The sequence below is a fragment of the Aplidium turbinatum genome, chromosome 4, assembly GCF_918807975.1.
Source record: "Aplidium turbinatum chromosome 4, kaAplTurb1.1, whole genome shotgun sequence".
Taxonomy (NCBI): domain Eukaryota; kingdom Metazoa; phylum Chordata; class Ascidiacea; order Aplousobranchia; family Polyclinidae; genus Aplidium; species Aplidium turbinatum.
This window is the reverse complement of record NC_137475.1, coordinates 35,902,103-36,023,998: the sequence shown is the minus strand read 5'-3', so window position 1 is coordinate 36,023,998 and position 121,896 is coordinate 35,902,103. Positions and strand designations below refer to the sequence as shown.

The 121,896-nt window shown below is 37.3% G+C and overlaps 5 protein-coding genes across 5 annotated transcripts; 2 read left to right on the top strand and 3 right to left on the bottom strand.

The window, feature by feature from the left end:
- Nucleotides 1–204: 204 nt before the first annotated feature.
- LOC145768207 (lysosomal protective protein-like) lies at nt 205–21,466 on the bottom strand. The gene is made up of 10 exons (XM_082579694.1): nt 21,294–21,466; nt 17,916–18,027; nt 17,585–17,719; nt 16,836–16,994; nt 16,452–16,543; nt 15,538–15,637; nt 10,868–11,035; nt 4,545–4,681; nt 3,032–3,284; nt 205–734 (listed from the first exon to the last, which is right to left on the bottom strand). Exons 1-10 carry the CDS (start codon nt 21,452–21,454, stop codon nt 651–653), a joined length of 1,401 nt encoding a protein of 466 aa, XP_082435820.1. The 5' UTR covers nt 21,455–21,466; the 3' UTR covers nt 205–650.
- Nucleotides 21,467–41,207: 19,741 nt separating this feature from the next.
- On the top strand, nt 41,208–61,457 carry LOC145768805 (cytochrome P450 4F8-like). Its single transcript, XM_082580403.1, has 11 exons — nt 41,208–41,455; nt 41,741–41,882; nt 47,307–47,439; nt 51,688–51,849; nt 53,062–53,218; nt 54,446–54,604; nt 55,731–55,818; nt 56,477–56,579; nt 57,346–57,562; nt 58,364–58,446; nt 59,907–61,457. Exons 1-11 carry the CDS (start codon nt 41,252–41,254, stop codon nt 60,079–60,081), a joined length of 1,623 nt encoding a protein of 540 aa, XP_082436529.1. The 5' UTR covers nt 41,208–41,251; the 3' UTR covers nt 60,082–61,457.
- A 3,580-nt stretch (nt 61,458–65,037) lies between these two features.
- LOC145769343 (cytochrome P450 4F5-like) lies at nt 65,038–78,324 on the bottom strand. The gene is made up of 11 exons (XM_082580954.1): nt 77,989–78,324; nt 77,332–77,473; nt 72,673–72,805; nt 72,396–72,557; nt 70,045–70,204; nt 69,194–69,352; nt 68,869–68,956; nt 67,970–68,072; nt 67,262–67,481; nt 66,603–66,685; nt 65,038–65,846 (listed from the first exon to the last, which is right to left on the bottom strand). Exons 1-11 carry the CDS (start codon nt 78,202–78,204, stop codon nt 65,672–65,674), a joined length of 1,641 nt encoding a protein of 546 aa, XP_082437080.1. The 5' UTR covers nt 78,205–78,324; the 3' UTR covers nt 65,038–65,671.
- Nucleotides 78,325–82,548: 4,224 nt separating this feature from the next.
- Nucleotides 82,549–91,607, top strand: LOC145769441 (uncharacterized). The gene is made up of 11 exons (XM_082581082.1): nt 82,549–82,736; nt 83,925–84,046; nt 85,573–85,788; nt 86,373–86,483; nt 86,756–86,854; nt 87,064–87,162; nt 87,983–88,180; nt 88,442–88,530; nt 89,968–90,076; nt 90,877–90,975; nt 91,381–91,607. Exons 4-11 carry the CDS (start codon nt 86,385–86,387, stop codon nt 91,468–91,470), a joined length of 882 nt encoding a protein of 293 aa, XP_082437208.1. The 5' UTR covers nt 82,549–82,736; nt 83,925–84,046; nt 85,573–85,788; nt 86,373–86,384; the 3' UTR covers nt 91,471–91,607.
- A 2,166-nt stretch (nt 91,608–93,773) lies between these two features.
- LOC145769313 (cytochrome P450 4F12-like) lies at nt 93,774–117,927 on the bottom strand. Its single transcript, XM_082580909.1, has 10 exons — nt 117,799–117,927; nt 115,742–115,874; nt 114,051–114,212; nt 112,211–112,370; nt 109,556–109,714; nt 107,874–107,961; nt 101,908–102,010; nt 99,930–100,146; nt 98,925–99,007; nt 93,774–94,243 (listed from the first exon to the last, which is right to left on the bottom strand). Exons 1-10 carry the CDS (start codon nt 117,878–117,880, stop codon nt 94,051–94,053), a joined length of 1,380 nt encoding a protein of 459 aa, XP_082437035.1. The 5' UTR covers nt 117,881–117,927; the 3' UTR covers nt 93,774–94,050.
- Nucleotides 117,928–121,896: the final 3,969 nt, after the last annotated feature.

The following is a 121,896-nucleotide window of genomic DNA, read 5'->3' as shown; positions in this document are numbered from 1 at the left end:
ACCAAATTAATGAATCTCATTACATGTTCTGTGGTATGAGAAAATGTGAGCTTTATGATTAGATTACAGCAAATACAGTAGACTTGATACACCTAACAAAAATGTATTGTTACACAAGTAAATCTATTTATTTTCGCCACTCACTATTTGTGGACCCCTGCCTTCAAAAACCAATGCCGATAGCATACCAGAGAGTCTTTTTTGGAAAGCATTACGGTTTTATTGTAAAAATTGCCGTTAAGCATAGCATGAAATGTACAGTATATAGCATAATGGGTGACAATGCATTTTTTAAACTGTAGAAACGTTTATGATCTCAACATTGGATTATAAATGAACAAGGCAGAATTGTTGAGTGTTTTAGCTTTACGACCCATAGGATCACAAAAACTGCGAAGTCTGAAGTGATACTTTTGCGATGTGATAATAATAGCTCACTACGATTCAAACGAATCAAATTCAGCATACCGTCACCTTGAAAGAATTCAAAATTAGTCTTGTAAATAGTTTGAAAAAAGCTTTTTTATGCTGTAGGCTGGCATTTTTTTTGTAACAACCCATTTGAAACTAGATGAAAGGCTGTATCACATACAACTGGAATTGGATCATTAGACCTAAATGCGTTTGCAGCGATATGGCTCATGATTGCACTAAAATGGTTTATTGTTGATGAATTTCTCGAACATTGCGAAGGCGTACGCAGGAGCCCATTGGGGAACCATATGTCCAGCACCCTGAAAGTAAATATAAATAAAAATAATTTAATGAGGTAATTTAGAAAATTTTTCCTTCAATATTATCATTGAAAACAGCCAAAAAGAAATCTTTGTTAAAACATTAATTGAGTTGTCATTGGTTCTGATTGATAAAGCAGTCTTTTATGTAGAAAATGTTCAGCTTTCGTCGTCTTCATGTGAGCCTCTGGGGCCGAGGGTCTATTCTTTTACCACTCCAGATTCACGATGTTCCCGGACTACACTGGAAGGTTATTAGAGAGCAGCCAGTCTTTGGTTTCTTCGTCCATGACGCGCAGATCTTCCACTACGTTAGATAGCTTGAAGATGGTGATACAAAGACAATGTTGAACAGGAAAGACAATAAAAACGTAAACGCCTTGTACTTCTATAGCCTATTGATATGTTTGTGATTTGACCCATGTAACTATGACAGGTTACTGTTAACTAATTAAACATTCGTTTTCTCCTCCGTGTATTTGATGCTCAAATAACATCTAGCTATATAGTAAATCAAATATAGTTATTACTATCTGAATCCTTAACAGCCTGTTTCACCTTTAACGAATCATCAGAAGTTCTTATTCAAATAGAATAATAATTGAATAATAGAATAATAATAATTTCGCAAATTCAAATAAATTCTATTTGAATAAGAACTTCTGATGATCCGTTAAAGGTGAAACAGGCTATTAAGGATTCAGATAGTAATAACTATATTTGATTTAATTCGCTATGCTTGGCTTTTTTGCTTAGCATTGAGCACTTTTTGTAGTATTAATAGTTTTCATTGTTTTTTAGCTATATAGTATATGCAAGATTTAAGCAAATGATGATATAGCATTGTAAAGTTTGACAAATGGTCTACTCTGGAACTCTACTATAGTACGCCATAGGTTACGCAGCCGCAGAATACCTTGCATTTCGCTAAAGCAATAAACACAAACAAAACAGTCCAATGGCGTAGCGTACACATTTGATTGGGGGGGGGAGGGGTGCACAAAAAGTAAATTTTTAAAACACATAAAAATTCAGCTCCATTAGTCTAAAAAGTAAAGTGGTATGTCATTTCAGTTAATGCTCCCGTTACTCCCCTCACATACACAACTGCAGTAACGGCAAGTAGCTTATCTTTGGAAAGAGAAAACAAATCATTTCCGGTTACTCTGTGCGCTTCAATGGCGGTGTACTTCCGGGTGTTCAGGTATGAAAATATCAACAATCACTGTAAAAGTAAATGCTAGGCGCTTGTGGCATTTCAAATTTTACGTTTCTACTTACGTTTTACTGTTTTACATACATTATTCAGCGCTTCCTTAGGGTATGACCTCCAAGCAACGGCGTAAAATAACTTGTTTGATTGTGGGGGCACTTTAGAAAGTAGCCTACAAGTATTTAACTTGATATGGAAATTTAGTCTCAGGCAATTTTTCTTCAGTTTTTATCCAAAAACCGCATCTGTAATAAAACCTAGAAATTTTTGCCTTTCTAATTTGGCCGATTTGCAAACCTATAGCCTACGATAGGCACACTTTTGTCAACTGCTAATCAATATTTGTGACCAAATTTGTCAGGCTTTGTTGCGATGAATTATGTAAATGGGCATCTACGTTTCCTGGCAAAAAGTTGTTCATCCACATACCAGATAAACAACTTTAAATTTTTTGTGTCTGAAATAACGAATTTATCATTTTTGTAGGGTGGTAATTTACTGGTAGACCGCATGGTCGTTTCATTGTCTCTCTGTCAGTATAGTGACTTGCTCCACTTTTGTAGACAACTTGCATATTTCGAACATGTACTGTTCCTGTTTCTGACAAATAAACCAATGACTGATTGATACACCAGAGGTTCCTAAACTGTGCGTCGTGGCGTTTGCAGCTTAAATACTGGATTGCTAAGAACGTTTTCAAAAACTAAGTTAAGTATTTGGCATTCTTGGAATATCACATCCATTTTTTAAAACTTGCATTCGAGTTTTTGAACAAGAACATTTCATACAAATGAAATATACAAGTTAAGTGACCCGTGACCACTTCCTCTTTCTCCCCTGATACATTATAACTTTAAAAAATTTTAAACCAACCGTATGAAAATATTATTTTCAAACAATACTAAAAAGTTCCACTACTACTTCAAAATGATTTGGAACACACGTGCCCCTCTGCCGGTGCCCTTTTAGAAGTTCCGCTACTTCAGAGCACTGTAGTTTCGGTAAAAGCAACAAGATAAATGAAGTGTTCTGTGTTCAGTCTCTAATAAGCATAGGTACGTTATCTAAATTACACGACACTCACCCTGATTGTGGTGTAAGTCAGTCGTTTGTCAAAAGTCTTTGCAAATCCTGCGACTTGACCCAGAACGTACCACGGAGATCGTCCGCTTGTGATTGGGAGATTTAAATCGTCAACGAACCACTCATCGCCAAGGAAATTACAAACCATGTCGACGTCACCGTTGTAGACCAGAATGCGCACTTTAGAAGATTTTAAGACTTCTTTGTATTGTGCTGTCACATCGTCGTATAGACGTGCGTACTGAATTGAAGTACTGGAATGCAAAGTAACCAAACAATAAAATAGTGTAGCGTATGCTTGTAGGCGGTGAACTATGTGTAGTAACTATGACCAACCCAAATTTCAAGTCAAGGGTTACCTTATCAATGTTTAATGATAACCATAGCCTACAGTGTAAAACCTATGGCTATCATTAAACATTGTTTTTGAACAGAAGGCGTCTGTGTTATATTTTTAACGTACAGTATTTTATATTTTCAGAGTCCCACTCAATCACCGAAACTGCAAAGGTTTTGGGAGATAATTTTTATGCCCCTTTGATATTTTTACTCTAATCATCACTTCTGCCTTATGCGTAAAGCAACTATGTTTTCAGAAGCCACGACTCTTTTTGTTGGAACACCAGTAGGCCTAGTTGTTGGGCCCAGCTCAGCGACCGAGTGCTTATCTCCTTCTGGTCTGATGTTGGTATATCTGGGTTCGATTCCAGGTCGGGCCAAACGAAGACTTTAAAAACGGTACCAATTGTGTTCTTTCTTGCATAACGCAATGAGAATAAGGCGGGCAATAATGTGAGGTAACATGGTAAACCTGATATAAAAGTAATAATAGGCCTGTCTCTAAAATGTATTAGCCCTGTCGCTAAAAGACCTGAGCTGTTGTAGAGCGACAATAAATAAAACCATCGCCTACATATCTGTTATACGATTTAACCTCTCTTGCTCCTGGTATTGCCTGTGACATTATTATCAGGATTCGTGGGAGTGAGATGCTGCCAGGACGGCTTTTCGTTGTAGGCTACCATTTTTTAATGTGAATTTATATGACGGTGAAATGTAGACGAAAGCCCGAGATCTCCTACTACTGATGATATATTTATTTTGAAAAATATATTTATTTTGGTTCTTTCTTCTATCTTGTTTGTTTTTTATTTTATTGGGGGGTTGATGCGGTACTACTATTCTCACCAAAGCAGCCAGTAGCCTATATTGAAGTTATAACGTCGCTTATTTTAATTTCAATCGAACAATACCAATAATTAATCCATTTATGTTGTCATTGCTTGGTTTGGCTGTGATGTGAGGATAGCAGAACCGTATAAAGCCCCTACTAAAATAAGGTATAAACAAGATAGAAGATCTGGTAGAACAAAAATAAATACCTTCGCCACGTAGTAATGAACTGCACAGCGTATAGCCTGTGTGACTATTACTTGTAGCAATAGTATTAAGTTATAAGGTACCCTTCAGCTGATGTTCACCAGAAAATCATTGCATTACTGCTGCCTATTCACCTGCATATGGTCCAAGTGGGCAACTGCGATGGAATGTGCAGTGCTTTTCTTACATCAACTCTGTTAAGCCAATTGGTGGCAGCAGAGGCATCAATGCATGGGGGAACCAAACCTTCTTGTGTCTTTTTAAGTCTGAACTGAGAAAAGAAACAATTATTTGGATTGTGGTACATGAATGAAGTTTCTATAAGTAGGCTATTTCACAAAGTTCTTTATTGCACTTATATATAAATATATATTTTTTTATAGAAAGTAGGCCTATTAAAAAGAATATTGCAATTGATTGAGTTTTGCTTTTAGCAGCATGATCGTTGCTTACTCCACAGTGTAGATTCTAACGATCTGTTTTAGCCTAATGCTGCGAGTACGTTGTGGCAATATCGAATTACACTAGCTTTCGGAACACAGTTCCCCAGTCATGTACTATGACGGAATGGTGTTAAATTCAGTGAGTGGTTCTTTAATGTGGCTCTTTGGTTTAGCTTGGGGCTTCCGGCTGTTGAGTTCCATATCATACTCTTAAACGAAGTGTTCCATACTCTTAAACGAAATACAGAGAAGAAGGAATAGATGTTTTTCACTCAATAAAGCAGCACCACACCTGACTGAATTCGAAAAGACGATCAGGGAAAACGGATACCCCAAGGAATTTCTTAAGCAACCACCCAGACGACGACGACACCGACAAAGCAGACAACCCCCACCTCAGACACCATACAACCCAATACATTTCGAATTTTCTTATATGAGCGACGACGCGGATCGTAAAATAAAGAAAGTCTTCAAAGACCTGGACTTGCCAGTCCGCCTCTTTCGACGCTTACGAACCCTCCGAAACGCACTTAAAAAACCCACAAAAATCCGAACCTTGCCGGCTGCAAAACTGCCAACTACGGAATGATGACATGTGTACCACCAAGAACTGTGTCTACATGATCACATGCAAAAAATGCAGGGAAAGCTACATAGACAGCACGATCCGCCCACTCCCGCCTCAAAGAACACATTAGCTCAGAAAAAAGTTCGGTATTTGATCATCAACAACAGTGCCACGCCGACTTTGAATTTAAAATTATTGCCAGAGAAAATGACGCGGTACAATTACGTTTCAAAGAAGCCATATTCATAAGCAGACAAAATCCAAAAATCAACAACCGTGCCGAAAAGGAAGAACTACGTCACCTAATCTACTAACAACTGATTCAACAAAATTTCACAGCAATAGCTCCTAACAGCACAGAAACTCAACAGCCGGCAGCCTCAAGCTAAACCAAAGAGCCACATTAAAGAACCACTCACTGAATTCAACACCATTCGTCATAGCACATGACTAGGGAACTGTGTTCCGAAAGCTAGTGTAATTCGATATTGCCACAACGTACTCGCAGCATCAGGCTAAAACAGATCGTTAGAATCTAAACTGTGAAGATTGCAATTGATGTGCTAAGTGATACAGACTGTTTTCAGCTGTTGCTGCGAACACTTTATTTCTGTATAAAATCTGTAATTAGTCCTTGTTTTGATAGTCCCTTACGTAATTACAATATGTGTGTGTGTATTAGTTTGTTTTTGTGATGTTGTTGGGTTCAGTCGTGTTCTCATTGCTTTAAGAATTGGCGCTCCAGTTGTTTCAGGAACGAGGAGGCGACTAATTCTTAACTAATTCATCTACTTGTTTTAAAGTATCAGGTTTGGTGGCCGTGCTTAACTATATTTATCGATGCATATGCCGCAATATTAGAATCATTTTATGCACGTCTTAAACCATTATGGTTTTGCCCTGATGTGGGTCAGAATCCGAACCGGAGTCGGTCGCTTCCATTCCAACATGCACAACATGCACAAGTGGGGTCTGGCTCCCTCATCGGCCTGCGAATGCGGCGCGGAGGAACAAACTGCTGACCATGTCGTTCTCGAATGTCCCATCTACAAGGCACCAAATGGAACGCATGGTATAGCAACGCTGGACGAAGCTACACTCACCTGGCTCTCCACCACCTGCCCTGAAATTTGATCTAGTCTCAAACGAAAGAAGATGATTTTGCCACCTTTTCCTTTTGTTGGTTTTGTTACTGTATTTCTGTTTCACAGTATCATTTCTTTTGCATTCTGACAAAGAAAAATGAAATTGAATTGAATTGTTTAACGTTTGAGATTTCAACTATTTGTGTTTTCTTTCGTCTAAACCAGAGGTCGGAAACCTTTTTTAGGTATGAGAGCCATGAAAGCTACGTTTTTGAAATCTATTTCCGTGAGAGTCTTATAATATTTTAACACTTAATACAACCAATATGCAGTGGCAGCTGGACAGTTGTAAGCTTGAGACAAGAAAAACAGCAGGGGGTGTGGAGGGCTTCCCCCAGAAAAATTTGAAAAGTTGCATTTAATTTAATGCATTCTGAGCGTATTTTCACATCTAAATTGTAAAAAGATGTAAAGATAAAACATTTCTCGGGCCAGATGCCGTCATCAAAAGAGCCATATATAGCTCGCGAGCCTTGGGCTCCCAACCCCTGGTCTAAATTGTAGTATTGCAATTAGGATCAATTTCAAGACATATAACATATGCACAGAAGCAGGGCCCACAAGAGGGGGGGACAACCGGTGCATTGCACCGGGGCCCGGTGAGTTCAAGGGGGCCCGACAAAATATCTAAATTCACGCGTTAAAGTTGATTTCAACGATTTTGCATAAAATATTGTTTTTATATTAGTTCCGTAGCCGTAGGCCTATGTTGATAGGACCCCCTCATGGGTATGCCCTTTTTTAAAACTACAGAATTTTTAATGTTTTGAGTTCAGGGGGCCCGACAAAATGTTAAAATTTGCGTGCTCAGGTCGATTTTGCATAAATTATTGTTTTTTATATTACCGGTTGTGGTTTCATATTTTAATTAGGCCCCCTCATGGGTATGCCCTTTTTCAAAACTACAGCATTTTCAGTTTTTTTAGTTCAAAGGGCCCGACAAAATGTTTAAATTTGCGTGCTCAGGTCGATTTTGCATAATATAGCCTATTTTTTTTATATTAGCGGTATTTTCATATTTCGATTGGGCCCCCTCATGGGTATGAATGAATATTTTAGTTTATTTCAGTGTTAGTCTGGGTGTTTTAATGTGAATATTTGGGTACGTGTACGGCATGTTTTAATAAGCAATTGATTGATCAGGTTAGGTTACAGTCATACAGAAGGTATTCTATGCATTTGCTGACGTCTTGTCAATTATGACACAAGCAAGCAGTGACTGTTATGTGTAGGCTGATCATGTTGAACTGGTACAATTTTAGTTGTATATATAATCTTGTTTAGCGTGATATTTTAAGAGTTCAGAAAATAGTAAAAAGTTTTGAAATATTGTTAAAATACTTAGCAAGAAGTCGTTACTGTCACTTTTTCAGTACAGAAATGCTCAAGTATTTTTTGTTTTGGATATGATACTAATTACATGTACTGAAATCATGGAACTTGTCTAATATAGCCTGAGACAGTTACAGTATTTTTGAGTTTTTAGGACTTGTTGAATGATTTTGCTATATTGGAATGCAAGCAAGTTTCATGGAGGCAATGCAAGAAAATAATTTTGTCCTTGTAGCAGGGCCAAATGTCATAACAGTCTAACAAAATTCGAAAAAAAGTTAAAAGATTAGTGGAAGTGTGATTTTTTGAGTAAAAATCATAGATCTTTACTTCTGTTGAAGTGCAGTTTCTTTCAACTATAGACAGAATCAGAAGTGTCCTAATTGCAATGCAGCTTACTTTTTCCAGCACTGCAGAAAGGTGTTGATTTTCAAAGCTAATGATTAGTATATAAACAAACATTTGTTTCGAAGAAGTTTTCCTTTTTGTTTGTTTTCACTATTTATTTTTTAGCAGTCTTCTCCAGCCAGGCCAAGCCAATCTTACTCTTGAATTTCAGGAACAGTGTCAATATTGACTCAAAACAGCCATTCTGTCATTATGCAGGGTATTTGTAAAGGTCTCGATACATAGTATAGTGATAGATGTAGGTGCATTTATATTGATAGGACTTAAAAATAGAAATATATTCAACTTTGGTTTCTCCTGACCACTTGCTGTAGAAATGAAGAGAAAGTGACCCTCAATCATGCGTGAATGCAGTTTCACTCAAACAAGCAAAGAAAACTAAAGGAGTAAAAATAAGAAGCTGCCTATTGATCCTGAAATAAAGTTGGTATTTCTTGATGTCATGAACAATAGCAATGCATTCATCCAAGTTTGGTCTCCTAGTCTCTGCTGATTTTAAGGTCAGAAATGATATTGTATGGTATGTTAATGTAAAGGTGTATGCACACATATGCAATGCTACTTGTATGTCAGCCATGCCGGATAGTGTTGCCATTTTTATCTTCAAAGTGGCTATTTTTACCCACTTTTTGCCATGGTTACAATCAGGTGTTGCCAGAGTTAGGATTAAAGTTAGGAAGGGGTAAGGGTTAGAGTTAGGAATAAGGTTAGGGTTTTGATCTTTGACCATGACTAAACATTTTTTCCAAAATACAAGTTTTTGTTTTCAACAGCTATAAACGTTTCCTCAAATTAAAACAGAATTCCTTATCTGGCAACGCTATTGAGGCTATAGTTACACTACATAGTGTAACTATAGCCACAGCCTTTTATCTTTGTATAACTAGTGTGTATCTGTGAATTTAAAGTCATAAACACCACTACAATACTGCATTCTTTGTGAAATAGTGGAGTGGTAATACTTTAACCTAATGTATTCTTTGTAGTATTTTTAAATAGGTCTGGTTTTAAAATAAAAACACTGTACGGAACACCATGTATGCATTGGCCTTGTGGATTAACGCGCACCGCAAATTTTGCTTGTGATTTGTGAGATATCACGCGACATGTTGCGCTGGGGGGCCCGGCAGCATGATCTGCACCGGGGCCCGGCAGCATGATCTGCACCGGGGCCCGGCAGGGCTCTTGGAGGCCCTGCACAGAAGGCTTGTTAAGTCTGAAAAATGTCCCAAAACTACTCCGAAGCGGAAATCTATCTTTTTTAGATTGATAGTCTCAGGTAGCCTATAGAAAACGTTTCAAACATCAATATAAGCCAGAGTTTCTTTACCTTTTTGCACTTCAGGGCGCTATTGCAGACCTTTGAAAATATGGTGACGCATCAAGTGAGCAAAGGGAGCGCAAAATTATTTTGGGTAGGCTATAGGCTGCAGGTGTTTTTCTTAATTGGTTGCATGGTTTATTACTGTAGTACATAGGCCTCATAGTTGCATTATCCTCAAAGTACTGTATGCTGAATGAGATAAACCAAGAAAGAAACAAAAAATGTATAAAAACAGAAGTTTTTAATATTGTAATAATTTCAAATTATGAAAACACACAGCCCAAGCTTTATTTGAAAAAAAATGGCTCTTACTTAACAAAATATCACACTATTTAATAAACTGAACTGCCCCTTTCATTGCCTCAGATTTAAAGAACACATACCTTCTGTCCCTAATTATAAAAATAATAATAGCCTACGGACTTTTTTTTTTTGAACAATTTTCTTTCGGCGCACCTGGCAACCTTCCATGGCGCACCAGTGCGTCGTACCGATCAAGAAGCGCTGATTAAGGAGTTATAATTAGGGCAAGTTTTTGCAACTTTTGCAACTTTTTTTTACAGCTTCCGGCAGCTTCCTAAATACTCAGAATTTATGTGGTATGATGTTTTAAGCTGTTTGTAGGAATTTTATATTGCAACTTTTTGCAACTTTTTTCTATTTTTCATGCAACTTTTTACTGCAACTTTTATCAAGTATTGAGCAAAATGTAAAGGAGTGATTTAAAAAACAAGCTATAAAACTGTTTCTAGTACAGTATGGTTCTATTTTCTTTGATTTGCATAACAAAAGCTACGTGATGGATTAGCTGCATCTCAATGTTATCTATGACGCAACAGTTTGCTTGCAAGCTAGAACTTCAACAACCTCAGCAAAGCACGACAGTGCCCGAACTAAATTAGAAGTGGAAGTATGACTTGGCTTTTGGCCAAGCCCGCATAAACGGAAACAGGTTGTGTCTAGTGTTTCGAAGTAAATGAATGGTAAAAAGGTAAATAAATAAATGCAACTTTTTACTGCAACTTTTGTTAAAATTAAGTGCAACTTTCTCATGTTTTTAGTGCAACAAAAACTTGCCCTAGTTATAATACATTTTTTAGGTTTTAAGTATTATTGATTTTAAGTGTTCGTGAATCGTGATTGTACTCAGTACGGTATCTATTTGTAATATGATCACGCTGGGTCGTTTCCCTTTATGTTTATTCAAAATTAAGTTTTACATTTAGCTACTTACATTTTTATTGGTCAACCTCGGTCGAAGCGCAGGATTTAAATTTTGAAATAACATCTTCATATCTTGCTGATACCTAATTGCACTTCCATTACTTCCACCATAACAGTCCAAATACAAAGCATAGCTGTTCAATCCACTGTGGTAGATGTAACCAAAAGCCTGCTCAACCTAAAAATAAAAAAAGACGTTCAATAAATTTTTTGACAAAGAAAATTAAGCTAATATAGTAGCCTATAGCCTTAAGCTACATACCTAAAGGCCGTCACTTTGTAGCTGATAGGCAACCAGTTCCATAGTCATGTAATAAGGTAGGGCCGGTGACCCACCAGTCACACACCATAAGCATATCGTAACCAAACAGTTTATTAAACTGCATTTCATCTGAATGATAGTTTATAGAACAACTTTAAAAGCCTGTTGGAAACAGTTATAACTATGGCTGTGAACTCAGAGTTGGTGTGATTATGGCGTGTTTGGAGTCGGAGTCGTTAAAAACACGGCCGACTCCAACTCAATACAAAACGATAAACAATGAAATTGTTGTTCGTAATGCATTTTTTCAAAATAGTGTTTCCTGTTTTCCGTAATGCCAAAACCTTACCTTACCCTTACCTTCCAAACCTTACCAGGAAATGAAAGTCTTGGTTCTTGTCAGTTTTGTGAAAGTCGTGGTTTCAATTTTGATTACATATATAGTAGCATATATTTTTATAAAAAGATAAAAAATTCAGAAAAATTTGGCAGCTTTTTAAAATCTAGCAACACTGAAGTCAGATTCTTTGTTTCGTGTTCAACCAAACCGGTAGAGGCTTTGTCTTTGAAATATATAAGATGTAGCCTACAACTGATATATTTATCAGTTGATTAGATAGACAATTAAAGAATTTTTAACACACAATAAGGCAAAACTCGTTACAAAGATCATTAATAGAAGGGAAGATAAATGGTAAAAGAAACAAAGACAGACCAAGAATGATTTGGACATCAAACATCACTAAATGGACAAAATTAAGTTATGAAAATGCAGTACGAACAGCTCATGGTCGAGAACAATGGCGCATTGTATCCAACCATCAATACGAGGAAGGGACATAATGATGATGACAACTGATACCCCACGTGCTCAATGCAGCTAAGTGGAGCAATAGAATAGGTTTGAGCAAGCGAAGTGAACGAGAACTTTTTGCAAAAAGAAAAATTGCATGCTTTTCTCGATTTTTGGAGGGCACATGATCAAGTGCCCTCCCTAGATCTGCTGCAGTTTTCCACAAAACTATTGTTTCATTTTCTATATTTTTTTGTTTGTGACATCATACACAATTTCTTTTTTAACAGTGTTGAAATGTCACTGAAATGGTCTCTCTAAATTTCCTTATCCTTGATTCGGACCACAGCCAGTGTTGGGCGCGATAACTCATTTTTCAGTTAAGCGATAACGATAATCGATAAACGAAAAATGCCTAAAGCGATAACGATAAACGATAAATCAAAAAAAAGTTAAGCGATAACGATAAACGATAAATTATCGCCGATAATGTACGATAACGATAATTCTTTTTTTTTGATTAGCGCTGCCCCATCCCATGCAGCACGAACTGTTTTCATCAACATGACGAAAAATCGAACATAATATACTGTAAAGGGACAAAACTTTTTGTAAGTTATGCATGAATACAATCGCAAAAGCGGCAGTAGGTATCGAATCTTCAACCTCTTGATCCAGAATCAAACCGCTGAGGTAACCGCCGTGCTTATAATTATACCTTCAGATACCAGTTGGATGCTTTTATCAATTGAGTTACACTGCCGCTTACGTGCAGTAGGCAAAATAATTAAATCAAATGAAAATATCATAAAACGTTCCAAACTTTGTATTTTGCTTTCTGCAGGGCTGTTTACAGCAAAGTCAGCAATAATTGAAAAAATTCCAAAAAACGCAAAATGCTTGAAAATTTATCAGTAATCTTAAGCGTTATTGGTAGTAAAAATGTGCATACACTGTGAAATCCATCAAGCTTGTGAAATTTGATAACGGATTTGCCTAGCGTCTTATATATAGGACGGCCTTTTTCTCAAAAAATACAAACACAATTAGGAAAAAAATAATTGTGATATGTTTTTTAGGTCATAATTAGCCTATGCAACATTTAATTTTTCCGAATTTTTTTTTAAGTAGGCCTACTTTCACTTTCGGCACAAATGGGTTAACTTTTTAAGTTAAATGGCACTTACGCATTTGGTTATTATTTTTGGATTAAAGTTATATCGCCAAGCTAGAAAAAAATCGATTTTACAGTCTATAACCGATCTTGTGTTGTTATTGTGTGTGAATTTTGTCTTTTAAACTGAGTTTGTGACGTAACCGCACGTCTCAAGGCAAGTTCTTGCAATTTTAGTTAATCTACTCATCTAAAGATTTAATGCACTTAAAACAGTAAGTTTCATGCTTTGACGAGAGAGATTTTATTTTTTTACGACAATTACTAAAAACTAACACTTCCAAGAAAAAAAGAAAACACAAGAATAAAATAGTTGAACGTGAGGTGGCGCGAAAGACCATGTTTCCGATGTAAAAGCGGCCTCGTATTGCGACATTTTCACAAACCACTTGCCAATTTCTGTCGCTTCGCTTCAAAGGAATCTGTACCGCCTGTGCGCTTACATTTTAATTGTAAAATTCACTCGCGATTGCCGATTGCAGCAAAACAACAAGAGACTTGTTGCATGCATTTCATTGCATTGCAATTTGCAACTCTAAAAATTATTGTGTTGTCAGGGCCGTCGCTGCAGGAGGCGTGCCCCCTCCCCTGACAACGACCTGTGCATACACACTTCAGGCACTGAAGAAGAACTGGTTTTAATTTTAGTTTCATTAACTAAGTGGCTAGTAAAAATATTACTTTTCATGGTCTTTCCACTTGTGCGTTGATCCGAAATAAAATTTATCGGCGATTAATTATCGGCGATAATCAAATATTGCCTTTGGCGATAACGATAAACGATAACTGAAAAAATAATTGAGCAATAACGATAAGCGATAAAAATTTATCGCCGATAAATTATCGCCGATAATGCCCATCACTGACCACAGCAAAACAAAAAGCGATAAATATCGTTTCTAGCACTAGTTGCTACGTTCATCTGATGAAATTGAAAGTAAAATTAACAACAAACAAGATGGTTTATTGCTTCACTGACGTTTTGCGCACCATGACAATGCGCATCTTCAGAGCGAATAACATACAAAATAAAATTTCACCAGGTTATATACTGCACTGCGATTGAAGGCGAGAAAAAACACGCAATATTTTAAAAAATTGGCCAATGATGTGTGAGCGGTTACTTTCCACGTTAAATTACGTAAAAACTTCCAACAAGAAACATAAAAATTCGACGCAGTGACGACCAACAGAAAAAAGTGCGATTGAAGGCAAGAGAAATAGAACACAATGTTTTAAAGTTGTTGATTTTACTTTCAATTTCATCAAAAGAACGTTGCAACTAGTGCTAGAAACGATAATTGTCCTGATGAACACCCAAACTTTTCAGTATTAAGCGATAAATAGGTGACAAAGAGAACTTACAGATATTTATGTTCATCTAGATTCTAGATGTGCTAATGAAAATATTTTATAATCTAATTTTAAAACATGTTATATTTTTAACAGTTTTAAGATATAATTGCGGGGTCACCCTCCTCATTGTGTAAGTCACTGCACGGTCTGCACCCATTGATATATGCGTTGTTACGGCAGACTTATATTCCTCAAAGTTTATCTTGACACACGTTGTTTTGTGGGAATACAGCAAAGTTCAGATTTGATTTTATAGCTTGAGTGTCGGCATTTGTCTTGAACCCTGATCTTTTTCATTTATCCTTTCATTTTGTTGGCAAGCTTATTATTCTAATATGGCTTATTATTGTAATATGGCTTATTATTATAATATGGCTTATTATTATAATATGGCTTATCGAGGAAAGAGAATGTCTGGGGGAATTTTGTGGATTGCGATAGCGTGTGGTGTGTGTGTGTTTAAGATTTTTAGGCCTGAGACATTCCGTCTTGCGACCCAGGCTAGATCTTTTTTGCTCATAATGATGAACGTTCCTACTTTGGGCACATTTATTCTGAGGTCAAACATGATGTAGTGTTGTAATCAGGGCCGGATTTAGCTGATGGGGGGCCCGGGGCACTTTTAGATCGGGGGGCCCCCGTGCAAAAAAAATTTTCGCGCCTATGGCGCGAAAAACCACCTCTGCGTCTTCAGTAGCACCAGTCCAGTACTGCACAGCATTTTGCAGAAACTTTAAAGGCCAAAAGGAAAAAATAACACAAAGTCACATTTTTTTCCACATAGGGGGGCCCTTCAAAAGTCGGGGGGCCCGGGGCAACTGCCCCCTCTGCCCTCCCTAAATCCGGGCCTGGTTGTAATAGGTCATAACCGCTGTAGGGTAATATAACATATAAAGTTTTACTATGGATAAGCTACCAGTAAATCGAATTGACTGAAGTTAAAACTTATTTCTGCAAAAGCAAAGAGCAAAACGTTTACTTGCGGCAAGTACAAAAAATAAGATCAAGAAGACAATAACTCTTCAGCAGTAGGTTGCTTTCAGGTCAAAATACATATGAAATAAGAACTGATATCAAACACATTATAGTACTTACGTAATCTAAGCAATTGAAGGAGGATGTTTTCAAGAAGAATTTGCAGGATTGCATGGACCACTTTCCATTGCAACAATATTTTTCTAAGTTTTGTTTAAGTCTAAAATATACGTTAAAAGAAGATTGATTAAATCTACGAGTTAATTCACCAGCAGTAGCATTTCAATCAGCGGTTTGCAAAAGTTTGTAAGGTGCTCCTCAAAAGTGTGGCATCTCACACCATTGCCATTGTGATGAGAATCTGACAGCGGTACTCAAACTTTTTTCGGTGCGACGCACTTAAAAAGGATTACTGAATTTGCGACGCACATATAACGGTAGATGTAGCCCACATTCACGCAGTTATAAGGACACTCAGGTCCAAAAATCAATGATAATAATAAATCGATATGCTATTTCAATATCATTCTACGAATTTTATCAAAAATAATTGAATTTTAGCGACTTTTGCAAAGAATTTCTATTTTCATTTGTAATTAATGTCAAATTGCAATCACAATAATGGCAAATCTATGTGTCCTATCAGACTACTGACTAGCGCTTGCATTTTTAAATAAAGCATTGATCAACAATCTGTAGTCTTAAAAGATTGAAGTTGAACATTCAGTACATAGCTTATATAAAAAGAATTAGTTGTTTCATACAAAGTGTTTTCAGTTAGAAAACCTACCTCTTTGTGCGACGCCCCTCGAAATTTCAAACGACGCACAAGGGCGTCACGACGCACAGTTTGAGAACCTATTCATATAAAACCTATCCAATCACCTATTCATTAAAAACACTATCCAAAAGTTTGCATGTTTACTTTCTTTTGGTGCAATAATGGAGGTATAGGTATGTAAAAACATGTCCACACACATTACAGCAACGGTAATCAAACATTTGTTGAGCCTACTTTTCTGATTGCAACTTACGATTTGCCAAACAAGCCATGATAATAGGCAAAAAATATCACGGAGTTGTCGTTTTTGTGCCTGCTGTTTAAACCATTACCAACAGCGAATCCCTGCAAAAAAAACAACAAGTGATAATTGGAGGTAGCCTATTGGCCCTATTGGCCTACTTAAAAATCTCGATGCAAACCTTGCAATTTATCTTGAAGCAAATGCCGTTATTAGCTTAAAAATTTCGGTCACAAAATCAAAAGTTTCGAGTTGAACACCAGCTTGATTTGAATCAAGCCCGCTCCAGCCCAGTTCCAGTATTGAGTTGATGCAGCCGATCAACATAGCCGAAATAAAACTTCATCTCACTATAAAATCTTATCACATCTTCAACATAAAATCTTGAATACTTACTTCAAAATTAATAGGAAAGGATCCTTGGAGAATCCTCACAGCCAACGTAGGAACGTAAATGCCGCCGTAACTCTCACCAGTTGCAAAAAACGGGTTTTTAGCAAATTCAGGAAATTTTTTGAAAAAATCTACCAGAGCGTTGTAATTGTGCAAGGATACCTGAAATTAAATTTTCCTATTTTTTGCTTGAATAAATATTTTGCATTTGCATTCAAGTAAGTAAACTACACCAATTGGCAAAACCGTTATGCGATTACAACAGGTTACGATGAAGCATCTTTTATAGCTGTAAGGTGTACTTTTTGTGGTGTGGGGCCGCAAGCTATTCAATTTTGGACGTAAACGAAATGAAAACAGCAAATCTATTATTTTTTTGTATCTTTGGCAGTTTGTTGTTTAATTCTTCATCCTCGAACTGAGAAAGTCTCTAAAAATATTACTTCTGAAAGTTTTGCATTACTTCAGTAGAAGCTTTGAATCACTGATGCAGGCCCAGTATCGAGAGTGACAAAGCAAAGTTGATTGAAGTGTTGTTGCCTGTGAAATATTTCATTCACTATAAGTGCCTTTGAATGAAAAGCTGTTGTTTGAATGATCTGCTCAGGTGTATACCTCGAGAGTTGAAACAGCGTTGCTGGATTTTGCGTGTTTTGTATTAGTAGGCCTCTATTTATAGATTACAATAGTAAAACAGAGTAAAACTGCTAAGTGGAATGGTCTACTGAGATGTCAACTCATCGAAGTGTTACCATATCATCGCTCGTTGTCAAGTTGTTCGTGCTGTCATACGAATATCCAACTCCAGCAGGAGACTCTAAATAGATAAGATTGGCCATCTTGTTCCAGCTGTAAGGATTACTTCTCAGGGTCCCACCATCCTGAATCTAAAATTAATGAAATCGTTTTTTTCTTGTTAGCCTGAAATGTAATATGGGTGATAATAACTTTCTTTCAGAGGTGGTCTATTTGTTGCGACTGGTCGTTCGGTTTGTTAAAACTTGGACTGGGGCTTATGGACTAAATTAGAAACGTAAACTTGAGAGTAAAGAACATCAATCTAAAACGAATATTTTTTCTTACAAGCAATGGACCATTTTCGGAAAGAAGGCCATCCATTGAGCTGCATCCTGGTCCACCGTTTAACCAAAGAACAACGGGGTCACTTTTTGGGTTACTTTGTGACTCGACAAACCTGAATTCAATAGAATGCTGTTCAAAGTTAAGAGTTGTTTAATAAATAAACGTAAGCCAAGTTTACAAAAAGTTAAGTTTATAACAACAACAATTCAACAATCGGAAACTTCACTGTGTCAAACTCGGTGACCGGGGCCGCGAAATTTTTTTTCCCACGAACTTTCTGTTACTTTGCATAGAGTTTGTATTTATACCGTGTGAATGCAAACATTTTCTGTTGGCGTGTTTGGTTCAGTGGTTTCGTGTTTTGCCTTACATTCGTGAGGACATCGGTTCAACGCCCATCGAAGTCAAATTTTTTTCTTTACATTAATTTTGGCGGTGCACAAAAGCTTTTCATAAAAAGTAAGGTTAGGGTTAATTTTTAGGGTTAGGGTTAATTCTTAATTAATTTGGAAAATCTTACTTTTAGACTAGTGACTAGAATCAATTTCTTTTTTCAACTTTTTAAACTTGACTTAAAGACTAGGTGTATCTCCAGGCTACGTTTTTTTTTTTTTAATTTCAATGTATAGATTTGGACCTGGAGCGTGAGTATCGGCTGCTGTGAGGGCGAAAATCGGTAAAAACAGTTACGCGCGCCGCGCGGTAACCAGTAATGGCTAGGGGAAGGTGGGGTTAGTTGAGTCATGTTTCAGGTTTTTCCTTATAATTTTTTACCTATTGTAGATACACTTATCAAAGTCTAAATGAAACAAAGGTAACGAATTATGCTTGCTGCTACCCATTTATCAAAATGTTATCTCCCATTTAATTGCCATTTTTATTACCTCGAACACAGAGCACCGTTTGACTCAACTAACCCCGCATGCAGGGTTAGTTGAGTCAGTGGGTGGGGTTAGTTGAGGCGCAATGGCATTCATGAGATGAATAACTTTTTGGGGCTATTGGGCACCGTCTCTATCTGGCAGACTGGCACCTCTGATCTATACCATCAATGAACGTTTATTGTATCCAGAAGTGGGGAATAACCTACTTTGTACTATGAGCCACAGGAAATATTAAAAATACTAGGCGGGCCACATGACTCCTCCAAATTCGCCCGTTTCCACAAACTTTCCATAAAAAAAGAGTTTTCACAGCAACCAGCAGACACAAATTTTCTTCGAATTTGCCCGACTTCATGCCATTTCTCTAAAAAAAAATTTAAAAAAGGTCTTTACCGCAACCAGGCCCAAATTTCTCTCGATTTTGCCCGACTTTATGCCATTTCTCTAAAAAAAAGGTCATCATACCGCCCAGACCCAAATTTCACACGTATTATCGAAAGTGACGTGAAATCTAATACTTTTCATGCTCCCACAGGCCACATTATATTGCTTCGCGAACCACATTTGGCCGCGGACCGTAAGTTTCCTACCCCTGAGTTAATCACAAGTGGGACATGTAAACACAGCACTGTTGTCGGTGCACGCCAAATGTGCCCAACTGTTGCATTGGAAACATGTAGAACTACTACTTCCACCGTAGGACAGCACGAGTTGCATCCAGTGCAGCAACAACGAATCGAGCAATTCCAAGAGTATTGATGGTGCCGATCATAGTCACAAAATCTCCTCTATCCCTAAAAAAAATAGACCCAACTTGTTTCATGCCTTGTTTGTGGTTTGAGTATCCCATCTTTACTTTAGAAGCATCAGCTCCAGTTTCATTTACCTTCTTCATATATCTACGAAACGTTTCTTTGTCCACACCAACTCTTTCTACTGCCTTTCTTAACGACATACCATCTTGCACTAACTTCAAACCAGCTTCAGAAGTCTCCATAAGCCATTGTCCACGATCAGTTTTTTTCATAATTTTTAAGACTTAGCCTAATTTGAATATATTTTAAAGCTAAACAGAAAAGTAGTAATCAAATAATAGCTCATTTTGTCCAAGTAACTGGAATTAAAAATGCGCGTTTAGCAATAAAATTCAGAAGTAAGATTTCAGCAGCCTGCAACTTGAGGTAGGGTTAGTTGAGTCAATGCCTCAACTAGCCCCGCAGCTATTGACTCAACCAACCCCAATCCTTCCTCGTGATAATTAGGCTATTGAAAGTATGATCTATACGTAAAGCTTTATCAGTTTTACACAAATGCACTTTGCACAAGATAGCTGTAAACTATATGAAACTTCGACGCTATCTTCGCTTACGCCTATCATAGCTTTGGTCACAGCGGTAAACCATAATCTCTTCGTGGGAAAATTGTAACATAAGATTCCCGAATCCGTTCGTCTGAATGTAATGACCGAAAGAAACACTCCTTTGAAACGTCTATTCAAAATTGTATTTCTGTAAAATTAGCCACCTGGCTGTCGAAATGGGACGCAACACGGTACGCCACTAAAACCTGTCACTACAATACAAACTACTTAGATAAAGACGGAATTTTTGTCCAGCTAGCAAGCACTAAGCAAACAGTTAAATGTGCAACTAAACTCTCAAGCAACCATTTCACGAATGACCAGAATAGATATCAATATCTCAAACTCACGTACGCAGTACTGTGACGTGATAGTGAAAGACGTTGTCACGCAATTCAAACAGGTGTTCAAAGGCGGTGATGCAATGTTTCATGTTTAAACAGGTTTGACACAAGTCTTACGAACGATGGTGCAATTTTGGCTCATTTTCTAGCAACTTCCATGACGTAAGATGCCAGCTAGGTTAAGTAGACCATAACGGTTTTTATATGACGTTTGATTAGGTGAACCATTGTCGGGAACAAGCTTCAGCATCCCAATCAACTTTGAGCTGAAAATATTTACTTTTTAGTCCAAAAAATGGCATTTTGCTGACTGTATAACCTGTATAACTTACACAGCTGCTAAAACAAGATGGACGCAGTTACCCATAATGCTTATTATTTCAAGCAATTAATCTTTACGAAGTCATGCTTGGTAGTCAGAAAACAATGGTGACTCAACCAACCCACTGACTCAACTAACCCCACCTTCCCCTACACTTACAGAAATATGCAAATGAGACAGAAAGTTTGAGGGAAAAAAATTTCGCGACCGGGCCTGCGTCAGTGGTTCAAAGCCTCTACTACAACTATGCGAAACAGCCAGGATTAAGCTCTCAAAGAAGCTATCCGTCTGAAAATAAAGATTTAATCAAGTTAGAAAAATGCACTTTCACTGTAGCCTACACTGATTGCATGTTTTTAAGCAATTTTGGAAACAACTTAGAAAAAAAGATTTAGAAAATAAATGAACATTAGGCTATCCAAAGACAACACTAGATACTGTAGGCTACTAAGTAGCCTAGCTTTTTACCAATAGTGAAAATGCTTGCTTGGAGATGCTGTCAAATATCCAGAATATTGTTTAAACGGTGGTAAACTCGTCAGGCCGGGTAGGCTCGTAATCAAGTCTTCTGACGGGGCACAAAGAACTAAAGCAATCAGGCCTATTACAATTAAAACTTTTAATAACATATTTTAAAGCCAACAACCTGTCAGAAAAAAAGTTGTGCGTAATTTAGTCATAAATAGTAACATGCGCATGCATACGAAATCAGTAATCAACTTATACAGCTCAATTCCAACCATATCACAAATCGAACGTTCTTGTTTTCACTACAGCCAGCTCGTGTCAGTATAATGAACATAAAACCAGTGGTGAATCCAGGAGTGGAGCGATCGATAACACGAAAAAGTAACTCTATTTATAGTGTATTTGCAAGGTCGGATTAATGTGCGGTACCTAAATATCATTGTGTTTTGTTGGAGCCTCACCCCCAATCTCTGAAGCTACTTGCTGATTCCGGTTCTGCATACAACAAGATGCATAGGCTACGCAAAGGTTTGTGGATTTAGGCTACAATAACATATTTATGGCCATCAACACCACAATTTAAAATTAATGAAATTAAAACTATAATGCAACAATTGCAAAGACATTATCCACAGGTTAATAAAACTCTGGTCATGGAAAAAGAATGCAGTAAAATGCGATAGTGCGCGATGTCACTGTTTTCCCTTCCACTGCTGCTACTGTAAGCTTTTCTATCTGTTTACCACTGAACATTGTCTCAAATCCGGCTAGCAACATGCCACTAGCTGCCCGTCACAGAACTGAATTAACAGACGTTGGATCAATATAAAAGCAAGAGTTTTCTAAGCTGAGTTGTTAGAAACAAAACAGTCGGCTCAGTAAAAAATGCTTTCGAAATGTAACATAGCTACATTAATCAGCCATCTTTACATTATTTGGTCATGAATATGCCTACAGTTCAGCTTGAAAGAGAAACCCACTACTTTGAGGTGAGGTAACTCTTGAATTTGACTGTCCAATAAATGTTTTGTCAAACACTTTATTACCTTTTGCTCAAAATCATGCTTCGAGAATATGAGTTTACTAATGAAATCTTTTAGACTTTGCAATCTAAACCCAAGTAATCAACGCACAACGCAGAACATGTAGTAGGCTACAAGAGTCACAGCACTGCACGAAAGAAAAGTTTTGTTGGGGCCACATGTAATCGTTTCAGTGACGTTTGTCCACTTATGATGTGGCCACCGAAAATGAAGTCACGCTTTGAGTTGAGACATATTGAATGTGAAACTGCAACCTTGTTTGCAACATATTAGGCTTCTCCATTATCATATTCATATCTAACACTTATCAGCGATAATGCGTTAAATGTGTTAATTATGAAAATTTGATCATAAAAAAACTTGCTCTGTTTAAGAACTTTCAGCAATTTTGAGAGGTATTTGCTGAAATTGTGGTGTGACGTCACAAGACAGTGACAAATAATGTCAAGTCCGGAGAAATACGTGCAGTTTGCAGTGGCCTACTGTACAAAATTTACTGGATTCATCTCTAGAACCTCGCGATTGTGCCACATGTGGCAACGGCCTCATATTATGCAGTCCTGCAATAAAATCTCGTTTATCTAGCTCGTGTGGTTTTCTTTCCTGCTGGGCTTTTCTGATTGTGTTTTATGCGCAAGCAACTCACCATTTCCACCTCACGTGACTTGCTTCCTGGTTGATTGATGTACTTGCAGAGTAATGCCGAGTTGTGCTGTTCAGTTTCAGAAACAATATGCATGGATTTATGAAAAAACCAATACACACAAAGAAAGTTATGCTAATAGCCACCAGCACAACAAGATGAGGTGTCATTGCCAGCTCAGCAACACTTTTTGGCGTATTTAAATTTCTGTGAAGACTCTGTGTTCACTGTTCAGCCACAACATTCGCTTTATTTTTTGCGTTGAATTGACAGAATGCTTAACACTGTGGTTTGCATTACGTTGGCCCTATGCCATGGGATTTTAATTGTTTGAATTACGGTAATGTAATTCTCCATACAATCTTTCATTAAGATTTGATTGATTGATTAAATCTTTATCCTCGGACTGGGAAAGCTTCTTGCAGACTTTAATCCTGGCAGTTTCGCATAGGCTAGGCCTACTTGTAGAGGCTTGATCACCGAGATTGACAGAGTGAATGTTCCGATTATTAAAGTGTTGTTGCCGAGACTGCGGTGCTGCTGAATGGAGAGCAGTCCTTAGCGTGCGTTGCTCAAGCGCACAGCCCGAGAGTCGAACTAGCGTTGCTTGATCTTGAAGCTTCTTCGTTCCAGAAGTGGCGCGCTAACCAACTGAGCTTAGGGGCGGGGAGTTGCTGCCTATAGTAGGCTACTAGACTATCAGTAAGCTTGGTAAGCTAATAGCTGAAGAGGGAAACTTAAGAGAGTCAATGTGTTTAGTTACATCAAAGTATAGGCTATACTTCATCTTTGTCGCTAATTTCTTACAAATACGCAACTATGAAGTTCTACACTGTTTTTTACGTGAAAGTAGTTTCTGTTGCTTCTTGTTAACTTTGCTAATCTATAAAATATCTTTTGGAAAGATTCTTCTGCTTCCTGCTATGAATACTGCTTCCTGCTATGAATACTGCACCTTGCGGCTAATGAGCTGGAGTAACGATAATTTATCCCATTACATTTCTAGCCGGTGACAGCCCACTAGTCAAGCACTGATGCACTTCTGCTATTTTCACGTTGTTGCTGCAATGGACAAAGAAAGGAACAAATTTTGCTGACGGCAAAGCCAGTTATTTACCTAGTTTCCGTTTTATTAATCTAAGAAACACTTGTGCCCAGCCTATCAACAAACAACAGCAATAAGTTCTTTGAAGATTATTAAGCAACAAAATCATATTCTTTCAATCTGATCAAACAAACATGCCAACAACGTTTCTGTTTTTTTGGCTATAATTTGTAATTCTGCCATTTGCAAGATTTGTTGATAAGCTCTGTAGTTATGATAAAAGTGAAAAATTGTTGTGCAAGAAAACCGCATTTTGTTTTTGTGATATTGAGATAAAGTGCATATCCATGCGATAAGTCATTCTAACAGAAAGAGTTGCCAGATCAAAGTTGAGGCAACTTTGTGGAACTAACAATCACATGAAAGCTAACCAAACAGTGGCGTAGCCAGAAAATTTTTTTTGGGGGGTCAAAAATTTGATGAATTGAAGAGAACGACAAAGTGTTTGATTTAAGCCATCGTTACCTGATGTGCAGTGGCGTATCCTGGTGGGTTGAACAAGGGAAGCAAAAAAAGTGGTGGGGGTTAGAGCAACGTTAGAGCGTGCCGAAGGCACGCGTATTCTAGGGGGTCCGGAGGCATGCTCCCCCGGAAAATTTTTGCAAAATTACACTCAAATAATGGATTATAGCGCTTTCTGGAAACACTTTTATGGTAATATTTGTATGAAATTTATTAACAGATAAACAGCTATTAACTTATTAAAGGTAGCTCTTATAGGCTACACCAGTGGTTCTCAAACTTTTTTTTGTTGCGACGCCTCTGGAAAAATTTTCTGAACTTGCGACGCACCAGCAAATAAAAGTAAATGAAGAAACTTATGATTAAAGTTTTGTTTGTTGATACAGCAACAAAAAGCAATGCATATTATTTAATATGACGTGTGCGCTTGTTTGTTTTCACAAAGTTCATTGAATCTTGGGAGAATTTTTGAAATTGCAACCTGCACAGGCCTCGAAATTCACGGCGGACACCGCGGACATGTCCGCCGTCACAGCAGGTGATGTCCGCGGGAAGTACCATCTAGATCGGTCATATTTGTCCGCCGAAAAATAACACAGGAGCGATACAAATCGTCACTGCATTGCACGAACAATTGTTGCGAGAATATAATTTCCCGCGCATTTTAGCGCGCATCTAAAAAATGTGAATGCTGTATCCCTTAGCTTCCATTGAAGCAGGAAAACTTTCGATTTTTATGTTGCTTCAACGATTGATGACATTGAATCAGCGTAACAAAGGTGAATTCTTCGCTAAGAATCGATGGGAGTATCGGTACTTCTACACCAGTCACGCGCAACTTAGTTCAAGTTTTACGTCACAATGTCTGGCTTTGATCTCGAGTAATATTGATAAAGCAAGGTTGGTTACAAAATTAGATTTATACGAGTAGGCTATGACAGCAAGATGCAGCCAAATTTGTGAAGTTTTGGTATTACAGTAAGAAAGAAAAGGCCCAGGAAAAATTTACTTTCGCTCACATGACACGCAAAAATAAACCTAAAGAAAAAAGCCAAGTGAAACTTTACACAGCAGAAAATAGTAGCGTTATTGTAGAAGTTTTCCGACTCGTGCCCAGAGTATTGTGACGCAGGAAGCCACACGACCTCGTTCGGTGGAAGTTGATCAGTTATGCGGCGTATTAAGCAGCTACACGGTGCTTTGGCTCTTCAAGCGAACGTCGTTGTGCTGATGATAGCCTTTCAGAGTGACTTTGCTGAAATTTTAAAAAGCCTTCTAAACCGTAGCTACAGTTCTCAAATGGCGAAGAATTATCAGGATAGGCTAAAGTGATCAAGCATGACGATCGCCGCTAAAATTGGTGTGTCTGCCGTGAGACTTAATTTGTCCGCCGAGATAGCTGCTCAGACCGGATACGTTTGTCCGCCGTCAGCAAAAACGAATTTCGAGGCCTGTAGTTTCTCTTTCACTGATTATTCGTGATCGATATTTGCTTTTCATCACCGCCAAGGCAGATAATTTTTCTTCACATAAATACGACGTGGCGGATGGGATAATAATTCGCAGTGCTTTCTTTCACCAAACTTGGATATAATCGTCATTCGTTGAATCCAAAAAATTGCCCGATTTCCTGCTACGAAAGCATCACGCATCCATTTGTAGTTTGAAAATTTTTCAGGAAAGTATTTTGCAAATTTCGACTCGAGCTTGGACAAATGTAAATAAATATGCTTCGCAAATTTGAAGGGAAAAAACCCACTTGCAACCTCAACTCGGCAGCAGTGGCCGGGTGGTTAGCGCGTTGGGCTCGCAGTCGAGAGCCTGCATGTTCGACTCCAGCCACCCGCACTAACTGTTGTTTCTCTGGGCAAGAAACTTTACGATAATTGCCTCTACCCAGTAATCGATTTCGAGTAATGGGTAGTACCAAATTTAAGTCATAAGTAGAGTAGACAACCGGAAACAGACATTGCAGTCGGCTGCAGCGTGGGTCAGGTGTACGTCGGAAGGTGTACACCGATGCATAGCGCTCAAGTCCGCTTTCCCGCTATGCAGGATAAAGATAATAAAACAAAAAAACTCTTCACTGTTTTCAAACTGAAATAACACCAAAAAAATGATTCAAAGTTTCCAAATTTTTAAACATCCAATAGGCTACTACTACGTTAGGGTATCAGCAGTGGCAATTTTTTTAGTTAATTGCAGTGTAATCGGCTAAGTGCATGGGACACATGTGTCCCAGCGGTCCTCAAAGGGTTAACTTCATTTTTATAATCTTAAACTGAGCTCAGCCAAGAAACGGAACTATTCTGCGACGCCCTTGGAAAAGTGAAACGACGCACCAGGGCGTCGCGACGCACAGTTTGAGAACTACTGGGCTACACACACGGGCAAAAACTGCGGCTAAAATTAGAGAACACCAAAAACTCAGCTACATAAAAACCCAACAGAGTAAGCCATTCTGAAATGGCTTCCACAAATTAGTTAAAAGAAACTTAAATCGCGTAAATTTTGCGCGATTTTCGATTTGCAAAATTTATTGGTGTCTTTCTGTGTGTCTAAAACAAGTCCTTGAGGGTGTTAATAGCCAGATCTCTTGGAAAACGTTATAAATTTCTACAAATTTTATTATATTTTCAACAAAGAGCTCAACTTTAAAATCCAAACTTTGAAAATTTGGAGGGGCCATGGCCCCTTTCGCCCCCCCCCCCTGGCTACGCCTATGTAACCAAATGATTATTATGGAAACAAATCAGTAAACGATTTTTAAACTTTATTGTCTCAAGCTTCTGACAAAACGTTTCTACCGTTTGCAAAGAATGATAGAAAAGAATTTTATTTAAACAAAAGTAGTTTTTTCCTTGTGCATCGTGTGGTAGTTCAGCTTAGTTTGCACCACAACAACGTATGTTGCCTATCATGTTATTTAAAAAGAATTTTTTTCACTAAAGTTGATTTAGAATGAAACTAAACGCAGGTCAGAACGTTAAGTAAAAGAAAATTTAATGCAGTACAAAGGAAGCTACAAGAATTTACACAATGCAACAAATTTTAAAGAATCGTTCTTCATGATATTTTCACAGTCTATTTTAACACTGAGCGTTCTTAAGCGCTTCTCTGTGTTTGTGAATTGCATATGTTACTGTGATGTAAGCTTATTTTGTGCACCTTTATAAAATCTAATTAGCAAATCAAGTTATTCTCTCTTTCTTTCTTTTTAATGACGTTCAGAACATTTTTGGCTAAAATTTGACAATTTTCCAACATGGATTCCAAATTTCGTTAGTGAAATTTCAAACTTTACCATTTAGATTGTTTACTGCATTAATCAAAAAATTGGTAACCAAACTGTTTTTTCAATTCAAGCATCTCAGTGGGAAATTTTTGCTTTCTCTTACCCACGGAATTGCAATATCGTCTATTTTCATGTTGTAGACTACACGTGCCCAGGTACAAAAAGTTTTTCATGAATAATTGATTTTATTTTGAAGTAATTGGCTGAAAATTCAGTTTTGCATAGTTTCTAAATTCAAACCACCAGATCATTTCCAAATCTATTTGAATAAGCTGAAACTGCTATTGTAATAATGAAATCGATTCTAAAAATAAATTATATGCTAAGAGGTTAGATTGTTATGCTAATGCTAGCATTCGATAAATGCAAAATAGCAGTAGCCTATCTCGAATAGCCTAGCTAGTTCACTTTTAAATTCAGTTAGCCCATTTCCTTCAACTCAACTTTTTAGCTAGCCTACTTTACTCCTCTAGCGTCTTTAAATTCGCTTGAAATTGTCTTCTCAGTTTCGTTTGTTGCTTAGCTTAGACAGGTTGCATCACTCTGTACTCTGTAGCCTACAAATTTCAACAGTCTTTCTTTCCCTCCCACCTAAAATTTTCTTTCCAGTTACGTCACTGATTTATACAACACGACCAAAATAAGATACTTTTGACTACAGTAGAATTCGCCTATAGTGACACCTGAAGGGACCGCGGAAAAAGTGTCACCATAATCGAAGTGTCACTATAGCCGAGTTCTACTCAACTGTTGCGTATGCAAACGGGACTTTGCAACAGGTGTCACTATAGGCGAAGTGTCACTATAGCTAAAGTCACTATAGGCGAATTCTACTGTATATAGTTTATATACACTACTTGAGAACACCTGGACAATTTAGCTCAATTGTAATTTCCGCGATTCAAGCTCTTCTGTAACAATGTTAATAGAAAGGTCGTTTGAAGACGCTAGGCTAAATTACCATAATAAAATGTTGAATAAAGTTATTTTAGTACAAAAAGCAGTTTAAAGTGAAGTTCCACATACTAGCAGAAATTAAAATTTATGTAAATATAGCATCCGATTGTTATGCATCGGATTAATGCGGAAATTTGTAGGCTACAGAGTACAAAGTGATGCAACCTGTCTAAGCTAAACAACAAACGAAACTGAGAAGACAATTTCAAGCGAATTTAAAGACGCTATAAGAGTAAAGTAGGCTAGCTAAAGGGTTGAGTTGAAGGAAATGGGCTAACTGAATTCAAAAGTGAACTAGCTAGGCTATTCGAGATAGGCTACCGCTATTTTGCATTTATCGAATGCTGGCATTAGCCATGTACTTCTAGCCATGTACTTTTAGACTACCTAGCATAACAATCTAACCTCTTAGCATATAATTTATTTTTAGAATCGATTTCATTATTACAATAGCATTTTCAGCTTATTCAAATAGACTTGGAAATGATCTGGTGGTTTGAATTTAGAAACTATGCAAAATTGAATTTTCAGCCAATTTACTTCAAAATAAAATCAATTATTCATGAAAAACTTTTTGTACCTGGGCTCGTGTAGCCTACAACATGAAAATAGACGATATTGCAATTCCGTGGGTAAGAGAAAGCAAAAATTTCCCACTGAGATGCTTGAATTAAAAAAACAGTTTGGTTACCAATTTTTTTTGATTAATGCAATAAACAATCTAAATAGTAAAGTTTGAAATTTCACCAACGAAATTTGGAATCCATGTTGGAAAATTGTCAAATTTTAGCCAAAAATGTTCTGAACGTCATATTAAGAGAAAGAAAGAGAGAATAACTTGATTTGCTAATTAGATTTTATAATGGTAGGCTATACACAAAATAAGCTTACATCACAATAACATCGAATAATGTACAGAAGAATCACGGACAGCATCTGCTACGATTAGCACAAAGGCAGCAAATATATGAAATATCAACAGACGTGAATGACATCATAGGAATTTTCTTGTAGTCTATTCAGTTCTTCACACAAATAGGCTAGATGGAATAATTTTCAAACTTTCAGACAAAAAACTAAAAGCGGGATGTAGCTTAGGAGCCAAAGTTTGGCTACCCCGATGTTACATGAGCGCAATCGCAACAGATTTCCTTTGAAAAAGGTTCGTGATAAGCCGCGCTGCTTCCTGGAACAGACCATTTTAAGCAGACTACAAATCATATGGCCAATGATTACTATCATTTTAGTTCGTTTTCTTAATATTAAAAAGTTTTTTGCATTATTCTCTTTTTTCAGAAATAAAAAAAATATAAACTTGATCTTAAAGCAATTAACTTGAAAAATGTAGGTCTACGTAGGATAGCCCACCAACTCATCACAAAGTAAATGAAACGTCGTTTCAATAACTATGATGAACTAATTGAGGAAATCTTTGTTCTCAGAATGAAACATAATCCTTTTGAAACATAATTCTGGCACGCCGGCGTTCAGCCCTGATAGCTCAATTGGTTAAGCGCCGGCCTTTATGAACCATAAAACGGCAAGTGGTTTCAAAGTTATGCAATCAATCAATACTTTCTACCCAGCTTTGATTTTTTTGGTTTCCACATGTTTCTTGTAAATAGCTTACGCCGGGTGTTTTTCGTTGTGCTTGTCACTGAGGTTATCAAAGGTATGCCATTTCAGAAAGCACAGAATGCACTCCGAAGTAACATAACGTTTTTAAATTATTGTTTACATGCGGCAGAAGTATTGTATTGTGCCGAATGTAGATTTTTCGACCAGTAGGCGTTTCACACACTTGAATTTTAAAAGTATAAATCCAAATTTTTTTTACTGCACGTAGGCCTACTGTAAGCCACACAATATGCTGCAGGCTGTTACGTAAAATACACAGGAAATAATTGCAAAAGCATACATTTCACGATTGTCGCTATTGGAACTTACTGTACAGAATTTTTTTGAAGGGCTCAGAGCTGCTTGGCAAGACACTTAAATATTCGCTAACCGGCATTAACATAACATAAATACTTTTACAGGGCTGGCTGCCTATATATTTTTGAAGCATGCAAGCTTACATGTGCGTTCGATGGATGAACATTCAAGTCACCTCTTTCCCTCTTTCCAAAAAGACATAGTCGTGTGTTCTTGGAGGTTGTCGGACCGGCGCCTGTTGGAGCATCATGCAAGAGTTTTTCAACTGAGCTATCCAGCCTGGACTGTGTGTATGAGTGCTTGAGTGACTCAAAGTTCGAAAACGTTTTAGTCCATGTACCCGGTACATAGCATAGGACAGATGATCCTTGGTTTAAACTGGCAGCATGAATCTCTTTGTAGCTTTATAAATCAATCCTTTTTCTATAACATTATTTTTAAATACCTCATTTTTAAGCAGTAACTCTAATAACAATGATATGATGCTGGTTTAGACTAACAGAAGAATTTTTTTGTAGAAATGTTTAGGTTTGAATACGAGATACAGTGATACTGTAAATAGTCTACAATACACTAAGTCAATATTTCTTTCACGAAAAAAGAGCCACAAAACCTACAAAAGACACAGCACGTTTTCACAGAGAAAACCTGTTAAGATAAATGCTTGAAAACGCAATTTGGCCACCCTTGTACAATTTAAGCTTTCATTCGCATCAGATTTATTTTACAAAAGCTTCGAAACAACGCACCAGTTTCTGGGGAGATAACGTTAAGTACTGTGATCAAACCATGAGGCCAATTTAGCCCGTCAGCAACCCTTTGGTCACCCCTGTCAAACGAACATTATGTATATTTCATCTGGAAAAAATTTGAAATAAAAAAGCCGATAACAGCTTCCAAGCATTTCCTGGAGCAAACCACTTTAGACGTAATAACACATCATACGATCTCTGTACATTAATATTTTCCTGTACCGTCTTAGCACACAGAGATCTTGTGTCAGAATAAAAGCAATATGAGCAAACTGCTATCACTATCTGAAGAGGTGTCAGAGGCTACTAACCAGACAAGGAAGGTCAAGATAGACAAAAGCTATATAGATATATACAGCATTGCACCGAAAAAGTTCAACAATTATTTCTTTGCAATATTTGTTTTGTGTGTGTTTAAATAAAATAGCGATAAATCAGTTCGTATTTCTCAGTTCTAGGTGTGTTTGGCACAGCAGAGTTTTTTCATTTAATTATAATGTAGGCCTATACATTTCTAGTCAGGACACCCAATATCTTTGTTTTTTTGTATCAAGCATAATCTATCGGAAGTAGTCTAGCTCTTTTATATTCAAAAACCGATTTCGTTAAACCGCCGAAGGCCCTATGCCTCGTTTGTGTACGATAGAGTTCAAGCAATTAACATTCGTTCGCAAGTTAAAAGTTTCGTCTTGAAGGAAGCTTGAAGGAAAAATGACCTGTGAAGGTTTAGAAAATTTGCTACGCATAAAAACTAAAAGTCAAAAAATTTCACATTTTTAGCATATATCTTTCTGTGAAATATTTCACTACTAGAGTGGTGCGTCCTCATAAAACCTCGTGTCGCTACTGATAGGGTTAAATAGAAACTTTACACTTTACGTTTACTTCGCCCTTTATGCAGTAGGCTACTTGCTAGGCTATGCCCTTTTGATATCAGTTATTTTTAGATGCAATATCGGTAAACTAATTACAGTCACTTCAAAAAAGATATGTTTCTTCTACCATGTTGCTTTTAAAAAATATCAATAGATATAACATCATCATTTTGTTCCTTCCTCGTATGGAGGGTTGGATACAATGCGCCATACATTGTTCTCGACCATGAGCTGTGCGTACTGCACATTCATAAGTTAATTTTGTCCATTTTGTGATGTTTGTTGTCCAAATAGATATAACAACGAAGCTGATATCAGTTCCGTCAATATTACTTTGCCTATGGCTGAAATAAATATGCAAAGGTGTTTGAACAAGAAGCAATGTAAGTTTTCCATTATTTTCAACAACAAAAAAACAATATTTCAGCTGCACATCAAGTAATAGAAGTTGTGGTGTTTTTACAGATTCATGAATCTATATCGTTTTTTTTCATTCAGTAAAATTGACAATCACGTCATGTTGCATTGGGCAGTTGTATGAATGAATTGGCCAGATTCAAATAAATTGATATTTTTTGGCTGCCCAAATAATTGAGCTAATTGCAGCATCTGTTTCTCGGCAGTCAAGCGTGGCAAGAATTGACAGCGATAGACACGTGTTTCGCCCATGAGGCTGAGCTAATCAGTGTCGCACCATTAAATCATGCCAGCATCTGTGTAAAGTTTTTTTATCGGTTTGAGGGCAGCTGCATCATGTTGATTTAGGCAGCTTAATCAATATAAGGATTATTATTCAGATTCAAAATAAGTTCATATTTTATGACTGCCCAAATCAACAAAATATAGTTGTAAATAAACACAAATCTGTTAATTGTTATAATTCCTTGAATAACGCACTCAAGACCTTGTCGATGTCTTGTTTCGTAACTTAAAGCTCGTAGCCGAGAATGTTGAAACAAGATACAATTTTCCGATGCATAATAAACTTCGGTGCTTTGCAAAACGTAATATTTTAGGTTTTCAGAATTGGATTAGAATTAGAGCTATTCAAGTTTTTGCAAATTAGACTAAAATTTGAATTAGAGCAACTCAAGTTTTCACAAATTAGAGTAGAATTAAAATTAGATTAGAATTAGTTTAACACAGTTATCACATCTTCTTTTACTTGAATAAAAACGCCAATTAGTAACTCTGGATCAAAGTGTCATTCCACCATCACTGCACCAAAGCCACTACGTCATAATAGACATTGTGATGAAAGTGAATTGGTGGATAAATCGAGTTTTCAATAACTTCTCTGCTTAACCTCTTTACCTCTTGCCGAATGAAAAAAGTAAAATTTCCCCTCACCGTTTTGGTGGCCCCTTGTGATGTCATCGTGTCCAGTCAACCATGAGAAGAAATGCAAAACATCCTTTTTTGTCTGGATTTCCTTGACAAATATCAAAAACAAGCTGTTTATTTGCCGAAGACACGATTGTTCTTGACGGGGTCATGTGAAAAAAATAATGTCTTGGAACAGTCGTTGAAAGAGCTACTCGCATGTCGTCTTTGGGAACTAAGCGAGATCGATGTTTTGTTTTAATAGTCAACAATGAAGAGAACCCTGCTTCACATAGATAAGTAGTTGGAAAAGGTATAATAACTTCAAACGCACGCTTAGTCAGCGTAGGAAACTCTTCGACTAATCCACACCAAAACTTGGAAAAGTCACCATTGCACGATAAGAGTTTGGAACAAAGCGTTGTTGAACATTGAAGATCAATCAATTCATCTCTGCAAAAATCATCTTCAGCAATACTTTCTAACTTGGCTTCAAAGGGATGAGTTATCCAAAGAGCAGTAGCCTACTGTTAAAACTTTCACCTTCGATGTAACCGTCAAGTTCTTTTTTAAGGCGGCAAGGTGCTGGCATATTTCGACTTCGAGGTCAAAAATCTTGTTGCGACTTCTACTGACTTTCCAATCATCAAATGTTGAAAAATTTGCGTAAATTCCTTTTTGAACTCTTCTATTCCACAGATCTAATTTTATCTGAAAGCCTTAATTCATGATTCAGTAAATTTACCCCCTCGGTAGATGAAATTTACCCCCGGTTAAAAACCTCTGGCTTAAAGCCTTAAGCCAGGGGTTCCCAACCTGGGGGCCATGGTCCCTTAGTGCAGTGGTTCTCAACCGCCGGTCCGTGTAATTTTTTTGCCGGTCCGCAGAAGATCTTACTTTCTGCAAAACTTATTTTAATGTGAAGTCACTATCATATTGTAAAATTGTGATCGCACTGTCAAACATGCACAGCTGTAAAACTGACATATCTCCACGTAAAATTTTTTGATAATAAAGTTGAACTTTTTGATAACCTAATCCTGTGCTGTTGATAATGTTTTTGTGACAAATTGCGTGTAGTTTTCAAAAAGTTTTGAAACACAGAAACACATAACCAAATAGGAAATTTTGTCCTTGATTTTGAAAACTTTCAAAGTCGTTGGAGATGAAAATTGAAATTAGATAAATTTTAAGTTCCAGGATAAAGTCAGGCCTGCAATGGAAATTTGCCAGAACCGGAGATAGAGAAAGCAAAGATCTCGTTTTTCAAAGACTATGCGGAAAATAGAGCTTCGGAATGGAATGAAGACAAGCCGATTTGCTGTGGAAAGTGCTGGTGAAATGGAGTGGTGAAAAAAGTAAAAAGAGTTGCTGAGCATTGTGAGTCAACACTTGAAAGAGTTGGCTAACATTTTTGACGATCATTTTGCGTAACATGAAGATCGTCGACATGGAAACTTTTGGATAAACAATCCATGCATCGATGATGTCAACACATACGACCGTAATCTTCATGAAAAAAAAAGTCTGATTGAATTACAATATGTTGTGCTTTTACTTTGCATTCCAGATTCGAAAAACATCATTGTCACACTTCGGGTGATCTCTTGCAAACGAATTCGTGCCTAACTTTTAAAACAATCGATTTGATTGTAATTGTTTCAACTAGCTATTGTTTCAACAAGTTTCAACAAGGCTACACAACAAGCAAGACCAAAGTTGTGGAGCAGCTTGCCCATACCAACCGGGCACTCGTCATCCTCCTCCAGGAGACCCACTGCATTTCTGCAGATAGGCTAGCTATTCCCAACTACACGCTAGCCTGGTCTACCTTAAGCAGGAAGCACGGCATTGCCACGTTTGTGCATGAGAGCCTGAAGTGGACGTTTGTCGACCAATCTCCAACTGATGCCGAGATTGAGTGGGTGTGCATATGTATCTCAGACTACAACATCGTCAACACCTACAAGCCCCCACCCTCGCGAATGTTGCCATCATCCTTTCCAACGTTCCCCTCCCCTAGTCTCTACACTGGCGACTTCAACTGCCAGCACATCGACTGGGGCTACAACAACACAAGCAGCGACGGAGAATTGCTGGCTGACTGGGCCTCTACAAACCATCTTGCCCTCCCATTCAATCCAAAGGAACCAGCCAGTTTCCACTCCGGCCGCTGGGGAACAGGGACAAACCCTGACTTGGCCTTCGCGAGTGTCGACAGCTCTCTTCCAGACAGACGTGTGCTTGAGAAGTTCCCGCGGTCCCAACACCGGCTGTCCCTCATCATCGCCCCAAAACTTGTGGCTCCTGTCCCGAGTTCACCGGTGAAGCGATGGAACTTCAAAAAAGCCGATTGCAATCAATACAGCCTCTTGACCAATGAGTCTACTGCAAAGTTACCACCACCTGAAACATGCAACGCAGACGAGGCATACCAGGACTTCTGCAATGCTATAATAATTGCGGCAAAGGCCACAATACCACGTGGCCATCGAACCACTTATACACCATGTTGGGACTCTAAGTGTGAAGCTCTTTATCGCTCCTACCTAAACGCCACTCCGGGTACTGCTTCTAACACCGCCGCCACCAGACTACTTGAGCGGCTGGACGCAAAGAAGCTTGAGCGATGGAATGAAGCCGTCCAAACTATCGACTTCTCACACTCAAGCCGCAAAGCATGGAGCATCATCAACAACTTCACTGGGCGCTCAGCAAGCTCTCCTAGCCAGTGCCCCGTTTCTGCAAATGCCATCGCTTCCCAGCTAGTGCAGAACGGGGTCTACAAGACAAAGGACCGCGAGACATCCCGCCTTGTCGCCAAGGAAGTGTCTGCCCTGTGGCGAGTGGTAACACCACAAGAAGAAACAATCTCTGGAGATTTCACTCCAGAGGAATTCGCTACCGCCCTCCGCCTAGTGAAACCACACAAGTCTCCAGGGCCAAATAAGTTCTGCTCTGAGCTTGTGCTCCATGCTGGCCATGCCTTCAAGTCCTGGTTACGTAGATTCCTCTCTTCCGGCCTGCACCACCTCATAATTCCAAAAATCTGGAAAAGAGCTCTAGTAGTTGCGATCCCTAAGCCTCACAAGCCACCAGAGGACCCAAGGAGTTATCGTCCGATATCCCTCCTCTGCGTTCCTTTCAAAATCCTCGAAAGGCTGATCTATGCCCGCGTCAACCCAATCATCGACCCGCTCCTTCCAAAAGAGCAAGCTGGGTTTCGGCGCGGAAAATCCACTGTAAATCAGGTCACACTGTTGACCCAAGACATCGAGGACTGCTTTGAGGCAAAAAAGAAGGCCGGCGCTGTCTTTCTAGATCTCACAGCTGCCTACGATACTGTATGGCACCGCGGCCTTACTTACAAGCTGCTTCGCCTGCTTCCTGACCGACATATGGTCCATATGATTATGGAACTTGTCAGGAATCGAAGCTTCACCCTCACCATCGGCAATCCACGGCGAAGCAGACTGAGACGCCTGAAAAAACGGCGTCCCACAGGGATCGGTCCTGGCTCCACTTCTTTTCAACATCTACACCCACGACCTGCCAACCACGGTCTCCGCAAAATATGCTTATGCGGACGATCTGGCAATTCTCCACTCCACAAAGTCGTGGGAAAATCTAGAAGACACCTTGAGCCAGGACATGCAAACCATCTCAGCTTATCTCCAGAACTGGCGACTGAAACTCAGCGAAACCAAAACTGTGGCAGCAGCTTTCCACCTACACAATCAGGAAGCTGATCGTGAGCTACATGTCCACAACAACGGAAAACCTCTGTCCTTCTGCCTCGAGCCAAGGTATTTTGGGGTGACACTAGACAGATCGCTCACAGACCGCCACCATTTATTGTCACTGCGCAAGAAACTCACATCCGCGCTGTGCTACTCAAGCGCCTGGCAGGCTCTAGCTGGGGGGCGAGGGCTGACACTTGCGAATAGCAGCCTTAGCCCTTGTCTACTCTTCTGCAGAGTACTGTGCACCTGTTTGATGCCGCAGTGCTCACTGCCACAACATCGACACTGCCATAAACAGCGCCCTGCGCACAGTGACCGGATGCATGCGCCCCACACCATTGGACAATCTCCCCATTCTCGCTGGCATCCAACCTGCTGAGCTTCGTCGCGAAGAAGCCACTCTGTCCCTCGGTCGACGGCACTGGAGCCTAACCATCTTCTCCACCACAAGATCTCTGCCTTCCCAAATGGGCACCCCCGCCGACTGAAATCAAGACACCCATTCGTGCTAGCCGCTCGGCTTCTGATCAACGAAGCTGATGAACAAGACATTTCTGCGGCTACTTGGGCGGACCATAAATGGAATTCTGAAGGGAGGTCAAGCACCACCAGACTCCATTCATTCATCTCCGACGCCGACACACGCCCCATCGGCCTGACACTACAGAGACAGGCATGGGTGCGCCTCAACCGTCTCCGTACGGGCGTCGGGCTTTTCCGCTCAATCATGCACCAATGGGGAATGGCTTCTTCCTCCTCCTGTGAATGTGGTGCCAAGGAACAGACCGCAGACCACATCAGCAATGACTGTACCATCTTCAAGCCACCTAATGGAGTGGAAAGTCTGCGCGTCATGGATGATAAAACTAAAGACTGGCTGCTCTCTAGCAGCCTTCCAGTGTAGTCCGGGAACATCGTGAATCTGGGGTGGTAAAAGGATAGACCCTAGGCCCCAGAAGCTCAAACGACGACGACGAACTAGCTGTTTAGAAACAACAATTTTTTTCATCTCTAGCTTTAATTAAAACAACGCAAAAGAAATCGCTTGGATGCCGAAACAGAGCTAGGTGTTTTAGAAACTTCTTTGATATCTCGTTTTCCTGACATAGGCTACTGGCAGCGTAACAGTAGCAAATTTCCCAACTGACAATGATTTTGTATGCAAATGGATTGACATTTTTCTGTTTGAGTTGATTTGATTGCCGTTTTATTCCAATTTTTGTCCTGAATACAAATCATATGCTAAAACCTTGCATTATGGTGCGCAACAACAACTTTGGTTAACAAAACGTAACAAATATTCATTCTATTCACTACGATCTTTGGTTGCCGGTCCGCAAAATTTTTTTAAAAATTTTGTTGGTCCCCCATTGTTAAAAGGTTGAGAACCACTGCCCTAGTGGACCAAGAGCCTTTTTCAAGGGGGCCATGGAAAAATTTGAAAAATAATAATTTTTTTAAATTTATCATCTCTAAGACCACTCCAACACTAGGCTATATAACAAAATAAATAAATTAAAATTTAATAAAAATACTAGTACATTTTGCCCAAATTATCATGAAATGATCTTTAATTCCCGGTTGTTATGACGTTTCTTAATTTTTTCAAAAGGTTGAAAAAATAGGGGGGCTATTGATTTTTCAAAATTTTCAAAGGGGCCACGGTGTAAAAAAGTTTAGGAACCCCTGCCTTAAGCGATGGAATGACAGCAGGACACTTTGACTTGATCATTTTATTGCATTTCTTTGAATAAGGTTGATAAGAGCTCAGTTTCTTTTCATTTGCTGAAAAATACTGTTGAACAAACTAGAATTTAAAAAAACCCGAGATTAGATTAAAACTTGAATTAGAGTAAACGTTTTTACCAAATTAGAGTAAAATTAGAATTCCCTACATTTTGCTCTAATTCATCGAATTAGACAACTAAGATTATCTAGTTGTCAAACTCTGAGTGTAACATGGAAGAGAAGATTTTACTTAACTGAAATACAAATTTAACTGCATTAAGTTAATCACAAAAATGATTTTTGACAACTTCCCAGTTATTATCGGAATTTTGTGTGACAAGCTTAGACATTTCAAACGATGCACATTTAAAGATTAGATTCAAGATCATTGTTGTGGAAATTTGTTACAAAACCAAAAAAGATTGAAAGTATCTTTGAAAACAATATTCAGAGCCAGTTTTTCACACGAGTAAGCGTTAAACCAGTGGTTCCCACCGGGGTGCCGCGGCAACCTTGGGTGCCAATTGCAATGCTCAAGGGTGCCGCGAGATATTGCAATACTGCGGCCCATTTTTTATTTTAACTTTAACCCGTTAAGTGCGGAATTTATTCATTTTTGACCAAGTTTTATTTCGTATTAAGTTACGCGTCTCGCAGTTATTCCCGGCTCCTTTCTGGGGAATCGCTTAGTAGGGAAGTCGCTGGGGGTAAGTAGATAATCCGCGGTATGCCTTTGTTTTCTAGCCCAGGAAAAACAGCGTGAAAGAGATTTTGACTCGTTGCTGTTCTTTCCATAAAAACATTTAAAACGCATCATTATTGCCAGGTTTCATGATTTTATTTTGCGTTTCATGGCGCACAATTGGGTCTTCAAATTAGCGTAGCCTATTTAGTAGATATGTTTGATCATTTAAAATTTAAACAACGTGAATGGCAAAAATGAAACTCTCTTAACTTCAACGGATAAAATAAAAGCACTGAGAGAATAACTGCAAATGTGGTCCTTAAAAGTGTAGAACGGAAACTTTGACATGCTTTCATATTTCTCTGCAATGAAGAACAAAGAAATTGTCTCATTAATAATTCAGCACCTAAAATCATTAAAAGAAAAAATTGAGAAGTATTTTTTCAGCTTGTCCACAGAAAATTACGCATGGGTGAGATATCCATTTTTCCTGGACTCTCATATTGTTTTGAATCTGAAAGAAGGAGAAGAATTAATTGAGTTTGACAATCGTAACCATGGAAATTTTAAGCTTATGCACAAGCAGATGCCTCTTGACGAGTTCTGGATAAAAATTCAAAATGAATATCCTTGCGTTGGAAAAAAAAGCTATTGTGCTTTTTCTGCAGTTTTCCACGTATATCTATGTGAGAGTGGATTTTCCGTATTACCGAACATAAAAACTAAGCAACAAGAACGACTGCTTATAGTTGAAGATGAAATGCGGTTGGCTTTATCGAATGTGCCCCCATATATTAAGGGACTTTGTGCAAGAAGTCAAGCCCAAATTTCACACTGACTTTTGAATAAATACCTTTATTTACGTACGCTTCCTACTGTAGGCTACAACTCATTCTGTGTTATTTCATACAGTTATTTGAAATACAGAAACCTCATAAAATTTATTTAGTTTTGCCAGGGTGCCGCAAACTATTATCTCTTCGATAGGGTGCCGCAAGGTCAAAAAGGTTGGGAATCACTGCGCTAAACAGTGTAGGAGTAGCCTACCTGACTCGTTAGGCACAAAATTTTGAATTTATTATTTTATCTTAGTCACAGATTGTTGATTTATTATTGTTTTATTGAGTTAAACACCAAAAACAAATCTGTTTAATCAATTCTAAAAAAACACCCTAGACTGACACATTTTAGAGTTTATCCAGAAACTAATCTTGAAGCTGGACATAATGTAGGCTACTTTTTTTGTTGTCCTACTGTGCATGACTTTTTTAACAGCCATCGCAGCCTAGCGGACTATATTCAAAGTAGAGATATGTCAATAAATTATAAAAAAAATTAACTTTTGGCTACATTTATATTTCAGTGAATTAGCGTTAGTAAAAGTTTCTGATCTTTGGTGAAGACTGGGTGGAATGAGTTTCTTTTTAAGTATTCTCCAAAGTGGGAGCGGCTTTGTTTTTCAAACATTGCTAACCGACCTGTTATGTTTGGGAGTGATCAGTTATCTGATCACAACTGTAATTGTTCCATTGCTCAAACCAATCATCGCTTTTCGCGACGTAGCAAAGCAAATAGGAGGCTGCAAAGGACATTGGATATGTGGCAATGTACTGAAAGTAAGAACATATAATCTACTGTTTAAATTAAGTGTATTTAAGTCTCTCTGTGGCATTTAAAAACAAAAATAACACTTTAACAAAAAAATTGACAAAGAAATTAAAAATGTTAGAGAAATTGAGTTTAGCCTACCATGCGATCAGTAAGCTACATGACGTAGGCTATATTAACAATTTTTGGTATTAGAATGGAAATAACTTTGTAAATGCTCAAAACCTGTAAATAAAGAATTTCTAATTTAGTTGTTTAGTTTAGATTTTATTTACGTATCATTTATTTTACAGTATGGTTTAAATCACCAAGGAAGACTTAATGCTGTTGAGAGGATATCGGAATTTCCAGCAATGTGTGCGCACTATGTTGGATTTTGGGGAGTTGTTTTAGTATACCATCCAGACGTTGTGAAGAAGATCTTATCTGGATCATGTGCGTCCACCGAACTCTTTTTTCTCGCTTATCGTTATCTTCTACATTCATGTCATAAGCAGTAGCGTCGAAAGGAGGGTCCAGCCTCCAGGGGTAATTTTGGCCCCGGCCCCGGGATGGTTTTAGGGCCCGAAACCTTTCCAAGGGGACCGGGAACTTTTGTAGATCTTTCTTGATTTGGAGCCCTAAGATTTGTTTGATACCGGCTTCAAATTGTCCTTTTAACGGCCCTGGCCATAAGTTAGGGGCTCTTGGAGTATGGTCACGACCTAGAATTGGCTCACATGTCTTTTTCTAATGGATTGTCAACTAAGTCTAACGAATACGTCGCATAGGTCGCAAGAGGATTGCTTCAATATTGATAGCAATGGTATTAAAACTTTGCTTTTGCTTAGTTTATTCTGTTTTGTTTTTTTTAAGTTGCAAGGTAAAGTTATGGACGTAGAATGCTTAACATAGTAGGGGGATAGATTGATTATAAAAAAAAGAAAAATCTTGAAATGAAGATACCAAGCTCATGATCAACGAATTTTTGAAAACTATACTATTTTCGTCTTCAGTTGTACTGAATTTGAATTGAATATTCAGTCCTATTGGATTGAGCATACCTTCATTTTGTACTTTTTATTGTTTGATTCGCCCCAGAACATCACACAAATAAGGCGAAAGAGCCATGTCCATTAAGTCCTGCATTTGTCATGAGTTACCAAAGGGAGTGGGGGGGGGGGACTTATATACCAGTCCCAGGTATACAGGTTCTCTCATTTTCGCAAACCATCATTTTTTCCCGATTAGTTTTCTTTTTTCAATTTCTCTTTCGCCTGAGTTGTGTGATGTTCTAGTTTTTTCCAGCACTTATGGCTTTTGGCAAGAGTTTCAAACTTTTTTTTATCATGACACATTTTACTATTTTGAGTGCAACCCAGAACGACCCAACATAGAATATTTCAACACTTTGAATTGTAAAAATAAAATGAAAAATGTATAGACAAAAAACGCAACATGCAAGTTAAAATAAGTCCGTTTCAACAATAAACAGTAAAAATAAGCTACTTTTGCAGTAAGGATAGTAGATCATGGGGATGCGAAACTACATCCGATTTTAGCTTATCCGCAACACTGGAAGGGTAATGTTTTTTTTTTCTAATTTACAAAATGATGTACTTTTTATGGGTTATATCAGAAAAGTGAAGTTGGTTTTAAAGCAATTTAAGTTGTCTTGTTGAAAGCAAGCGAGCAGCAAGAGGTAAAAAAATTTCAAACTGGCAATTGACCCTTCTAATGTTGCCGGAAAGCGGAGTTGCGCGTCCCGTAATGTACTGTCCCTATTCTGCAAGCACCGCAGTAGGCAGTTTAAATCATGGAGATGTGAAACTAGTAACTGCATCCGATTTGGCTTATGTTTGACACACCAGATGTTTTTTTTGATTTACTACTTGTTATGGGATATACAAGAGTAGTGAGAAGCTGTACAAAGTTTTTTTGTTCAAAGCAAGCTTTGTCGCAAGGCAAAAAAATGTCAGATTGACAAAGGATCCTTTTAATATGGCCGAAAAAGTGGAGCTGCGTGTCCCGTAATGTAATGTCTCTAACACCACAGATAGTATGAACAGCTGTTGCTGCCTATTTGCTTTCCCGTTGTTTGGCTCGTGATTGCACACGAACGTGGTGTCATCCCATTCAATAGGCTAACTTGAAGGTCGCTGACATATTGCAGCTTCTACTACGTTTAAGTTTTGTTGCAGCTAAAGTTAACAAAAATAAACAGATTTATAACGGTAAGTCGTTGCAAAGGGTGTTAAAATTGTGCGTTCCTTTTTATGACAAGATTAAGATACATTTGTCATTTTTTTTTTCAAAATGATGTCATGATTGACTTTGATATTGATCCCTCGTTGTGTCAATAGCCTGTGTATTTAACAAGTACATATTATACGGTAGCTCAGTTGGTTAGCGCGTGACTTCGTGAACAAAGAAGCTTTAAGATCCAGCAGCGCGGGTTCAACCCTTGGGGTGTACGCTTGAGCAACGCATTCTGAGGACTGCTCTCCATTCAGCGGCACCTAATGGGTGGACTGGCAACAACACTTGAATAATCGGAAACTTCACTTTGTCTATCTCGGTAACTGGTCCAGTGTCACAAGCTTCTACAAGTATGCGAAACTACCAGGGATAACTTAGCAAGGCTTTGTTAGTCCGAGAATAAAAATTCAAAACCAAACCAACCAAATACTGAAAGAGAATTGATGCGTTTATCTCCGGACTGAGAAAGCTTTTTTGGAAAGTTAATCGGGCAGTTTCTTATACTTGTAGGCTAGAGGCTTTAAATTTAAATCATTGACCTTGTCACCGAGATTGACAGAGTGAAGTTGTTGTTGTCTGTGAATTATTCGATCAACTAATTGCCACGGAATGGAGACTTATCCAAAGGAAATTTGTCCTTGCCAAGAACACACTCTGAGAGTCGAAATAAAGCCGTTTAATCTTGTAGTTTCTTTGTTGAAAATCGCAAGTTTAAGCAACTGAGCTGCCGCGTTCAATTTGTTTGTTTCATTAAAACATCAACAAACATTTATAAGTAATGAATATTACTTAGTAATTATTACTTAGTAGTACTTAGTAATATTACTAAGTAATGAATATTACTATTAAAATTTACCACATTTAATAGTAATACATTACTGTGTCAATTAAACTTCTGCTGTAGTTTTTCTGTGACCAATAGTGAGATTCGAGCCTTATCTCGGAAACAGCAGTCCCCATGTCATTTTCGCATGCAAGCCGGTTTCGTGTTTTTGCTCATCCACCAGAATAGAAAACGCATGCTCGCATAAATAAGTGGTTACGAATGGCATGAGAACTTCAAGGGCAACTTTTGTAAAAAGAAGATAACTTTCCATTTGTTGGCACCAAAATGTTTGAAGATTTGTTGATTTGAAGTTTCTTTTTGCATCTCGCTTTCTTGAAGCTCGATAATGTCATCCAAGCATGGACTGTTTAATGTTTATATCTGCTGTTGTTGAAAAAAATTGAAAATAGTACTAAATTTTTTTAAACTAAAGAAATTTCCTTAAAAGTGAGAGCCCTGCTTCTGCCGTTCCATGCAAAAAGCAAACGTGAGGAAATTTATCTTTTGACAAAATCAAGTTTTTCTTACCGATTGGTTTTATAATGTTACGTAATTACAGGCCCGGATTTAGGGGGGGCAGAAGGGGCAGTTGCCCCGGGCCCCCCCGACTTTTGAAGGGCCCCCCTATGTGGTTAAAATGTGATTTTGTGTTATTTTTTTTCCTTTTGGCCTTTAAAGTTTCTGCAAAATGCTGTGCAGTACTGGACTGATGCTACTGTAGACGTAGAGATCGTTTTTCGCGCCTTAGGCGCGAAAATTTTTTTTTGTATGGGGGCCCCCCGATCTAAAAGTGCCCCGGGCCCTCCATCAGCTAAATCCGGCCCTGCGTAATTATATTTGCATTCTGTGTTACATGCAGATGGCATCATTACATCACGCGTCAAACACACAAATGTTTATTTACATCCATCATCATGTAAGCCGCAATCAAGTTTCAGCTGGACAATATTTGCCAAAACTATTTGCTGATATACCATTCAGTAGGTTGTGGGATAATGTTTCAGAGGACGTTCGCGCCGAACCCTTGCAACAGCTTCGTCGAACCCCTGGGATTCGATCGAACCCTGGTTAAGAACCACTGTTCTAGGCGTTACCATAAGTGCTCGGAAGCAGTAGCCTAATCTTTCGACATTCATCAACCTTTATTTATGTAAGAAAGTAACAAAAAAAAGTACAATTTGCACAACTCCATATTTAACAGAAAATTCCGGTTTAAAATGGTTTCATTTAACAAAAACACGTTCAATCTGTTGCGAGTTTTTCGTTTCGATCCAGTTGTGCTGAGGAATCCTATTGGACGAAAACCGGTTCCACGACATAAATTATAACTTTTATTGAAGTACTGTTGTGCGTGTTAGCCTAGCCAAATGTTTTGAAGGTTTAGACCAGTGGTTCTCAACCGGGGGTCCGCGGACCCCAAGGGGTCCGCGAAGCGATTTCAGGGGGTCCGTGAAAGTTTGCAGTATGATTGATAAATTAAGAAATTCAAAAATTGGTAGGTTGTGCTTTATTTGTGTATTAGCCTGATTTTCAAACTGTACTTCCCTACAAAGGTTTGCACAAAGGATTGGTTTCTTAACGAAAAAAATATCATATAAATGAATTAATATTTTTATAAGGCTTTGTTCAACTTAATTATTTTGAGACAGCAGTCTATTGATCAATGCTTAACTTAGAAATACAAACATTAGTCAATGCAATGACAATTTGCAATGACAGAGATTATAACGAACATTGATTAGAAATGAAAAAAAGGGAGAAATTGTTTGTAACGGACGCAAAATCAGGGGCGCCGGAACAATTTTTGACTGGGGGGGCAAGATTATAAAAAAAGGGCACTTTTGTTTACTAAAAGGCCAATTTTTTTTCAAGTTTTAAGATAAGATATAGCGATAATGCTAATCTATTAGCTCACTACAGTATTGAGTAATGATCTACAAGCGTCCGGTATACAAAGAAGGGCATCATGCTATGTTATACTGATGTAACCTACTGTCAAGCTTTAAAGCAGCCGGCGGCCATGGCCGCTAAGTAGTGCTTGAATGACCGCCGGTGCTACCTCCTCAATCGGCCAAGTTTGGCCGCCGGTCTCTTCTAGCCAATTATTTGATTTCGCAACAGAATGATCGTGGATTAACTGTCGCAAATATGTAGTATCAAAGAGTGACGCAGCATTAGGTCAGCACGTCATAATCACCACTGTTGTATTGTGAGGGAGCATTTGCTGTTGTATGGAATACATCCATCTGCGATCACCAGCGCTGTAAGTCTTGTTTGAAATTCCCGGCGTTTATTTTAACAAAGTCTTAATCCGAAAAGTGTAAAATTACATCGGCTGGCAATATTGTCGTTTTTATGTCGATTCGATGTTGTCGGACTTTGAATCGTTGTTAAAAAGGAGAACTAGGTTAGTTGACATCCGAGGGGAAAACATTTTTTGATCATATTTTGCAAAAATTATGCTACTTTTAGTAATGTCCTTCACATTATTAAAATACTTATTTTATTACCTTGCCGTCATCGTCAACACATGTCGAAAGTTGTTTTTCGTTCCAAAAAAGATATACTAAAATTTCAAATAATTCTTTTTAAGGGTCCGCGACCGCTTCGAAGGTACCAAAGGGGTCCGCCAAAACAAAAAGGTTGAGAACCACTGGTTTAGACTGTAGAGAAAAAAAACTATTAATTTGTTTTCTTAGTGCTGATTGCTTCTGTATTAGGTAGATCGCCCATTTGGTGAAGTGTCGTAGTACCAGATCGCCTTTTCCAATTAATTTTTTCCACCTTTGATTCAGATCCAAAATCATTTTATTATGTTCGAATATTTGGAGCGGAATTTAAAGATGGGTTGGTAACATCAAGTGGAGATGTATGGAAGAGACACCGCAGGCTTTTGACCCCAGTGTTCCATTGTGAGATTTTGAAAGAGTAAGTTTAATTTAAATATTTGATTTACTTGAAATAAGTTTCACAATCTGAATATCAGAGTTGCCAGATAATTTTGAAAAATTTCGGAAATATTAATCTGAAATTCGGACATTTCAGAACAACAGGTAAAAAAATTTTCATTCGTGGCACATCACTTTACTGATGTCACAAGAAATTAACCATTGGTCCAAATAAATGTCCGAATATTTTGCTAGCCGTCGAACGCAGCATATAAAGTTATGCGAATTTATCGGTTTATGCCCAAACTGAAAGCCGCCTGGCAACTCTGTTGAATGCTATAAACATTGCTTTTTAACCGTATTCAATACCATGAATATTGGGGAAAAAATTATCATACTTTGAAGTACCGTACTTACTTTACCAATGCGGTGGGATGGCGCAGCAAATAAGGCGTTGGCTTTCCAAATATGCGAACCTAGTTCGACACACGACTTAATTAAGCTGGGTATTGAGAAACACCGCTCACCTCTACCCAGGATGTAATAAATTGGGTGAGCATAGTTGCTGAAAGAAAGGCGGTGGAGAGAAAGAAACCGACTACCCTACTCTCGTTAGTTCCAAAGGCTAAGCATTATGAGAACCTTATCTTTTCATTCCCCAAAGCTCAATAACTGACTATGAGACTTTTACCGTTTTTGCATCACCAATCATCCCTCATACTTGACGTTATGCTAATAGCACTAGCTGGGCGTCCCTTCATGACATGTGCACAAAAATGACAAAATTACAATTTTGTTTAAATTGGAATTTTTATTTTAAATAAAAAAGAAGAGTATGTAAAGCTTTCACTTCTTTGAACTAAAAAAGTAAAAACATTCTAAGACGCTTTTTCAAAGAGATAGATCTTGCAAATACTCTATGAAGACTCTAGATATGCAATAACAAGAAATTCCTTGTTTTAATTGTAAGCGTAAAAGTCCATTCATTTCGCATTGCTGAACTAACCAAGTGTGAGAAAACCCCACCACAAATAGCTTATCGTCCTTCAAGTAAACAACACATTGAATTCAGTGATTGAAATGCGTTGCTTGAATGCACTAAGTAGTAGTTTATGCACAAGACGATCTCTATAACAGGCCTGGACACCGCGCGCCTCCAGTCGAAAACTGGAGGCGGATGGTTGAAGCGAGGTTTTTAGTTATCACACAAAGTGCTTTTGGTTTTTGCGAGTGCATTGTTATTCAGGGAGCTAAATATGCTCAATAACAATAAATTTAAACTAGGCACTGCAGTTTTTTCAGAGAATTTGAGGTTTTTATGTGGGAACCTTGATTAGCTAGCCTGTCAGTAAAGCTGCATAGGCCAGCAGGCAAATGTGTTAGATATGTTTAGTACATGAGTTAAAATTGAATCCAACCTAATTAGTCTAAATTGTGTGCTTTTGAAAGTAACATATATGTTTCGTAGTTTAGAGACACTGCTAGCCCAAATGTGATTGGGCAGAAAGTGTTGTGTTACTGGATGCAGATCTGGTTACGATGGAAATAAACAAATTTTAATGTACCACTTACCCAAGGATAGTGAAGCAAGAGAGAGCGCTCTTACTAGAATTGCATCAAAAGTTAATAATATGCAAGGTTTTAACTTAAACACTATTTTAGATGCATTGCAGAGTCGCCAGAAACAAGTACGGTAATTTCTTTTGATAAACGAAATATAGGCCTATGTCAAGCCTACAGTATGTCTTACCACGGAAGATTTTTTTTTAGAAAGCTCAATATAATTCTAAACAATTAGAAACCACTGTTCTAGCAGTTATGGTTAAGTGTTTTTTGGCGATCATGAATTGTTATTAAAAATGATACCAGTTCATCATTTAACGGCAGACTTTCAATATGATCAAATCATCATTATTATTGATAAACTTGAGCAGTGCTGTTCACATATTGGTGATACAATATGTGATCGAAACCAAGTCATTAGGTATTTTTTAAACATTTTGAAACAATTTCAAACAAACCTTGGTTGACAAAACACAAAAATAAGTTCATAAAAATGTTATTTCACAGTTTTGGAAGATTGTCAATGTGAAAGGGTTAGGAGCTAATTTGTGCTTTAAGGATCAAGTCAGAGATGTTGTAAGATCTGACAATGACATTCAGCTGAAGATTTTAACAAAAAAGTCACTTAGCACAATTTTTTAGCATATATATATGTAAGAGATTTTTATGAATATGACTTCATTACCCAAAATGTAGATACTAAACTCATGTTCAGCATTGCTGAACATGAGTTTGGTATCTACATTTTGGGCTCTTTATTTTTTGATTAGGTTAACCAGGCGTTCCAACCATTTTGCTCCTGACTTCATTACATTGTACCACTTTGTCCAATATTTTGCTCAATAAGTTATGCAAAGCAATGACTCCATTGTCATGCAAAGAACCATCTCAGAAACTGTTAAAGTTACATTAATTAGTAATTACAATACACAGCACACTACTAACAAACTGTTCATTCTGAAAACTTGTGATTCTAAAAACACATAACTTCTTGGCCTTGTATTTGGTAACACAGCAACCCCCTGATATGTGTTCTGATGTTGTATGTGTTGTATACTGTTCTGATGTTCTGATGTTCTGATGTTCCTGATGTTGTATACCCAACATGTATAACATTAAACAATATTGTCACAACCTAACTGTATTTAAGTGATTCCCTTGAGAACTGTATGTCAAATGTACAAGTTTGGCCTAAAAAGGTAGAAGCTGCATATCAAGTATATATATATATACCGTATGTGTTAATAAGCATTTGGCAATGTTATATATGTTGGGTGTTTGAGGTACGAAGTTTGTTGTATTAATTAATAGATGCTTGTGAACTGAAAAATTTGGTTGTTCCTGTTCTATGTGGAATGCAATAAGCTGAGTAACAGTAGTTTCAAGGTTTTGTGTTATTCTCTGTTTTGTGCTGCCAACAAGCAAGGCACATTCATTTACAAGGTATATATTACATAAATGCATCAATTAAACAAAATATTATAATCTTCTATCATATTACACTATTATGATGTCATAAACAGCCTGCATCACCCCCAAATAGTTGCTATTAACCCATGCTCAGCAGAAAATATCTTGACTCCAAAAATATGTAGTCTTATTGAAAAAATGTGTATTTATACCATCCGCCTCCAGTTTTTGACTGGGGGCGCATGGTGTCCAGGCCTGTTATAGAGATCGCCTTGTTTATGCACGACAGTGGTTCTTAACCTTTTACCTTGTTGGCACCACGTTAAAATCACCAGCCAGATTTCGCACCCCTTCTAGAATTGACTGAAAAGTAATTGTCGCATACAATTCAGATTGTTTTTCCTCCCCGCATCCCCTTAAAACAGGTGTCGCACCCCTTAATGGTTCATGCACTTATCTTTAAGAACTCCAGATTTAGATGGAGTTGATCAATGATCATCCTTCAAACTGAATTAAACTCTTTTTTTAATCTATTTTAATCTAGGTTATCGCAGTGTTTTAAAATATGTTGCAGTTATTTTTGCCAAACTAGTAACTAATAAGTTAGTAAAAGGATCTTGACTTGATCATACTGAGGATGCTGTGATAGCGAAATCGATTTATGATAAAAAAAAAAATGAGGCTGGTAGGCTACACTCTTTGTTGCATTGAGCAACAGGGCTCATAGTAATAAAAGATGTGAACAATCAGTAATCTTTGTATTTTTCAGGGATTAGCTTATTAAGTGACTTTTGATGTATCAACATAGCCGTAGGAGTGTAATACATTTTGGGGGGAAGGGCGAACAAAATTTGCCCAAATTTTTCAAAGTTTGCCAAAATTTTGTCTTTGCGTATATATTTTCAAAAACGCAAAACTACTCACAACCTCTGAGGTAGTGCAGTTTAATAATAACTCTACAGTCGTCAACTTGGCTGTGTACGAACACAGAAAACAAAACGTACAGCAGCAAAACAGGGCTAACTTAAATTTAACCTGCATTTAGACCTGTCTAGTGTCTGTGTCCCAATTAAATAAACCATCATATTGAAACACTCTTGTGTGGCATAGAAATATACCTATGTATTAAGCCTAACGCAATTTTTTTTTTCAGCGGGGGAACGACCGCCCCCTCCCCCCTGTCTCCCCATCTCCTACGGCTATGTAGGCTATATCAATGTTAGGTTGTAGGATTTTTTTTAGTCAATTGAGTTTTGTCTAATTCACAAACGACTGTTTTGCCTAACTTTTTATTAACTATTCACAATATTTGCAGGTACAACAAAACCTTCAACAAAAATCGTCATATATTTTTGAACGCATGTGAAAAATTTTCGAAAACTGGAAAAACGTGCAATGTTACAGATGCCATCTGCGATATGGCATACTTTAACATGATGGAGTGCGTGATGTCACAAACTGCAGAGAACAACCCAGAGTAAAAAGCTTTCAAAATGTGTATTTCATGCATTTTCTAACTGTATTGGTTATGTTTGTTAAACGTTTTAAACTTTTTAAACTGTAAATAAATGTTGTTTTAAAGTTTTTGCAACAGTATAAGCCAGAAATGGAAATCTGTAGCTTTATATTTTTGTATGTAGTTCGTAGGTTTTTTTAAAATGGTTGGTTGGCTAAATTGCGTTGTTTTTGCTTCTTTCGTGTTTTATAATTAGGCCTACGTTTGTAACTGCAATATCATGTATTTACATTTCCAAACTTATCGATATGATGTCTAGGCCTACTAGTATTATTCGAAACTGGCTTTTGACGGCAATTTTAGTGCAATCACAAAAAAATGTTATGAATGTTTGTTGGATTGCTCATAGCGTAGCCTCATCACAATATTAAAAAAAAAAAACTATTCCCGATTGAAGTTGTTCACTGTACAGACATACTAATCAAATTACCTGCCTTGCAACAGCCACAATGTGATGCACCTACAATTTTACCAGAGATCCACAAAATTATGAGATGCCCAATTGCCCAACTGGGCTGTGTATCTGACTAGTTGAGGGTAAAGTGCTGCCAAATGTTTTTAAAATTATTAGACAAAATATTTTTTTGACCTTTTTAAAGTAATGATCGCACAAAGCTTCTCCGTTTAAAACTAACCTTGAGGTTAAAGTAGCAAGAAATTTATTTAAAGCGATTAGTAGCCTAATTAATTTATGTTACCTTGCAATAAAAATGTGAATTTACATACAAAACTTCAATCAAATAAAACTTAGTTTTTGAAAATATGTTACTAAGTATTTGAAGACAAAAGAACACCTAAAAAGCACCTCAGGAATATAAAGCTTCAGTTTTTATAGCTTCATAGACAGACAAAACAAAGTAACTTTAGCGATTTGACATGTTCTCTGTGTAATAAAACGTATTAAACCCGCTAAAGTCACTTTATTTTATCTGTTTGTGGTTCAACAAAGCAAACTCGCTACCAAAGCTTTATCATTTCATAGCTTCATAGAAGCATTTTTCTGCGTAGGTACGTCACTGCAACAGTTATATGCATATATACGTAGCAAGAATGAGTAAATGAGTTGAGTAAATGAGTAAAGATACTCAGCGGTTGGTAATAGTTTTAATTTTGTTTGGTTATTGTTTGTTGTCAGAAAAGTGACATCATGAATGTAAAACTTTACGTTTTTAGAATGAAACAATTGGTAAGTGAAATGAAGTGGCTGTCGAGGACCGCCATGAAGAGAGCAGAATATTCACTTTTGGGAGCAACCTGGATGTTAAGCTTTGGAGAAGCTGGACGTAGATACAATAAAGGAGCGGCTCTTTATGAAAGAATAGTAAAAAAGGTTATTTTTTTCCAAGTGTTACTACAGTATATAGTTAGTTAGTTTTTTGCCTTTCTGTAGGTCTTATACAGTATGTTCTACTCTTCCACATCTTTCTATTTTTTGCTTTCCTGTGCATTTTATCATAGCTAATCGCAGTCATAACAAAAAAATTAACATTTCTTTTGTTTTCTTTGCCATTGACTTTCCAAATAACTTTTGCATGCAACTTGCATAACACCTTCTCGGAGAGTGTGTCCGATCCATTGATGTTGCGTTCTTTTTATGGTTTGAACTATATCTCTCGTTTTGTCAAAACTGTGTATTCATGAGATGTTTTTCCGGCTAACACTCCGTTCTTTCCTACAACCGCAAGCCTCCGATTTTCTGACGTTTGTCGTTTGTAAGGTTAGAAAGGCGTCTCCGAAACATGTAACTAATTTTTTTAAATTAGGGTCTTTATCATTTTCTAGCAATGCTTATTTTGCGTAAGCATGCTTCCGAGCGTGACCATTGTTTTGGGTGTTCATTTTTTTTTTCAGCAAACGTTAGTCTACCTTTATTGTTAAAAAAACCCTGGGTGTAATTCAACCGAGTCGGCGCTACTGTTTGTTTTTTAAGTCCAAGCAGACTATACTGTATGCTCAAAGTTAACTGAAAAAGTGAGCACCCAAAAATTTGTCACGCTAAGCCACCGCTTCCAAGATATTGGATGACATTGTTCAATCATGTGCCAATTTGTTATGATGTTTATCGAGTAGTCCTGTGTTGTTACGAATTCGTTGTATTTTTGTCTTTTTATATTTCCATCTAATATTTGTTTACTACTCCATTGATGTTGCTCATAATTCTTTGTAATTCTTACAACCATACTTCAATCATTGCCTGGTCGCCTGTAAACTTCACCTCCCGTAAATGTAGTTTTCCAATTTTCCTTCTACATTTTTCACGGTCAAGCATTTCAGCATTTCCATCTATCTAACTTTTGCATACCCATTAAATAAATCTTGTAAGATTAGACACATCTATTCTACTCCTCTAGTTTTTAGTTACATGTCTCTTTCAGGTGTTTAAATAGTTGCTACTTGTTCATTATACAATCTTTTGTTTTAGCTTATACTTTTCGACCATTTAAATATACCGTAATCTTATACTACAAACTAGCTTTTTAGGATGAATAAATGATACAAGCTATATTTTTTTACAAAACGGTTATTTAATTGCCTTTATTAACATATAATTTATCAGATTATCAAACAAAGGCAAGCTCTCTTAGCGTCGTCCGACTTTCTAGACAACTTGTCAGAGGATAGCGTTATCACAGATGAAAAAACGGGAGAACAGCTTATTTTCCGAAAGCACAAAGGAAAGAAAATTGACTTTTTGGACATCTTGATGCAAGCTAAAGTATGAATTGAGCTTCATATAATTTTGCGTTTTTGAAGTCATAATCCTGCTCTGTAGTCTGTACTCTGCAGTAGGCTACTTATACTTGCACGGCACGACTTTTGGTCAGATGCATAACTTACTGTTGTAAATCAAAAACCCAAAAATAAATAATTTGGTTGGTAATAATTTTAATGCAGCTACATCAAGACTTTAACTCATAAATTGTAGACTAAGAGTAATTGTAGATTGAAAACCACTTAAAAATGTTTGTTACAACACAAAAAGGTCAGGATTTGCATACGAAAATATTGATGTAAGAAGAGTTGAACATCTATTTTTGCGTTTCATTGTGCTCATCAAATTTATGGTTGTTGAAAAATAAATAAGTTATATGAAAAACGTTTTCAAAGAAAATGCCAAGTTCTGTTCGAGGCAAAATTAAATTTTTAGTTTTGAACAAGGCAACAAACATTTGACAGCGTTTTTTCTCCATTTCGTGTCAATATTCAGTGTTAGAGGAACATGACTAGCGTTAGGTGCATTGATTAACTGGGGAAAAAAATTCAAGTTATGTCATCGTATTGCGGTAATGAGTACTGAGTAGGCTCTACTCCAATGGTGTGCAGGCTATGGTTGCGTGGAATATTTATGTTTCCAAAAGCAATTTACAGTATATCTGCTCTTTCAGCTAGGGTTTTTAGTAAGCTTTAGGATGTAGAGAGTTTATCCAGTACCTACAAAGCATATGCGTTTGGTAATATGCATTCTGTAGGAGTGTAGGTTATAGTTACTTCGTTGATCACAGCTGCTGTGTTCAATCGAGGAAATTATTATGTTAAGTTTTCTGATAAATCTGGTCATTTCGAGTTTGTATAGCTTTACCATAATAAAACAATTATATCCGAAAACCTACCAAACCTACATGCAGTAGGCCTACATTATAGACAGTGAAATAACCTAGCGCGAATCCTCATGCCACAATCTCAGTGAGATCGTTTTTGCAATCAATAGATTGGCTGTTTAATGCAGTGAGTCCTATTTTTTTTTTACTTAAATGATACATAAGCACAGTGAATCTCTCTCATACTTCCATCTCAAGCGTTTTTTTAAGTTAATGGGCCTAACGTAAAATTTTTTATGCAAGGATGAAAATGGAAAAGGTTTGGGAAACGAAGAAATTTTCAACGAAGTTGTAACATTTTTTGGTGCCGGACAAGATACGACTTCTTCGGGTAAACTTTTATGTATAAGCATTGTTTTGTGTTGTAGGGATAAATTGCAACTGTTGCAATTTGTTTCTCGAGTTCATTTGCATCTCAATTCTGATTATGAGCACTCTTGCTAGGTTTGCAAATATTTTGAACATGAAGGTAAATCGCGGATATTCACTGAAGAACATTAGGCTACATTGTATTGTTTATATAGCTATACAAAACAATACAATAAACGGCAATCATATCACAAAGAGAATGCAATACCAACAACAAAGCCAAACAAAGCTTTTGGATAAAAAACGTTCTGAGCATGCCTCCAGGTTGTTTTGATATAAATGATTTCATTTAGTAGCCTACCCATTGAAGCCAACATGTAGGCTTAGGCTAAAAAACACAGTAAGTAGGTTTGACGTCCGAAAATTGGGAATAAATATTTTTCATTCAAGACATACACAGTAGAGTGTGAGCTTTAATTGAAGAAAGGTTGGTTTAAAATTGTCCCCAGTCTATTTGCAGTTTTTATTGTTTCTGTAAGTTAGTTGACGTAAAAGTAATGACACTGCGTATTTTAAACAATTTCAGAAACAGAGTTTCAAAAAACTAACATATCACTTTAAAAACTTAATATACTGCATGATATCTAGTTAATTTTACATCTGTTTTCATATTTATACAGCTATTAATTGGGTGTTGTTCAACCTTGCACGCCACCAAGATTACCAAGATAGATGTAGAGAGGAAATTCTTGAAGTTCTTGGTCAAAAAGAAGAATGTGAAGAGTGAGTTGAAAATACGTAAACGTAACGTAAACGTAACGTAAACGTAACGTAAACGTAACGTAAACGTAACGTAAACGTAACGTAAACGTAACGTAAACGTAACGTAAACGTAACGTAAACGTAACGTAAACGTAACGTAAACGTAACGTAAACGTAACGTAAACGTAACGTAAACGTAACGTAAACGTAACGTAAACGTAACGTAAACGTAACGTAAACGTAAGGCAGAAACCTGATGTGTTTTGTTGCCATTGTAATGGAAGCGTACAAAGAAAAACGATTATTGGTAAACAATTTGAAGTTCCTAAAATAAAAGCGATTGCTTGACAAAAAGGAATGTTAAAGAGTTAAAGAGATAATTAAGTAGTACTGTAGTTAGTGGCGGTTACCAGGACGCTTGATCATTTGTTCCAAAAATTGAGGAAAACATTTTTTTTACCAAGGCAAAAGAAATTTGTCAAAATTGGATAGAGAAAACTCCCCAACAACCATTCACATTCAGGATTAATTTCTTCAACTCTGGTTTATATATTCTCTTTTTTAATTGCATCCTTCTTTTTGTGTATCTTCCTTTTTTTGTATCCTTTTTTTTAGTGTACCGTATCCATGTTTTGTCATATTAGGCTATTCATATAAACCAAACGTTATGTCACTTTCGTCAAAATTTATTTCTATGTTTGTCATGGAAAACATCCTCCGTCAGTGCCAATAATTACTGTGAAATGTTTGAAATAAACTTTTTCACCTGTTGTATGTTCAATTTCAGTTCCGATTTGCCGAAGCTGGTTTATCTTACACAATGCATAAAAGAAAGCATGCGTCTCTATCCTACGATTCACTTAATTTCGAGAACCCTCACTCATGATATGACATTTTCACATGAGTTCAATAACTATAAAACAATAAACGTGCCCAAAGGAACAGACGTCTCCATTAATATCTTTTGCCTACATCGAAATCCCAACGTCTGGAAAGATCCTGAGGTACATTGAATCACAAACATATCATCATGTATAGTATTTAAAACTATTCTATTTGAGGATTTGGGATCTTCCGATGATCCCTGTTTTACGGTGAAACGGGCTGAAGAGGTTTTAGAGATTAACAACTATATTTGAAGTAAATCGCTGTGCTTGGCTTTTTGCTTAGCATTGAGCACTTTTTGTAGTATTAATACTATTTATTATATAGTATTTAAAGCAATATTTGTAATACTTAATATAGTATATATGCTCGAAAAGTTATGTCAAGTTAGTTTCTAATCTTATCTTTTTACGATGTTGAAATTTGCTTTCTAGTATATATTTTAAATCGATTCTTCAATATATAGGAGTAGGCACACCACACTTGAGCTATGGACAAACAATAAAACAATGAGAATGTTTGCAAACGAACTTTCACAATGCCATCGGTGATATATGCGGTGTTTGATGTGACAAAAATTAACTAATTTAGCCTATTTGTTGTATGGCTTGTCGCCGGCGCCCGTTTCCAGCTCTCTTGATCAGGGAAGCTTTCAAAGGCACCGTTGTGGAGGAAATAATAATAACGAGTGTTTTTGTAGAGCGCTGTATCTATTGCAGATATGCGTTGCTCCTCAGCACTTTACAAAGCAGACAGTGTCTGTCAATGCAGCTGTATAAAGGCGCAACTGAGTAGCTACGTTATTATCCGAATTGATTCCATTGCTACGTGCCAAGCAGGAATAAGATCAAATCAAAGAAGAAAAAAAATTGTTCTGTTTGTCATAGGAAACATCATTGATATTTTGTATTGATTTTCAGGTATATGATCCAGAACGATTCAATCCCGAAAACCTCAAAAAGATGTCTCCATTTGCTTTTCTTCCTTTTGCTGCTGGGCCAAGGTTACAAAACGCAATGTTTGATTACAATTATTAATTGTGGAGATTGTTTCAATACATAAGTTAATCAGCAAGATTATAAATAGCTTTTGGAGATTCAATTTATTCTTATTTGTGCCGTGTGACCTATTTTCTACCATGTAGCATAATAATTTGTTTAATTTTTTATTTGCAAAGTAACCTTACAGAAAAAAATAATTTGGAATTGCTGCACACGCTCGAATGTTTGTGCTGAATAATAATTTTTCTCAACCAGATTTGCATCGCCCTTATGCGGGACCTTTGAGAGAATAATTTGTACCAATGAAATCCCAGAGCCCCAAACTACGACAATTCAAAGAAATACGCACTATATGCTATATCCAAAAACATTAGCTAGTTTTTTCAAGCTCCGGTCCCATTACAAAGGTTACGGGCCCCTAAATTAATCCAGAGCCTGGGTCCAAACGTACCCCATGGACCCCCTGTCATCGTTATTGCCCTTACGGGTAAGAGGTGAGAGCGCAGTCACAACGCTCGAAAGGGTATTGGTTCGATACCGCTCGAGGAAACCAAGCCAGGTCTTCGCAAGGCCGCATGTGGCCCACGTGCTTGAGAGGTTGCTGATCTTTTTCTTTTCAGTTGCTATGGACTAGTTTCTTACTCCACAATGTAGACTCCAACGACCTGTTTTAGCCTGATGCTGCGTGATCGCTGTGGTAATAGCGAATTCCACTAGCTTTCGGAACACAGTTCCTTGGTCATGTGTTATGATGAATGGTGTTGAAGTCAGTGAGTCGTTCTTTAATGCGGCTTTTTTGTTTGGCTTGAGGCTGCTGTTTGTTAAGCTTCTGCGTTGTTAGGGGTTAGGATTCAACAAAATTTCACAACAATAACGCCTTACAACACAGAAACAACAGACAGCAACCTCAAACCAAACAAAAGAGCCGCATTAAAGAACGACTCACTGACTTCAACACCATTCGTCATAGCTTATGACTAGAAAACTGTGTTCCGAAAGCTAGTGCAATTCGCTATTACCACAGCGATCTCGTAGCATCAGGCTAAAACAGGTCGTTAAAATCTACATTGTGGAATGTGGAGTAAGAAACTAGTCTATAACAACCAAAGACAAAAAGACCAGCAACCTCTCAAGCACATGTAGCTCCATGCAAACCGAAAATTACATGACTTTAAAACTCTTTTTTTTATGATTTAAAAAAAAAATACATTTACTTTTAAATCATTAGGTTTTTTTAATCGTAAGAAAGGATCATGTAGTTTTCACTTTTTGTGCAGCTACATGTACTTGAGAGACTGTTAATCTTTTTGCCTTCACTTGTTAAACTTATATAAATCAGTTTTTATCCTTTGTGGATCCTGCTCTTGCGTCATGGGCCAATACGACATTTGTAAATACACCTCCTTTTTTTTTACCAAAACTAATCTTTAATTGATCTTAATCATTGGCTATTTTATTTCAGAAACTGCATTGGACAACGGTTTGCAATGAATCAAATCAAAATAGTTCTTGCTCACGCTCTTCGAAGCTACAAATTTATTCGTGATCCCAGCCTTCCAGACCCGGAAATGGTTATCGGAGTCACTATATCCCCTCGAAATGGGGTTGATGTGATTGTACAGCCTGTAGAAGAATAAGTAGTCTGGTCATGTACGGATTTTGTGTAAAAAATGTATATTCGTGTAGTTCTAACCAAAGGTTGCTTTTTGGAGGGGCAAATACATCGAACTTTGAAATATACTGGCAGGACATTGGTCACTTTTAGAGCTTGCTACAGTGCTCTACAGTCTACAACGAGTATGGTGAGATACTTGAAAAACCACATTCGATATTTTCTTCCAAGTGAAAAAATAATAAACGGAACCAGGGCCGGATTTAGCTGATGGGGGGCCCGGAGCACTTTTAGATCGGGGGGTCCCATGCAAAAAAAACACCTCTACTTCTACAGTAGCATTAATCCAGTACTGCACAGAATTTTGCAGATACTTCAAAAGCTGAAAGAAACAAAATAACACAAAATCACATTTTTTTCCACGTAGGGGGGTCCTTCAAAAGTCGGGGGGCCCGGGGCACCTGCACCCTCTGCCCCCCCCCCCCCTTAAATCCGAGCCTGAACGGAACGTTACTCAATGCAACTTTACGATTAGTGATTTTTAATCTCAATTTTAATTTGAACGCATGCTTGTTGGGACATAAACACATCACGTTGCGTAGCTGTATTGTTAATAACTTTATTTCCACTGATGGCACATGTAAGCGAGTTTTTTTTTTAAGGAAAACTTTTCGAATATGCATGCAGTGATTTAAACAGTAACCTAAACACAATATTGCTGCTTTGCAAAGGCAAAATATATTCAGAAGAAATGGCTAATTCATTTATTAAATTGACGATGAGGAATATAACTTTTGAGTTTATGTTCAGTTGATTTCGATTGTTACAAATGAGTGAAGTTCCTAATTTTGTAACGGTTGGACAGCGTGTTAGGCCTACATGCTCCATATTTTGGATCGGAATGGCCCGTTTCGGTGAGTCCGATTCGGTGAGTCCGATTCGGTGAGTCCGATCCCTTAAAGGGGAATTTTTTTAATTTTTTTTTTAAATTATTGGGTACCGTAGCCTAATTATCATTGTCGTTTTAGGGTTTGGGGTTAGGGGTTAGGGTTAAGGGTTAGAGGTTAGGAACACACTGAATCGAACTCACCGAATCGGACTCACCGAATCGGACTCACCGAATAGTAGCAGACCCTTTTGGATGACTAGAATGAGGTGCATACTAAATTTTTTGTAATTACTATCCAGTAAAGATTGCTTATCTGAATGAGGGCTGATAACTACGTACTTTTTAATGCACACCATATTGTGATTTTTGTTGTTGATAAGGTTTATTGTTGAATGATAGTGTGATTTTTTGTTGTCGAACTGACAAAGTATATTCAGAAAATAAACCCAGGAAAGTGTAAGCACTTGTAAAGGCTTGGAATTTTTGATAAAGATTCACTCACTCAACGAGTAGTTTTAATGTCTGTTTGTACTTAAAACTGGCATCTTGTTGAGCTAAAAGTACAATGATTGGCAGCGGTAAGTGTCCTCAAAGAACGCACTCTGCTTGGAATATAATCTTGTGCTCAAGTGCGCTGACTGAGAGTTTAATTCTGTTTTACTTAACCTCTCTATTTCCACTCTGAAGAATATTTCTAGAGAGGATAGTATTTGAGATCAGAAATGAGAAGAGTTGATTACTGGTACAAAACTTGAAAATTGTCAGTAGAAGGGTGCATAACTGCACTGAGCTCGAAGCTGCAGTTTTTTGTCTGAATCTTTTCAGAAACTAACGTCAGAATAACTATAATGTTCTTCAGAGATGGAGATCATCAGGAGTTCACCGGTAAGGATGGTAGCTTCCGCAAAAGAGTCCTCTTCAAACAGTTGTTGGTACTTTTGCAACAGCTTGGCACTTTCACAGTTTAGACCGGGAATATATTTTGAGCTGCATCGCGTGGGATGTTTCTCTTGGCTATCTGGTGCACTAGATTGGCAAAAGATTCATAATTTCCTGGTGCTGGGTCAACTGATTTTGGAAGAATGTGTCAATCTGTGGTGTATCAACGAACTTTAGAAGACTCGATAGAAGAAGAACTATATTGTTATGATTTTTTTATTGTCGCTCTACAACTGCTACGATCTTTTAGCGATATAGCTCATTTTTAATCTTATATCAGGTTTAGGATGTTATCACATTATTACTCGACTTATGCTCTTTGGTGTTCGACGAAATTGGTGGTTTTTGGTACTCACAACAACTTGAGCAACTCAAAGGTAAACCAAAAAAGCAGCAAACATAATACGTTCTTTAAACTTATCGCAAGCTTACTGTACAATACATTGTGCGCAGCATGCACATACACACCAGACAACATCGCAAGATACAGTTACCACAGTTATCCATCAAACTAGTTTTTATCATCCGAGTCGCAGTTATGATATAAATACGAATAATTCATGTCGGGGGTGCACAAGTGACATATGGCACATTGAATCCAAAGCTCGTTTGATTTAGAATTTTGGAAATGTTCCATACATACCAAACAGTAACTTTCTTTGTCGTCCGAAGAATCAGCTAGCGTGGTTCGCTTTTTCTTGGGGTGATTAAATTTATTTTGTTTTCTTTTTGTCGACTTTTTGGGCAGCATTATTTTTCTTTTAGCTTTAACAGGCTTCTGTCTCTCCGCTTCTTCAATTGCTTTGTTGACTGGCGTGTCTGTTAAAATTTCTGCTTGCATCATTTTTTGTTTGGATCCAACTATTTGTCTTGGTGGTGCTTTTGGCAATGAACGAAGTTCTTCAGGACTAAAGTTAGAATGAGGCTCGCATGCAGCAGAAGTTGACGGAGTTTGACGCAAAAATTCAGAACCTGTGGAATGCGAAGACAGAAGAGCTGGTGGCCTTAACGTCAAAAAAGATGTCCCATTGGGAGATGGAGGCAAATTACCAGACGATGAAGATTCTTCTGCATGTTGAGTCAGCAAAGATGATTCAAGAAGAGCTGGGTCTTTCCGATCAGTCACCCGGGAAGGACAAAATTCGTGTTCTTCAAATATATCGGAGTTGAAGGGCCAGATTCCTGTGCAACGGAATCCTGACTGAATGTCATTTGGCGTTGTTGCCATTGGAAAAGAAGTTTAAACAAGCCCAGGAGCATCATAAATGGTCATGGTTTTTCCGGGGTTCATTTTCATCCACGCGTCACTGGCACTATTAACAAAATTTTCAGAGGTCCATAAACACTACAATAGAGCGGCTGAAGTTTGTGGCTGCAGTGAGGAGGCAACGAAAGAAGTATGATGCCATTTTGCTTACAAAAATATATGGCTGCAATTGTACGGTGGGAGCTTTGATTGTCGAGCAGAAACAAAATCTTTCGTTCAACTGTGACTTTAGTGTAACTAACAAAGGTTTTAAGGAAAATAAGGAAGTCGTCATGTTGCATCCATCCGGATTTGTTGCCGGAACCTATGCAGCCATAGGGACCATCTCGAACGAAATGATCGACATATCAAAATACAAATACAGTATAACCAATCTTTTGTCACGAAAATGTTTGGTTTGGTTTTGAATCTTTATCTTCGGACTGACAATGCCTTGATAGGTTATTCCTGGTAATTTCGCATACTTGTAGAGGCATTTGACGCAGGACCGATTACCGAGATTAGCAGAGTGAAGTTTTCCGATTGTTGAAGTGTTGTTGCCGGGGAATTATTCCATTCACTAGGTTCCGCTGAATGGAGAGCAGTCCTGAAATGCGTTGCTCAAGCGCACACCCCAAGAGTCCAACCAGCGCGGCGTGATCTTGAGCTGGGCGCGTAACCACTGAGCTAACGGGGCGGAAAAACGAAAACAAAAAGGCACACGAACTGCTGACTGTTAGTTTACGTTACGATACGTTACAAAAACGAAGCATTGATTTTAGTTTCTTTCAAGAGTATTTCAACAAACAACTTTACTCCAAATGACACAAACATCGAAATTTTTTGAGAAAAAGATATGGGCCTATACCGCTTTGACATAAGCTGTTTTCAAAATACGCTTTTGAAGACTAACATTTCAATAAAAAGTTTGAATTTATTGATTTGGCCTTAATAGTGTTTCTGCTGAGATATATCAAGACATTTCTAAATCCTCGTAGAGAATAAAATAATTTTGTAATCTCTTATGCAACTACAAAATTACCATTTAAGCAAAGAGTCAATGTTTATACAGTACAAATAGAATGAACTCACATTGAATGAACTCAGATCTTTCTAAAAACTCTTTGCTAGCTAAAATCAAAGACTGTCGTGGTGCTTATAACTTTGCCCATAAACCAAAGACCTGGCAGACAGGCTATTTGTTTTGTATAATCTCGTTTGCACCAACTTGGAATATGCTTTTGCTGTATTTAGAGTTGTAGCCTACAGTTCGTTAATAACTAAATGAGATTTTAGTGTAGCTGCCACATTGGCAGCTTATTGGTTCTTACTAGCAAAGCTGCAAACACAAGCGCTCATTTCAGGAGATGCTTTTCCTCACTTTCCTACGGTTAATTTTTTGGAACGTTGGTTTAGAATTGGCTTACAGAAATAAGTAGCTTACAATTAAGTTAAGAGATTGGAATCAGCTCATGCAAAGCGAGTTTCAAGTGTAAGCCTACGCGGTAAAGAAAAAAACAAAGGAGATTGCAGTGTAGCAACCAAGCCAAATTTCAAACTTATAGTTTTATTTCGGATTAAACCACGTTTTCACGTTTTGTTGCTTCTACCTTTTCTGTACTTCAAGCTATGTTTTAGCGTGGGTTGTTTTTCGATATGATGTTCAGAAACAAAAACAAACTGAACAGTGTTTCTTTTTATAAAAGGTAAAGATTGTTGGCTCACCTACACCGATTACTTATACTTACTTTGGCTATAACAACACAGCTAGGTGTTAATAGAGCCCTCCCAAATAAAATGCTAGGAATACACCCCTGGTGGTAGGCCTAAGTTCAGTCACGAGTAACCTGCATTGAACTTCCATACAGCATCTGAATTTACATAACAGTGCACATAAATTTTTGAATGTTTATCTGATAAAACGATTCAAACAATGTATTGTTTTTATAGTTTAATGATGTGACAAAACGTAATTAAATATTTACAACAGTAACAGCATCCCTCGTAAATTAATTAAAGTATAATAGGTTATCGATTGTTTTTGAAAAACGTATTACATGAATCTGGCAAGCTTTCTCCACTATTAAAATTTCTTTCAACCACTATTAAAAGTGTTATAGGCTAGTGTACGTTTCAACGATAGCGTTTTGATGCGCATGAAGATATATAAAAATAACCAAAACAGAGAATATTGAAAATAATGTTCTCCGTGACAAACGGTTCAGGGCAATGAGATTGACCGGGAGAGTCGTCTGGGCACGGCGCTAGGTCTCTTAGCAATACATTTGCTTTTCTTTGAATTGACAGGAACTGATATGTAGGCTATGCCAGTTTTCATTGGCAATTCTTTGAGAAAGGGCCAATTTACATTCTGCAATTAACTAAGTTTTAAAGTAGCCTACACACAATAGATTGCACAATCTGTCCTTTAAAATACATCGGTAAAAACCTTTCGAAATATTTTCAATTAAATCAGACCCTTCCAAAAGCTTGTAGGTCACAGAAACGTTAGTGTCTCTTTGTGCTTGAATAAAATTACTTTTACGATTCAACTTTTTTGACGATGAGATGGAGCCCATTTGCTGGTCGAGCAGTGATACCCATTGTTATTCGTGGATGAGGAGTGTCTGCGCCATAATGAAATTCGTAACGCCGGAGAACTTGAGCGACAAACACTTTCATTTGAATCATTGCAAAGCTTTGTCCAATGCAGTTTCTAAAAACACGAAATATATTATTTAGTAAGCTGTTTTTGTGAAGCACAATTGTTCAATGTTCATATTCAGCTAAGATTTGTTTTGCAAAATATCGGACTGTGCATCGTGTGTTTCGTGTGTTGCTTTTCTAAATCTTATTCAAGTTAATACACACGATATCAACTTATGACAAGCAAATCTTAATGATGCGTTGAAAAAAGATCATTCATTTTAAGAAAAACCCATTGCAGTCAGTCTCACCACCTGAAATTTTATTATGGCTGCTGACGCACAATGAGAAACAGTTAGGCCTGCCTTTTTCAAACGTGTAGAAAAAATTTCACACGGTGTTAGTTTAAGCAGATAAAACTTGAATAAACCATTTTGCTTAAAACTAAGACGGAAAGGACGTACATTTTCAAAAAAGGTAGTAAAAAATTTTGCTCAAAATTTTGTAGTTTTGATCAAAACGTTCTTTGGATCTAAAAATGTAGTTTTTTATGTTGAATCTTTGTGAAAATTCCCCGTTTACGTGGCAATGTTTTCCTGCAGATGTGTTTTACTGCATTTGTTTAGTAATAGTTAAAGCTTAGAGAACCGGGAGCATCGTTAGCATGACATTTATAACCTATCGGATGCTTTACTGAAAGTTTGGTGGTTTATTTGGTACGAGTTGCTTTCAATCATCAAAGCAACAACATTTGACGTAAAACCATTAATCATTATACTGTAGTGTACGCGTATTTCATATTAATTCGACCGTTAGTTTATATTACCTGGGTCCACCTGAGAATGGAATATAAGCAAAGGCTGGAATCTTGTCTATGTTATCGGAATTAAATCTCTCTGGATCAAATATCTGAAACAACAACTTGGTGAATTTCTAATTTATTTTATTTGTATAGCAGTTTTTGTTTTTTGTTACTGGGATAAAAGATTGGAAAAACTATTTTAAGGTATTTTAGCGAAATTTTATTTCTGAATTATTTAAATTTTGACATGATGTGATCAAAGAGGTAACATTCTCTTTATCTATCTCTTTTAAACTGTTTACCAAGAAACTTAAAAAGACTTCTTTCCAAAAGAAGTACCCAGATTTTTCACAACAGAAAAGAATCAATGGCCATTTATAAAGTCTGTTTCAACATTGTTGATTTTATTTATTGTGTACAATATGTCATTGTGGGTGTTTAGCATGCGTAAGTCATGGTAAATGTATTAAAATAAACGTTAAAAACAATAATTAAAAGTCATGGAGGCAATTCTGTTTCATCATCAGCAGATAGGGGCGATCAGTTACCAGTTTTAAAGAAAAATCACATCAATCACCAATGTATTTAGAACACGATCTATGGTTTGTTGACGTCACAAGCCTGGCAGAAAACCAGTTCGAATTTATTGTTTAAACTTTATCGAAATAAAGGAAGTAACTTGCTTCTGGATCATTCCATATGTGTGGGTTGTGGTGCAATGCAATGATACTGACAGCAGCTGGTGTTCCTTTCGGCATTAAAACCTTCTTCTTGCCATCTCTTGTCGGAAAAGAGAGGGCAACATCCTTTGAAAGAGTTCTTCCGACTTGGAAGACAGGAGGACGCATTCTCATGCTCTCTTTAATGCACTGCGTGACGTAAGTGAGCTTTGAAATATCTGATCTGGAAAGACGATGTGCAACATTTCAAAGTCTGGACACAATGATGAAGACAGAAAACGATGAAAACAGATTGATGCAACCTCTGCAGACAATGTAAAAATGACGAATTTTGCTGTCTAGATGAAAAAGCAACGATGTAAGGAAAACGTTTGAAAGTTTTTTGCTTGTTTATTGATGTTATGTCCGTATATTGTTTCGCGTGACCAAAAATAAAAAATAAAAAATTATCCATTGCCGCTAATCAGTTTTATATGTTTGTGGTATAACAAGTAAAATATCTACCAAAGCTTCATTATTTTTAGATTTGTTTACATTAAGGTGTCTGAAGTACATAGTTCAAATTATTGATAACACTAAATTGGAACAGCCTACGGCTTAAGCTTTATTCTGTCTATGTATACAAACTTGGAAAACGTTATATGTTCATATATCTGTCTCTATTCGAAAACTATTACAAAAAGGTCAGCATGCAAAAATTGGATGTCTTACTGGTCGAATTCTTCTTTGTCGCCCAAAACATTTTCAACTTCTTGTCGGCATTTATCTTGATATTCTTGGTGGGTTGAGAGATAATATAAAATCCAAGTAAGGGCTGAAATATATAAATAAATAAAATAAAAAATAAATTCGGTATAGTATTAGTATAGCATTTTTTTCATTTTTTTTAGTGGTTTTGGTAAGAAATTGCAAGATAACTCAGTGGTTACGCGCCCGACTCTAGATCAAGCGGCGCTGGTTCGGCTCTCGGAGTGTGCGCTTAAATAAAGCATTCAACGACTGCTCTCCATTCATTATTCTACCCAGTGGATGGAATAATTAACAGGCAACAACACTTCAACAATGGAAACTTCACTCTGTCAATCTCGGTGACCAGGCCAGAATCTGTGGTTCAAAGCCTTTACATGTACGCGAAATTGCCAGAATGAAGCTCTCAAAGAAGCGTTCTCAAACCGAGGACAAAGATATCACAATCAGTAGTAGTAGTCCAGTTTTAATCCGGTGATGTTCCCATTACCGAGGGTGGCAAGATTCATCTCCAAGTGCCGTAACTGCCTTCACACCCTGCCTCCACATCGATTTGTTTAACGCGTCCTCTCTTGTCAAGCCCACCTTGCTGCTTTCCTCCTTAACTTGCCTTTTCCACGTTTTCTTAGGTCTTCCTTGTTTTCTACGACCTTCCGCTTGCAACTCCAGCGCTCTTCTCAACACATCATCTTCATCCCTTCTCAAAACATGCCCATACCACCTCACTTCATTCGCTTTTGCCAAATGATCAACATTCTCATTCAACCCAAGCAAGTTCATAAGTTCTTCGGTATTCCTTTTTTCCATCAGCTTCATGCAATCTACATAAACTATATGAATCTATACAATCAATGAAATATAACCTGTAGCCACAGTTTCTTGTCCGGCTGAAAAAAAAGTTACCACTTCGTCGTTGATTGCATCGTCAGACATACCCTCTCCGTCTTCATCCTAAATAAAAATAAAACTTGATATCAATCACATGATGCATTTAGTTTGCAAATAAGCTAAGTTAGATGCTAACAGGTAAGAATCATGTTGATAAGTGTGAAGTTTCAAACGAGCATGAAACTACTTGAAGTTCTTTTGATTGCTGTTTTTCAGTTCATTGGACTCTAAATAGTTTATTCTATGTAAAAACATATTTTTATTTGATAATATATATGATATCAGTTTATCAGCTTTTACCCTTGCTTGAATTAAAATATCCAAAAAATCGAGATGCTTTCCTTTTCTTTTCCGAAACGCAGATGATTGGCCTGTTTCTTCGTTTGCAACGCTGCTGTCTTCAGCTTGGTTTTCGTAAGTGGTTGCTGCTTCCAGCAACTGTCGCCTTTCCTTTATCATCTGAAAACAAAGTTATGGCAACTCAATTTAGACGTTGGAGCAACGTTTCAATGTTTTCAAAACGTTTTCAAGATCTTCAATGTTCAAATGAAAACGTTGGAGCACGTTTCTTTTAGTAAGCTGATGAAGTTCTGGTGAAGCCATAGACTCCTTAAGTCTTAAGGAGTCTATGGGTGAAGCTAGCAGTGACTTTAAGCAGTAAGCAGTAAATATTAAGCATAATCTACTTGTATTTTAAAAAAAAAATGATAAAACAGTGGATCTAACTCGGTTAAACTGCACCCAAGTCTTTTTTAAATATAAGTCCCCGTAGACTAAACTTTGGGAAGAAAGTGGTAACCCAAAAAATGGTCACATAACGCCACTGGAAGCTATTAGGTCCAATCACCAGCTAGTGAAAAACCACTGATTACGAAACGTTAAAAAGCTGTTTTGCACCCAAATTAAAGAAAGCAAATATATACAAATGCAAAGTTACCACTTTCAAGATAAGGAAAACTCTTTGCATTTAAATTTGGAAGAGACATAACATAATAACACATCGGTGACTGAACAAGTTTTAAAGAATTTGATGGGGCTGACATAAATACTTCTTTGATTGCAAAATCTTTATGTGTATTACAAAAAAGACTTGTTACATTTTAATAGTTTAAAAACGTTGCTTTAATTTAAAAAGTAAAAGTGTGGTTTACTTTTGCTCCTTCACTGTGAACAGTTTCAACGGCTTTGTTGAATTTGCGTCCACTTTCACTTCTATTGTAGATGAAGTCTATCCACAACAAAGGGCGAGAAAATCTATAGAGTAGTTCAGTGGAAAATGTTTGCACTCCTTCGATATACGGAACATTTTTTCTGAAAGTAAAGAATATACTGTATGTGTAAATGTTGCAAATTTGCAAACAATACCAGCAGAAAAACAGGTTATTCTTCGATAATGGAAACTCAGCAATGTATTTTGAAAGATTGCTTCAATGTTTGACCACAATTAGCTTCGGAATAAACAAGTAATTTTTTAAAACAAAAAGTAACAATGGAAGCAAGGCAGTATTGCAAGCATTTTATTTTAGGCTTGTCAATCTATTGAAGTTTATGTTTGATTTGTAAGGTAGTGCAGTTAGTGCTTGACTGTTAGTGTTAATCATTAACATTATTTATAAAATGTAATATCCTCTTCTCATGTCATTACTTAGGCAATGCATTAGGTATTTAAGCTTAGGCATTTACTATTTACAAATTGAATACATCAGTTAGGCTACAGCTGTAGAGTAGAGACAGTGCCGGTCTTTGGGTTGTGCAAACCGTGCGATCGCACAGGGCCCACAAATTGGGGGCCCGCAATTTACTCAGAAAATGCAGTAATTTTTGTCATTTCCAATGGAAAAAATTCAATTCGATTCACAAGAAGGTGCCGGTATCCGTGAAGTCAGTCGCGGCTTTAATAAGGAGTCCTTGCTGCACAGGTACATACTCAAATTGTTTTAAACATGCTCTCAGAATGCACCAAATTCAAAGTATTTTTTCAAAGTCTTTGGTATGACTAGGCAGGGTATCGAACTCGTGCCTATCGAGTTAAACAAAAAAGCTAACACTCTAGCCATTAAGCCACCGAGTATGTAATACAGTATTTATACAAGCCTCAGCCATTTGTAAATTGGAGCATTATGTTCTTACTTATGAAATCTCACAAAGACCCATATTCACCAGCAACCCCCTTTGGGAATGCAAGCCAGAGTTTGAGATCTGGATTAGGCAAGTTGCTATTTAACATCTTTACAATAACATTGTAAGCTCAGTTTTTATCGCGTTGTTGAGACAGAGAGAAAAACTAAAACCAGTGCCATTAAAATGTCTTAGCAGTAATCTGACGGGAGTGAACAACTGAACAATAATATTAGAACTTTCTGTACCAAACACATTGCCTTTTTAGCCAACTGCACACTCTTTCAAGCAATAACGTCTTTGTCTTGGTAGATTCTAAACCGTTTGGTGATGCCGTCATAAAATCAACTAAATCAAACTAGCACTGCAGGCCTCGAAATTCACGGCGGACGTGTCCGCCGTTACAGCATGTGATGTCCGAGGGAAGTACCATCTAGATCGGTCACATTTGTCGGCCGAGAACTAACACAGGAACTAGCGATACAAATCGTCATTGCATAGCACGAACAACTGTTGCGAGAATACAATTTCCCGCGCATTCTAGCGCGCATCTAGAAAATGAAAATACTGTATCTCTTTTAGCTTCCATTCAAGCAGGAAAACTTTCGATTTTTACGTTGTTTCAACGATTGATGACATTGAATCAGCGTAACAAAAGTGAATTCTTCGCCAAAAATCGATGGGAGTACCGTACTTCTACACTAATCACGCGCAACTTAGTTCAAGTCTTCCGTCACAACGTCTGGCTTTGATCTCCGAGTAATATCGATAAGGCAAGGTTGGTTACAAAATTAGATTATGCGAGTAGGCTGTTACAGCAAGATGCAAAAAAATTTGTTTTAGTAATACAGTAAGAAAAGGTCAAGGAAAAATTCACTTTCGCTCACTTGACACGCAAAAATGAACCTAGAAAGAGCCTAGTGAAACTTTGCACATCAGAAAATAGTAGCGTTAGTGTAGAAGTTTTCCAACTCGTGCCCAGAGCATTGTGACGTAAGAAGCCACACGATCTCGATCGGTGGATTAATCAGTTATGCGGCGTAGCATCTGCATGGCGCTTTGACTTTTCAAGCGCACGTCGTTGGTCTGATGAAAGCCTTTCAGAGTGACTTCACTAAAATTTTAAAAAGCCTTCTAAACTATAGCTATAGTTCTCAAATGGCGAAAGAATTATCAAGATAAAGTGATTAAGCGTGACGATCGACGTTAAAACTGGTGTGTCCGCCGAGATAGCTGCTCAGACCGGACACGTTGTCCGCCGTCAACAAAAACGAATTTCGTGGCCTGCATTGCCAACATTTCACCAAAATACCTGAAATTCAAAAACTACAGTAAAATTGCGATCCAAGCTTTTACAGTTTTGCTTCGTCTACTTTTATCTTACCCTGACTCATGTTGAGCCTTTTGTGACATGACGCATTCCATCATATTATTGAACGAAACATTGGAAAGTGACAGAGTGACGTCAGAAGGTTTTCCAGTCTGGGCAAGGTCCTTGCAAACATCCAAAAACTCTTTGCAATTTTTGTTGAAAATTTTGGTGTACCTAACAAAACACGACATTTTTTTGCAATTTTTGCAGATTATAGCGTTTGTATTGATGCTTGTTTCTGAAGGCTTGAAAACACAAGCACAGTAACCATATAGCAAACAAAACTTACGCCTTGAGAATTTCGAAATGAAATATCGGGGTCAAAAGCCGACGATGACGTTTCCACAAAGGGCCATGTGACGTAATCAAGCCTTCGCGTAAAGCCGTTTTTGCAAATCGAATGTAGAAATATGATTTTGGATCTGAAAAGTAGAACTACTGATTACAATGCACCTTTAAAACGTTTGTAAATTATATTATTGGTTTCGTACTCAATTAATTACACTTGAAGTTAGAAAGTTAGACCAGAAGTATTAATATAGCGGAATTGAACAACCTCTTTACAGCAGCTTATATATCTATCTACAGCAGGGGTCACCAAACTTTTTTCTCTGAGGGCCGGATTGCTGCGAGATTAACAGCTGCTGGCCGGATGCAAATTGTGAAAAGATATCAACTATTTAGAATCTCCATTGACTTGAATTGAGCACAATAAACAACAAAAGTCAGCGGTGGAATGGCAAAGTTGTGATGAAAATCGAAAGGTTGCTAGAAAAGTTATCCCCTTCTGTGATACACTACAGGGCATCGTGCTCTTAAAAAAACATTACATCTTTCCAAATTTGGCCTAAGCTGTCCCCATTTGTGGTTGCCTAATGATAAACAGCAACGTCAGTCCTTTACAAAAAGTTTGGTAACTTTTTTCCTTAACAGTTGTAGTACAGCTGTTATTTCCGCAGCACGTGGCCGGCCGGATAAAATCAGTTCGCGGGCTGGTTCCGGCCCGCGGGCCATAGTTTGGTGACCCCTGATCTACAGCATTGTTAGCATCTTTGTTAACGATTAAGCTCTCAAAGAAGCTTTGTCAGTCCGAGGATAAAAATGCCCTCAACAATTGTCTAAAAAGGTCGTGATAATGCTTAAACATTCTGCAATGCTCGCCTTGCAGTGTAGCCTATAGTCTAGGAAATATTGTCAACCTGGAGTGGTGAAAAGATAAACCCTTGGCCAGGGGTGTTTTTCTAGTATTATATTTGAACGATTCTGTAAATTTTTTAATCTGCAATGGTATGAACCAGTAACGAAAGCGCCCCAGAGCCCCTTCATCCAATTTTTTTTTTCATTTTGGGGGGAGGGGGCTGATACCCACGAGCCTTCCCCAGATTTCCAATTGCAAGAAGATCTTTATGATAAATTTTAGTCAATTCGATTAACCTTATGAGAAATGCACGTTTTTCAGTCCATTTTGAAAAACATTTTTAGACTATAGGCACTGTATGTGCAATCAGTGGTATAGTCTACATTATGACGTCACAAATATACCAACTTCAGTTATTATGTCACAGCTTGTTCGACGATTGTATTCCCGTGTCACCACAAAACAAATGTATGCAAATTGATATATCATATTTCTAATGGTTACAGATTCAACGAAATCCTTCTCTTTGATTTAAAGAAGTTGATATTTTTGTGCAGCTTAACCCTTAAACGCCTATGTGTTTCACCAACCATTATTACCTATCTGGGTCTCAAATGACCCGGCCTGTTAAAGGGCATTGCTTTATCTTTCAATTTGTACATCTTTCTCAAATATGGTTATGAAACAAATCACAGTGTTGCAAGTTCACTATTATACACTCCAAAGCATAATACTTTGTAAAGAACTAACAAAATTTGAAATAATTGCAAATGTAACATTTTTTTTTGTGCAAAAGTAACCGAATTTAAGATCAACATTGCAAACTGTTAACAACAGAAAAAAATTGAAATAATGTGTAACTTCAAAACTCAACAAAAACGGAAAGAAAAGCAATAAATTGCAGTTTACTAGGTGCTCTAATGTAGTAGCCATGATGACGCTAAGCACAAGAATCATGCTGCACAATAGGAGCATAAAACCGTGACTTGTTGGTGATCGATACAACACGGCTCATTACACTCCTCGCACACATGAGGTGTTTTACGATCCAGAGAAGATGGACAGATGTGGCACCGCCGTCTTTTATGCTTTCCACCCTCATGTGTAGCTGATAATTGAGAAGAATCGATGTCAATTTTGTATCCACATTTTTGCAGCGATAATTTAGCAGCTCTTGGAAGCTGTTTTACTTGCACTCGACGTTGCAGCCATGGATGAAGCAAACTCATACCTAACTTTTCCAGAAATATTCAGCGTCGATGACTTGCTCCTTTTTCCCTTCCTGGAAATTTAGCTCGGAAGACCACCATGCTATTGATACCGGCAATATGGAGGCAGTTGTAGAAGTAGACAAGTGGCCAGCGCTTTGTCCTTTTCTGCACACTGTAGTTGTGACAAAGTTGATCAACTTTGTCAACAGCTGCTTTAGTAGCATTATAGTCTTGTATCATGTCAGGCAAACCTTTATCTGCATCAATTTTGTTATTATTATGCATAGTTGATAGTAAAACTACAACTTTGTTTTTCCTTGGCACATACGATACTAACGTTTGCCTGTCACTAAAGCCAAACAAGCTTGATCCAACCCTTCTCGTCTTGTTGCAAATTCAACGGGAAGTTCTCGCCTATTTTTTTTCATCGTACCGAGCAAGGGGATTTGTTTCTGGAGTAAGTCAGCAGCAAGCTGGAACTGGTGAACCAATTATCAGTTGTTATATTGACTCCAGAAAACTGCAGTGGGTTAGAAAGGAATTTCACAACATCAGCTGACAAGCCAACGTTCCTCTGATTTCCTTGGCGTCCAATATATGGCATCCCATTAAATGTGTAGCCTATGAGGCAGTCGCGCAACAAAAAGAGCTTCATTCCGTACTTGTCCGGCTTGCTGGGCATGTATTGTCTAAACCTACAGCGACCTCGAAATGGTATCAGTTGTTCATCTACGGTTAGATACGCACTAACAGTATAATATTTTCTGCAATTTGCAATAAACTGTTCCCACATTTTTCGAAAAGGAGCAAACTAATCATCCGTGTTACGATCTTCACTTAATATTTGTGTTACTTTAAAAAGTTACTGCTGGCAAAATAAACTGTTTTTCAAAAAAAGTTGCACTATTACCTAACATGGGTCTCTAGAGACCCTATAAGTTTTTTCTTCTAAAACAGCAGTAACTATTTTATCAGTGGAATATTTTTAAAATTATCAATGTGAAATGGACGAAGAATAAATGCTTTGAGAATACTGGAAGTCACACAGAATATAGCTAGATGTCCCAAAAGATATGGGGGAAGTAAAGACAGCTTGGGTCACTAGAGACCCACATAGGCGTTTAAGGGTTAAATTGGTATAGGCTATCGGTGAATAGTTTCAACTACCGAAACATGATAGCAAAAGTGTTTTTTTTATGGAAAAATTGTAAATAAATTGATACTTAACTTGGCAAAAGGCTTTTTGATTCTATCGTAGGAAAAAACTTTCACTCCTTCTACCTGTTACCTTTTGTAATTTATTGAAATAATTAAAAAAATGCAAGAAAAATGTTTTGTTTGTTTATTATAATGATGTCATTTAATGCAATCTAATTTCCAAAACTTGGTACAGAAAATCTAATATGTCTAACACATATAAAACAAAATTTTATACCAACTTATGCAATAATATCTTTCTTAGTAAAATGGGACGCCCCGTGATTGGGCACCCTCGCTCCACCTACGAGAGCATAAAACTTTTTTTTTGTGAAACGCCACATGTTAATGGTTTTAGGCTATCTACCACAGCAAGATGGTTTCGAGGCGTTATTAATGTAACATTTTAAAAATCAACAAGTTTTAAGTGTTTTTAACTGAGTCAAGGTGCAATCCATAATATTGCATCTTAAAATTTTACTTTAAATTTGCCGTTATGTTTAACGACTTGTGCAGTCGCTCGCAGTCTCGCAGTCGAGAGCCTGCATGTTCGACTCCAGCCACCCGCACTTGCTGTTGTTTCTCTGGGCAAGAAACTTTACGATAATTGCCTCTACCTAGTGATCGATTTCGAGTAATGGGTCATGGACTTCTAAATAGTAGTATCTGGACTGGAAACTCAGTGGGCAACATGAGGCCAAACAGTTGGTACAACAGTTGGCCAACAGTAGGCCAACAGCCAAGTAACTAACCCTGTTGGCCCACTGTTGGCCAACTGTTGTACCAACTGTTTGGCCTCATGTTGCCCACTTAGTTTCCAGTCCAGATACTACTATTTAGAAGTCCATGAATGGGTAGTACCAAATTTAAGTCATAAGTTAAGTAGACAACCGGAAACAGACATTGCTGTCGGCTGCAGCGTGGGTCAGGTGTATGTCGGAAGGCGTACACCGATGCATAGCGCTCAAGTCCGCTTTCCCGCAATGCAGGATAAAGATAAACAAACAAACAAACACTACGCAAGAATACGTCATGGATCAACATTAAAACATGCATTTTGAAAATCAAAACTAGACTTAAAAGGAGCTCAATCATTATTAAAATATGGCAGGCTAAATACTGTAATCATAGATACAATTATTTCTTTGTAGACTAAGCTTAAAGGTTTCCTGATTTTTTTGGTGTTAAAAACGATGTTTTTTTTATTTTGTTTTAAAATAACAGGAATAAAAATTAGAATTCTAGGTTTTGTTATCAATTTCATGTGGAAAAGTCACATGCTTAGGAACCGGCCACCTAGAGAGAGATACTATTATCTTAGTGGGCATATTCTTTGAAGTCACACTTTTAACCAACAAAATACTTTTCTATAGTAGCTTTGTGTTATGACTGTGTTACTCACGTGAGTATGATAAAAGTACTTTAACCACATCTGGATGATACACTTGAATAGTTCCAAAAAATCCCATGTAATGAGTGCACATGGCGGGAAATTCTTTGCATCTTTCTATCGTATTCATTAATCCCTCATGCATGTAGCCGTACTGCAACACCAAATAAAAATGTTAGTTTAATCTCGATTAGCAGCGGATTATATTTTGCTATCAACAAAGAAGAAAACTTATCGAAATAAAAGTTTCTGTGCTTTTCCTAAGGAAACTAAAAGTAAAGTGTACAAGACAGGCGCGGATTTATGGAGGGGGCCCAGGGGGCCCGGGCCCCCCCCGAAATTTTGTGAAAAATTGTAGAAATTGTATGTTTCCGCATCAAATGGTTTGATATGCTTCTAAACAGCTGATATTAGTCCCTCGGCATCACAATTGATGAAAATGGTTGTTTTAATGTCTATTTTATAGCATATCGTATATGTCGTAGTATCATTGTTCATATCTGTTTAGCTTTTTCTTTCTTTTTAATTGATTTTCAAATTTTCTGGCCCCCCCCGAAAAAAACTCTTAGATTCGCGCCTGGTACAAGATGCTTATCGTCTTCTGGAGATGACGTATTTGTTTAAATGCAATGACAAGTTGTAGACTGTAGTAGATATAGGCTATCTTACTTTCTTGGCATGTCCAAAAAACCAATGTCCGCTTGGATTTCCGATTTCCATGGAAACATTTCGAAAAGATTTCCATGATTTTAATCTTGGACCTATCACTGTTGAGATGAAATACGTTGTGATTCCAAGAGTAAGTAGGTCAGCAAACAATGTTTGAAAAAGAAATCCGCTTCCAGTTTGAAAAAGGGAATTGGTGATTGACCCCGACACAGTCATGTTTGAACTATCAATTAGTGAAACTAGATGCCCAAAGTTACCTTGCAACCTTATTATGTCAGTAAAGTCATCTGCAATACAAAATAAAAGAGAGTAGGCTTGCAAGTTCGCATGTTATTTTTTGTGGTCAATGATTTGCTTCGTTCAAAGTGCCAATAATTTGATCGATTAATTGTGGAATCTATATTTTGTTCCTGTAAAAGCTTCTTTGGAAGCTTGAGCCTGGCAATTTTGCATGCTTGTAAAGGGGAACCAACTCAGTGGCCGAGTGGTTTCGCCTTCCATTCTGGTGCTGGTTGATCTGAGATCGATTGCAGGTCGGGTCCAACCGAAGCGGTACCGATTGTCTTCTTTCTTGCATAACGCAGTGAGTGTAAGTCGGGCAACAATGTGATGATAACCTAAACTTGATATAAAATTTATTATGAGCCTTGTTGCTGAAAGACCTTTAGCAACAATAAATAAAACCATAACATTACTCTTATTACTTATACAGGTTTCGAACTACTGACACATGCTCGGTCACCAAATGTATGGACTTTTTTGCTTGTGAATTATTTCATCAACCAGGTCCTGCTGAATGGAGAACTGTCCTTAAAACGGGTTGCTCAAGCGCATATATCCCTTGAGCTGAACCGCCGTTGGTTAATTTTGCCGTTTTGTTGTTTACAAAGTCTGGCGCTTAATCAACCCAGCTATTAAAAAATTGAGTTGGAAAAAATTTCGGCCACCTACTTAAGGCTGAGCAGTCACTACAGCAAAACTAGCATTTGTGACTTGCCTGCCATATCTGTGTAGCTGTAAAAGTAACTTATAGCGGCAGTTGACTGCCAATATGTTTGCGACTGCCTGTATGAGTTAGTCGATCACTTTCAGCTAAATGACTTCCCAGCCAGAAAATTAGACATTTTTTAAATTTAATTTTACATCAATCCACCTAAAGTTTCGTCAGTTAATTTTACAGCGTTGCAGACGTTCAGTAAAGGTGAAAAATGACTGATTTTCTGACTAGGTTTAGAATCTAATGCAGTAACGCAATGAAACAGACTTCATTTATCGAACTACAAAAAAGATTTCACATTCCAGCCTGTTGCTCAAGCATGCAATTAACTGGTTACTCGGCAGTTTTGCAGTTCAAATGTCAAATGAGTTTTAGACTTGTTTCAAGATATAATAGTAAATATAGTTTTGAATAATTTTTTAACCGTTTTCATAGTAAACCTACATGAAACCAGCTTTTGCTTTATTTGTTGTTTTTCTCTTACCAGAGGTCTTAGAGTACCTTGTTATATGCGAAAATCAAGGCTAAAAGTAGAAAAAGCTACTGATCTAATGTGAAGGCTTTGAGCCACTGACTCAAGGCCAGCCATCAAGATTAACAAAGTGAGGTGGTATTTGCTGTTAAAGTGTTGTTGCATGTAGTTTACTTGTTTCATCCACTAAATACCTTTGCTATGGTTACTTTCCAGTCAGGAAGTCAGTTGTTCTTGCTTTCTGTCTGATGCTACATCTGTTTTACATCTAGGCCTACTTTTAATGCACACTTTCATTCAGTCCGTAATACAGTAATACAATTCCAATTCCTCTACATATTTTTTAGAATACTATTTTGAGTCTGATGCAAACAATAACCGAATATATTATATGGCCTATATATTTTAAATAGCCTACAGTTTATATTGTAGCTTTAGTTTAAGGTTACACCAACCGGTAGTTCAATCAATTTGATATAACAAAAATAAACTCAGCTGCAATGATAAATGCGTTTACTTTCGCGGTTTCCTTCTAATCTGCATTGTAAGCTGCGGTAAGTCTACTGCTTTACCTGGGTTTAAAATTCTTCTGCAAATGTAAAGTAAACAACTCCCAAAGTAAACTTCGAGACTTACAGATACGCGAGTTAATGATCAACACAAAAATCGATTTATAGTAATTGGCAAAAGTTTAAAATGCTGCTCGATGTTTTGTAGTGGTATAGGCAGGTAACCATGATCTTAAATTGTGACGAGTGTTAGGTTGTCACAAGATGCTTTTGTGATAAAGGAACAGCGATTGCAATTTTTGCAGACCTCCAAAACCCAAACTTAAGATTAGCGAAACATCTCATGCCTGCGCTATGTAGCCCTACTTTTTATGACGGCTTCCTGCGTTGCTTGTTATTGCTTGTATTGCAATTGCAGCTGCTCTTGTTCTGCTGTAGCATACGCGTACTTGACTAATATCAAATTGACGAAGAAATGCTGTTGCTGTAATAATACTGTCTTGATATCGGACGACTCGGACCACATTCAGCTTCAAAAATCGCAATGTTGTTGGTTGCGGTCAGTCGATTCTAAGGTTAAAGTTCAGGGAGTTTTGGTCACAGATGTAAGCAGTGACTTCATACAAGACCATTACTGCTTATGAGCTAAAAAACTACTTTTTAAGCAACAAAATTTTGCTGTCTGTTAGCATTTATGTTATTTCCAAACATCCCATTATACTACGCCACTCAATTTATTTCATTGGTAATTCTCGTCGTAAAATTTCGGTGTTCTAGGGTTAAACTCCAGCTTAGCGTTTTTAAAAGCGTCGTTTCGTGTGACGTTTTGTAGGGTAGGCTACCGTACTGTCTTTGTATGACTTATAGGCGAATGCAAAAATGTGTGTTACGTGTTGTAGACACTGGATAACGTTAGTTTCTTTTAATAATTTCGCTTCACAGATTTCTTTTAAAACAATCAAACTGGCCATTACTATTTTCTTCTGTGTTGACGTTACCAAGCAAACTTATAATTTAGCTCAGCGTTTCTCAAAGTGGGCGAAATCGCCCCCGTGCGATCGGGGAGCGAAAACCACGAAAACACTTAAAGGGGGCGAATTTATCAAACCACCAATAAACAGTCCAATGCTTCCAAATAAAGCATCCAAACAAAGTTGGCTGCGACTTTAGGAAGCTTAAAGATAAAAAAGCAAAGCAGCCTAGGCCTAGTATCCAAAATCCTTTTAACAGGACTGACACGTAAATGGAAAATGGTCTTATTGCCTCTTATAACCTATCTTTGTTCATTGAAAAAACGGCCAAACCTATTGGCGAAGATCTTATTATGTCAGCTGCGAAAGAAATAATCGGAACAATAATACAACAAATACTTCATCAATTTTGAGGGCTGTACCTGCAACGACACAGTTCAGCGTCGTATTGATGAAATGAGTTTTGACGCGTTGGAACAACTTATTGAGGTTCTACCTGTGACAAACTATTCACTGCAAATAGATGAATCCATCTTGACTGACAATGTATCTCTGCTGCTTGGATATGTGCATTTTGTTGATAATATGAGAACTCAAGAAGAACTGATTTTGCGCTCAGTCTTTGCACAGACACTCGGGCATCAAGCATCTTTAATGCAGTGAAAATCTTCTACGAAGAGAAAGGGATTCCACTGAAGAATATTCTACAATGTGCAACTGATGGTGATCCGGCAATGGCTGGAAAGCATCAAGGGTTCAGTGCACTGATGAAAAGAGCACTGATGAACTTATTGCAATACATTGTGTGATTCACCGTAAGCATTTGGTTGCCCGTAATCTCAGTCCTGAACTGCATGAATCACTGAATAGTGTGATAAAATGCGTCAACAAGATAAAAGCGCATGCTCCCAACAACAGATTATTGCGTTCACTTTTTTGCCAAAATGATATACAATTTGAACGTCTTTTTATTGCATACCGGTACCAGGATAAGATGGCTTTCAAAAGGTGCTTGTTGGAGCCGCATTTATGCCCTTTTTGTTTCAGTTATCGAATGCCTATCAAGCACTGACGCGACATTAGCTGAAGACGTGATACCCTTAAAGAATGACATCGCACATTTGGAGGACATATTCAATGCCTGGACCTCCATGCTCCAAACTGGGTGGTACAACCATTTTCTACCTAACCCACAGACATAGAAGTGGAACTTCAAGAGCAGTTCATTGATATGCAAACAGATGATGAGTCAAAAGTGAAATTCAGAAATGATCGATACGATTTGTTTTGGTGCCGGGTTGCTGGCAAATATAAGCTTCTCTAGAAAGAAGCTAGAATGTGGATTTTGTCGTTTCCTATTTCATATAGGCTATGGTTGAAAAGGGGTTTTCGGCTGTGACATTGATGCTTTCAAAGCAAAGAAATCGCTTGGTAGTTCATAAACTGGGTGATCTTCGACTCTATCTTACGAAGATGTCGCCAAACATTTTAAACTTTGTAAAAGTCGCCAAGCTCATCCAACCCATTGAGCATTATCATATATTGTCAATGTTTATTTTACTTGACAGAACTAGGGAGGCGAAATTTTATTTCAATAATGAAAAGGGGGCGATGGACTAAAAAAGTTTGAGAAACACTGATTTAGCTCTTCTAAACTTTGCAGATTGGGAGATCATACCATCGGAGTCGGACGGAGACAGTCTCTGAAGATGTCTAGCGATTTGATTCTGAGTTGAAAATGCTGGTGATGTGGACTTTGTCTCGTTTGCAAATGACTGTAAATAAGCCTGGCTAATGCAGTAAGTTATTGTGCAATCAATTTGGAAGTGTTGTAACTGCAATAATTTTAAAAGCTGTCAAAATTCTTAGATTCTTTTAAAATCGTTGAATTGTTATTAAAGTTATTAGCAAATTAAATAGAAAAAATGAACTGGGATAAAGATGAGAGGAAACTGTGTACAGAGTGAAGCAAAACCATCTAATGCCAAAAATATAAAAAATCACAACACATTAATGATTTTAAACAAAGAAAAAATGGCATTTGGAAAAGGTAGGCTACATTTGATAATGCTTGAGAAGATTTGAAAGTAGCGTTAAGCTATTTCTTCCGCAAGATGAAGATTCATAAATTGCACATGGATACTTCTGCTTAGAAGAACTGATATGTATCACGTTGCCATATCTTGAAAACAGATTTCGTCTAATGGTCAAATAAATGACACCACTAATGTAATTATGTAATATAATAAAACGATATACGATGAGACCCTTTTTACAGAAAGTCAACGCCTTGCGTGAAATGGTGAAATAACTTTAAAGAAATAAGTTACTAAGACAGAATTAAGACAAAGCCTTTTCGGAGCCGCACTGTGCCCTCGTCTTAACAATTGCAAAACCCATCTGATGAAAACATTGAAGACACCAATAGTAAAGGTGTTCTACTGTCGAATAAATGATGTAACAGGAGTAGTGATAGACACCATGGTCAGGGCCGGATTTAGCTGATGGGGGGCCCGGAGCACTTTTACATCAGGGGGTCCCCGTGCAAAAACTACTTTTACGTCTACAGTAGCATTAATTCTGCACTACACAGCATTTTGTAGAAACTTCAAAGGCTAAAAGAAAAAAATCACACAAAATCACATTTTTTCCACGTCGGGGGCCCCCTTCAAAAGGGGGGCCGGGGCACCTGCACCCTCTGCCCCCCCTAAATCCGGGCCTGACCATGGTGTATCTTTAAGTTAACTCTAAATTCATAAAATTATGGAACGACTGATGGATAAACAACATAGTCCACGGTTAGGCCTATATATCAATTGAGAGTTACTTTCCTCAAAGGAGTGATTTCTAAATTGTCCCAGTTGAATAATTGTGTTACTATCTACCTCCTACGATCCTACGTCAAGAATCATATGTTTCGTGTATAGCCTAAATCTGTGTATATCACCGTCCTGCTCATGTTATAATGTTGTCTTCGGACTTTCTAGAGATGGGAAACTCACAGGGCACAACCTTGAGACACGACACTGGCTGGAGCAATTGGGTGACGTCACATAAATACCTCCCTGACAAGCGAGGATGATTTATTCTTGATTGCATTACCGCAAAGGTATTCTGGTTTGATGACACTTTTCTAAATTTTGCGTTTTTCTGGGAAGCTTGTGCAGTTTTTAGTTTAATGATTAAACGAGCTCCGCACCAGTTAACTAAATGTTTGATCATGTCTGTGTTGCATCGATGCTTTGGTGTTTTAGTTTCAAACAAAATGTTGCAAAATCTTTTGCCGAACAGCTGCAATGTTCAGATATTGGCTATTTCTTAATAAAATATATGATAGCTTATATCAAAATTTTATCTCGTCTGTCATTTAACATTTCTTATATTTTTTCACAAAACAAACCAACTTAAATAAATACAATAATACATGCTATCATGGTAAACGTTGTCATGGGACTGCATCAAAACTATAAGTATTCTTAAATTCAACATATTTCACAAGTCAGCGTATAGTCTGTAAGCGACCACAAAATGACCATCATGCAGTTCGACTCGCCTCACCACAACATTTACGGAAGCAGGTCGACTAGCTAAAAGCATTCAACTTCCGACTTCATTTCAACTTCTTGACACCGAGATTAACAGAGATTAACAGAGTGAAGTTTCCGATTGTTGAAATGTTATTGGCGAGGAATTATTCCACCCATTAGATGCCTCTGAATGGAGAGCACTCCTTTAGGCCTACCTGCGTTGCTCAAGCGCACTCAAAGAGTCAAACCAGCGCAGCTTGATCTTGAAGCTTCTTCGTTCACGAAATCACGCGCTCGGCTAACCAATTGAGCTTTCGGAGCGGGCACTTGCTAATTGGACTCATGAAGAAGATCTCTTTTTCATATCTAAGAGTCAAAGCAGAAACATACAACTAAGTAGTTTTATTATCTGGAATATGGCCGGAAATAGTAAAAAGCGATGAGCTGCACCCTCACTTTTTGTAGAAACAATTTTGTTGACTATGTGTGCGTCAAATATTCTAAATCTTGAAAGCTTTATCATTCTAAATCTGTAAGCAAAGTTGCTTGTATCATTATTAAGCTTCAGACAAAGAATTGTAACAAAGAGTAGGCCATGCTTTACATGTCGGTCTAACAAACACGCAGTCAACTGCAAAGCTAAAAATAAACAGAAATAGAGCACATCTCTTGGGAGTTCTTGATATTTGTGGTCATCTCCTGAATGTGCTTTCAGAAGCAAAGTAGGTCTACCAACTGCTGATGTTAGTATATATAGCCTACCGAAAGTTCGTAATAGATGTGACAGCTTAGGATGAATGCAGAAGGTTACATATAAAAAAAATATATCAGGGCTTCATAAACGTTGACAGTAATGTATAGGCTAACAGTTCCGCGTTAAACAGAAACGAGTTATTGAATAGACACATACAGAAACAAAATATATCTCAATCAAGGTAGATCTGAAAAAAATAAAATAAATAATTATAGACTAAAAACGAACTAATAAGAACAAGCTGTATTGGTGAATACTTCTTGATATGAGAATCTTTGTCTACTTTATCTGTTATTCTTTTCACTGGATTAAGTGCTACGACCGTTTGTAAACTTGAGGCGTTTATTTTGACAGCACCTTGTCTGCGAAACAGGTTAAGTTCAATTTTGAGTTAAGCGTTGGCAGCGTTTCACAACCACAGCAGGAATTAGTTATGTTGCAAGAAAGAAGTGTTGCCAGTGGTGATTTTCTAAACAACAACCGAACAAGAAGAGTTGTTTGTCTTCCTGGTCACTCAGGCTGTGTTTTGCTTATTGATCCATCGACTCCCTTACGTCATTGCACAAGGCGGTAAGATGCGAAATATGGTGTCGTGTGAACACCCTTTCATGTAAATTTATGATACAAAAGTTACAACAAGTTTTGATATTGCTAGAAATAGACTGATCTCTTACTCTTTGTATTATAATTTATCAAAGTAGGCGTACTATATTCACGTACAAAGTAAAGCGGCGCAATAACTTCACAAAACACACTCATGATATGATTGCCCAAAAGGAGTCTTTTTTATAAAAATAGTACTTAAAATGGAACGAAAAAGAATTTTTTCAAAAGTAAGCCTACTGTACAATAATTTGAAGCTACACAAACTTGTATCGCCACGTTTCTAATACGTTTGGAAAAGTTTCGTTTCGATTAGCCTACTCTACGCTTAAACATTTGATAACTCATCAAAAAATGGCTCAAAAAAATTGATAAATTCTTTCATACGTTTTATGTGTGTTTCACACTCATATAGTGGATTTTTGCTTACAACATTTCAAGTCGATAGTGTTTAGAAAGAAGTTGAACCGAATTAAAAAATAACGTAGCTTGATTAAGAAAACACTTCTGTATCACACTTTGTATCTTCCTTATAAAAGCATCTTCCACAGACGCTACAGACCATGGAGGAAGCATTACTCCGTTCTGCGCACCATGGCGACCTTGGACAGCTCATCCAAATAATAGAGGAAGGTCAGGTCAGCGTCGATGTCAAAGACTTGGTGAGAGGTTCAAATACGTTGTTAAGAAAAATACGTTGTTTTATGTAAAAATTGGGTGATTTTGTTGACCTTCTGTCACATCTGGCTAACCGCACGTCATGTGACAATAAAAGTCGGAAAACATGTCATCAAGTCTAATTTTCAACATAACGTCATGACTTAACCTTTACAGCAGCAAGTATTGTTTTTCTTTTGGTGAGCCAGTATCCCTTGGCAATTTCCACGCTTAGATTTTCGTCATCACCTAATTTATTGCACGTCATACTACGCAGGAGCTGACTACCGCCCTCATGCTGGCCTGCATTGGCGGGCACCTCGATTGTGTTAAAGTTTTGATTGACATGGGTGCTTTCGTTGATTCTAGACGACAGGTGAGGAATTTCACAGTTTGAAGCGAGTATAGATGTTTCATAAGACGTAATACAGTTATTAAAATGTTACCACGCTTTACTTTTGCATCTTATTCTTGGAGTCAGTGGAAACGTTTGCAAAATGTAATTTATCACGGCATTGGTTAGCTTTTAAATTTTCTAATTAGTTCATAGAATTAGTTTGACATTTATTTTTTATTTTGTTTCAGACTGGTTCATCAGCTTTATTTCTTGCAGCTCAGTGTGGTTTTTACGATATAGTCGAGCATTTATTAAACAAAAGGGCTATGATTGACGCCCAAAGTTACGTGAGTTATGTGAAAATGTTGTTTACCAAGAATTCTATTTCCCTGCTTCACAATGAAATGGAACACCCCCACTTAGTTTTAAATTACTGTCACAAAACAAACTCAAGGCTAAAATTTAAAATATAGTGCGATTGCGAATAGTTTTAACATTTTTTCTATAATGGTCATATTTCAAAAGCAAATACGTTTTTCTCTTCTTTCATCTTTTCAAAAGTCTGACTTTTTGTAAATGTTTAGTTATTCTTATAAACTTTATAGTCTTCTGCTTTGCAGAAATGTTGCTATTGCTCAACTCAATTAACCCTTGTCCGGCTAAAGTTCATAACTAAAAGAGTCACATAATTTTTACTAGTGTAAAGCAAGTTTTGCAGTTTTTACTTCTTCAAAAGTTAGCTATTCTCTTCATCGCTTTTATGTGGCCTAACTTAATAAAATTTGACAAAAACTGGACATTATTGCGAAGAACCTTTGATTACAATGTTAATGACCTGAGCTTACAATTATCTTGTTACATTTTTGGACGTTTGAGTTGCTGGTAACATCATATACTTTACTTAAAGCATGTTTATGTATAACAGTTTTGTCACACAAAAATTAATCGCCTTATGCAATAATGCAAGCCGGCTTGTTATAGCTTTGTAAAAAGTTGTGTTTGTTTTGTGCAAAGAACTTTGTGACTTAAAGAGATCTTAACATTCAGCTCTTTTATTTTTGTATTAAATTACATTAACAATAAAAACACGTCTTCGGTGACTACAACAAGGAACTATATTCTCAAACTGCTCCTTTACAGCTCACTGAGCTCAGTATTTATGTTTAGAACGGAGGGACTGCTCTTTTCGTTGCCTCTCAAATGGGTTTTGTGGACATTGTAGAACTGCTTTGTTTCAAAGGAGCGAAGGTACATTTGTCACTCAAAGACACGACATCTCCAATTTTTGTTGCCGCCCAGAATGGTCAAACAGATGTTGTTCGAGTGTTAGAGCGCTACCACGCGGATGTAAATAGCAGAAGAGAAGTATGTCATTTGTGAAGTATTTAGCACTAGAGAAAGGTACTGACTGAATGCACGTCACTGTATTTTACTCTAGTCTAGTTATTTATGTAAAATGAATCCGCACTTGCACCGAAGTGCAACAGTCACAGTCACCAAAAACGTTTGTTGTACATTACCATCAGTGTAGCATATTTGTTGAACAAGTGGACTCAACTTGTGCATTCGGACTTCTTTGGAAAATATAGTCGAGGTGTTACATTCCAATATTCTTATTTTTCCTAGGATGGCACTTCCCCATTGTGGATTGCATGTCAAATGGAACATTATGATGTCATCGAAACGCTGTTGCAGCTTGGAGCAAACGTTGATAGGTAGGGTATGATTCCAGATAAACAAATCATACGTTTAGACCACGTATGGATCACGTCAAAATCGCGTAATGAGAATGCGGAAACCACGTTCGTTATAACGTTGTGTTCTAATGCATGTGCAGGCTAATACTAAAACAGCATTTTGCGTGGAGTTGCTTTGACTAGCTTGCTTTAGCGTGCAATTCATAATAGCTGACTAAACCATATCATCACTAGGTTAGTTTGAGCATGTGTCGTGCAGGAGTGATTGGTAGAAATATGACGTGTACGTTTTTCATCTACGTTAGCTTGAGCATGACACTCGCATTAATTTCGATCGCCTTCCCGCTTAGACTGAAAGTAATTTTTTACATCACCAAGTCATGTTCTTACAACGTCGGTATGAACGTAGCTTGCATGCTACAAAATAAGGTCTATATACTATAGCTAGGGATTGTAGATCATAGGGATGCGAAGCTTCATCCGCTTTTGGCTTATCTGCAACACTAGAAGGGTTACGTTTTTTTGTAATTTACAAAATATTTTACTTTTTATGGGTTATATAAGAAGAGTGAAGTTGGTTTTAAAGTAATTTAAGGTTTTTAGTTGAAAGCAAACCAGCAGTAAAGCGTAAAAAAAATGTCAAATTGGCAATTGACCCTTCTAATGTTGAAGGAACAACGGAGTTGCGCGTCCCGTAATGTACCGTCCCTAACTATAGCCTACAAGTCTACAAGATTGATGCAAGATTATTGATCACATTAAACAAAACTAAAGCCCCAGTTGTAATAGCCTACTTAGTTATGAGGTCAACATTTCACTGCTTTGTTAAAATCATGAAAAATACAAACTGGTTCTTTTTTGTAACTGTGTAAAGTGTGAATAGTTATCCATAATGACGTTTTTGGGCCCGTTTTTTTGATGCTTTTCAACTAGTCTGAATTTGTCTTGAAGGCCCGGTTTGGCGTTGCACATGCATGCCGAAATTTCATTCAAATCAAATGTAGCAGCAAGTAGTGACATTTGTTTGTCAGTTCAATTCCATGTTCACTTTAACGTATGTATGAATGACATAATTATTATGTTCGTTAGAGCTGCGCATTGCATGTTAAGTTTGTTAACATAAACTTTAAGTCAACGTTGTGGCGACACAACTTACTTACGCAAATTCCATGTTCAAGCAAACATAGCAAAGTAGCGTAATGCCGCTTTCGCGATGCAATAAACAGCAATAAAATTTAAATCGTATATTTGTTGTCGTTTTGCTATACTCTTTTAGCGACTGCAATTTTTGGCATGCTTACAATGTAACCACTTTGTTAACCAACTTCTTTGGAATCGAATCCAGTCCTACTACATCTGACTTTTCTTATTCTGTGTAAGTATCCCTTTTTGGCGCAGCAGTATGCGTAGCGTACTATTATGTCAAGTAATTGTAATTTGTGTTTTTACTTCCAGACCTCGAAATTTAGACGGTGCAACTCCTTTATTTAAAGCAGCTTGTACAGGCAACAAACAAATTGTGGACAGTTTGCTAAAACGGAACCCATACACCGGGCTGTTGAAGGTAATCCCGCAACGGGAGGAATATGTAGATAAAACCACGAAGCTTAACAATTGTGAAAATGGATGAAGGCTGTTGCTTGTCGCAGGCTCTAATCGTCTTGGTTTGCTTAGCCATTGGACAAAGCTTTTGGCTGGCCATGTTCACTTGTAATGATTTGAAAATCTGGTTGTGGATTCAAATTAGCTTTGACGTCAACATTTTTGGTCGACTTGCAGCAATGAAGAACAACTTCAATGAAGCATAAATCATCTTGGTCGAGAAAGAATTTTTTAAAAATAATCCCACTGCAGTACTGCTTCGCAGCGTATCACGAATCATGGCCTTGTTAGAAATTACGCTAAAATATTTTACCATTTCTTGTTTAAATTGCCTCCTCTCCGGCATGTAACGCCATTATATTAAATGTCGGTTGTAAACCTCTTCATTTACAATACAACTTTCTTAAAAAAAAATTATTGCAGCTCGAGGCAGTGTTGTTCTATCGATCTTGCATCTCATCTTGTAGGCTAATTAATTAAAAAATATTTAAATGTGTCTAAAGCTTTTGATTGACAGAGGTGGAATCATCTCTGCCACGTGAGAAATTGATTGATAGCATGAATCTTTGTAGTCTACTGTAGGCTACCAAGAAATCTTCTTCCAGCTGTCATCCATGCACAGCAAGTGGAAACAAAAATTAGTTTTTGTCATCAATAAATCTTCTTTGCAAACAAATAAGTAACAAAGAACTTTTTAGCATACTTGTGTAATTAGATTTTACACTTTATCTAATTTATTTTTTTGAATGTTGTCTGTTTCAGAACGGTTATACCGCATTACATGCTGCAGGTTGCTTCGGCCATTCAGCAGTAGCCGAATCGTTGCTTTCACATGGTGTCCATCCTGATACTAAAGATAAAGTATGTTTGTACAAAAGTAGAATTTTATCTCTGTTTAATGTTTTTATATTGCTGTATAATTTACATTACAGTTGTTACCTAAAGCCTTCTGCTATATCTCTTTTCTTCATGTAGGCTACATGTCGTAGAGCGAAACTACAGTACCGTATTTGCAAAAAGAAAGATATGTGCTAAATTTTTGGTTATTAATTACATCATGTTATTTAACTCCATACCAATATTTACCAATAATTACAATAAACTATTGCCCCAGAACAGGTCCGGGCAAGTGTTTAAAAGGTTTCTGGCTCATTAAATAATCATTACGTAATGATGAATTACATTAATTTTATTAAAAAAAAAATTCTTTCATATAGCCTATACACATGACATTGTTAAACTGTTCATCTTATTCTTTTAACTCAGCACGGTTTAGATGCGTCAGAACTGGCGGCAATCCAGGGTTTCAACAAAGTCTCACAAGCCATCATCGAATTTCGTACGTCAACGAATTGAAAATACGCTATCGCTGCCGCCTGTCTCATCACATGGATTTATTAGTAAAATTTTGCCTTGCGTGCTGTATTCACTTTCTACAATAAATGTCAAACATATGAATTTGTTGAGCAAGCAATACAGACCCAATCAACAACTTCGTTCTAAGGTTGGTTTAGTTTGGTTTGGAATCTGCATCCTCGGCCTGACAAAGCCTTGATAGGTTATTCCTGGTAGTTTAGCATACTTGTATAGAGGCTCTTGTCGCCGGACCGGTTACCGACATTGCCAGAGAAGTTTTCGATTGTTAAAGTTTTGTTGCTGGGGAATTATTCATTCATTACGTGCCGCTGAATGGAGTCCTGAAATGCGATGCTCAAGCGCACACCCCGAGAGCCGAACCAGCGCCGCCTGATCTTGATCCGGACGAGTAACCACTGAGCTAACGGAACGGATGAAAAAAAGAACTAAGAAAAAATCATTTAAATTTTAAATGCTTAATTAAATGAAGAACCTTTTAATAATTTGATGTAAAACAGGCATCATAAAGGCAACCTACTTTACATTTGTTGTTGCAACATAAGTTTAATTATTAAACTGATGCTGAACGTTAAAGCTTAGATTGCACAAGAGTGTTTTCTTTTTTTGGGAAACTGGTCAATGTAATAAAATAGTTACAAGAAAGGTCACCAGCTTGACCTTGGGCGCAGTCGTTACGCTTTCCCAAAAATGTCCCAGTCACGTATTCTAGAACTTTTTTTGCTGTAAAAGAGTGCTATAAGACCAACAAAAAAGTTAAACTACTAATAATCTGCAATCGAACTGTCCATAACTATGTTCGGCTACTTTTTATCGCTAAATATGTAATAGCTTCGGGGGCAGCAATTGCTTTTGGAACAAGAGCGTTTTACTCTTCACTCGTCATTTTCTGGTTTCCTTTTTCAAATTAACTAGGCCAACCATGGCTACCTAAAGGTACGGCCTGATTTGTCACATTTTGCAGAAATTTCTAGATTTTGCTAAGTTTGGGCGAGAGCTTAAATAAGTTTTTCTAAAAATTATATTTTTACGCTTTCTTTACTGTTTTCCCCAGATGACACAATAGGTTTTAACATCCTCACATGTTGAAAAACAAAGAAAACTTGATTTTGAAAATTTTAGTCAGACTGTTAATTTTTCAATAACAGTCTGATTCAGGGTTTTTAACTTGTTTTTTCTCATTTGCTACTGCTTCCCCAAGGCAACAAAAACCTTTTACATCATTAGGAGACAGCTAAAAGTAAAAAAATCTCAGAAAATGTCAATCAAACACTAGCAGTTGCTGTAATCAAAATCTGCAAAATGTGACAAATCAGGCCGCATCTCCAGGTGGCCATGGGCCAACCAATCAAACTACTATCACTACCGCAGAACTTTACTATTATTTTTAGTTAAAAAATGTTTTATGCCACACAAAACTGCAAATACAGTGCTAGAAATAAGCTTACAAATAAGCAAATTGCAATTGATTTTTGCGGGTTAATGGTTTCAAGGCTAAAGACGTTTTTTGCCAAACATAAGATTTGCTCAAGATGGCTGTCTGTGTTTGAAGGCCAGCGATCGCAATACAAAACTTTAGCATTTTATATTATGACTTAAAGTACTCCAAAAATATAAAAACAAAGGTTTAGGCTTGCTTTGTTCGACTCGCTTAATTTTGCAACAGATCAGATAAAATGCGTTTGCACCAGGATACTTGCACGCAAATAAATATTTATTTCAAAAATTTTGCATTGAATAATCAAAACAGCATGGGCTGGCTAACTTAACGTGTTTCTAAACTTGTTTTAAGCGATATATTTTACGTTTCTTTTCTGAGAGATTTCATTTTTAGATAGATCCTTTCGATAACCGACCACGTATTTGGCATATATTTGTTTTCAGAAAGCGATGCTTCAGACTTTAGAGCAGTGGTTCCCTTTTGCATTGTCGGCACCACCTTGAAATTACCAACCAGTTCTTGCACTCCCTCCTAGGATTGACTGAAAAATAATAGTTGCCTAGAGTTCGAAATTTTTGTTGAAACCTGGTAAAAACAACTTTGCTTCTTACGTCATATTATAACAAACCCTAATAATTCAGCATCCCCACACCGCCTAGGAACAAGTCTCGCACCCCTTAGTGGTGCGTGCACTCCTGGTTAAGAACCCTTGCTTTAGAGGTTTATCACTGTAGTAGTGGCTTTGTAATAATTAAGCTAACTTTGCCTAAGAATATGACTAGAGAACTGTGTTTCGAAAGCTCGTGTTATCTTATTTCAGGGTAAACAAAATAAATTCGTCCCAAAACGTTTTGAGAGATCTATTTCAAATTAAACACGTAATTTATGTTCAAAGAGTCTGATTCAGGAAGAATTTACAATAAATAAAAGTTTTAGAGATAAACAAAAACATATGTACGTATGAAAGGTTGACTTTTGCAATTGACGTTTTTGTAAGATATTTTACTAGTTCTCATAAATTAGTTGTTCTTTCACTAGATAGGCTACTAGGCACACAGTGTCAGTTTCAAAACAAATTATTTTCATCGAACCACTTCAAGCCATTGTTTCATCTGGCCTTTTCATGATAACGATGTAGACTCTTGATTAACTTCTTTCACAATCAGATGAAGTCCATTTTCTGGCTGGACAGTGATGCCCACTGACATTTTAGGAGCAGGAATGTTAGCATCATAATGGAATTCGTAGCGTCGGAGAACTTGAGCCAGGAATACTTTCATTTGAACCATTCCAAAATTTTGTCCGATGCAGTTTCTAAAAATCAATACAAGAAAATTTTGAAACAGCTTACTTTAAATGATGTGTGCTATTTTTATGAACGTTTTCTTTATTTCTGGTTGTAATGCCACCTGTTGTGAAATAAAACTAAGCCTTGATCAAGCCCAATTTACTACAAACATTGCACTGTACAATAGTTAGTGTTTCCAACCCGGGTTTATCAAAAATCGAAATCCATTTTTTGCTATATCTTGCTACCCGAAACCCGTGTGAAAAAATATTAAATTGAGGTTTTCAGACAAGATGTGAAAAAAAAAAAGATTAAATGATTTAGCCAAGCTGTACGTTATCCAGAATAGTATGTGCAACTGGAGTCTAATTAACAACATCAACCTCAAAAAATTATGATATGTTGAACACATAACAAGAAGCCACTCCTTGGAAAATTTCATGTTGACTGGGATAGTAGGCTACAAGGCAAAGCGAACAAAAGGACGATAAAAAATGAAATTTCTTTGACAATATCAAGGAAATTGCTGAAATGAAAAGCATGCCGAAACCCGAAAGTACAAAAGACAGAACAGATTAGAGGGAGTTGATATGGAAAGTCACAGCTGATCAAACATGATCAATCCGTTGAAGAAAAAGAATAGCCTACGACCTACGTTGTCCATACTTTTTAGTGTTCACCCTCTGTCTTGTAACCATTTATCATATAATTAGCTATATAGCTAATATACAGTATAGCTAATTATATACAGTAGCTATATTAGCTGTTCTCAGCAAAATCTTTTTGAAAAGTTAATCATCGAAACCCTGACGATTATGTGGAAGATGATCGAGAAAGTATTGAGATCTATGACTCTTATTAGACGAGTCAATATAAGGTTGAACCCCAAAAAAATTGATACAAAAGGTTTTTCAACGGATTCTGTTACCTATGGGCCTACTAAATAACATACTAAAAGTCTACCAAAATCGGACCTCCAGAAAGGGGTCATTTTCAAGATGGCGTCCAAGATGGCCTCCGGGATGTTATATTGCCTATATCTCAATTGCTATTCAAGATAGAAAGACGGTTTAGGTGTCTATCCCTAGGTTTTCGGGGTCAATGAATCAAATTAAATAGGTTAAATTACGATAGGCTGATTATCTACTGAGATACGTATGATTTGTATATAATATACGACCTGGGGGAGCCCGGAGACATTTCGGACGCAGCGATAGGCCAACATCAGACAGAGCAGAGCACGATATTAGAAAATTCACTTGAGGCTTGAGTTAAACCGCAAACAAAATCATCTTGACTTCCATTATGTAATTCGAGCTTGAGAAAAGTGGTTTTCCAACATTTCAGTTTCTATACTTTTGGCAACTTGATAAGCTGAATAGTGGTAAAATTTTTAGAGACAACTCCTCACTTTTCATCTGAATAAATTCCATATGTATTGGTGCAAAACGGTTTCCAGTACACTTTAAAATAAAACATTTTTTCGAAAACAAAACACTCGAAAATCCGTCCGTAGTATCCCCAATCTCCCCTAATAAGATGGAATTATCATAACAGCATATTACATGCGGCATAACAGGTACTATCAATACCGGCATCTAAGAAAAACTGCAACCAACAGGAAGCTCATACTTGGCCTTCTACAGTAGATGAATACATGGGATTAATCTGTTCTAAAGAATGGCGTACCATTAAAGTCTAGACACAGATACATTCAGAAATCATCGGAATTACAACAGTAGGCTACAAAGGTAAATCGTAAACCAGGGTGATCAGCCCGTTTGTTGTCTTATTGCCTACGGCTGTCTCTATTCATCTTCTTCCGACTCGTCTAGAAGAAACTTGTTATGTGGATTGTCACATTCTTGCAGTTGGCATGGTCCACATGCAGCGGTACATGGTATTCCGTATCCTCTACAGGAGCAGCAGAGTGTCTTACAGGCAGTGGAGCAGTTGCAATGAATGACCTTCAAGAGACTGTCTGGAGCAGTCTTCATTTTTGACATAAGTGGGATGAGCCGATTCTTTTGCCGGTTCCACCTCCAATTCATGACATCCATACTTTCTGCTTTTCCCATCCAGACCATTATCTGGTAGTAAACTTGACGACAGTGAAATTGGGTAGCAGATTCAGTTGGCGGCAGACGGTCGGGCGTTACAAATGATGAAGCAGAGACAACTTTCTTGCTGAAGGTGTTGTATCGCATTGTCACAAGGGAACCTGTGCTCTGGCCATCAAAGAAGACAGCCATTATTGGCACCCAAGGTCATCGATTATCTCTGTGGTCTGGTTTGGGGCAGTGAATGCTTTAGCACAAGACCGAAGAACAGGATCTCCATGCACAGGTTTCGGAAAAGCAGTCTTCTTGCCAACACCGAATATCCGAGACGTAGTGTCACAACCAGTCATGGCATGGATAAATATCAACTCAGAACACATGTCATGTCCAAAGATTTTTTTCAAACGGTTGATGTTGTATACTTTGGTACTGCCATCAGCTTTGGACTTGTCTGACCTGAAATAAAGGCCCTTACTATCTTCTTGTGCATAGTAAACAATTAACACAAGGAGATCGGTATCTTCTCCAATCAGCGTCGTTGTCTGGAGAAGAGATGTCTCCACTGCGGCTTACACAATTTCTACATCAGCATCCCCAAATGCATTTACCACGGTGCAATTTTGTTCCCGAAGTTTACCACTTATCATCCAAATTAAATTTTGTTCATTGGCATCTTGTGAAAGGAACTCCTCCTTCTTGCCTGTGAACATAGTCTCAGCTGTAAAGTTGACAACGGGATGAAGATTACGTCCTTTTCTTTGATGCATGTTGTCTTTAATGGTCGGCCCTTCTTCATAGCCGTCAAACACAATGGTCGTACCGGATCCATATTGCCGGATGGTGAAATCAGCATATGACCGTGCTATTTCACCATAGCTTTGTCCACGCTGCCATGGTATACGGTGAAGGAGTGAACCGCCATCAAGTACGTGGCACTCCGCTTTTGGTACAGAATGTAGGATTGCATTACTTACGTGATCACAGATCGCGTGTGCTAACTGTGGCTTATCAGCTTTTCGGAATACATGTCTCGATTCAAAGAGAGCAGGAGGGAAAAGACTAAGCTCGTAACACATAACTTCCTCCAGTGATAGATGTCCAGATTGGGAGACCACCATGAAGCGTTGAAAAAGAAGTGCAGTATCAATGGTTCGATCAGGAGCGACCTTGATAGCAGATTTTTGCCCAAGGGTCCTGGCTTTATCCTTTCTACTGAATGAGTATGCGAATGCAGGTTGTCCTGTCATTGTCAACGCATCAATATCCTTACCAAGCATGTCTGGTGCAGAACAGTTTGCGGCATTCATTTCAAACCTCTGCATTTCGCCATACGAAGAGCAGAACCCCATCTGACACAAGCTATCCAAAAGAAATCGCGATTGATTTAGATGTTGCAGTTGCACTGAAAGGCCAATTTGCAAAGGGACAATAACAGCTCGTGGTCGGACTGCCTGTATGATTGCATGACCAATACTAGCAACAACATTTGCATTGTGATGCGACTATGCACACATTCATGTGATTATGATGTCACAAACACAAGAACAATAACAACTTGAATACCACCATCTACCCAATACGCAAAATTATTTAGAAATATGCGTATATTTCCTTGAAAATGACCCCTTCCTGGGGGTCCGATTTTGGTAGACTTTTAGTATGTTATTTAGTATGCCCATTGGTAACAGAATCCGTTGAAAAACCTTTTGTATCAATTTTTTTGGGGTTAGGTGTCTTTTTTCCGTATATTGACTCGTCTATATATGCATTCTGAGGATTTCGTTTTATCTGTGGAAAGGGAAAATTACAATTGCAGAGCCATTCCTCTACTATAGTATATTACACTTCCTCTACTTGCGGTATACAGCAAGAAATTTAAAAAAAGTAAATGTGTCTTTTCAAGCTACGAACAGAAGACATGACAATCTTGAACTTCGTCATGCCATATTTACAATCAAGCCCACATGAGTGGAGCCTGAAACAGTTTATTTACCATATGGGACTATTCCTCATAAAAGCTAAGAAACAGACTGAATGATGAAATTTCAACGCTTTCTTCGCAATTTAGATATTAACCGCATGTCTTGGCCGGATACTGCGAGTTCGCTGTGTTCGTCGCAGCACATGACCAGGGAACTGTGTTCCGAAAGCTACTGCAATTTGCTATTACCACAGCGAACTCGCAGCATCAGGCTGAAACAGGGTCAGGTTGTTAATATTTACATGGTAAAGTAAGCAACGATCATGCTGCTGAAAGCGAAACTCAGTCTATTTCAACGCTTTGATTTTCGTGCGTTAGTATAAAAAAAATCACTTGAAAACAACGTGTTTTAACGATAACATTTAATTAAAATGTACCCTCTGTTGTCTTTGTACATTGACATTAATTATAAGTTTAATATCGGGCCAAATAGCAGTTTATTCAAAACTCGAAATAAGTTTTTTTCTGGGTAATAAACACCTCAAACCCGAGTTTCGAAATTTGGTCCTAAATTGCAAACACAAATTGTAATAAGCACTGAATTCTGTGCCCATGCTTCTCTAACCTTGATTGAGAGTTTGATTTTTAAACGATGGACAATTACAGAGCAACAAAAGTATATTGTTTCACAGAGCAGAATCCAAGAAAAATAGAAAATATTATTACCTTGGGCCAGCTGCAAAAGGAAGATAAGCAAATGGTGGAATCTTGCTTATGTTTTTCTCATTAAATCGTTCTGGATCAAATACCTGAAATTGAGCAAAGTGATCACTCTGTAGCCTAGTTCTATTCTAATCCATGTAACTTTGAAAATAGAAAAAAAAAACTATTTTAAAGCAACAACCAACAGATGTATTTAAAGTTGTGGGGACTCTTAAATATCTGTGTATGAAAAAAACATTAACATCAATGTGATGTTGGTGACCAATATCTTTTCTTCCACAATTGTCAATAAGTAAATCTCGTGAAAAAAATTGAATGCAGTAATATTGACAACCTTTTAAAGTACATGTAGTTCAAACAGAAATAGAAAATGTTGGGTGGAAATATACTGTTCATGACAAAGTCCAAATTGAAATTCTTCTGTTGCAGATCGCGATTTCGGGTATTGAACCCTCTTCAGTACAACTATATTAGCTCATAGTATCAGTAAAATTTACAGCAGTTCACTTTAGAAAATGATTAAAAATGTTATGTGGTTGCTAAGGAACAAATTAGTCTGCGATATTAGTCTGCGAGCAGTAATAATGACAATTTGTCAATATTACTGCATTCAATTTTTTTCACTAAGTTAGATGCTTCTGTATCTGCTTTACGCGGATCCTCTATTGACTTTACGTTAATCAGGGTTTAAAGTGTCGAAATTCTCTTTTTTTCAAGTAAATCTCGGTTGGTAGTCTGTATAGTCAATATGACAACCAATGATGGGCCATGACTTGTAACCTGTGATAAAGATTGTTTAATCTAGTTAAAGCAAATAGTTTCAGTCATAAAGCTGTTTCCTGAAGCATCATGGGTATATCTCTCATTTGTAAAGCTATATTGCAAACTACTACATTCACTATTGCACTATTCACTACATTAGCATTAGCTATATTGCAAGTTGTCAGGTGAAAATAAGTCAGCAATAACCTTGTGTTTCAGCATATGATAAGAGAAAGAACGATCTACCTCAGGATTTTCCCATACGTGTGGGTTTCGATGCAAAGCGAAGATGTTGACACCGACGTTGGTTCCTTTTGGAATTGTAACTTGTTTGTTGTCATTTAACGAACAAGTAAATGTCGCATCTGTTGTAAGATTCCTTGCAACAACATGAAGAGGAGGAAAAAGTCGCATACTTTCCTTTATGCATTGGGTAACGTACTGAAGTTGAGACAGATCTGACCTGCAAAGCAAAAGATTCGCTTGTTAAGTAAAAATTACAGTATTTTTAGGGACATTTCACGAAAAGCAATAAATTACAAGACGAGAAAGCCTTTTCAAAAGATTTCAAATTATATCATGGTTCAAAATTTTCGAAAGAAACTTTTTTAATCGTAAAAATACACGAAAATGATTGTCAATAATAAGACTTCTATCTTATATTATAACTTCTATCTATTCTTATATTATAAGACTTCTATCATATCAGTCGACAAATCTGTCAGTGCAAAGTATAAACGAAAAAAAAACAGCACAATCAAGTTACAAAGTAGGCTAACTTTAGCTTAAGACAGTATTCATCACTCTTTGAGGACAGCTCTTCATCCACTTTCAACCCCACCTTGTAAATGCATTTTATATCGTGAACTACAACACTGTATTATAACACCTCCCGACTCCGTGATTTCCTACCCGACGTCGATCCCCGCCCTCCGGGAATGTCCTTCGCAAGACTTGCGTGGGTCCGGCTTAACCGCCTACGAACCGGCGTCGGTCGCTTTCGTTCAGACATGTGCAGATGGGGCCTGGCTCCCTCACCGGGATGCGAGTGTGGTGCCACAGACCAGACAGTAGACCATGTCGTCTATGACTGCCCAATCCATCAACTACCACATGGAACGCTTGGACTGAAGGCCTTGGATGATGAGACTGTCGAGTGGCTGATGACCTCATGCCAAAACATATAGTCCGAAAGAAAGCTCATACGACGAAGAAGAACATAGTGTAGCACTTTAAATGTGCTAGATTGGTTGCTTATGGCGTGTTTATCTGAGTTTCTGCAGATTCCTCGGTTCTCAGACCTACAATTGTTATCGCTTATTTTTACGCTTTAGATTTGTCGTTCCTCGGGCCTCTGGGGACGAGGATCTATACTTCTACAACTCAAACGTTGAAATTTTTCTGTTTTTTTTTTCTGAACTTTGTGGAGAGGACACTAAGGAACAGGCATTTTTTGGTACACACATAGATTTTGCATAATAATCACAAAGACTTAATACACTATTTAAATCACGCAAACTACATGCAAAGATGATTCAGGTACACCTATTGAAACAAACGGTCAACTTTAGGGATAAAGAAATATACTTTGGTTGATTGTTCACTTAGAAAGTTCAATAGAAATGGGTATCCACTATTCTAGCAGAGTTCAAACGCAAAACGAAGAATTGTTCAGTAAAAATGAACCAATCACGCCATTCTGTAAATAAGCTAAGTGATTAGTAGCCTATCTCTTCCGTCTTCGAATTGTTGATCTTGATTCGATTCCAGGTTGGGTCATACTAAATGATTAAAATTGGACACCAACTGTGTTTTTATTTGGGTAAACTCTTGGGTATTGCTTATTTTAAGGTAATGTTCTATTGTAAGTATGATATCAACATTAAAAGGGTCTGCTACAGCAGCTAACAAGCTTAACTGCCGTTGTAGAGTAACAAAAATAAAATCATAACATTACTACTAAGCTTAACTAACGTGGCAGTTGACTAGTTTGTAGATCTTTATGATCTTTAAGTAAGCTTCAAAATGTATTCTGGTGAAGCCCTACAGTCAACTTTAAAAAGTAGGCTACTGACTAACGTTTGCCTTTTCTGTTCTGAAGCATTAAGTTGCAAACTGATATGAGCATAATGAGCAAGTAGGGCTAAGCGCAATAGAAACAGTATAGGCTATATGGTTGGTAGATCAATTAATTATTTTAAGTGGTTTATTTTTTACATCTTACTGGTTGCATTCTTCTTTATCGCCAAGAACATCTTGTATTTCTTCTCGGCATTCGTTTTGGCAATCTTGATGTGTTGAGAGAAGATACAAAGTCCAACTGAGACCTACGAGCAGCATTTTTATAAGTAATTCACACTTTCATACAAATTGTGATTATACTTTGTTCTACTTTTGCAAAACTTTTTTCAGTACCCTGTTATGAGTCGTGCTGCTGCTATACACTACAGTATGTATTGAAGCGAAATATGGCAAGCGACAAGAGTATATCAACCATTAGATTACCTTTCAGGCATTTTAAGGACCCAGGGTCCGTTTTGCCCCGCTTGTGGTTCGTTTTGTCTGGTGCAAAAATTGGTACCGTAAAAAATTATTGTTTCTTCTACAGAGCTATACAGAGCCTTAAATCATGCAGAGCCATATTTACTGGTTCCCAAACCTCCCGTTGGGGGCTCATTTCCATTTAGGGGCCGCGCATATTTAGTTGGTGTAGCGTTTTTCGGCTTGTAATTTTGCATGTAACATTTAATATGGAATTTTTTTTCTATTTTTGGAAAATTTTCTCGCTTGCTTTGCTCGCACAACCAAATTTTATTGACCTGCCAGCAACCTTTGGCTTCATAGTTTCAGAAGTGTATTAAGAAAGTAAAAAGTTTTTGTGTCTCACAAAAAACTAATATACCCACATTCCGAAGTAAACACTGCTCATTCAAATAGCCCAGTTAATTAACAATTAAACTGATAAATTTCAATGTCAATGGAGATAGATTGAACAGTGAAATGTGCTGTAATAATACTATAGTTGAAACGAAGGAAAGGGCACTTCAGATAGATTTTGAAAGTTCTAGCCTATTAAAATGCTATACCATGGTCTACTAGGCAATACAAATTTCCAAGAAATTAATATTGAAATCCTTCTGTGGACCTGAGTGGAGTTTTTTTGAAATAGTAGACTAACTTAAATTTTAAACCAAACCTTCTACACAAACTCAGTTATAATTTGATGAATTTGGTTACATACGAAGCGATCTATGGTTACATACAAAGTGCAGAAATGTACGTATACGCCGCAAATTCTACGCCGTAGACTTGCGGCGTAGACTTTTTGTTTACGCTAACGCTTGCGGCCACATTTTTTTTGGATAGTTGTCGCTTGAGGCTACGCCGAAAAGTTTTCGCGTTTTTTTTAATGTCTTAACTGTTGTTTGCATTATTTTTTTTATCAAACTTTCCAAATTTTAAATAAGTTGAAAGAATGCTTTCAATGGGCAAAGACATATTGAAACTAAAACGCAGCAAAATGTCAGATAAACACTTTCAGATGCTTGTGCTTCTTCGTGGAAATTCAAAATAAAACTTGTTTGTTTCGAGTGGTTTATACCGTGTAAATGTTTGGCACCTAGCAAACAAAATGAGTTTACGCTAGTGTATGCGCTGACGCTGACGCCGCCAACTTTTTTTACAAGTTCCGTTGACACATCCGGCGTATGGTTTTTCGAACGTTTGCGTTTACGCTAACGGCGTCAATATTTTTTGTATGCGCGTACATCACTGACAAAGTGTGTAACATCTTGATAAAAAAAAACATTATTGCGCTCAAAACTGGCTAAAAAGTGACCAACACAAGATCATATTTGCCAAAATTTTCCGGGAGTATGCCTCCCATACCCCATGTTCAACTTTACTTTTTCGTACATTAAATTTTGCATTGTCCATTTAGGCTATCTTACAAATTTTTCTTTGTTAAAACATTGGACTTTTCCTAATTCTTTTCTCAGATTCGCTACTGCATTGTCGGCATATTTACTATTTTTTCTAAAAGACCTGACAATTGTTTACTCTTTGCTGGAATGATGAATGTGAGTTTTTTTCTCTGCATTAAAATAGTTTACGATCATAACCTAACGATTTTGTCCTATTTTCAAGAGCCATCACTAAACATAGGGGCCCACTAGTGAATTTTGGGGGAAGGAGCTCAACATGGTGCTTACACGGCCCTGAGTCCAACTACCTGCCAAGAAGAAAGAGTGTTAAATTGTAATGTTGATATACTTTGTTTAAACTTTTCTGTAGGCTATAAAGTGTTGTTTTACTTAAGTGGTAGCCCAAGTCTTTCACATGGAAAATCATTCTAAAGTTAATTTAAATTAAAGCAATTATTCTCGTCTTAGATCAACCTGCTACAGTATAATAGTATGCTCATTAGGGTGGGTCGAAATTTGGACTTTTTCTCCGATTTCATTGCTACAAACTTTTTTTCTTGCGAATAGCCATAAAACGACATTCCTGAAAATTTGAGCTTGATCGGACATCGTCTTCATTTCTAAAAATCGCGATTTATAAAGGTACCTGAAGCGATTTTTTCGAGGCTTGAAAATGCATTGTTTTTAATAGAAAGTTGTTTTCACGAGATTTGAAAACGTCATAACATACTTAATTCTTATTGAAAAAAGATGATTTAAGCGTCAACAGATTCAATATAATTAGGAGAATCCAATTCATTGTGTACTGACTCCGAAAAATGATGACGTCATCAATGACGTCATTAAACAGTAATTTGGAAATAGCGATAAAACTGATAATCCTATACATGCTTCATCTCTAAGTTATTTGATAATGAATTGATGTACTTTCCAAACATAAACATCATGCTGGTGCTTGATGACGTAATTGATGACGTCATCTACATTATTAAATTACATTTCACTATGATGGCTTTTGGAAAATACTGCGTGTTTCTGATAGATAATGGATCGTTATCAATTAGTTATGATTCGCTTGATTTTAAATAACAATATTGCTCTTTAAAGATTTGTTCCACACTGCTTTTCCGGGTGTGCAAAATAGGCATTCTTTTTAACATATTTCAACGCAATGTCTCGAATTTTATCAGGCAAAAGTGAACAGCACTGCAATGATTTAAGGATATGCTTTGGTCCGTCTTTGTACAATGGTTCACATTTTATATTGAACCAACATGAGGCATATTGAATGACTATATGCGCAACAATTATTTTCAAGTTTTCTACAATGTCACTTGGCAATTTGTGATCACTGATGTATAGTTTGTAGCAACGTGAAGCGAAAGTTAGCCACCACGAATGATTTAACGGACCAATCTTTGCGTACATCAGTTTAGATGAAACATAGCCATTCCTAATGGCATTGGTAATCTCGTACAGATACCTTTGATCAGTCGATAGATCTTTTACTATGTGCTCCGGTAGCAAACGATTTCCTGGCCCCATATTCACAGGCACAAATAAAGGGTTGACTTCTTCAAATTCAACTCTACTTAGAAGCTTCCCTATTGGCCCTTTAAATGGTGTGTCACCACTGGTAGGTCCATCTAATGTAGCGAAGACGTGTCGAAGGGGTAACTTATTGGATGCAACTGTGCAACATGCATATAAACCAACTCACACGATGACCAAGGCGTTGTTCCAGTCCAGTTATCACACCTGATTTAAATCCAGTGTTTACATTCACGGAATCACACCCAACTACTTTGACACAATGCACCATATTATATTTTTTGATACAGTCCATGAGAGCATTTGTAATATCTTCAGCTGTTCCTGATATTGGACTGACAACAGTTAAATACTGATTTCCAGGTTTCTGAACAACACTGCAGTGTTTTTCGCGAACAAAAATCTTTCCACCTGTTCTTGATGCTATCTTAACAGTTTCATTTTAATAAAGTGGGTGACGTCATCAATTACGTCATCAAGGACCAGCATGATGTTTATGTTCGGAAAGTACATCAATTCATTATCAAATAACTTAGAGATGAAGCATGTAGAATTATCAGTTTTATCGCTATTTCCAAATTACTGTTTAATGACGTCATTGATGACGTCAACCTTTTTCGGAGTCAGGACACAATGAATTGGATTCTCCTAATTATATTGAATCTGTGGACGCATAAATCATCTTTTTACAATAAGAATTAAGTAAGTTATGACGTTTTCAAATCTCGTGAAAACAACTTCCTATTAAAAACAATGCATTTTCAAGCCTCGAAAAAATCGCTTCAACAGGTACCTTTATAAATCGCGATTTTTAGAAATGAAGACGATGTCCGATCAAGCTCAAATTTTCAGGAATGTCGTTTTATGACTATTCGCAAGAAAAAAAGTTTGTAGCAATGAAATCGGAGAAAAAGTCCAAATTTCGACCCACCCTAATGCTCATGTTTAGAAATTTAATTTAAATACAGAACTTGTAATCAGAAAGAAATTACAAAAATTTTTATTTGACACAATATGCTTTTTTATATAACTAAGGCGTAATTTTGATTTGCTGATTTTTTGTTAGTATCAAAAGCTTAGTCCAGTAGTTCTTAACCAGGGTTCGATCGAACCCTTGGGGTTCGACGAAGCTGTTTCAGGGGTTCGGCGCGAACGTCCTCTGAAACAGTAACACACGGCCTACTAAATGGTATCTTTGGAAAATATTGTCCAGCCGAAACTTGATTGCGGCTTACGTGATGATAAATAAACATCTGTGTGTTTGACGCGTGATGTAATGATGCCATCTGCATGTAACACAGAATTGTTGTTGAAAACAAAAATTGTTGTTGAAACGGTCAATTACGGTTGTTGAAACGGCTTTGAATCATCGAATTTTTATGCAGCTGTGTGAAGAAATAGAGTCACAGTTCAAAATCACTCACTACCACACTGAAGTACGATGGCTATCGAGGAGGAAAGTGATGAATCGTGTTTTTGCTTTGAGTAGCCTACAGAATTATTGGAGTGTTGAAAAGTCACAACCATCGGCATTCAAAACACTTTGAGGACTCAAGTTTTATCCTTACCTTGGCTTATTTGGCTGACATCTTTGGTGCCCTAAATCAGATGAATTACCAAATGCAAGGAGGTGGTAAAAATTTAATAGAAGCTGAAGAGTAAATGACTGCTTTTCAGAGGAAATTGCAGTTGTGGTGGCAGCGATTGGAATATAACAACTTCGCTAACTTTCCACGTCTGGACAAGGTACTAAGTAGTTCCGATACAGCAATTAATGGCGAAGTGCAGAAGTTCAGAAGCTTAAGCCAGTATGCCTACGTAATGAATATTTGCAGAAGTTGCAAAATTCATTTCAAAACTACTTTCCTGAACAAACGCAATATCTAGCATGGATACGTCAACCGTTTGCTTATGATACTTCAACAGCAGATAAGCCTATAAAGTCCATACTTGGATGACGTTATCGAGCTTCAAGAAAGCGAGGTACAAAAAAGAAACTTCAACACAACAAATCTTCAAACGTTTTGGTGCCAACAAATGGAAAGTTATCCTCTTATTACGAAAGTTGCCCTTGGAGTTCCCATGCCATTCGTAGTCACTTATTTATGCGAGCATGCATTTTCTATTCTGGTGGATTTTAAACCAAAAATATGAAACCGGCTTGCATGCGAAAATGACATGAGAATGGCTGTTTCCGAGACAAAGCCTCCAATCTCACTATTGGTCTCAGAAAAACAACAAAGTCTCATTGATACAGCAATGGATTACTATAAAATGTGGTAGATTTTTGTTTTTCTGACTCAGCAAAAATTTAGGATTCAACGAAAGCTGCAGATTAGCGTAACGGTTCGGCAGGTTAGTAAAGGTTAAGAACCACTGGCTTAGTCAAATATTTTTCAAACTTATTGATTCTCTTTACAATAAGAAAGTTTCAAATTGTCATAGCAAGATTAATTCATTGCGAATTGTTTTCGACTACTTTTGTTTACCTTTCGGCAACACTTTTTCTTAAGGCACTCTCTTCTAGGCAGTTAACGTAGCCTAGTTGGAAACCTTGTCCTTTGGAATTCCTAGACAAATCAATTTGAACAAACGAAAAATTTGTGACATTTGTTAGATCTAACAATTAAACAATTTCAAAACTAATGTTTCGTCCATTTTCAACTCTTGCATTATTCTCAACATTTTTCACGATCAACTTTATTTGATGATTCACCTGTGGCAACAGTTTCTTGCCCTGCTGAGAAAAAAGTAATAACTTCGTCGTTGATTTCGTTATCTGACAAGCCAATTCCGTCGTCATCCTGAACAAAATTAAGAACAGCTATATAATATAGCCAATAAAGTTTGAAGGAGCAATATTGTTATATAATAAGTGTGACGATTTCTTTCTATCTCTTACCAGGAAAGAGACTTGGAAAGGTTCAATGACGTAGTTTAATGGGATATTACCGAAAAGCAGTCAATTAAATGGTCGGATAGTTCTACTAGCAAAATGATAATGAAAATTCTTGAAGGACTTTAACGAACGGCTCAACACAGCTTCTGATGTAACTCTAATTTCGATCACAATTTATATCAGCACCAACTCTCATCTACTCGTGTTCAATTACTTCAACTTTCAATCCACAATAATCTCTGCTCCTATTACCAACTACTACAACAACAACAATCTCTCATAATAATTGCGCAAGTTACACCACTGTTTATAGCAGGTTGTTCGGTCTGGTAACTTCGAGAAGGTTACGTAATGTTACATCATAAGAACTCATTGTTCTGTCAAGTTGCACTACACGTAACGTAAACAAGCAAGTTAAAGAAGCTTCCAGATTTGCACGTAGGGTAAAATGTTATAGAAATACGTCACATAATAAAGATTTCGCAATAAGAGGTCACTACAGGGCAGTAACCGATAATAACATATCGCTCAAGAATTCCACAATCAAAGCAGCACGTTCGGTCAAGATACAAAGCAGCCCGTCGCGAGGCCTTGCACATTGATTGTGGTGATGGCGTATGAGCGATCTTTCCAGGCTAGATTGGAGGGCAGGAGATCTTCAGCCACTCAGCAGTCTCGTCGTCCAGGACCCTCAGACCATGCGCACCGTGTGGAGGCCAGTGGGTTAGGCAGTGGTGGATGACATGGTCTGCGGTCTGTTCCGTGGCACAACACTCGCATTCTGATGAAGGAGCCAGGCCCCACTTGTGCATGTCCGAACGAAAGCGGCCGACACCAGTTCGCAGGCGGTTAAGCCTGACCCACGCAAGCCTTTCGAGGGACATTTCTGGTGGACGGAGATCGGCGTCGGGTATAAAGTCACGGAGCGTGGAGGTGTGATTTTGCCACTCCGTGTTCCACATGTGGTTCGTCCAGTGTGCCGCACTTAAACCAAGTTCTTCTGCGTTCTTAAGTAGTTGTTGTGCAGCAGGCACAAAGGGGCGTCTTGATTTCAGCCGCTGCTTTATAGGTGGTGGTCGCTTAAATGTTGCATGGAGGAGATGGTCGGGATCCAGAGCGCGGCGAGCGAGAAAAATCGTGGCTCATTGATTGTGACAATAAGATAAAAGGAGCAATATAATATTTGGAGGAGCTGTATTGTATTATAAAATTCAGTAATTTTAACTTGTCAAATAAAAATGTGATTCAATTTTTAAATGTTTGAAACCACAAAGCACATACCACAAAGCATTGATTGTAATTCAGACAATCATTTTATCTGGTACATATCTTTACTAAATCTGGTCAAATCTGTACCTGGATACGTAGCCTACCAGATAAAGCATTTGTCTAGGAAATTCTCCACAGCGTGGGCTGTGAGCCTATTTTGCAAGAAAAGCAAATAACTAGTTCATGCCACGACAACATCATTATCGAAAAAAAATCTATCATTACCGTACCTTAGCTTGAAGTAAGAGATCCAAAAAATCTACACTCTTTCCTTTCTTTTTCAGAAATGCAAATGACTTTCCAGTTTCTTCGTTTGAAAACTCTTCCACTTGTATTTGGTGATTTCCACTATTGGATTCCTTTAATAAGTTTCGTCTTTCTCTTATAATCTGGTATACCACAAAATGCATGTCAAAGTATCAGCCGTCTTTGAAACAAACGTAGTTCATAAACATAACTGTCAATGCTTTGCTATACATCCAAGCATTCAGATAAAATAAAGCATAGTAAGCTTTGGCAGCTTTTCAAGTTGAATCTCCCAAAGTATAGAGGACTGTTTGTAAGAACAAGAAATTTGTTACGGAGACATTTAATTGGTAGTGGAAAAAATCAAGACAAAAATAGGTCAAAATAAAAAATTTAATTTAAAAAGCAACGGGTAGACATATCTCTGATCTTTGAATAATTACAGTCAAATCTCTGAAAAACATTATGCAAGGTCACTTTGAGCAGGTGAGCAGGATAGCAGTTTCTTCGTGCATAGTCAAGAGTCCAGTGGTTCTTAAACTTTTTGAGACACGCCTCCCTTTTACAATTCTAACAAAATTCGCGCCCCACCTTGTTTCAAAATCAAAAGCTTTAAGCAGAACAGTAATTCATGTCTAGGTAAGTTGCATTAATGCAAAGGATGTAATTTTTTTTGGATGCCAAATGTTAATTTGGGGATGAGTAGCAGATAATGCACGTCTCAGATCGGCTTCACATTCAAGTTTGTTTCTAGATTTTGTCTTTATGTTCACAAGAGTAGAAAAACCATTTTCGCACAAGTAAGGATGAATATGGAAGAAGTGTGCGTATAGCCACAGCACCCACACTCTTGTAAATGTGCACATATTTCTCCCAGAACTCTGTTAGTGGCATTGCTTCAACATTGTCCCTTGCAGCAGAATTTCATTTAGCTACAAGAATTCCTCTTGTAAATTGTCGGGAGGAATTTTCTTATTCAGACGAAAAAGATTCTTTGTCATCTGCCATTCTTGAAGTTCGGTGTCACCCAAGCCTGGAAAATAGCGTTCAAAGCTTGTTTCCAAGGTTGAAAGTGGCACTCCACTTCGAACTTAAGCTCGCCGTTCAGTTCAATTTGGGTTTTCTCAAGGACAGTATCAAGGTTGGAAAATGTAGCTGCGTTTCCTTCTTGAACTCGACGATGCCACAACCCCAGTTTTGCTATGAAAGCATGGATAGCATCATAGCCTTTGATACGATTAGTATTCTTGCCCTGCAGGAGCAGATTTAAATTATTAAGGGCTTTGAAAATGTCCACGAGGTAGGCCAACTCGAGATGCCAAATTCCGAAAGACGCTTTTACAACTTCCGCCGACGACGATTGGCGAAAGCACTCGCTACTTGCAATCTTCATTTTTTAAAAGAGCCTTTCTGGCATTGGAAAAAAGCTAAAGGTTTACTTTGGTGGTCAAGGTGTTTTTTTTTTTCAAGATGACGCTGCGAACGAGTTGGTCTCAAACCATCGTTGCTTAGATTTTAAAAACATATGACACATTGTACTACAGTACAACTTGGTCATTTACTGTGGCATCTATAAAGCCAAACTTCAGATAATTTTGGCCATGTTTTCCCTTTTTCCCCACTTATTTTATGTCAATAGAACTGATTAATTAAAAATAAACCTAATCAAATCAATGCTAAAATTAAAAAAGTTTACGCATGGTACTATTGTTGAGTTGGGGATACTGTTTCGATACTGTTTTGCTAGAAGTACAACAGTGTTGTACTTCAACAGTGTTGTACTTCTAGTCTCTGTCATTTGTTGGTCAGTCGTTGCCATTATTATTACAACTAAAGCTTGAGGCTGCTGTGTCAGAAAGCCGTTGTGTTACGAGAGTGGTGTGTGGTGTCGCACAAACATTTAGCAACGTCTAAGATATCACAAAGAATGCAAGATGTGACAACAACACGCTCTACAAACACTCTGCCACTGTAACACAACGTTTCATCTTCAACAATCTACTGTCCAGCGTAGTTGTGAAAACATGTTTAGTTGTTTACGTTTAGTCATAATTCATGCAGAGTTTTTCAATTTCTTGTGCCCCCCTTGTGAGCCTCACACGCCCCCCAAGGGGGGCGCGCCCCCCAGTTTAAGAACCACTGGAAGACCATAATTTTGTTGTTGTTATAATGTATGTTTCTCTAATATTTTTTTTATACACGTAAAATTGTTTTTTTTTAACTTTAAAAGGCTTGAAAAGGACTACATGAATAGCCAAAAAAATTTGTTTTTTTAATTTATTTTCGTTTTGTAATGATGTTAAATGTTGTGGTGTTGCTAAGTATTGTCTGTTTATGGTTATAAAACGCAGCCTTTCTACCCAAATTGTACTTTCAAATAAAAACTGTTATCGCTTTCTGCTGATCGAGATTCTTGCATGTATTGGTTTTCAACGCGTATTGAAACGACGGTGCTTGAATTTCAAAACAAATTCTATGAAAGTTTACTTTTTAAAAATTTAGAAACGAAAACAAAACCAAAAGACCCTATCTCAGAGCAATGTTTTCATGCATTGGACTCTTTTTTCAGACACTACCACATTAGTTTACGTAAATTGAATCTAAAGAAAAATTTCTACAAAAATTAATTTTGTTTTTACTTTTGCTGCTTCATCATGAACAGTTGTTTTAGCTTTTTTAAAAGCACGTCCGCTTTTGCTCTTGCTGTAAATGAAGTCTATCCAAAGCAATGGGTTGGAAAACCTAACCATAAGTTCAGCTGAAAGAGTTCTTACACCTTGGACATAAGAAGCAGTTTTTCTGAAAATTGAAAGAATCTTCGTTTATATGACAAAAGTAAATATAAAGTAAATAAAATAATTGCACAATGAGTAGATTGTTGCAGTAGGCCAGGGGTCACCAACTGGCGGCCCGCCATGTGCGGCTCGCGGAAGATATCAGCATACAAGTATAACCAAAAATACTTTTCTTGAGGAGTTAAAGAGCATGAAGGCAAAAACTACTTTTCGAGAAGCATATTTTCGCTTTGCATACGTTTTCACCGACCGACCAATCAGATTGTAGTTCTAGGTGAGGGTCACTTAAAGTTATTCCAATGCAATCTCCAGCCACACTGTCCCAGTGGTTGATTAAAACGCGTACAAAGTGGAATTTTTATGCTTCCGGGCAGTTGAGAAATATTTAGCTTAGTACTAAAAAAACGTTGTTAATCAACAATTCTTGCCATGCTGATAAGCACCGCAAGTGACAGTTGTCTGTTTTATTGACTTTCACAAAAAGGATGAAAAACCAACTCATTGCTTTTTTAGAGGGAACGCTGTTCATGAGTTACGATAGAAACGTTTTTTCGGTGATTTCCACTAGCGTTTGTTTCATAGTGCCTGGTTTGTTTCTCCCTGTTATTGGAGCCTATTTTTGCTGATATGTTTGCAGGTCACTACTGTTGCTTGTGTTGCGATGAGTCAAATATTTATATTTCCTTGTTTACTGAAACTGTTAATTGCAAGATATCATTTGTGAAACGGAGTAACAACACCACTCTTGCTAAGTGCGCAAAACAAGTGGCCTCGTTTATCAGACATTGTTAAAGAAGTCAAAAGTGTTGTTAAAGGAGCTCGGCCTGGCGGTAGTGTTGTTCAACTCATTTTTTTGCTGCGGTATTCTAAGATAAATATTAGCAACATGCAACGCTGGATACTGGGTACGAAATGCGTTCTTTTCTAGCATAAAAGTCACCCTACCTAAAATTTTATTAGTGCGGCCCGCCACAGCTCTCCTTTGTGCCAAAGTGGCCCGCATGCAAAAAAGGTTGGTGACCCCTGCAGTAGGCTATAGGTAGGCTACATTGCATGGCGAATAGTCTACTATAGCAGTGGCAGTGAGCATAAGTTGATTTACCTCACAAATGTATCATAGCCCTTTACTTTCATTACTGTATATACCATTGAGTAGAGCGTCATTTTATACCAACTACAAGAATTGGAAAACAATGAAAAGTGTAACAATACGTTTATCCAGAGTATTGACCAGGCAAAAAAAATTAATAGAACAGTTAAGCCGTTTCAATACTTTTTATTTGTTAATTTGCTATTAAAATAAAATTAATACCGACAGTATTTAGCACAGACAAGTGCTTTTCACAGCACATGTAAAGAAGAAAAGAGTAATACTAAAAATACAAGCCAGTCATTAAATACTCAAACTTGAAATTCTTAATTTTGTAATTGGGCCTTAGATTGATGTTCAATCCAGACTAAACTATATTTAACCTCACTATATATTATGAGGGTAAGTTTTAAAACTTACAATAACCTGAAGATAACCTGACAATAACCTGAAGCATATAGACATATTAGTGATCGCAAACTGTTTGAAAACAAGAAGAAAATTTGGGCAACAACACAAAATCGAAATAAAAATAAGTAGGCTACATTACAGCAATGTAACAAACTGACATTATCTTGAATAGAAAGATCATACCCTGATTGATCGTATGCCTTCTGTGACATTACGCATTCCATCATATTATTGAAAGTCATATTTGAAAGAGCTGGAACGACATTCTGTGCTTTTCCAGTCTGAGAAATGTTTCTACATGCATCCAAAAATCCTTGGCAATTTTTGTTGAAAATCTTGGTATGTCTAGAAATATATCCAAACTATAGTAGGACCACAAAGGAGAAAATGAAGCGCAACCTGCTCTTTAGCTGAATGCCAATTAAATAATAGCCTAGTGGTAACAACTAGGATTTTCATCAGGGCTGTAGAATCAAAATCGTAGATTTGGAGGGATTTTGCTGTGTCTGGAGTCGGAGTCGCTAAACAAAAAAGGCCGACTCCGGCTTGATACAAAGCGATAAACAATAAAATTTTGTTGCAATCTTTTTTTTAAATAATTCTTCGTGTTTGCCATATTGCGCTCTAAAACTTTACCAGAAAATAAAAGTGTTTGTTTGTTTTACTTTTTTGTGGAAATAGCCACTTCAATTTTGATGACAATTAAAGTGAAATTAATTTTTTAAAAATTTAAAAAAGACAAAAATTACAAGAAAATCTGGCAACTTTCCAAAATTTGGCAACACTGAAATCAGAGTCGATCTGGTTTAAACCAAACAGTCGAAATCGTATATTTTTCACTCGTCTCCTAGTTCTGATTTTCACATTTTTAGGTTTATTGCACAAATACGTAGCCTAATGCATGCAATGTAAGCCGGGAGGCAAAGTTTTGCAAAAAGTATATCAAGTGTTTTTCATAAAACCATTTTGTGTATCGATTAAAACACATAATGAATCTGCTTTAATGGCATATTACATTTCGTAAATCAGCGACAAAGTTTCTGCTTTGAGATTTCTTTTTAGATTCAGCTTAACTCTTTAGAAACGTTTGGAGAGCGTGCAAATTTGACCAATTTTGGGTGAAAACATGTAAAGAAATCATTCAATTTCAGAGTAAAATATACAATAAGTACAAAAAATTTCACTTTGTTCAAAAATCTTACTATTACTATTAGCACATGACATATCATTTTTTCATTCTAGATAGACGATTTTTTGATTAAGTAGGCTAGTTTAACTGTTACATCTTACAGCAGCCCTACCAGACTAGTTGATGACTTGCCAAACTGCCATATTGCTTAAACATGCACCTCCTACACAGTTAATACCTAAATGTTAATTGATTGACAATGATAGTATCTAACAAGGTTTGATACCAAAAGATAATACGTTTAGAACGAACAAATACAAAATTTTTGAACGTGTCTCACCGAAGCAATGCCTAATCTTCTGAAATAAGCAGTTCCATAAAAACATGGTTGCTATCGGTGCGTATCCAAAGGGACACTTGTTCACGTGCCACCCCCCCCCCCCCAAAAAAAACAACAATAAAACATATGGTTTTTTACATTGTACATTTTCTCTTAGAAAGTTTGCATTGTTGGAACTTTGGTGACCCTCCACATTTTGGTAGATCAGCTACTCGTTGCCACAACAGTTTCGCAAAGAAATGCAGTGACTGAAATTGCATTGATGAAAGATATTTGCATTTTTGTTTGACACGTGATCCTACTTTACTCCACTTAATCTAACTATTTTACAAATTGAAATTACAGATTTAGCCTATTGTTTAATTTTGAAGATCTATCGCACACAAGTATTTAAAAACAAATTACCCTTTAAGAATTTCGAAATGAAACATTGGAGTCAAAAGCCTTCGATGACGTTTCCATAATGCACCAGATGACGTCACCAAACCTTCGTTTAAAGCCGTTTTCATAAAACGTGTGTAAAAGTACGACTTGGGATCTGTGAATGCAGTTCAGTTCAGTTGTTTTTATTTCTGATCATTACAGCAAACACAATACACGTCAACATAGCAAAGGTTGGGAAAAGGTAGAAGCGACAAAATGTGAACGTTAAATCGTGCTTGTAACCGAAGTAAGTTATTAAGTTGAAGGATTTGGCACGGTCGAAATACCTTCAGAAAAACTTAAGGTAGAAAGAGAAATAAAAGAAAATGTTACTAAGAAAAATATAAAAAAACAACAACCTATAATATTATAGCTTTAGCTGATATTTTCAAGAATTGTATAAATAAGCATTTGCTATGAATTTCGGCTATGGTGCGTTATCAAGAGTGCTGATGGTCATGAGGGAAACACATCTTGATGCCAATAGCTCATAGCAAAGAAGAGCAAGGCAGCAAAGAAAACCTCACAAAGAAATCCTACCACGCGAAAAGCCATTTCATGCGCAACGCACCAGGTCTTGCACGACTCACAAAATAGTTACAACTTGACGGCACGAAACAATGACAATTATTTAGGCAATCCAAGTAGCCTACAAAGGTAGGCTTGGGTATATTTAGTGGATAGCAGGCTACATATGTCCATTCCGAAACAAAACATGCCGCTGTTTTCGTGGTGACATTTTATACGACAAGGGCTTGTTTACATCATTAATTGAATTACTCCACGATAGAACTTATGTTTGGATCAGAAAGAGTATAGACCAGTGGTTCTTAACTAGGGGAGCGCGCCCCCCCAGGGGGGCGTGAAGCCTCTCTCAGGGGGGGCGCAAGCTCTACAACAATTTCTATTTTTTTTAATTACTTTAATGTCCTAGGACCTATGCTGTTTGCCATATTTTGTATTTTATTGTATTTATTTGTATTTATCTGCGAAGCATTGAATACTCTCAACCTTTAGCATCAAGGGAAAAACATCAACATCATTAAGCATCATGACATCATTCGAACTTTTATAGCTAAACTTGACCTCTGGAAGAGTCGAATTGAACAAGGAAATCCAGCGAGCTTCAGTAACTTGGATTCTGATCTCAAAGATGGTAACTTTGAGTCTGAATTGAAGAAACAAATAGAAATCCACTTTAAAGAATTGAAAGCGGAGTTCATCAAATACTTTCCAGATCTGGATGAGAAGCGTGAAACCTGGAAGTTCATCAGAAACCCGTTTCAATGCGAAGTAGTTGATATTTTCGAAGAAGGACAAGAGGAGTTTCTTAAGATGAAGTTCAACTCCACAGCTAAAAAAGACTTCAAAGAACTGAAACTTGAGACGTTCTGGGCCAATTACCTTCCTGTTTACCCTCTTATCGCAACTCGGGCTCTTCGAATGCTAACAATGTTTGGATCCACGTATCTTTGTGAAGCTGCATTTTCTGCTCTCGTTGCTACCAAGACCAAGTACAGAAACAGGCTGAGAGTTGAAGGAGACTTACGTTGTTCACTCTTTGGAGTTAAACCTCGCATTAAAAATCTAGTTGCTAAGAAGCAGTGTCAAGTATCTCACTGATGTGTACAATAAACAGACAAAAATGCAAATTTTTTGGTATGATACTTATTTAAAATCTAGGGGGGCGCGAGGCTCATGACCATTATTGAAGGGGGGCGCGAGGCTCATGACCATTATTGAAGGGGGGCTTGATAGAAAAAAGGTTAAGAACCACTGGTATAGACTAATGCTAGTCCGGTAACTACAGTAGATGATCTAATTCTAATACACTTATTCGGTACAGAAAAATAAATTCTTTTTGCTATCACATTTTCCACAATCGGTCGTAGCCTACAAATATCCAGATTACTCGCGCTCCATAGGCAACTAGGCCTACCAGTTATGAAGGAATAAATGCAAAATGGTAACTTTTTTAACAAGAGTTGTTAGTAGCTTATAGTCTAAAATGTTCTATTTCATGTTTATTTTCAACTTACGCGAACGTGCCAAAAGTACTTTTGCTAAGTCTGGATGGTACATCTGAATATGGCCCACAATCCCCATGTATTGAGGGCTCATTGCAGGAAAATCTTTGCATCTTTCAACAGCATTCAACAATCCTTGGTGTGTGAATCCGTACTGTAAATACAGAGCATGGATTTTTACTTCCTTGTAGCTTAAATTAAAGCATGCTTAGGGTAATTCACGCATTTTAAAGCAGACATGTATCAGCCAGAAATAGTTTCCATCTAGTAGGCTAACTGAAAATTCTACAATACTGACAATGCTTTCCTTTTGCGGTCGGTTTACATCTCGAGGATGAGTTTGATTCAATGCAGTTTTCTCAAGTCTACCTACGCTAAGAAAGCAGAATTTTTTGTAAAGTTCAGCCTACTACGTTTGTTTTAATTCGCGTAGGCTCAAGAGCACTAAATTGTTTTTATTAGGATTTTTTCTCAACCAAAAGATTTAGTAAATACAAATTTGAATCTAAGATTACTGAGGAGGTAAAAAAGAGAACACTCTACAGCAGTGGCCACCAAAGTAGGTTATATGTTGCGACCCAAACGGTTCACTGTAATCTCATCGAGGTAATTTCATCGTGGTAATTTCATCGCAGTAGTTTCATCACAATATGGTAATTACATCGCATACATTGTCATTGCATTGTAATTACATCGCAAGACACCACCTAACCTTAACCCTAACCTATTTAACCTTAACCTATTTAACCTATTTAACCTACTTAACTTATTTAACCCTAACCCTAACCCTGTGATGTGGTGTCTTGCGATGTAATTACAATGCGATGACAATGTATGCGATGTAATTACCATGCGATGAAATTACCACGATGATATTACCACGATGAAATTACTGCAATGAAATTACCGGACACCGACCCAAACATAGGTCGCAAAGGGTACCGTATAAAAAATAAGTCATGCAAGAACGATTTAAAATCTAAATCTATAAAATGAGACCTATGTAAATTCATCATTGAGGTTGTTGGTTTTGCCAACTTTGTCAAAACCAGCGCACTGAACTCTCGTATTTTCGAATAGGTAGGTGCACAAAACTTTGGGTTTGAGTGCACCAATGAAGAGCAGAATTTTTTTCTCAACAAAAAGCCATTGCCATGTCATTGGGTTTCAAACTAAAAAGTGAATGCTCAAGTTATGGTGTGTAACGATATCTTCGCCACAGTGAACCATCTTGCTATGTCAATGCAAGACAGAAATCAAAGTGTCGTCACTCTCACTGAGAAACTGTTTGGCTTCAATAAAAAGCTGCAACTCTGTAAGATGAAACTGAAGCATAGACTGTAAAAACATGGACTGCTACTCCTTTTCCATCAATGAATGAGTACCTGAAGGGAAGTAATCAACTTGCATTTGCCAAGTTTGATATCATCAAGCCTGTCATGGTGAAGTATTTGAAAAATGTAATCACCTAGTAGCCTAGCGCATTAGTTACATTCGGGAGAGAAATCTAACATCTCAGTTGTGGTGAGGAATGCGTTTTGGAAAATAAGGTTGACGACAACTTTTCAAAGTATGTTTCAGGACTGCAAGAAGAGCACCATAACCAGTTCCATCGACAACTGTTCTCCACAGCGTCACTCGAAGATTCTGTAGGCCTACTTGTAGCCTATCAATCACTGTTGGTTAATGGCAGTGAAGTCATGGCTTTTCTGCTCCCATTTGTGATCACATATCTGTGCGAGCAAACAATTTCGGCGCTGACGTTTATAACCAAGGCTCTCAAGTCTCAATCTCAAAAACCGGGCCAAGACTTGCGCATTGCTCTCACTAAAATATAACCGTGTAGGTATTGCGAAAAAAAAGCTTCAAATTCACCTATCGTAGGCTACTCTTCAGTAATTTGATTGCAACAAATACATTGCTTTATAGCAGATCACACGACAACTGCTTGTCTGTGTCTTGTACTAATCGCCTGAGTGTGTAATAGCCTACCAATTGTCTATGATTGAAAAACAGAACAATTAAACCTAACAGTTCTATTTCTATATTTTATGACAAAACTATGGATAAATAGACCACGCTACAAAAATCAATAAAGTTTCTGGCTACAATCAATAAATTTTTATTTTTTTTTACACGACTTTAACAAACTACTTTGTTAAATACAAACGAATGAAAGCGTGAAATTGGTATCGATTTTTCTACACCTTATCCCCATGCAAACCAAGGGTTTTATCAGACTACAAATTAACAGGGTCAGAAAAGTATTCTTCTTAAAATATCCTAGATTCTCCTTTGCTAAGGTAACCACATAAAGTCTTACCCATTATTTTCAATTGCAACATTTTGAAAAGATTAGAGGGACACCCATTCTTTGAAAATTGATAAAATGTGTTTCAGCATGGGCCTATTAACGAAAAATAGATGAAAACAGTTTTTATTTGCAATATTGACCAAACTAAACTCAGTGTAATGGTTAAAAACTTGGTTATGAACAGGCTCAGCTCAAAAATATGTATGACTTGCCTTGATTGCATGACCATAAAACCAGTGTTGTTTCGGACATCCAATCTCTTGAACAATTTGTCGAAAAGACCTTATCGTCTTTATTCTCGGACTTATTACTGTTGCAATTAAAAAGGCTACAATTCCCAGAACCAGAAAGTCAGCAAATAATGTTTGGAAGAGGAATCCATTTCCACTTTGCAAAAGTGAACCAATCACTGATACGGCCGCAGGCATGGCTGAAACAATACACGTTTCAAGTCTTAAATGTTTTCTATTAACAGATAAAAACAATAAAAGATGAAACAATATTTTTTGTGAAAACCAGTGGCGTATAGCGTGACCCATTTGATTGGGGGGCACTACAGAAGCACAAATATTTAACTTGACATGAAAATTTAGCCACAGGGAATTTTTGGTCGATAACATTCCAAATTTTACCTATTATGCAATAAACGCATTTGCAATTAGCCTTGCCCTTTTTCCTGTTCTAACTAAGTGTATTTGCAATAATACTGGGCTATACACAATTTTGCGATAACTAAGAATAAGGTACGCACATGACGAAAAAGACTCATGAAAGACAAAAATGAAGGATAGACTAGCAACAAAAAAAACGAGAATAGACTAGCAACTGAGCATTCCACTCGCCAGTAGGCTTATGTAGGCTACCCTAGCCTATGCCATCAGTTTGGAAAAAACACATTTTTAAACAGTGTCGCAGGCTACACATAAAATTTTAATGGTGGGAGAAGGTTGAAAATAAATTGCATTAAAGTACATTAAACAGAACTATGGTAACCACCTTTTACTCGGCGACAAAAACAACTCTGGGCTTATGAAAGGTTGAAAAGTATACTTTGGTAATTATACTAGTGATCAGAGCTGCAAGATTATTCAGCAAATCTAGTCGAAGTTACGTTTTCTGCTTAAGATATTCGTAAACTTTTTTGGTTTAGTGAACAATGTCTGAGTTGTGTATACAATTCATTGTCCATAAATACCCTATCTCACGCGTATAGCCCACAAACAGAATTTTCCTGGGAGTTACAATAAAATTACATCACAATACCTGTTGCAGTGATTTACTTTTTCTCTGCACCAAAACAAAGTAGTTCAATGGTGATATTACCTTTTAAAAATATCTTATAGTCATACACCCTTGTTGATATAATGTTTCGATTGTTCATGTCATATTGTTAACCAGCATTATAAAATATTTTTTTCAATAATCACAAATTTCGCGTCAGTATTAGAACTAGCATCGTCCTTGGCTCTCAAACAAATCAACAAATAATCACGGACAAAATTAATTTGAACCGCACTGATGTACAATTTTACGATCGACCTAGTTTGTTGAAAAAACGATGTGATTGCTTTTGCTGAAACGTGATGAAATCGCTATAAACTAGAGTTGTTTAACACAAATTAAACAAAAGATTTTATTTCGTTGGAGAAGTTTAACTAGAAAAGAAAAACAATGCAAAGGAGTTATGTAACAAAAATGAAGCAACATTTTGACAAACACTGTATTTTGCTTGAAACACTCCCACACGAAACTATGGTTTATTATTTCTTGCACTTTGTGTGTAAACTCGCTCAATT

Coding starts and splice junctions, on each gene's coding strand:
- LOC145768805 (XM_082580403.1), top strand. CDS start 41,252: ATGAGTTTCTTTTTAAGTATTCTCCAAAGTGGGAGCGGCTTTGTTTTT. Junction 54,605..55,730: donor ACATCTTGATGCAAGCTAAA/GTATGAATTGAG, acceptor TTTTTATGCAAG/GATGAAAATGGAAAAGGTTT. Junction 55,819..56,476: donor ACAAGATACGACTTCTTCGG/GTAAACTTTTAT, acceptor ATATTTATACAG/CTATTAATTGGGTGTTGTTC.
- LOC145768207 (XM_082579694.1), bottom strand. CDS start 21,454: ATGTTATTAAAAGTTTTAATTGTAATAGGCCTGATTGCTTTAGTTCTT. Junction 16,995..17,584: donor TGACAACGAGCGATGATATG/GTAACACTTCGA, acceptor ATTTAATTTCAG/GTATCCTTGCACAATTACAA. Junction 16,544..16,835: donor CCTTTCCTATTAATTTTGAA/GTAAGTATTCAA, acceptor TTTTTTTTGCAG/GGATTCGCTGTTGGTAATGG.
- LOC145769313 (XM_082580909.1), bottom strand. CDS start 117,880: ATGAGCCCTCAATACATGGGGATTGTGGGCCATATTCAGATGTACCAT. Junction 114,213..115,741: donor CATTTCGAAATTCTTAAAGG/GTAATTTGTTTT, acceptor ATATATTTCTAG/ACATACCAAGATTTTCAACA. Junction 94,244..98,924: donor CCTTTTGCAGCTGGCCCAAG/GTAATAATATTT, acceptor ATTGATTTTTAG/AAACTGCATCGGACAAAATT.
- LOC145769441 (XM_082581082.1), top strand. CDS start 86,385: ATGGAGGAAGCATTACTCCGTTCTGCGCACCATGGCGACCTTGGACAG. Junction 87,163..87,982: donor TGATTGACGCCCAAAGTTAC/GTGAGTTATGTG, acceptor ATTTATGTTTAG/AACGGAGGGACTGCTCTTTT. Junction 88,181..88,441: donor ATGTAAATAGCAGAAGAGAA/GTATGTCATTTG, acceptor TATTTTTCCTAG/GATGGCACTTCCCCATTGTG.
- LOC145769343 (XM_082580954.1), bottom strand. CDS start 78,204: ATGACTGTGTCGGGGTCAATCACCAATTCCCTTTTTCAAACTGGAAGC. Junction 77,474..77,988: donor TTTTTGGACATGCCAAGAAA/GTAAGATAGCCT, acceptor TTGGTGTTGCAG/TACGGCTACATGCATGAGGG. Junction 68,957..69,193: donor ATATTTTAATTCAAGCAAGG/GTAAAAGCTGAT, acceptor ATTTTTATTTAG/GATGAAGACGGAGAGGGTAT.